Raw genomic sequence first — 121,896 nt, forward strand, 5'->3', positions numbered from 1 at the left:
ATTGACAAGCTGTCATTATGTACAGGATTAGACACAGAAAAATTAAGCAATGTTGTCAGATGGAAAATATTTTCTCTTCTGTTATGTAAATCTGTAAGAAAAGAGCAGCGGAATACCCGAACCAAGGGTCGAATAGAATTACTGGGACTTAGTTAATTTAGAAAATACAGAGGAATTAACACATAAGGATAGAGAAGCTATATACTGCATTCGAAAAAAAAAACACCAGTTCGTCCGAGAAATATTACAGAGGCTGTTCAGTAAATGATTGAAAGAGATCAGTTCAGTTATGATAGAGAAAAGTTTCTATTTAAAAATAAAGAAGCTAAGATTATCGTCCTAACTTGTGCGAGTAACATTTGGTACGAACAATGATAGCATTTACTGTGCATAGTCATAGTGTATGTAATAAAACATAATACTGTTTATAACTAATTATATGTTCTAACTAGATTTAGGAAGGTGATTTAACATATATTGACAGATTCCATATTATTAATAAGTAAATCGTGTAATTTTGCAAGGATTATATTGGAATGCAGTGTAATTAATATGAGGAAATAGTTGGATTTTGTCCGCCTTGCAAGAATTTAGCTTGGTTTTTGTCCTCTTGGGTTTTGCCCGCTTGGATTTTGTTCTCTTGGATTTTTTCCGCGCCTCAGTTTACTCACATCGTTGTATTATATTAATAGTATTGTAATTTAAGTTTATTGTATCGCACATATTATTGTAACAAGTATCCTATTATATGACCGGGGAAAAAACAGACGTTAACGACAAACCTTAATAAATTTACCAAAGCAAAGTTTACGACAATGGAGAAAATTATTCACTTTGATTTTCAACTGTCAGTTTTTCCATAATACTTGGCTAGTAGTGTGAAGTATGTATACTATATCACTACTAAGTTTATTATTATTAACATTGAGAATGTCATCATAATTGTTTGCTTCGTTCTATTTAGGTTTCCACCTAGAATATGGGCTTCAGAACCTTCAGTAGCTCCTCGAACGACAAATAGGGCAGTAGCATTTCATAAACATTACAATTAATAATTCTATTCACTGGGTCCAGATATTTATCAGGTGATCTCATCTTTGTTGAAGATACAATCAGAAACAAAATTGAAATTAAGATCAATTGCGAAAGGAGATACCAGTACACAAAGAAATAAAGATTTAAAGAAACATAACTTTATATTGAAGCAGTATGAAATGCTTAAAGGTGATACATGTTCAGATTATGAGACAAGAAAATTTTAACATTTAGATTGTAAATTTGAAGGTATCATGACTTCTTATATCTACTGATCAAATTATATTTAGTTAATACTCAATATAATATGAATTTTATTTCTAATTTCTGTTTCTATGCTAGTTTGAAGGAAAACCTTCTTACAGATTTTAAATTTACAGATTTTAAATCTGGCATTGTGGCAACGTTGGACAAAAATCTATGTTCAGAAAGGGCAATAGAGATTTGTGCGCAATCCAGTTGCTCCCAGCAAACACACATGCAGAGGAAAGATGGTAATTCTTTTTATATAATTCAATATCAAACTTTAATCTCAATATATCAGTTTGCAAGTCCAGTACAACTAGCTCCTTTATCTTTATTTCTTGATTTTCCTTCTACATCTGTTAATTAAAAAAAAAAACTTGTTTCCTCCTCCAATAATTACGAACTCGTTTCTAATAAAGACAAGACTAGTTTTCATATCAAAACTGTGATAACTAACTAAATAGAACAGGTGTCCACTACTGTTCGAGAATTGAGTTCTAGTACTGGACAACGATTAAGCAATTCATGCTGGGATTTGTTTGACCATTTGCTTTAGCACTGTTCATGTGACCTTAAACTAATGCGACCTAAACATGATTTATGAAAGTAGTATTCAAATAGAAGGTCAGCTTAGTAAATTTAACTACCATCAATCATGAAGTCTGTTGCCAAAAAAAAATATATTTATTTTAAATAATATAGTTATAACAGATTTTATCGCCCCACGAAACTTGCCGCTTTGTCCAAATGAACGTGTTGCACATATGTTAGAGCCGCTCCTTCATGAATGTACAGTTTTGTTAATAATAATAATAATAATAATAATAATAATAATAATAATAATAATAATAATAATAATAATAATAATAATAATAATAATAATAATAATAATAATAATAATAATAATAATATAACAATCTATCTTTCTTTGAAAGGTCTTGTTCTTACAACTACAGGCAGCAAAAGAAAACTGTTTTGTTTATTTACACTTATAGTCAAGAGTAGATTCCCTTTTAAGGATGGTCTAAAGCCACAAAAAGTTTGTTTCTGTGATAAGAGATGGCGTTACTATCGCCCTATCTTTTCAATGTAAATTAATATTCACAAAAAATGACTAATAACTTTTACAAATACTGAACTATGTTCTTTACTGTCAGTCTGTTTGAAGATAATGACTATACGCAGCAATTGTTCCGTGCATATTTTCGAATTGTTGACTCGTTCATTGTTGAGTTCAACTGATTGTTGCAGAGAAATTTAATGTCTCTCCCCTTACCATTTGTTCTAGGACTGGAATTCTGGTATTTAGTAAAGCATGATGTAATCTATAGGTTCCAAGGTGACAATTTTTCGACATTTTGTTCTTTCCGTTGTTGCAAGCTTTTAATTGTTGCAGAGAAATCCTATGCCTCTCCCGTTATCATTTGTGCGTGTCCAAGACGAGTGCGTGTCCAAGATTTTTGGAAGAAGACTGTATATTCGTATCTTATTATGAAAAGAATGTGGCTAATGTTTCATATATGCTATATGGAACAAACTTTATTTTTTTCTTTCTTTTTTTTTTAAGTTTGAATTTAGTATGCTTTATCTATTGTAACATATTTTACTCACTTTATAAAATGAGACGTACATAGTATATTTTGCCATATTTTTCCTACTACTTTTTTGTTTACAATTTATCTCCCTTTGTGCCTCCCTCTTCTCTTCCTCCATCCTAAATGTTATCTACAACTTCTATTAACTTTTATGTTTTATCCAGAAAGATAAAAGAAAGAAGAAAATTGGTGGTGGAAAAAAAGAGAGAAAAAAAGAAACAACAAATGAAAGCAGAAAATGGGAAAGAATCTGTCATTATAGCTTTTATCAGTCACGAACAGATGCCGCCACTATCACACGATACCTACCGCAACAGTCAAATCTTTACATCTAATCCCCCACCCCACCTCCTTCCACACAAATATACTTTTGCTTCGGTGGGTATGCTATAGTATGCATTTACATACATGTGTGTATGTGTGTGTGTGTGTGTGTGTGTGTGTATGTGGAGGCGCATCTCACCTCACCTCCCACACACAAACACAAACTCCCAACAAACACAGTGAGCGCTGGTTGCCGGCTCGTTAACGCAAAGCGACATTTTGAATGTGTAAATTGGACAAGTGAAAGTGTACAGGAGAGTTAGGGGCGGGCAGGAAGGGAGGGAACATGGCAGCTCCGTATTTAATTAGTCTACTCGCAGTAAATCGTGTTAAAGTGTGGAGGGGAAGAGGGGGGGGGAAGCTCGACGCCAAAAACGCAAAACGGATTGCTCTGCGCGACAGAAAAAGGGAAGTGCGACCGAAGAGACATTATACTCCCCCCTCTCTCTGATTCTCTCTGTCTCTTGCTTTCATAGCAATGGTTCTACTACCGCCTTTTAGCGGGCTGTATTTATAGAAGTGTTCTAACAGCCATGTCCCAATTAACAGGCAAAACACGATGCTTCATCAACATTCGCTGTTCCTGCCGTGTCGCGTTTATTCAACATGTGGGAAAGATCTTCAACGCTGAATGCCAACTGGATACAAGTAGAAAAGACTTGGGTTACAATTATCCTATCTGTCACATTCCAGTCTCCCATTTTCTCTCTTTTTTTCCCTCCTCATCCATTCGTTTGTTTGTTTGTTTCTGTCATTCTCGAAAACTGTGTTTAAATAACTTTGATTTTTCAACGTCTCTTTGCTGAGGTGTAATCTTCAACAACACATGACACAATTCCCTTTGCCTTCCTAATAATAAAAATCTTGTGTGTGTGTGTTTTAAATATGTCACACTTAAAAAAATCTTAATTTATCCAAGGAGACATGTCTTGATGGTCCTGCAATGTGTATTTTAAGGAGAATATTTTTTAAAGCCTTAAATGATTGAAATGAATTCCAATCTGGAATTGACATTATTTTTTAAGCCATAGATGACAGTATTTTTAATCCAGATTGGAATTGACAATGTTTTAAAGCCAGATTGGAATGACAGTATTTTTAAGCCAGATTGGAATGACAGTATTTTAATCCAGATTAGAATGACAGTATTTTAAAGCCAGATTAGAATGACAGTATTTTTAATCCAGATTGGAATGACAGTATTTTTAATCCAGATTGGAATTGACAGTATTTTTAAGCTAGATTGGAATTACAGTATTTTTAAGCCAGATTGGAATGACAGTATTTTAATCCAGATTGGAATGACAGTATTTTAAAGCCAGATTGGAGTTGACAGTATTTTTAAGCCAAAAATGAATTCCAATCTGGAATTGACACTATTTTTAAAGCCTTAGATGATTGAAATGAATTCCAATCTGGGATTGATAATATTTTTTAAAGCCATAGATCAGCGTTTCCCAACCGGTGTGCCGCGGCACACTGGTGTGCCGCGAATGGACCGCTGGTGTGCCGCAAAGAAATCGAAACAAAATTATTAATTCTATAGCAACCAAATTGCAAGACATAGAGAAAAAATGTATATTTTTGTATTTCACATTACCATGAATTTCTACCATGGTAAAAATTACAGTAATTGTAATATATTATTCTACATCTATTACTGTGTAGCAGACAGTATTTCGGCTCGTATACATTTCCACGGTAAGCTGCTATGTTACGCTTCAATTGAGAGTTATACTAACACCGAGAAATGGGCGCACTTGTACGGTACGCGTCAAGTGAGAACACTCATTCGCACGTGAATGACAGAGCAACACTTTGTTCAACAGCTGTGTTTTGACTTCGATGCATCGCAAGCTGTGTGATTGCAATAATATGCACCGGTTTTGGTTAAAACAGCAAAGTTAAAAGTACAAGACATTTGTTTGTTCGTTCGTTATTTAGTGATCTTCGTTCTTAATGAAAGGTTGGATACAGTTTTTGAAAATGAAAGCGTATTTTTAAAAATCTGAGTCCTATATTTCATTGCAATTGTTTTCTTTAAAAAAAAATGAGCATAATGAATTATCATAGGAGAAAACCAGTGATCGAGCTTTCATCTCTGTGAGAAGGAAATCAGTAATCACAGAAAAAAATACCATGGTATTTTATATTTGCAAATAATAATAATAATAATAATAATAATAATAATAATAATAATAATAATAATAATAATAATAATAATAATAATAATAATAATAATAATAATATCTATGAGTGTGCCGCGAGAATTCAAGTTACACCCGTAGTGTGCCGCAAGTTGAAAAAGGTTGGGAAACGCTGCCATAGATGATTGAAATGAATTCCAATCTGGAAACATTTGTATATTAAGGGCCTACCAGATAGGTCTGAGTTGAAACCCATTGTCTCTAGTGAAACTGTTCCGATCCTGTGAGATAGCTATGGCTTGCTTTATTGTTCTGTCCCAAAAATTGCTGCACTTGGCTACTATGGTGCTATTTCTAAAATCAATTCTGTGTCCAAGCTCTAGACTATGTTCTGCTAGTTCTGATTTTTCGGATTACTGAAGTCTTATGTAGCTGTTGTGTTCTTTGTATCGTTCTTCTATTGTATGCTCCTATCTATCGTCTGTCCTATGTATGCTCTACCACATTCACATGGTATACGGTATACACCAGGAGTACGCAGGTGAAGGTCATCTTTAACTAGTTTGAGTAATAATCTGATGTTGGCTGGAGATTTATGTTAATCTGCTGAATTTCCCGGAGGCGCGGCCGATGAAAGGCAATACGGTAGTAGAGAGATAATCCTCACTCTTTAACTTTTTTGGTTCCTTTGTGTTGCGAAGTAACGGCCGTTTCTTTTTATGACCATGTTGATATCTGTAAGACTATAACCATTTTCTTGTGGCGTCGGACGAAAATCGTTGAATTTCTCTTATAAACTTTTCTGGTCTCTTACTGAGAATGCTCTGTGGGTCAACATGTTTAGCACTGTAAAACATATTACTATAATCTACAGATATCAACTATAGTCTGGCTATACATACAAAAGAATGGCTATATGCAAGAGAATACAGATTAAAAATAGCCCGTCAAATTATAAATGGATTTTTATTTCAACTTTCTTGCATTAAATTATTCCCTAAGGTGTTCTCGACTGTTAGTGTCCTAGCGCATGCCCAAATAATTGAGTACAGATTGATAATATATGTGTAAACTAATATACTCTTGGAAATGATAATGTGTTTCCCTATTACTTGCTATCATATTATAAAATTTACTCGTAATGTCTTAGAAATCGTTTACTAGGGTAAGAATTTCATTCATGAGTGCAGATTAACCTTACGAAGACTTTCCTCATATGAGCATAAACACGTGTCCGGACATATGCCATAAAAATGACTGCAAAAAGCACGAACTAACGTACGTAGCTAGCAACTAAGCGAGAATGATATCTAACCGAAGGTCAAAAGTATTCATGATGTTTTGCTGCAAAGAGTTCCAGGTTATTCTAAAGCACTCTCTTATGTGATTTCCAAAGTACATGTGTGTCAGTATATGTTGCAAGGGAACACAACTGTCGCTCTTCTCATGAAATACATATTTTAATGTATTATGAGATGGTTAAATAGGGAAGTAAGTAATAGTGTTTCGATCCTTCAATCGGTTCCAATGTCATAATCTAGATGAAGAATAGTACTAGGTGAATGTTGCACGTTGTATTGTGTATCCAGAATCGTGTCCCAAAGTTAGTGGCTTGTTACTGATGGTGAGGATAGGGATAAATGTGTCGAGTGGCTATATAGTACGTCCAATTTCATGAAGAATATGATGTGGAGAATGGTGTAGGTATCGCCAGAAGTTTCTTGAATTGTGTTCCATGACCTCGAGTAGATATGAAATTTCCATACCTTCGTCTAACTGTGCAATTCGTGTGCTCATGGAGTGGACTGTAATTAGGCGTGCTGCGCACTTCTTTGCACAATTTGTAATGGCCATATATGGGTTTTGGCTGCATGTTTCTACGCTGGACATGTATACTGCAATGCTGGGAGCACTATCATGTTGTAGACATGAATTCTTCTGATAAGTTGGAGCTGCGCCAATCGAAGAAGACATTCCAGGGCTCTGAAGGGATTGGGAGTGTTGATTGTAGTACGTCGCAAATGTTATTTAAAGGTGAGTTTCCTATCTAATATAACGCTATGGTGTGTGGTACTTTCCACCTCAGGAAGTGGATGATGTTAGTAGTAGAGCTGATTATGCGGCATGGTGCGACTTCTCGAGAAGACAATGATGGCCATTTGGCTGTCCAGTCCTCTAATTTCCGGAGCCTCATGAGCTTTCTATTTATCAGTTGTTTGATCACCTTGCTGCCGTGAATAGCAAACTTATAGGCCTGAAGCTCTGAGGGGGAAAATGAATTTTTTCTTGTTTGGGTAGCGTGAATATAGTGACTTTCTTCCACTTTGAAGGAAAACGACCGGTAAGAAGCATAGCATTAAAGATATAGTACAAAAGTATCATAAACATAGGTGGTGCTTTTTCCATATAGGAGGAAGACCCTAATCCGGTCTCGCAACTTTATGAATATTCATAGCCCGCATTATGCGTGATACTTCACTAGGCGTGATAGCTGCGCATCAGATACAGGAAGGCGATCATACAGGGAAGAAATTGGTGAGCTCATATACTGGATAATCGTTAGGCTGGAATTGATCTGAAAGTTGCTGAGCCAATATTTCTGCTTTGTCAGCTGCATCAAAAACCAATCCAGTCCACGGAGAGGTTGTGTATATTGATTCGGTGAGCTAGTAAGAGAGCGGATTTCAAAATCCCGATGAGGAGCCCTGAAGTAATGAAGAGTTTGATTGCAGGATGCATTTCCAACACAATCTATTCTTCACTTTATTCGTAAGGAAGTTGAATAAAGCTTTGATTGCTGGTGTGAATAGGCGTTGCCAATGTTTCCTGGCTCACCTTTTCAACAAAATGAGGATTCGCGTGTGGAGTTCCTCGGGATTTAATAGTACTGCAGGTTGTTGTAAACTCTTAATAGTAGGCAGGTGGTAGACACTTTTCATTGCAACGGCAAGGTGAGAAACTGCTTCCTCCAGTTCTTCGAGGTGGTTAAGGCGCCTCTTGGACCTATCATGTCATTGAGAAGTTTGCAGTAGCAGTCCCAATCACTGACAGGGTGAATGGAATACGAATCTGTAATGTTTTGTGCCGATCCTGGATCGAGACTGGGTTATGATCCAGGAGAATTCGTTGATGAAAATGGAATCTTCCACTATGGTGGTGTTTGCGAATAAGGCTATATCAAGAATATCAGGCCTACCTAGTCCATAGTGGAAGTGATTTGGCCCAGTAGATGCAGTGACCTGCAGATCCAGAGCTGTTAGGTGTACCTCCACTTAACGTTGTTCTTGCTATTGACTTAGAAATTCTATCTGTCATGTTTAGCATCTAAGCCTCCAGCTATAAGTCAGTCGTGCCATAAGTCATCGCAACGTTTGCAAATCAGCTACATTTGGTTGCTTGTAACGAAGATGATAAAGATGGTGACTGCTGGGGTGAGTAATTTGATAATGATGACTTCCAGAAAGCGTAGTGGAGATGGTGGTACTTCTTCGTAAGGAAGATGGGTTTAATAATGGTGGCCGTGCCATCTCTTCTGGTGAGCTGATCTTGACGGAGAATTGTATAATTCTATATCTTCAAGCTGACAGTTTTTTTTAAGGAAAGTTTCCTGAAGAAGAGCTATGTCAATTTCATTATGAACAAATAAATGTTTGAAGTCGAAACCTTATTTTGCGAGTCCATTGGAGTCGAAAAAAGTAGTTCGATATGACAGTAGATGGTTTTAGTTCTCTTCATTGTTGATAATGTCTACAACTGTTTCGATAAGTGGTTATTTTGAAGAAAGTGTCTGTGGCTGACTTGAACTTCTGTAGTCCCGTCTAAATTTATTGTAAAAACAATTTGAAATCTAGGCCTTTGAAGAGGAGCATGACTTCTTCAATAGAAGAACAGAGATCAGAGATTGAGGTACTGGTATGCTGCTCTGCTGGAGTGCGATGTCGTGGTTCCAAATGAAATGGTATTGAGCTTGTTAGGAGGTAAGAGTGGTAAACATTTCTTAGCAGAGGAGATGGAAGATGAGGTACTGTCAGTCCCTTAATATAAAGGTAACCAAGAAAGTTCTGTCGCTTTTTGTGGAGGTCTGTGTTCAATTGTCCTTCACAACATAAGTTGAATGCGAATGGAGGTAAGGCAAAGGTCAGTTGTTGGTGTGGGTATGACCAATATACTGTCTGGTTGTGGCAGTTCAGTTACAACGTGAACTTGCGTAAGGACAGAGTGAACATGGGACCTCCACAGAGTGTCATAAGGGCGTGTATGCTGTACGAATTCAAACTGAGGTCAAACGCCACTGCAGCAGGCGGAAGATATGCCAGGCTTTTGGTGAAGGTGTCGTGACTACGTGAACAGTGCAGCGATGGTTTATCAAGTTTAAGGGCGTGACGAAACACGTGCCGGAAGGCAAACACATATATAAAATGAATATCTTCAGGCAGCAATTGAGGGGAACAGTGGTCAGACATGCGAGGAACCATTCAGTGTATGTGGAGAAACCATTCGGCAGCATATCCATCGATTTGGGAAGCACTACAAGTTAGGTCGATGGATCCCACATGATTTGACTTCGAGACAGAAGGCAACGCGAACAGACATCTGTGTTTCTTTGCTCTCTCGTCTGAGGAAAGAGACGTTTCTGGACAGGGTGCTGACATGTGATGAGAAGTGGGTTCTGTACGAAGCTCCACGGCGCCGTCATAATTAGTTACATCCCATGAACCGGTTTCAAAACAGCCGAAACCAGCACTGCACCAGAAGAAGGTCCTCCTGTGTGTTTGGTGAACTGTTCGCGGCATTGTGCATCGGGAACTACTACCAGCTAGTCAGAGCATCAATGCAACTGTGTACTGTCAGCAGTTGAGCCGTGTTCAAGAGAAACCAAAACACTTCTGAATCGGAAAGGGGTCCTCCTCTTACAGGACAACGCTAAGCCCGACATGGCTGGGATGACCCGGGACACCATCTACGCCTTAGATGAGAAACACTATTGCATCCGCCATACTCCCTGGACATTACAACGTTCGATTATCACCTGTTCTATTCCTTCGACAACCAACTTAGAGGACGTGAGTTCAAATCCCTAGTAGAGGTGCAAAATGCACTTGATACCTTCTTCGCTTCACGGCCCACCAAGTTCTATCGTAATGGAATCCATGGCCTTCCAGAACGTTGGCATTAGGTCGTCAACGCTGATGGGGACTATTTTTTGATGTTCCAGGTACGTCTTAGGTGACATATCCATGTTCGAAGGTAGTGGGTGAAAAAGCGACGGAACTTTCTTGGTTACCTTATATTCTAGCAAATCTTCCATTGCTTTATGATGCTGAATCAAAACCAAAAGTTATTGATCCTTCACCGAAGAACTCAGATTTTACACACAATATACGTGCAAAAGTTCAGTACACATACTTCATAGTTTCTTTAGTTTAAATAGCTAGTCTGTTTATATACAGGAGATGGACAAAAATATAGAAACACTCCATAAAATATATTACTGATATTACAGTTTCCTCATAGCGGAGTTTGTAGATGGCATTGTCGTGTTTGCCCAATCAACCATTTGTATAGCTTTCTGAATACATACCAAAGTTCATTTCTAGTCGAGCCAGTGTTCTGTACATTTGACAGGATATCATGTCAGAGCCGACGAGATATCAACAAGGCCAAATTGTTGGAGCTCGGATACTGGGTGCTTCGGTAAGCAAGTTAGCGGATGTGTTTGATATATTACGAGACACAGTATTTAGAATTATGTCGGCATACAGTAAGACTGAAAAACTGCATCGGACAAGCAGAAGTATGGATAAAAAAGCATTTTCAGTGATATAAACCGACGAACATTGCACAGAATTATGATGCAAAATAAGAAGTCGACAGTGGCAGGTGAAGTGAATTCGTGCTTTAAAACTGTCAGCACCAAAACCGTACGAAAGGAAATCCACTAGCAAGGTATTTATGGACAAGCCACCATTCCCAAACCTCTCATCACGGATATAAATGCTGCGAAGAGGATAAAGTGGTGCCAAAGTTATAAAACCTTGACGTTGCAACACTGGTAAACGGCAGTGTTTTCTCATAGTCGACATTTACACTATTTCCGACTTCAGATGGAATTTATGGCTGGAGAACGCCATCTCAAGTTTACGATTGAGATTGTTTGCTACCACACGTGAAACATGACGGGATTTCCCTCATGATATGGGCAGCTATATTGTAGTATTCTGTTGGATTCATTGTTACACTGCAAGGTGACGTCACTGCCAAGGACTACGTAACCATTTTGAGCGACCAGCATCATCCCAATGCATGATCCTTGGTGGTGATGCTAGTTTTCAAGGTGACAAAACTCTTGTTCCCTCAGTGAAAGACTGGTTTTCTGAACAGTAATAGGAAGTTGCATACCTGCCATGGCCTCCCAAATCACTCGATCTCAACATTATTGACCCTTTGTTGTCAGTGTTGGAGAGAAATGTTCGAGCACGCTGTGCACCCCATCATTGCTAAGGTAACTTGCACAGATGTTGCAAGAAGAACGATACAAAATTGCCCTGAAAACTAAACAGAACTTGTATTCAACTATCCTGGGAAGACTGCAATAAAACTCTGCATATGAAAAGAAAGGTCGTCCTACGCCATATTAGTCTCAGGTAAACGCTTTTGTCAAGTACCACAGCATGATGCACATAGGTGCTTCACAATTGCTTTCGAAGCACTTTGTGTTCTATTTGAAGGCTATATTTCTTCTTATACACCATCTATTCCAACTGGCTAATGTATGAAGTGTGAACGCACTTAGAGCAGGCTAAGCATAGGAGGGGAGAGGACGAGGCAGAGGAATGTGATGAAATAAATGTTGCTAGAGTCAGATTAATAATATTGCAAAATTCTGTCACTTTAGTGTAGACAAGTGGTACAAAGGAATTTGGTCTTTCCCATTACCTTTTATTATAATAGTTCCTTCTAGTATACAATAGAAATAAATACTACAGATGAAATATGTTTGTCTAGATATATTGCTGATTTGCTGCTGAATTCGCAGGAGCCCAATGACCAAGTGTCTTAGGGCGATAGGAACCAAGGCTCTTGCGGCCAAGGTGTAAGATCAGAAGATGCCGCTTAATGACCAGACATCTTAGAGAGGGGGATAAAACCTAGAGACCAGGAGCTCTAAAGATTGTTAAGAGGCCCTATCCCGGCGAAATTAAAATACCGCTGATTTTACAGTAATTATGTCATATCTTCAAATAGATAAAAGATAATTAAAATATAGAACAAGAGCGCCCTAGACAATATCATTTTACATGTGATACCGTTATCACGACTCACTTATCAGCTTTCGATTTCGAGCCATTTTGAAAATCGGCATTTATTTTCGCGTTTCTAAATGGCTGCAAACGGAAAGCCACTAGGTGACTTGTAACAACGGTACCTCACGCAAAATAATATTGTCTAGGGCGCTCTTGTTCCACATTTCAATTATCTTTTATCTATTTGAAGCTATCACATAATTACTGTAAAATTAGCGGTATTTTAATTTCGCCGGAATGAGGCCTCTTAAGTGCTTGCAGAGACCATGAGTCGTAGAGAGGGTATAGGATAGGTACATTCTGCGGTATTCTGGCTCCTTTTATCCAGAAATGTTGCTGACTGCATAAATCTTATGTCATTTCCCGATCATAGGCGATGGTTGACATCTTTTTCGTGGTTACCGTCTGAAGTGTGGCACGCCACAGCTAACACGTGGTGTTGAGAGCACATGTAGAACGTTGCAATATATACCGATAGCGCATTTGAAAAACATTCGACTATGTCTTGTTTGCCGTTGTATTATGTCAACGCTAAGTCCTCTGTCTACTCCTTGTTCTCTCTGCGCAGTTTAGTTATAATGGGAGCAACAAAGGGTGACGTCACAGAGGATTGGGTTGAAAGTGACTCATGTAACACAAACAAAGCACGCTCTTTATATAGTTACCATTGCTTAAATTGATTCAACTGAATATTCATCGCCTCCTAACAGTTACTATAACTTCTTGCCTATTATTTATGAGCCCGAAACAAACCCAGAACCCTAGCAGTAGACGGCGGCAACTGAAACCACCATTTTAAGAGCCTCTCGTACGAAGAGAAATATTAGAATGAGAATAATATCCAAGATAAAACAGGCCGACAAAAGCAGTTCCCGGTTCAGTTTAGACGTTGAGGATAAATTCAATGCTGACTGATCTCTCTGTTTTCCATGTAATCTACCACCCTCGGAGAAGTACTTATGAATGACCCAAACCACAAGAAAAAAATATAAAGTATTCAAAGACGTAGTTTGTGTGTGGGAAATGAAAGAAATCTGTTGTTGTTGTTGGAAGTTTTTTTTCTTCCTTAACTTCTTACAAAAAAAAAAAAAAAAAAAAAAAACTTCATAGCCCAAACAAACTTATCACCTCAATGCATGATACAAGCAAACCTCTTCATTAGATTCAGATTTGTGTGTGATATACTGTGTGCACTTTTCCAACCGCTTGTCTGTCAGTCGTAGGAAAACAGCTGCACATCGGGAAAAAAGGCAAAAAGCGAACTGTTTCTTTTCCTGTTATGGTGCTGAGTGTGTGGTCTCTAGTTTTATAAGTTAAAAAAAAAAAAAAAAAAGGTCAATGTAGAAACAGCTGATTCACGTTAGTAGTACATCATAAGAGTCATTCACTTGAGATGTTGAAATGTATCTTTCTTTTTTACTTTTTTTTGTGTGTGTGTTCCTATACGCACACACACACAGACGGATCTGGTATCAGAAGAAGTTTGCGGTCAACAAATTATTTTGATGTCTGTTCCGCGAGTAAATTCAGAGCGACAGACGAAACTTGTCTGTTATGCTTATTGTATAAGGCTTGTCTATAATTCATTCATTCATTCCTTCACTCATTCATACGTTTAATAATATAAGTATCATATAGGGAGAAATGAAAAATATGATATATAGGATTTTGAAACCTTCTGTAGATCTTTATTTAAAAGAAATTATAATTTGGGACTACTTAACTAAAGTGACTCTACCGGTATAGCCATAGGTCGCGTCAATATAAAGTACGAGCTCGCTCGAGGTTGCTCGTATATCGTTCGCGCATCATTTCTATTCGTACTCGCATCCGCAGATCACAACATAGCAGACGTATTATTATTATTATTATTATTATTATTATTATTATTATTATTATTATTATTATTATTATTATTATTATTATTATTATTATTATTATTATTATTATTATTATTAAGTATTCTGTCTTTCGGCAGGTCCTGGGACTAATGAGGATTTTTTTTTTAAATTTTAAATTTGGGCCTGGAAATGTTTCTTCCACTTTTGTCGATCTTCAGCTTCCTCTTTTAACTCCCAATATTTTATCCTACTTTTTCAAATCATCAATCAACTGTGTTCTTCTTTTTCCTATTCCTTGCTTCCCTGCCATCCTTCCTTCTATGCAGGTGTGAAGAAGATAATTTCTTCGCAAGATATGTCCAATACAATTGGCCTTTCTACTAAGGATGGTGGCTAGAAGTGTCCTCTTCTCTCCAATCCGTTTTAAAACATCTTCGTTTTTTGCTCCTCTGTCCATTTTATCTTATCCATCTTCCTCCAACACCACATTTCGAAGCTCTCTAAATATTTCTCCTCTAACTTCCGTAATGTCCAAGTCTCTTAACAATAAGGTCCAATACTCCATATATAGCACTTGACCAACTTCTTCTTTAGTCCAATATTGAGCCTGCTAGTTAAGAGTGATCTTTTCTTGCAATTCTTGACCGCATCTCTTGGTGCAGTGAGCATCTCTCGTCAAAATACTTCCCAGATACTTGACATTGTTGATCTCTCCAAGTTCTCTTTGTTCTACTCTGACCCGTAAGAGCGCGTTTCCGCGGGATACAATTTATTTGTTCTATATTAAAAAAAATATATATATAATGATTTCAAAGATAGTTTCTAACATAATAATTTTAAATTCAGTGAAATCACCATTAACAAACTTCTCTCAATAACGGATGCTTCTATAATACTTATAGTTTTTTTTTTCAGACAAAAATGCAATTAGACTATTATTAGAGGACATGACATTGAGGGAATTTTTTCCTAATCTAAGGAAATTCCGTTGGTAAATTAAACAAAAAGGGCAAAAGAGAATTTTACAATAAAACCTAAAAATTCAGGAATATTCTCGTGTTGACCTGTTGATCAACTTTTTTCTTTGTTCATCAGAAATAAACCAATGTAATAGCGATAGTTTGTGTGTGTGGTGTTCAAAGTAGCATAACTTGCATCCATTGTTAACTGAATATATTTGTGTGTATTTTTTTTTTTGTAAGAAAAAAGTGAAGGAAAATAAAGAAAATAGAAGTAAATGAATAAAACAAATGTGATTGACACTTCCTTTAATATAACTAAATTAATCTTATTACACAACTTCTCTCATAGGAATTGGACACTCAACAAACTTGGGGAAAATTTGATAAAAAAGGGAAAATTTGATTTAAAAAGGGAAAAATGTAACAGTCGAGGGAAATTTTCTTAAGGAAACTACGAATACTGTATCACTCCTCTCTTTTACGGACACGTGTTTCCTCCAACGTTTTAATAAACTTTCCATAACGGACATGAATTACTTATTTGTAGTTCACATGCATTTGCCACATTTGCTACTCTGTGCAGTTTGAAAATAAATCAAGCAGTAGAGTAGACAGAAAGAAACTACTCCACAGAATGGCTTTGTCATAAGTTAATGGTATGATGAACCACCACGGGGAACAGTTGTAAAGGTAAACTGAACTTGAATTTTTTTTTCGATCCACAATAAATTGCTTTCTGGTGATGATCCTGAGAAAACTTGTTTGTAAAAACAACATGGGAGAGAGCCAGTCGAATGTCTAACAGCTCTGTGCAAAAACTGTTTCCTTCCTTCCCTAACAAATTCATTCCCTGTACCATGGGATAATTACTACACATGCAGTGCATCCCCATCAACAACATTTTTGTTTCTTTACAACGGCGAATTTCCCCCTTGCCCCTCAGTAATTTGAATACTGAGTATATAGCATTTCAATTTTAACCTACATTTACCATATACTACGGGGCCGCTGTGGTTCAGTGGTAGAGTTTTCACCTCTGGTGCATGGGGTACTTGATTCGATCCCAGCTAGCGCCAAGTGAACTTCGTGGTGGACAAACACCGTGTGCGTGAGTTTTCTCGGGGTTCTCCCATTTCCTTCCACTCTTTTCATTCGACCATTTCCTTCATTTCTCGTCATCACCGTCTTCTTTAGCCTAACTGTGGGACGTAAAACTTAAATATTTCTTTTCTTTTTTTCTTTCTTTTTACTATATACTACATAGCATTATAGCATGAGCTATAATTAATCCAAGTTTGTGAAATCCCTCTGTAACCGACACTTCATATTTACGAATGAATAATCATGTCCCATGAAGGCTCGTTATTCAGAGGTTTCACATTATCTCTTTTGCAGTTTTGTGAATTCTATGATTTGATAACAAATTCAAGCTAAATGTTCTCGAGTAAGTTAACTTTAAAAATAACCAATGCAAATACAAATTAATACGAAATCGATGAAGAAAATACATCCTCTCAAACGCACATTTTTGACAAGAAAATTGTTATAGTTGAAAATGCCGTATCTGTGAAATAACGTAGTGCTATCTTTTTTTCTTCCTTTCTTTTTATGTCTGTATTCTTATAAGACATGAGCATCTTTGTTTAGAAACCAGGGGTGAAATGGTTGTAAAATGTCCTTGAGGAAATAATACGAATAAACTATCTCAAATAACGAAAAACGTGCGGATGTTCGTGACAAAACAATAATTTAGGTGATTATTCTCTGAAAGCTATATAAATTAGTGATTTGACTATAAATTATTTCATTTATGTTTCTTATAAAAATTATAATAAATATGAAATACTACTAATTTCCTCTGGCAGGTATTTGTCCCAAAAGAGTAGTCATATTTTGATACAAGAGTCGATAATTTGTAACGCTTTCCGAGAATGATGATGAACATGAATAGTTTTCTTATATATATATGTTTTTATTCTTTCAAAAGCAATCGTAATGTTATCCGCTATCTTCAAAGAAAATAGAAACATATCCGCAGAATGTTATATTGATGGGAATATGAGCATCCACGTAGACTTTTATCTATGGTTAAACACAGGAGTTCATGAGAAAATGTCATAAAAGTTACATTTCGACTATTTGCAACATTTTCGCATTTTTGTGTTTTCAGCTCATTAACTGAATCGTGAAAGGAAGAATTTTGGAAATTTTCTTATAAGCTGCAATACTTAACAATTACTTATAATCTTTTTCGGGTATAGAATATGACCGGTTCAATATTAAATTGACTAGTGTCATCTGATATTGGACCCCCTCCTAACAAAAAAAAAATTGGCTCGGTAGTCTAGGAGTCGAAAAAGAGACGGGGTTTTTGTGACGGGACATGAGACGAGACAGGACTCTACCAATATAAACATATATCTACAATTTCAGACACAAGACACCATTTTTACATCTCTGTAAGACGAGACAAAACTCTAACTCTTGTTTTGTAGGAAACCCTAGTCCTAAGTTCGTTTCTAGGTGAGGGTACTAATTTTAAATACAAATCCGGGTAGTGCTTATGATCCCACTTTAATCAATTTACCTACCATATATAGCTTCTGTGCAGGAAATTGAGAATGTTCTGACTAACTAATTTCCAGTACTGCTCTTAATTCGCCAGTTCGGTTTTTATATTGTTATATACTTGGAAAAATACACGACTCAGTTGTTAGTTTTCAATGATAGCAAAATGTTCTATAATGAAGATTAAAGGATGACATATTGGGTCTGAATCTCCAGACATGATCGGAATTAATGTAACAATGGCTTCCTACTATATTCTGTCATATCTTGCACCTACAATCTCATATGTCCAGAAATAATAATTTATTTCTTTATTTTGTCTATAATAAAATATGAACATTTTAAGCGCATACGTATTCGATGTGTACAGATTAACTTTGGTCTTCATAAAATGGATAGCATTCATTCTGATTCTCAGGCCTTCGTATATGTTGTACTATAAAGTGAATCCTGCAACGTAGAAAACCTAGCCATTATGAGTGGTGGATGTACCCCTTGACCGATAGGTCCTAGTCCCCTTACCCCTGATTTTTGAGTGACAAAGATAATTGAAGTATTATTTATACAGTTTTGAAAGTTTATAATAAGCATTGCCTTTTGTTCTTTGTTGAAACATTAGATGTTCCTAGTCTCTGTTAGCGAAGCGCGTGAACGGATTTCTAATTAAAATGATTTACATAAACTCATAATATACATAGCCTACTTTGGGTTGTGGCTACGCCGCCCCAAGTTTTTACCTTCTAGGTCCGCCACTGGCCATTTAGACAAAGTGGAAAACAGGAAGAGATTAACTTTAATATTCGTAGATTAACTTCGGATAGATTAGCAGATGTTTTTAAGAGCAGTTTCAATCAGAAATTCCGAAGGAATAATTTTACATACCCTATGTGGTTCCCAATCTATTTTGATTGACGATACACTTTTTATTGTACGTCCATGACATCACAACACAGGTTAGGTTATTGTCTCTGGCGTTGACTGGAATAGTCTGTCTTTTTTTTAAATTAATTTATGTTGAATGTAAACATAAAATATGTCTTATAAAGTATAGAATGATAGGTCAATTTTTTTCTGATTTCGACTGGCCTATTAATTGATTAATTGATTGAATTGTATTTATGTCCTCTGTCAGCAGCGAGGCTATAAGAGGACGAGACGTACAGTTAAAAATGGGATCTGAACCTCTGTAGTGCGTTCTCTTTTCTCCCACTGGTATTCGAACCCGGAACCTCGTGAATCAAAGGCATGTTTGTTATGTGATGACAATCTCTTTGTGCTTTTGCTTTGTGAAATTGCATGATAGGGTGAATTTATTTCTTTGTTCTTTTATTTCTTTCGTAATTTTTTACTTCGCATATTAATTGTTAAATTCATTAATATCATCATATCCTCTTACATGCTTACACAATATCTTACACAAGATGGAAACTCTGAGAAGCATTATTGAACTCGATTCAAGGAACAGAGAGACACGGTGCCACAATGGTAGAAACATTCATCTCTTGGTGCTAGAAATTCCTGTTCCATCTCAGGACGTATGGGCTTCGTGGTAGACAACAATGTGTGTGTGGTGTGGATTTTTCTCGAGGTTCTCCCGTTTCATACCACATTCTCATCCAACATATTCTTTTACAATCATTCACTTGCATTAATCATCCTCTGACATCAGCATTAAACCTTAATCAAACAATCAATCATTACATCAATCAATCAAACAATTAATCATCCTAAAATAGATATTTGTGGGACGTTAAATTAAACAGGCCTGTTTAATGTCCTCGATTCAAGTTAACAAAAATTTGTCTAAGTTGAGTATAAAGTACATTTTATATACAAACTAGTCTTTAGCCAGCTGCTGGTTTTACTCCAAGACTTGAGCGTTTGTTCGGCCTACGGCCTTGAATCTCATATGTATCATCCTTTGCTTATTTATAGGTCTAAAATAACACCCATTTAAAAACATAGGATTTTTTTCATTTTCCCATTAGACCCCCTAAATACTAAAAATATTTACTTTTGGCAATTTTCCTGTGGGTTAGTTCCGAAAAGATACAATCATGCCTAATGTAATCATTCTAGCCCTATAGGAAGCGCTCAATAATTTTGAGGTGTTAAAGGCGTGCCATATAAATAACATAGGGATTTTTTTTCAATTTCTCATAAAGTTTGAAATTTATATTTTTGATGATTTACTTAGGTAACTCTAACGAAAATGTACAAGTATATCGAATTTCAAGTTTTTATTCCAGTTCCAAGTACCAAAAACTTGAGATTATAGGTCAAAAAACGATCCATTTAAATAACATAGAGATTTTTTTTTCATCCCCCCTTTATATTCCCTAAAAACTAAAAATATTCGATTTTGGCAATTTTCCTATGAGTTAATTCCGAAAGGCTAAGTCATGCCAAATTTCATCATTCTAATCCTACCGGAAGTGCCTCAACATTTTGGGATGTCGTTATCCCAAATAAATAGTATGGCAAAGATTTTTCAGTTTCCCATGAGAGCACACTAAAGTTATTTTTTTAATTTTTAGTGATTTTGTTAAATAATCCTATAGAAAGCGTACAAGCATACCAAATTTTAAATTTTTGTGCTAATTCCAAGTGTCTAAAACATGAGACATAGGTCTAAAATACGCCCATTTAAATAACATTGGAATTTTTTTCTTCTTCTCACAAGTAAACCTTACGTTTGGGTGAATCGAGTTGCTGACTGAAACACATATGAGAAAGTAGTACTAAATGTGGTCAGTATTTCAGTGAAGTTTTAGGTGCGAAGCTCCAGGGGTTTAGGAGATACAGCTACCAGAATATCACATGGAAGTACAGAATAGTCTTCATACAGTTGGAGGTAAAAGCTCTGTAAGACCTCTTGTAACGACAAAAGGTGAATAACAAATATATGGGTGCATATTAGGACTAGGAGGAAGTCATATAGTAAGGGTATATCTGACGGCGGCCATCTTGAAATCCGCCATTTTGAATTAAGATTAAGTTTTTAAAATAGGAATAGGGTCATGTGATACATGATTTAAGGCGCAAATTTAATCAGAAGAACAATGGTGACGTTAATTTTGATTTACGCGCAATTGGTAAAAAGTTACAGGGAAATTAAATATTGTTGCTGCATATGTATTAGTCCTTTACCCCACCTTGTAAATTTTGTGTTAATGATAATAATTAAATAAAAAGCAGATGGATAAATATTAGGTCTATGGTAAGAGTTGCCTTGATGGCGGCCATGTTCAAATCCGCCATTTTGAATCAGACAAAAGTTTTAAACAAAACGCATAACAGTGACACCTTATTAATAGCAAATTTTACCATAACTCCAACGGTATAACCATTTTTGCTTTATCATTAACCAGCACAAAACTAATGGATCGCTCCTTACGACTACTGCTTTGACGGAATTGTTAACGACAAATGTGTCAAGTGTAACTCGATTGCCTTTGTCAGGTGTGCTCACTGTGAGCAGAGCATTTGTGCAAGTCATGCACTCTTTTCTGAAATACATATTGATTGTACTAATTGAGGACTTTTCTGGGAGAAAGACCCAAGTTCAATTATGACTCAATTCCACTTTGGTCATTTTTCCTTAAATTAGCAACTTGTTTATGCGATAACAAATGCTGGTTAATGATAAAGCAAAAATGGTTATACCGTTGGATTTATGGTAAAATTTGCTATTAATAAGGTGTCACTGTTATGCGTTTTGTTTAAAACTTTTGTCTGATTCAAAATGGCGGATTTGAACATGGCCGCCATCAAGGCAACTCTTACCATAGACCTAATATTTATCCATCTGCTTTTTATTTAATTATTATCATTAACACAAAATTTACAAGGTGGGGTAAAGGACTAATACATATGCAGCAACAATATTTAATTTCCCTGTAACTTTTTACCAATTGCGCGTAAATCAAAATTAACGCCACCATTGTTCTTCTGATTAAATTTGCGCCTTAAATCATGTATCACATGACCCTATTCCTATTTTAAGAACTTAATCTTAATTCAAAATGGCGGATTTCAAGATGGCCACCGTCAGGTAAACCCTTACTATATGACTTCCTCCTAGTCCTAATATGTACCCATATATTTGTTATTCACCTTTTGTCGTTACAAGAGGTCTTACAGAGCTTTTACCTCCAACTGTATGAAGACTATTCTGTACTTCCATGTGATGTTCTGGTAGCTGTATCTCCTAAACCCCTGGAGCTTCGCACCTAAAACTTCACTGAAATACTGACCACATTTAGTACTACTTTCTCATATGTGTCTCAGTCAGCAACTCGATTCACCCAAACGTAAGGTTTACTTGTCAGTAGATCCCTAAAACTTAAAAATGTTCACTTTTGGCGATTTTCCTGTGGTTTAGTCCCGAAAAGCCACAATCATGTCAAACTTCAACTTTCCACGTCAAGCGGAAGTACCTGTAACTTTATGTCAGTGAGTGAGTGAGTTCATGTAGTTTTATATTTACTGGAAGTTAGGATACAATATATTTATAGAAGTAATGTTTATATTCTTACCTTGCCTATTCATTATGTAACAATACACTAAACGCATTTATTCAACACATAAAATTAAAATAAAACCCAGAAAATTAAATACGAACATGGATTTATTATCGTTAATTATATAATTGATATTATAATACAGAGAGGCATTTAAATATACAGCGTATAGGAAGAGAATAATTTATTTTGTCTCTTTATGTAGGTAATATGTATGTTCACCTATTGTACAGTAACTTAGCCCCCTATCTAATTAAATAGTATAACAGATGAGAAAACAGAAAGAAAATATAGCTATGTTGTATCTATGTAATACTTCGTGACTTACGGCACAACAACAACAATAATAATACTTATATAGCCTCGTCAGTAAATCTTAATCCGTTTCTAGTCATCTGTTTTTAAGAAAATGGAACTATTTTGTTTTTGAGTATTTATATACACAACATACATAGTTGGACCTTTATTTTATTTTATTTTTCAATTTAATAACAATTTTATCTCACAAAAAGACAAGATTAAAATTTTGTATTTTCCTTTTGTTATACATAATAATATTAAGTGGGCATATTTTCCTGCTTGTATATCTATTTACATTATTCATTTTTTAAATATATATATATAATTCTGTTCTTTATGTAATTAATTTACAAGGTCAATGCAATACATAGTAATATGTATATAGTATTTGCAATCGATGTTTTGAGGTCTATCTTAAGAAAATTTGCTTTGGTACAAAACATGCAATAATGTTAAAGTTGTTTTCTTTTATGCCATATTTACATATTGTACATAATACACAATACGCACACACATACATACACACTAAATGAACATTGCAGCAGAATAATTATGTAGTTATCTACAGATGAACTGCTTCAGTCGGAAATAACCATCGTGGGCCCTGTAAAATAGAACAGAGAAATATTATAGTATTGTGGTAATGTTTATATCTATTATACAAACAAAAAATTGTTAATTAATATTCCAATTTCGAGAATAAATAGGCCTTTCTTATATTACATTACTATTCGTTACACTCTGATAAAAATGTAATGACTCTGGAAGACTGAAGTTACAAATTGAATTAGGGTGGTCCAAGGGTTGCTATGGCGACAGCACGTACGCACCCTGACAACCAACCTATTGGTTTAAGTCTCTCGTACTCAAATGTTGCAAATAGATGGGAAAATGAATGGAAGCATTTTTCCAAATTGAAACAAGTTGTAGTATCCCAAATTATTAGTCACTATAAAAGTATACATGCTGTATTAATTACTATTTGTTATGCAAATTTATATGACTGTTGTTTATTTTGCTTTCTGATATTTATTTAATATTTGTATGTCATATTTACGAAAATTCATGCATGGATTCTTTCATTCGTTACACGCTGTTTTATATTCGAATTGCATGATATACTTTTTACGTCAGGAGAGCGTTAAACTTGACGCTAGAAGGCATAGTTTAAAATTTTTAGTAATTATATGTTATCGAAATAATTATTTAATTACATGATGGATCAGTGTTCCTCAAAGTGTGGGTCGTGACCCATTGGTGGGTGTCGCGGGCCGTTTCTTTGGTGAGTCGCGAGAAGTTTTTCCTTTTAATTCTGAAAATTGTGTTTTGATGTAGAAACATATGTTGTAAAGTAAGAGACATTCAGGAAATGAAAATTGAAAGTGTTTGTTCATGGGGTGAAGAGTAAGTGGTTACTCAGAACCCTGCCCTGCTGTACAGTCAGTAAAGATGCTGGGTTAAGATGGAAAGATAATGGCTGAGTCAAAATCTGTCACGGGGTAAGACATTGCGTTGAAAATAGTGTTAGCTCTGTGTTACCTTTATAAGAAAAAATTAGAAATATAATTTACAAAATTTAATTGGCTTGAAACACCACCATAAAAGTAGTACTTTTTAATATTTAATGTGGGTCGAGGTAACAACAAGTTTGAGAACCACTGTGATAGATAGTTTATTTAATATTGTAGCTGCGAGATAGTCCTGTTTATTTTCATATTTTATATTTAATGTGAAATTAGAGATCAGTTATGATTTTGTTATCTCTATCATAACGTACTAGGTCTGGAGATGACAAAATAAAACTAGAATTACTGTTGTCTAAGAATTCAAAAAATGTAATTGTTCAATCTACACAGAAGTCGATTTTACGTTTGTTTATTGTTGAATTTAACATGAAGGACTAGATATTTAACCCTTTCACTGTGGAAGGCGACGGAAAAAATTTCCCTAACCTGCGAATGTCGATTATAGTCGACGTGTTAAAATTTGTCTGTATCTTGGGTTTGGCGATTGTAGTCACCAAAGGTTTTCTGTGTGATTTCTATTGTTTATCGAAAACAATAGAACACAAACAAAAATGAACGGTACAACTTTGGCGACTACTCTCGACAAAGCCAAGATACGGACAAACAAAGTTTAACACGTCGACTATCGTCGACATTCGCATGTTAAGGAAATTTGGTTCTGTCGACAAAAGTCGACTTCCTCTGTGAAAGGGTTAAGAATAAAGCCATTTTTATTTGTAAATCATTTAGTTTGACTTTCATAGTATGTATTAAGAGCACTTATCGAATACAACACATTAATTTCTCTATATTCACTTAAAATACTAAAATCATTGAGAGCTTTCATGTGTAGTTAGTAAATATGTGAAGTAATAGTACATGTATGAAGTATTATGTATAATAAATAAAGAAAAATATATTTACTTCTATATAAAATTATTGTTAATAATGATGAACATATATGAAAATTAATTTTAAAAATAAATACATGATATTATTATGTAAATACAGATGGATACGTATGAAATCAGGAAAGAATCTTTTTCAACAAATAATTATAAAAAAAATCCCAAAAATTGCTACAATTATTGGTTTTGGATATAGTTTTTTTTTTAAAGAATATAAATTGTTACTGCAGCTAACTGCTCGTATGTTAGGCATATCTCTTGGAATGTCCTGTTAATATTTCTGCTTTTTTAAATATCTATAATAACACATATTGTCATTATATAGTAATTATTCCATTGACTGCATACGGAAATTGTTTTGTATTTCATTCAAATATCAAAACAGAACCAACAAACTTTGGCAATACTCTGAGCTAATTTCCGTTTCTCCAAGTGAAAAAAGAAGTAATGTTTATTCTGATAGGATAGATGAACAAATTTACAAATATTGTCAACATACATATGTCACCAGTGGCGAAATCAGCTATGAGCTCGGGGGTGCCAGGTCCCCCCAGAAAATAACCTGGCCTATCTCATACAGACAAATTTTGGTGAAATTTAAAAAAAAAATCATTATTGCTTGTCATTTGTCCAATATCTTTAAAAATATGCAAACTCACACACACACACACACACACACGCACTGTGCGTGACAAGTGCTCTTAATCTACATTGAGGCATCACGTGCGAAATATCGTCTTAATAATTGTGAATTTGATTTCTTATTTTAAGATCTTGGCATAGTAATAATAGGGATAACTAAATTTCTTGTGATGGGGAGAATTCAAATTTTCAATTTTGTCCATATCAGATGGTGTAGCACGTCGTTTGGAGACTACTGTACTAGGTAGTGTTGGCCCCTCCCGAAATAAAATCCTGGTTGCGCCATTGTATGTCACGTATCATCAGTGATGAAATAGAATGTTCAAATACCAGAACAACCAACTAATCAATTACATATTGAGGAAGCAAAAAGTTATACAAAGTGTAGCATGAACTTTTTGGGGATTTAATATTATTTATACTAAACACACGTAGCATGTAATTCACTGTTAGGGTGTGTATGTTGAGACTGAACCCGATATCACATGCACGTGCTAGGTAGTAGACCCTCTGGGAGTGCTAGAAAAAGTGTTGCAGTTGATGGATGATAATAATCAATATAATTTTTGGAGATAGAAGAATATTGCAGTAGACGGATGATTTTTTAAAAAATCAATGAGATCTTTGTGCCAAAACAAAGAAATTGACGGGGGATTGTAATGAACGGAAATTTATAAATTTGCAGCAAATAACCTTCTATTGACTGGGAAGCTCATAAAAGACGGTTTATTGATTCGGAGTTTAACGTCCCTTTCAGCACCGAGGTTATATTAGACGTAAACCTACAGCTTAATATGGGATCTTTTCGACGTCGGGAGTCGAACCCGCGTCTCCCACGCCTAAAGGAGCATCCTAACCAGATAATCACGCGGGAACTCTCACAAAAAAATTTAAAAGGATTTGAATACCACTTAGCTTTGGGCTTTGAAAATAACCATTTTACGAGACTTTTAAGATACGTTAGTTTCAATGCTGTAAGCTAGCATAGAATAAACGCGAGGATTTAGGTGACTGTATTTCAAATTAATTTCGGGAAGTATATAGAAAGGCTATTTCTAATCTTTCGCATTGTTATTTACGCACATTCCTCCATAAAGTTAACAGCAGATAAAACGACCTGTTCTCTCTTTCTTTCCATTCTATTTATCTTTGTTCTTCATTCCTCCCTTGTTTTCACTTCTCTTTCTCTCTTTTCTTCCTCTTCGTGAACAGACATTGATAAAGTTCAGCTACTGTCTATGTGTGTGCGCGCGTGTGAAAAGGATGTTGTCGAGAGGAGCCCCTAGCTAGCTAGACAATCTGCATTGCTGATTTGTTGCTCTGATTAAGCAAACAGAAGCTTGTGCGGCTGTAGATCTTCATCTGTCAACGTCTACTCTTAACTTGATTGGCCCGTAGATTCAAACGTGGCGACAAACGATAACGCTACGTTTAATTCTAACCGCAACTTGACTTTCAAATGAGCCAATGAGGTAAAAGAAAGGAGAGGAAGACACTTATAAATACCCATCTTTGTAGAATTTGTTTTCGTTTCGTTTAGAAAAAAAAAATCTACATAACATTTATGTCGCATACTTTTATTCTTGTGTATAAAGAGATATGTGCTATTTATTACCCGTGAAGATACGTTGTATACAAACATTACATTTGGAAAGATATCTCAAGAAGTGGTTAAGTTTGTGTACAGAACAAAATTATTTGGAACTCATATAATTAAACGTGGTGACATTAATTAGGTTTAATACTTATGTGTTTCTAACTAAAGTGTTCCAAAAAACATTTAAATCCTACGTTTTTTCTCTTTATTACTCTTTCCTTCTACTTTACGTTCTTGTATTTCAATCGCTGGCGACTGTTCCCTCATTAAACTAATGAACATAGACCGTATATAAATAACTTACCAACTGATACTATTTACCATAATAAATGAATGCATAGTACAAATGTTCCCACAGTTGAACACTTAACTAATAAGCTTACATCCAATTAAATTAAGTAATAGATCCTCTTTTAAGTGAAGAAAAATGTGGTGTCACAAGTTCGTTTTTAGTAGAATGATATAATGAAGATATACCTAGGTCTATGGTAATGCACCACTAGCACGGAGTTTGATATTTGGAAGAGGTACAGAACAGAATGCGTTGAACTATCTTCGTGAGGATGGATTAACTGTTATCAAATGTGAATCTAAATAGAGAGAAAATAGCCGTCTGACCGGCCATAGCACTTGAGCTGTAATCTCATTTAGTTTATATCTACACCTACACTTTGTTTTCTCTCTCTTTACTTTTTTTTTCTCCTTTTTAACAAAATTGGAAGCCTTGTTAATGTGCGCACTTTATCTACCAACGAGTTAGTCAAGTATCACACGCAACTTTTCGTTTCTTAGGTACATGATAAACGAAATAATAATAATAAATTTACTAAAGTATTTGATTAATCGGAATAAAATCATTATAATCTACCATAGTGCTTTAAGGTGATATGCACAGATCGACATTACATTACAATTAAGCAACAATTAAGAAAATTATAGGATTTTACCTTATACTGTTGGCATCACTTGCAACAAGCGGAATCCTAAGAGAACTTATTTACAACTAGTCTCGATTGGCATTATGGCCAAAAAGGGCCAGCGTTTACCAATCATTTTTCCTTTGTTTTTTGTTATTTTTTTAAACTTAATTTAGTTATTAATAAACCTAACTGACCAAAACAATAAATATATATTAATAGCCCTTGTTTAGCAGTTTCGGCCTTCATCAGACGTTATGAAAGATCAATCCAAGAAGAACACCGTAAATGTAAACAGAATAAAAAACTCAATCCAAGAACAGCAAGTGAAGGGAAAACTTGATTGATTGTGGGAAGATTGATTGAGCGTGTTCTTTTTTCATGTTCTGTTTACATTTATGGTGTTCTTCTTGGATTGATCTTTCACAACGTGTCTGATGAAGGCTATGTTTCGTTGTCGAAATTATTAATCAAGGGTTATTAATATATACGCACTGTTTTCTTCTGTTAATACTGTCGAATGTTTCCAAAGCTATGCTGGTAAATACACAAACATTAACTGAGTTATACGTGGTCAATGCACCCGCAGAATTTTCTTAAAAGTCAAATTTCTCCGCAATTTCTTTAAGCTTTGTCCGCTGATTTGGTGGCTAGTGCACACGACTTACACAAGTAGTCCTGGGTTTGATTTTCAGCGAGCAAACATTGAATGCCATAAAATGGTTCGAACTTCATCCTAAACTGTACATACATGCCTCACATAGCCTAGGAATGCTAAACTCCAAAGCAACGATTGTTTCAAGTAGCACTGAAAATTGAACCTCTTATAATGTGACTATTTTATAAATCAGTATGAATTGTTTATAATTATATTTTGGTTTTAAGATCATTTTTTAAAATTATTTTTTAATGTGCAATTTCATTTCCATTCGAAGATGGGCGTAGAAGGTATCGCCTTCTCTGGGGCCATGAGCATTCATCTATTAGTAGTATCATTGAGAGATGGTATCAGGATTTATTTATTTATTGATATATTTATCTGATTTAGCATACAGAAGAAAGTGATCTAAGCATTGTATGTAATTTATAAGATGAAATTAAGTGCAGTAACAGAACGCAAAGATATATGATGTTAGTTGCGACGAGGATATTAATTTTCTGCTCTGGGGTTACTCAAAACGGGGTTCAAACACTTGGAGCTCTGTTAGTTAGAAAACAAAGGAGTGCATTCATGAAATTATGTACAGTGGATGAATGGATGGTGACAATATGTACGACGACAGGTGTTATAGTGAGTGGTAGCCTGATCATGTTCACGGATAGCAAGCTGATGATCTAACGGTGAATATGCGTAAAGTGATAGACCTGGAGTTTGATCTAAGAGTTCATGGAGAATGCTCATGGAAAGATCATGGAAAGATAATTTATTTTAATGCCCTTTTATCTGTATGGTTGACATTCGCGTTTTTGGTGCAAGAGACCCAAGTTCAGTTTCCGGTAGAAGCTCAGGTGGTTCAGACACCACTTTACAATTTAGCTTCGTTAAGTTCATGTCCCCTATAATCTTTATACTAAAAAGGGACACTGAACTCGAAATCAAATAACCAAGAGTCATTTTAAAGGAATAAATGTTAAAGTGTGCGCTATCGTCAATAATAATAATTCCTTCCGGTGCTGTACTGTAAATAACGAGAAAGAAATGCATTAATTTTCTTCGACATGTCTAAACTAACAATTAAATTTGTTCCATGTAAGTACGCTAATATGGTTAAGTGACTGTATGAACACAAAACAAAAGAATAATTTGACTGAGAGCTTGTGTTATTAGCAAGCGTTTACATTTCTCTGTCTAATACAAAGTAAACAAAACTGTTCCACATTAAACAAACCTAAATGTAGAAATCAATAAAACATTTTCTTTTTTGCCAATCTGTAGAATACGTACTAAGTCATTTGGACAAATGCAAGTTCTTTGTTTTGTAATTACTTACAAATATTGGTAAAACAAAGTAAGATTGGAGACAATGTTGTCGTGTTATTGCAAAAGTTCAATAAGATTAAGGATCTAGAACCATGTTATTAAAACAGTGTGTACATGTGTACATCTCCCTTAAATAAGGATCTAATATTTACCTTCTACACTAACAGGATCATTAAGTCACACCACTTAAATAATTTGTACTTGCATTCATGATTATTAGTAGGCACAAATGACAGAAATTACCATCTTTAATAGTCGCTTTGTGACAAGTTACTTGTTTGAAAAACTCCTAATATATTGTTGATAAATGGATTTTAAAAAAAAAGTACATTTCCTCACGTAAATTCACTTTCAAATGTTATTAATACAAAAAATAAAATATATAGGCTAAGAATGAAATTGACAAATTGTATAATCAACAGAACAAATTTTATAATAGACTTCTAAGGCTATATTCTAAACTTGTTGATTTTACTTTTTCCGTGACGAATTCAAATATTAAGGAAGTAAATTGATTTGTTTAAAACGCCTCTAAAAATATTTTAGATAGTCCAAAGAATGTGTACACTTATTAAAAAAAGCACTTTATTTTAAAGAAGTATATGTCGAAATGTCCTACATTGACACTGAAAAACCGAAGAAAATATAATAAAAATAAGTTAAAAGTGCTTTTAACATGTAAGTATACGGTCTATGACTTCAGGCTTCAATTCTCTTTGAGGGCAAAGGATATTTTGTGTTGATCATGCATTCTAAAAGTAATTGGAGAATTATTTGAAACAGAATGTAACGAATTCAAAAGCAGACAGTCAAAAATAACATCAAATATTTGTTAATATGCTAACTTCTAACAGCACACAAGTAAACCCAGGGTCTTTTCTGTCATACCTTCACTTGAAAATAAATAAATAGAAAGAAACATAAAAAGGGAAACGGCTGGGGTCCAACATTAAGCAGCCAAATAACAAATCGCCATTTGTATAATTTAACATAATACATCCAAACTTACGACAACTTATCCAGACCTAATCGTTTAATAGAAAGTGAAACAACCCAACCTAAATAAGTCATAAGGAGAGGGAAGAAAAACAACCTAACTTCGCCCAATAAGTTCAAACTCATTGTGACACCAATATTACTATTTGAATTATCTAGTTCAGAGTTCGTTATCTCTTAATTTTAACAGTTTTAATTGAATAAAAAAACTAGATCTAATGAAAATTAAGTTTCTACAGAACCAAACAGGGATTCACGCGTACTAAATGTATGCGCGCTAACTTTTTGTGTCTTACGAATACTAATGATCGTAATAACTCTTGCTGATATTTTGATTTTGTATTTGTTAAGAAATTTAGAACCAAAACAAGTTGATAAAACTCTCATTCAGAAATAAGTATCTTACCTTTCTTGTTTGTATTTGCTGGGAACATTTCCGTCATCCATATTTTTCTGCTTGGTTCTTCCAACACGGGGCTTCTTAAGTCCTCTGTTGGTATATCACAGTGATTCAATGAGTTTTTCTTTACAAAAAAATAAGTAATAGACGTCAAGACAGTAGGATGAGTATGTCCATTGTTCCGTGCACGACATCACGAAGAGAAAAAGGGCGGCACATATGCATACACTGAGAGGTTGAACAACATACTAACAACACAATTGGTACTGATTCTACGATGAATACAAAGACCTAAAAAGGATAAATAACAAAATTTGTATTATATACTTACAAAAAAAAGTGATTAGCAATCTATTTCAGAATCAAAAGAAAATTAGAAATTATAATTTTAAAGATACAAGAACAGGGAGAGAGTAAATTGTCAGAAAGTCCTAAACACATGTAAGTTAGATTACACAAGTAATATAATTTATAATTGTCTTCGTTAGAAATGCTAAGTGTAAGGATAGTACAAGTCCAAAATAAGCCATAACACTTAACGACAAAAGTACTAGTTGAATACATAGAAATAAACATTCTTATGGATTTGTGTAACAGTTTTCATACAGAGAGTTTTGGAAATGATTAAGAAAATGACAAGTAGGAGGAAAGACATGAATGAAGAAGATGAGCAAGTAGTGTAAACAGGGAAAATGCTTAAGGAAAGAGTAAAAGAACATAGGGACGATGTGAGACTTAAAAGAGAGAATAACACTATATACAAACATATTACAGAAACGGGGCATGATATATCTAGATTGGGAAGAGGTCCAAAGTCTAGAAAAAAAGAATAGAACAATAATAAGAAAATTGAAAGAAGAACGCGGAGAATTAAGAGAGAAGGAAGTAAAAGATTAACGAACTGGACAAATGGACTTCAAATACATGAATTATGGGATAGATTATTAGAACGAATGGAAGATAAAAATGACGGAAATGAGAAATCATTAAGAAAAGCAATATAAATAAAATTATATGAAAGACATTGAATGGAGAGAAAACTTTAAAATTAACTGATATTTAAAATAATTTATTAAAATAATAATGATAAAAGAGAAAAATGAAAATAATAATGACTAAGAAAACGGTTATATTATAAATTTAAAATGTAACGATAAATTAATTTATTAAATATTCTATAGTAGCAAGCTATTACAATAAGTCTCAATAAAACTTACAATAATAAGACTATTAATCGAAATGGCATAATTACACTGCATTCATATAAATTACAATTTAAATATATAATTATAAGGTCAAAGAAAAAAATTGTCTATGGATTACAACAATAAATTATAACAATACCTGAATATCTCATATTAAAATTTAAAATTATAAAATGTAACAATTAAAATTATATCATCATAATAATAATTTAATATTATGAAGATATATATCTTCCAGTTAACGTCTGATGAAGATAACGTTATTGAAACTGTCACGCCTTATTTTAATTTTTAATAAATAAATATAGAATATGCTCTGATCAGAAAAGTATTAATTTTATTTAAGTAGTAGTTCTAGAGTCAACATGGATGAAGTAACAGTTTTCAACTTACTGTGTAACTTAAGAATGACCTTCATAAAGGATAGCATAGAATTTCATTAAGCACACACCATAATATTATTTTTTTTTAAAAAAAAATGAAATATTCATGAAGTGCAATTTTGGAATTGTGCTGTTCTTTCGCTCACCGATTCAATAATAAGTAAAACATGACAAATCGTAAAAGGAAGCAAACATTGAATGGCAAGATATTAAAAGGATGAAATGACTAACTAGCTTTCATGTTCGTTGCTACAGTGCAAAATTTCAAGTTTTGCTTCTTTTACCTGTAAACCGTCTTTTTTTCTGGATTTTGTTTCTTCCGTGTAATTTTAGTTTGTTTCAGATTTTTTTTTTTTTTTTTTTTTTTTTGAAAAGGATCGTCCTCGAAACTGACTGGTTAGTGATGAAATATTAGTTCCATGCAAGTAAAAGAACTGAAAGGGAGGTTAAATTAAAATATTTAATTTTCTTCTGCTCCTTATATTTGTCGCCTGATTTTCTAAGAACTGAAGAAAGAAATGTGTCATTACAAGATCGAATTAGAAATTATGAGTGGCATGGCGAGAAGAAGATTTTTTTTTTTTTTGGTCTCTATGATGCTCGGTTCAACACCTAGTTTGTCTTCACCCAAGACAAACTAGATCCAAACAAAAACAATGTACAATCTTCAGCTCACAGCAACGCAAGTTATATAAAAGGGGAAAGGCTTTGTAAGTATACATTATACGAAAGATATAAAAATGAAAAAAATGGGAACTTATATACACTCGCAACATAATTTAGAGTACATGACATAAGTAATGAAACATTTGCCTTTTAATGCAATAATAAAAGAAATGAGTCGGAATAGTTGTTCAGAACTATATGAAAATGATAATAATAAATATTTTCGTATTTTTCGAAAACACAATTACCTGAACCGCTTTGACTAAAGTCGACTTTTTTTGTTTAGAAAGTGAAACAACTGTAAAGTGAAAAAGAAATACGAAGAATATTTAAATGCTGTTACAGGTTTACCATTCTGAAACTGATAAATGTGTTCTTTCAATTGTGGTTCAGTGGTGACTCCATAAGGGGAGTGAAATCGGTAAAAAATAAATAAATAAATAGATTTCGTTGATACAAGCTGCGAGCAGTTTCGTAATTTGAGCGAAATTTTCCTAATGTAGGGAAATTTCGTAGGTAAATTTAGCAAAAGAGGAAAAAGAGATTTTTTTCCCGAAAAAAACGTGAAAATCCAAGGAAATTCTCGCCGCACAGACTACTTGACCAATATAAATGTTTAAACTTTTCTCTGTTCTTCAAAAACGAACCAATACAATACCAATAGTGTGTGTGTGAGAGACAGTGTCTTTTTAAGGTAGCGTAATTTGAATCTATTCTTGGCTAGGTACATATATTTGTGTATTTTTTTTGTTTAAAAAAAGTGAAGAAAAAAGTAAAAGAATTAGGAGCAAAAGACAATAATGTGGTTGACACTTCCTTTAATATAGCTAAATTAATTCTGCTACTTCTGTCATAGGAATTGGACACTCAATAAACTAGGGAAAATTTGACAAGCAAAAGGAAAATTTGTGTCAATCGAGGGAAATTTTCTTCTGAGAGATAAAACTTTCATACAGCTTCAGAATGCGTATAGGTCTACAAGCATTAGCACATTAGATAAAATTTCTTCTCTTAGATTGCAACAATAAAATTTAAACTTTTAAAGATGTAACAAAGAGCCGTCACTGATGTGTTGATTTTTTTTGTGTGCCCATGTATCTGTATGTGGTTAAAATATTACAATCATTGTTGTATAGAAAGTGCCATTAAATATTTTTAAAACTACATTTTTGTCTAAACTTTCAAAAGCATAAAGAAGAAATACCAAGAACATAAAAATCAGACCAAAGACTTGATCACACACAAAAGACAAAATTATCCTGCAGGCTAAAGCAAAAACAAGTGAAAAACAAATAAATGTACCAAAAAGAAGAAAATATAACAGCTAACACTAAGTTACACGATTTTTTTTACTTAAAAAATAACAGAATTATATTGCTAAATTTGTCATCATTTTGTTAGTGCGTTTTAAAACACGGCGGGTGGCATTTTAGCTAACAACAGTTTGACAATTACGAGCGAAAACACGGAAGCTAAAATCCGTGGCAGGTAATAAGGTGCTAAATACAGGTTTTGCTCAATTGCACGAACTAGCAGTCGAGTACAGCATCAGTGGCTGAAACCTTGTAATCACGTAGATTCTAATTACAGGAATTGAGTTCACTCTCCTGACTTGAAACGAGTGCTCTGTGCTGCGCTAGTAAATATTCATGCCTGTAGCAAAGGGAGCTAAAAACACATACACAGTCACAGTACGTACACATACATACATACATACATTACGTTTCATACGTACTTAACAAAATATCAGACATGAAAAGCTGTTCTCTTAAAGATCGGTTATTGGTCACTTTGCATTAAGGAATGAACACATAAATCTACTGGCTTAATTTAATATTATTGTACTTCACAAATTACCGTGTTTTTTGTGCTGTATACCTACATTGAATATGCACGATTTCCTTTCATTCTGTTCTATATCTTCAAGAAGTAAAAGTCTTTGTATATAAACACTAAATTTAAGCTTTTACGTTAAGCGAATCAGGAAGTTAACTCTGTATGATTTTGATTCCTTTAATCGCTTTCCAAATTACATTTTCCCTTCATCTGCAGCATGAGAATTTGTACTAGGCGCATCCCCTGTAGGTAATTCTAACCAAGATGACCATTTATTTCCCATAAATTTCACCGTATGAATTCCTTGGTGATACAATAGTGACTTTTTAAATTTTGTTTTTATATTGAGTATAGTATAGGCCTACCCTAACTGAAAAAATAATTTGTACCCGTTATATATAATCGATTTAGAAACAGACACGTGAGTCTTCATCATCAATCTAGCAGTTACTGCACGCTTCTTTAGTGCACGAGGTTTCGGGTTCGATTCCCGCTGAAAGAGCTTCGAAGCACGACAGTGGTTTATATCCCACTTTAAAAATATAGCTCTTGTCCTATATTGCCTTTCTGATAACAAAGGACGCTGGAAGCGTCCCTTTCCACAGTGACGCTATATGAAACGTGGACCTAACATGGAATTTGAACTACATGAATTCCTGCCGCTACTTCTATATGTAAATAAATTTCCAACTTTTCATCCAGCTATTTGATACTACTCAGGGACGTGTAGTGTATATTACCGCTGTTACCGGCGGTAACGGTAAAAATATTAGTTTTTCGTTCTTTTCATATATCTTCAAATTTCATTATCGACATGGGAAGATGTTGACATTTGCTTTTTCTTTTCTTTCTTTTTTTTTAAGTTTGGATATCCTATGCTTCATTTACATTGTGAACGAATGCAACATGCCAACACCAAATAGGAGCATACTGTTGTTGATACCGCAGATTTCAGAGGTAACGCGAACCCCGATAGCGTTCGTTCACTCCAGAAGCACCTTTTAGCGTGCCAGCCAGAAGCATCCTGCGCGCTCGTATTTGGACTTTCGGAATAGCCCTTATGTTACCGTTCGGCTGAGTGGAACAGGAAAAAATAGGAACGTTCCCTGTCAAAACAAGGAGAATCTAGAATATCATCAACATGTATATTCTACTCACCGCCCGCTTAGGAGTCTATTCGCTCTCCTCTCGCTGTAGAGGATCGAGCGGGCGGTAACTCGACTATACTGTTTCGTTTGCTTCCCCATTCTAAGGATAGAAACTTCGCTGTAATTTCCGTATTCATAAGGTTATTTCACTGTTTTAACAGCATACAATTTCGGACAAATATAAGTAGCAGGTTTTTCATACTATGCTACTGTGAGACTGATGTTCCAGTGCATTATTTATATGTTAATCTATCATTTTTACACGACTTTTGTATGTTAATACGTTATCTTTAAATTTGAATAATACAGCAACAGTGAACAAGAAGAATATATTCCATAGGATATTCGTACAAAAATTTAATATAGGTTTACTTTGGTTCAAAATAAAGTTTCTCATTAAATGTTAATTTGAGCTTACGGGCATTATTTAAAAAAAAAAAGAATTGAGATTTTATTTCTGTTTAAACGGTATATATAAATTTAGATGGTTATCTCATGCCTGAAGGAGCAAAGATATTGTCAGTCCCTGAAGTGTCATTAAATATATAGAAATGCCTATCGATGAAACACATTGTGCTATATGGGAACTGTTTCAAGAGCAAGGGGGAATAGTAATAATTAGAGCAAAGCAGAGATGTTGCCCGCGCTCCTTCCAATTCGAGTAATTATTATTATTTAGAATTTATGCTAATTAGGTTGAAAATATTTTGTTTTTAATTTAGTATAGAAAACTTTCGATGCAACAAATTTCCAACTCTAGCCGCTAGCCTACTAGTTGAATTTGCACTTTGATGCACTTTGATGTGTTGAAAAAGAACTGTGCAATCGTCTTCATCGTGCCGTAGTTTGACTGTCTGACTAATTTTCAATACGGAAAACTTGATGAAACTCCAGTTATGGTTGATGAGGTAGGGAACTGCAGCCTCTTGTTAATTATATTTTCATTCTTATGCCCATAGACTTAATTTAGTTTTAGAAAAGTCCGTTGATTATACAAAAGGGCACAGGCGTAAATAGCACCCCCGCAACCCTCGTGGCGGGGGGGGGGGGCGCGAACGAGCTCCAGGGTCGCAAAATATATCGAAACTAGGGGCGCATAACTGGGATGCGGGGGCACTGAAGCTTCAAGTTACGCTACTGGAAAAGGGTATAAGGTGTTTTTTTTTTTTTTTAATTGTGTTGGGACTTGCTTCTTCTTCCTCGAAGTCTTCAAAAAGAACAAATGCTCTGGATTATTTAGTCAACGAAAGTATCCCAACAGTCTCAAACACAGGGTATGGAACTATAGAAGTAGGGATGAACTGTTAGAAGTCTTTAAATCCATGATGGATAAAACGGACGAATAGGATTCTCAAACCAAAGTTTGTGTAGCAAAATTCTATCAAACATTTCAAAGTTTTGACTTCAATTTTTTACTTGAACTGTTTTCTGTTATAGCATCAAGATAAGAAATCTTGTTCAATATCTTACAAAAGAAAGTTCATGATGTAGGTTACTGCAGAAAGAAAACGGTTGAGTTTGAAGAATGTCTAAGATCATTGAGAGACAGTTTCAATAATATTTAGTAAAAAAACTGAAAGAACCTGAAGAGTCACATTGTTCAAAAAGGTCAAGAGTAAATGAAGTGGGATTTGACCCTTTTGCCAATACCTATAGTTTGAAATGGTTGATACTCTGAAAGAAAAAGTGAGTACTAGATTTTCTGTTATTGAGAAACGAGAGTTACTTGTAGTATCAGCAACCGGTAACAATCGTCAAAGTGTCACGCCACGTCACTGATACTACTCAAAATCAAAGAGGTAGCGTGTAGGAGATGCGCCTCTATATTTTCTCTCTTAAAAGGTATTGCATGGTCCAGAATACACGTAACATCAAACTACTTGGTTTTCTAACTAATTCTATGGTCTATGGAACCTGGAGGTTCAATGCCGCGTTCACAAATGCTCTCCGTCGACTTCTGTCCTTATCCAACTAGATCCCGTTTTTACTTTGTACTCCTATTTCTGCGAGGCTCATCTTAATATTATTCTCCCATTAGCGACTAAGCCGTCCTAATGGATGTTTTTCTTTTAGATTTCCAGTAAAAAAAAAACAACTTTGAAAACCTTCCTACTTTCTTCCATTCTCGCTATATGATCTACCTACCTGACCCTCCTAGACTTGATGACCCTTACAATATTTGGTAAAAGGTATTAATACGTAGTTCTTCATTATCAAATTTCCACCATTCCCCATTCCCATTCCTCTTGGGTCTGAATATTCGTCTCAGGATTTTATTCTCAAATACTTTCATTCTACGTTCTTCTCTCAGAGTAAGCGACCATGTTCAGCAACCATACAGGACAACAGACATGATTATCATTTTACGTTTATATTTTAAGCTTCAAATTCCTCGACAAAATTCGCGAAGACACTTGACTTTCTTTAAACTTTAAATTGCCCCTCCTTAAGTTCGATGTTAACTACAGATCTAATCCTTGATGTACTTTCTATGTTAAAAAAAAAAAAAAAAAAAAAAAAAACTGTAACGCGAGAATCCAGAAAAAAGAGAAGAAAAACTCACTAAAAACGTTGATTCGGGAAAATTGAACGAAGGTGCAATGTAGACCTCTCAAGCTTCCATTACTATCGCAGTTTCAGTTACCTAATTTTGACCTTAACGTGCAGAGTTTATTCATATAGTCAAGAATAGACTGTAACATTTCGGAGAAAATATATTTTAATTGTTTCATTGTGTAAATCATGATTCTGCGGTAAGACACTGTAGAAAGCCTATTTTGATAAATATATATATATATTTTAAATATATGTCCTGTATGTTTGTAAATAGTTTAAATTTGTTAACATTTTTAAATCTGTGACAACATATTCCTTTGTACAAAATATACAAACTTCGATAGATTATTTTTAGTAACGCGTAGAAGCGCCAACAGGATTTTGTTTCCAAGGGAAAGTGAGCAAAAGCACCGATACACAAGCGAAGTCACGAATATACATAACGGGTTGCACACAATATTTCATACTCATTAATTTACAATGCATAGGCCATTCCTCACCACACTATCTCAGCTCCAAGAGAGCTGGATTACAGGAACACGCTACACTGTTAAAAATAGTTTCTTAAATCTGAGAACCCGTTTCTTATCTGTGCACCGAGGATATCTTTTCTTAGAAACAAGACTTTGAAACTCTCATTAATGAGAAATGAAGAAAAGTAGATGAGGTTGTATAAAGCGAAACGAAAAAATATACTGTTACTTTCCTTATGAATGAGAATTGCCAAATCTCATTTGTAAGAAAATATTGTCTCGGTGCTCAGATAAATGGTTTCTTAAATTTAAGAAATTATTTTTAACAGTGTACGTTGTAGTAATAAGTAAGCAAGGCGATATTTATCTTTTGACACCGAGGGCCTTCCCCGAGATATTAACAGCCTTAGGAGTGAATTGATAATCACTTCTTTCGCATTGGTAAAGAAGCTGCTATACTTGTCCTAATGATCCTGCACAACAAGATTGATTCTAATCACTAAATAAACAGAAAAGAAGTTAATGAATGAGTGGCACTTACTTTCACATGTGGTGTCTCTCATCTTTCAGTTTTGCTCCATTTCATCCTCATCAACGGGAACTGTGCTGTGATTGTACAACCCCTGTGCCATCAGTTGGAGAGCCAATCCGCCCTTCTGACCAGATGCTTTCTTGATTTTCGCCCGTTTGTTCTGGAACCATATCTTAATTTGGTTCTCGTGAAGATTGAGATCACGAGCGAGGTCTTGCCTTCGTTTCTCGGTTAAATACCGATTCTCTTCAAATTCTTTTTTTAACCTGGCCAGTTGCTCCTGCGTGAACGCTGTCCGAGGTCGCTTTTCATCTGGTTTTTTCTCCTTCTTTTTTATTCTCCGAGATCTTGGCCCTGTGGAGACAAAAATTAATTGTTAATTCTCTTTAATTGAAAGTTAATTGTCTCAAACACTAAATAAATAACAGCTGTATATAGTCAAAGGTTTTTAGGAAAGTTCTTTGTTAACTAAAATGAATTAACGGTGTTAGAATAGCTCAGTCAAAGTTGTCATTCGAAGAAAAGTAAAATGCTTTGGTCTGGAAACATCGACATAAAATTCAAGGCTATAAAAATACAGAACAAGTCAAAATGAGGGACACGATTTCAGAAATTTATTCTGTGAAATCTAATAAACACATGCTATTGTGAAACATGTTTTAAGAAAGGTAAACTGTCAAAGTTTTCTCCAAACATATGACAAGTGTTCTATGTGAGCGTCTTCAAACATATGACAAGTGTTCTATGTGAGCTTCTTCAAACATATGACAAGTGTTCTATGTGAGCTTCTTCAAACATATGACAAGTGTTCTATGTGAGCTTCTTCAAACATATGACAAGTGTTCTATGTGAGCTTCTTCAAACATATGACAAGTGTTCTATATGAGCTTCTTCATACATATGACAAGTGTTCTATGTGAGCACTTCGCGTAACACGGCTCACAACAAGCCTATAGTCTATCTCCTGCCAAACCATTTGTAGCATGTTGGCGTGAATATCAGCAATGGCTGTTGCAATGCGGGCACGCAGGTCATCCAATCATAGGCGCCGACTTGAAGAAAATATTAGGGGGGGGATCAAACAATGAATAAATATAAACTTATATTCAGCCGTTTTCTATCAACTGCTTGATGAAGCCCCTCCCTCTCCAGATCTCGGTTCTCTTCATCCACTCTGCTGCGAAATTCATGACCTAAGTCGCATTTGCCTAAAGGCATTAAAACAAATTCAAGTTCAAAATTTGGGAATTTCACTGCAAGTTTGCGTACCACATTGATCTTTACTTGTCACATCAATGCTGCCAGAGTGTTTTGTTTGAAACTTCAGTGCTCTATTAAACACAGTTTTGAAAATAGCGTTTTCTACCGACTAAGAAGGCTGTTCTTAATATTGAATTAAAGGCACGACAAAGTTTATGACAGAAATTCTTGCTCCTCTTTGTTAATTTTTCCTCGACTGGATTATATTGTGGGGGGGGGGGGGGCGAGGACCCCACCTTTAAATATTGAGGGGGCCAAAAGTGTCCTGCCCCCCCCCCGCCCCAAAGTCGGCGCCTATGCATCCAATATTGTTGGAGTGAGCTCGAGTCCCTTTGAAGAATATGAACTCTAGTCCAATAAAAAAAATGACCTTCTCTGGTTTCCACTGACACTAAAATATTGAATTTATTCTCATATTTATGTTACCAAAAATTGACAACCATTACGACTTATTGAGTGCTCCTTGTGGTTATATACTTAGCGTACACGCTTTCAGCATGAGAGACTCTGGTTCGATTTCCGGTTGGAGCTCATGCGATTCGGATCCGACGTTAAACTGTAAGTCCACGGTCCACGTCTCATGCAGTCTCGATGGTGAACGGAACACTAAACTCTAAGTCAATCAGCCATAACAATTTTTGTATTTATTTTCTTTGTCAACAGCAAAGCTATGTAGGATGAGCCACTTGGCGTAATAGCTCTATTTTGCGGCCATGAGTCACTTCAACGCCATCGGTTAGCGACCGGCTGAAACGTCCCAGCATAGCGACAAACACATGGTCAACGCTCTGTGTCTTCCTGTCTCTAAGAGGCGTATTAAGAGTCTTCATCCCGGCGAAATTAAAATACCGCTAATTTTACAGTAATTATGTGATAACTTCAAATAGATAAAAGATAATCGAAATGTGGAACAAGAGCGCCCTAGACAATATCATTTTACATGAGATACCGTTATCACGACTCACTTATCTGCTTTCGATTTCGAGTCATTTTGAAAATCGGCATTTATTTTCGCGTTTCTAAACAGCTGAAAACAGGAAGCCACTAGGTGACTTGTGATAACGGTACCTCACGCAAAATAATATTGTCTAGGGCGCTCTTGTTCCATATTTCAATTATCTTTTATCTATTTGAAGATATCATTTACTTACTGTAAAATTAGCGGTATTTTAATTTCGCCGGGATGAAGACTCTTAAGAGCTCTCTAGATCTAATGGTCGTCACAACTTTTACTCGAGTGACTGCCCAATTTACCTCATGATGCTGGGTGAATGCCGAAAATTGGGAAGCACCGGCAGGAAATTGAGCCCGGGACCACGTGGACATGAGTCCAACACTCTAACCATTAGACAACGCCTCCCCTACATAGTACCATACCTTTAGTGAAAATGAAATCTGAATCGCTGTAGTGTTTCGATAATGTCAACCACGGAAATCGAACCCTTGATCTCCTGCAATAAAATCTACTAGAGTAGGAAGGAGTGCTGGTCACCTAATTGTGTTAATATTTAAAGGATAGAACTAGACCCTTGTAATCCACAGAGCTTAGTAAAGAAACGTCTTTTTACAAGAAATGTATAAATGTATCAAGAAATACGTTGTCGGTGGTCGCATCACTGTGCTGCCAACAGACCACATCAGCGTTGTTTGAAATATTGACGTCATCCAGATACTATGGTTAAATTAGTCATCCAGCCAATTCAGATTCTTGCTTTCCAAAGATTTCCATAAATCTTCTTTGGTTGCAGCAAGCAAAGTGTCCTCTTGGACAATGTCATCGCAACATCTTCTGATATTTGAGACACCGAAAAAGAGTGTCTGTCGTTTGTAGTGCTTTGCCACCCACGAAGCACCTCGTCGAAAAGATGACCGTATTCCCACCCCCGTTTCCAATGCCATAAAGTTCCAAAACACCTTCAGGGGTTACATTTTCGGTCACTTGCGTCACTTTCATCTTCGACGTAAAACGACCGACATTGAAGGTTGTCCTTTACACCAGCCATACACTGACGTATTTTTCAGTCGTAGCCATAAAATTTCATGCGCTAGTCTTGTTAGCAGCTGTCAATACGTTAGTGTATGGGACCTGGCGTACGTTTACGTACCGAATTTTTATACGCTTGAAAAGTCTGGCTGCTTTTAACTTCGAGCGTAAATACGGCGCGTAAAAACGGCTCAGATGAAAGGGTTTTCGAGCAGCAGGTGGTCTCTTGCCCTTTCCACGGCCTTCTCCCTGGTCTGGTCTTATTGTTTTCAGAAGAGAAAACCTGTTCTTGAGTTGTCCTCGCGAATCGTTGCTGAGGTTTGCTGGTAGACTCACCAGAAATCTTCATTCCAATCTAGTTTCAGTCTTTCTATACAATACATGATTTCGGCTAAATTAATATTTTCTATTGCACAAAACGAGACATTATTTCCTATTTAAAATTCATAATTAACTTTCAGTACATAGAGGAAAAGGTATTTAAATCCAATACTTTCTAATTAGAATTCGCAAATGATGAGAGCTCCTCCCTGGCTATATGGTCAGCGTAAGCTTCTCCGGCGCAGGACATCCTGTTCGATTCTCGACAGAAGCTCACGCAGTTTGGATCTCACTTCTCATATAGCCTCGCTGTCTGAGAGGTCGATAAATTCAAACCCAATCCAATCGAACATGATGTCTTTCGACTACGATTTTAACATTAAATTTAATATTTGACAATTAGTCCCCCCCCCCACACACAGAGAGGTCAAGATGGTTATAAAAATGAAGTCACACCTTTAGAGTTGCTCATATTCTGATATTAAAAAAAGAAGTATAACATGACTTTTAACAGCATGTCACCATTTCCCGCCAAACTAAAATTGTCATGCTATTTAGAAAAGAGAGAGAAAGCAAGAGAAGGGAAAGAAGGTTAGGGCAACGAACAGTAGAGTACGCAGGAATTTATTTCGGGAGCGGTCCAAACTCAATTTGAGGGTATTTTATATTAAAATTCCTAAAATTGTCCCTAAAATTAGGCTAAATTTACACAAAAGTCGAAATTTTGGGGAGGGGGGTCCGGACCCCCAGGACCCACCCCCTGCGTACGTCCCTGGCAACCAACATAAAATGTTACTTCCAGACATACTTTCTCGTTCACTTGGTTCTCTCCGGTCGAATATGAATAAAAATGTCCCCAGTAGCAAAGATAAATTACATTCCACTCTTATGAAGAACACTCCTTCACCAAACAATGTTCAAATTCAGCTTTCTGATTTTTTTTTTTTTTTTTTTTTTTTTTTTTTTTTGTCCCACGCTACCCGTACAATATTTTTGAAAGAAATCACTACCAGCATAGAGGCTACAGGTACTTACTAGGCATATTTAAGAATAAAAAATAATAATCCTGACCTTCAACAAGATACTGTATTATCTCGATATCTGCCTGATAAAACAGCAAAAAATTGCGTTTGACTATCGAAATTCGGTGAAAATTTTTTGCTATTTCGACCACCTGCTGCTTGTTATTTTAAGTACCTTCTCAATTTTACAAGAACTTGTAACAAAATAGGTTCAGAAAGTCACTATTTTTTTCCCGTGATCTTAACATTACTCGTGAAAAAGAAAATGTGTGAAATCGCAATACATGGCCTAATGTTTCTTTCTTTGTGAATTATTTCAAACCTCAGATTGTACATACATTTAAATTTAATAGACCTAATAATCCTATTTCACCATTAATGCTGACATACTAAGTCTAAATAGCACAATCATTGTACTGCTCGCTTTAGTGTGCTTGCTTTTCAGCCTAAAAGTTCTAGTTCAATCCAGGGTACCAGCTATGTTGAATATTTTTCAACATTTTATTATATCTCGTCATGATGGGAACTGTACCAACACTTATTTGAAAAGCTTAAGTAGACTCAAAACAGAACATACCTAACACCAAAATTGAAATTACGGTCCATTTGCAGGAAACAGGATTACACTCATAATAGTTCATAGTTCATGTTAACTTGTAGTATGCCATTAAAGCATTTCTCAACTTTTGTGGTGTGGTTACTATCAATTCTTCCCAGATAAACGCTAACTTAAGGTCTATTACCACAAAATATTAAATAACAATGAATATCTGACACTTAAATAATTTCTTTCACGAACAATTTAATCATTTTACTGAGCTCCTCTGTGGCTAAACGGTTAGCGTGCGTGTCTTTGGCGTGGGAGATCCAGGTTCGCTTCCCGGTGGGATGTTAATCATGTTAATCAGTAGGTCTCGTCTCATATAGGCTCGCTGCTGAAAGGGACGTTAAATTCAAAATCAACTCAACTTAATCGTTTTATTATGTTTATAAGTAGCATGTCCATCAGTGTCAGGAGAATTTATATGATAATTGACACAACTTCTTACTTAATAGTGTTATTTTAGTGTCATTTTTACTACTAGAGCTTCGAAATTAATTGGTATTTAATTGTTTTCAGTTTCGTATAACATACAAGTTTGTTTACATTTTTCTTTTTACTTTCTGCTTAATTCCTTATAACTACGCTTTCTTACAGTGAAATATGTCTTATTCAATGAATACAAGAACTATGAGTATTAAAAACATACAATTCGACGGATCTTTACACTGAGAAAAATGAAAATTTAAAATAAAACAAATCTGTTTATTTTCTGAACCAGTAAATGGAAACTCTTCCGACATAGATTGCTTCAAATCATTGGTTCATAAGTTGTGAAACAAATGTAATAATAATAATAATAATAATAATAATAATAATAATAATAATAATAATAATAATAATAATAATAATAATAATAATAATAATAATAATAATAATAATAATAATAATAATAATAATAATAAATTTAAACGAACGAATGGATTTGGTTCAAAGTGTCTTTAATGAGTCAACAGTTTAAACTTCATTTGAAAAAGAAATCTGAACTAAGATTGGGTAGCTCAGTTAATTTTAATAAGCAGTTGGATGTTTGTACCAACATGTAGTGAAATTTAAACAAACCAGTCGTTCAGAATAATTTAACTTTGTTTGAAAAAAAACTAATCTGAGTTGAATTGGAGAATAGAGTGTTGTGAATAGCTAATGTTTGGACCGAATTTGACTAAGTTTGAAATTAAATAAATTAAGGTCTATATTGTGGTAAAGCTTCGTGATATGCCAAATATCATAGCTACGCCAAATTCATGAAACAGCTATAATCATTTGTAACAACTCCACATTTTATTATTTGCAGTTTCTTATGTTCCCATATAACATACACGTGCAAACCTTTTTTTAAAGACAAATTTAATATTTAGTATACTAAATAACTATAATAATTTTAATCAAGCGTCAAATTTATCTTACTTTCCGTAATCAATTGTAGTTGCGCAAAAACACAGATCTATTCGCTTGCAATGGAAAGTACCAGTGACGGCAATTGGGTATGAACACTAAAAAGGGGGACAAAACACTACTAATAGTAAGGGGCATGTAATTAGGTTATAGTGTAAAGCCAAAAAAGTGGGGGCAGCAATTACCTTCACGCCCCTAATCGCCGATGGACAGCACATTTGTTAATAATATTCCTAATTTAAGTGAATTTTAAGACTTTGTTGAGGAATCATTTTAATAGTATTTAATTAGATCTATACGGTTTTTATTTGAATCACTTCACTTCAGATTTACAATTAGTTTCAGTATATTTTCATTAACTGTTAATCATCCAACGATGCGTTCAAACGTAGAATATTCACTAATAGTCATTACATTGGCCAAAAACTTAAATTAATTTGTTTACAATTAACTAAATTATTTTTTAAAAAACACCAAATTTGTTATATTTAATTTGAACATGTGGTTTGGTCCAGTCATTTGAATCAATCATTTTTTAATTTAAAAGTTGGTTTACACCGATCAAAAGTGTCTGCTTACTGTGTCAAAAGCTTTTCAGTAGACCTTACATTGAATGCTGTAAATTTCTTATATCTTATACACTAACATGAGAGGCGGACATAGGGCGTATTGTGAAATTATATACTCAGAAAAATGTATGTGGCGTACTTAAAAACGTAGGTTACATGTGTAAATCATGTAGTTTTAGGACTTAACGTACAGCAAATGTATAACTAAAAAAAGTACATTTTATATACATACTTTCCGCATACATGTTTCGAATAAACGTACTTTCTGTACGAACGAAAGAACTGTATATAGGTGGTCAGGATCTCACATACCGATATACGCACGTAACATACAACTGGCGTATGTAACAAACGTATACGTATGTGATATATGGAAGACTGTTAGATGTCATACATCCTGCAACGGCATGATGTAGCATCTAAGCGGAGAAAGTCTGTAGCATATGGATAACGTATACTCCGTGCAGGTTTCTGTAGTAAACATAATGATTCCGTATAATTGTACAATATACCGCTGTCCGGATAACGGACTTTTCTCAGTGTATTAATTAATAAGAATTTGCGTCCGGTGTAGGAGAATATTAAAAGTTCGAAAAATTATATATATATTACAATAATGAGGAATATCACAGTCGAATCGATAAGTGTTAGTAAACAATACAAATGTGTAGAAGGTGGATGAAAAACAGAGCCATAGCTAGAGATTTCGGCGCCAGGGGCGAAGTAGAATTCGGCGTCCCTACACTCACCTTATCAAGCTTCCTTTATTTATTTATTTATTTATTTACAAATAAGAGAAACAGCTGTTCTTGTTATGCTACGTTGAATTTTTATCATGCTGCTTGCACAGACTATTGCAACAACTGAAAGTGATCATTCTCTATTCTTTTACAAATAAAAGCTGTTTTCAAGAGGCTTATTTTGGACTTTTTGTTAAACTTATCAAATTGCCTTTGCTGTACACAAATCCACTTTGAGAAAAGTTATAAAAATTTACAACTTTTTACGTTTCATACTATATATAAGAAATGAAATTTTAATACGTTAGAAACTATGTGATTTAAAAATGTTCGAAATGGGTAACAGCATCAATTTCTAGTAATAATTATAAACTTTTGTAATTTTATTCTGTATGTGACCACATAAAGAAGATTTTAATTTTGATCGTTTTACGGTCAAAAATATTTTGTGAAATGTAACGGAAACTCTGAAGAGACAGTATTTGCGAATTTCTTAATATTGATCGACGGAGGTAAAGAATATGTTTAATGTTCGTATTTGAAATCCAAAATGTAGTTTGGCTACTACATACACTATGTGATCAAAAGTATCCGGACACCCAAAAAACATACGTTTTTCATATTAGGTACATTGTGCTGCCACCTACTGCTAGGTACTCATTATCAGCGACCTCAGTAGTCATTAGACAACGTGAAAAAGGAGAATGGAGCACTCCGCGGAACTCACGGACTTCGAACGTGGTCAGGTGATTGGGTGTCACTTGTGTCAGAAGTCTGTACGCGAAATTTCCACACTCCTAAACATCCCTAGGTCTACTGTGTCAGATGTGATAGTGAAGTAGAAACGTGAAGGGACACGTACAGCACAAAAACGTACAGGCCGACTTCGTCTGTTGACTGACAGAGACCGTCGACTGTTGAAGAGAATCGTAAAGTGTAATAGGCAGACACCTATCCAGACCATCAACAGGAATTCCAAACTGCATCAAGATCCACTCCAAGTACTATGACAGTTAGGCGTGAGGTGAGAAAACTTGGATTTCATGGTCGAGTGGTTGCTCATAAGCCACACATCACGCAGGTAAATACCTCGCTTGGTGTAAGGAGCGTAAACATTGGACGATTGAACAGTGGAAAAACGTTGTGTGGAGTGACGAATCACGGTATACAATGTGGCCATCCGATGGCAGGGTGTGTGTATGGCGAATGCCCGGTAAACGTCATCTGTCAGCACGTGTAGTGCCAACAGTAAAATTCGGAGGTGATGATGTTATTGTGTAGTCATGTTTTTCTTGGAGGGGGCTTGCACCCCTTGTTGTTTTGCGTGACACTCTCACAGCGCAGACCTACATTGATGTTTTAAGCACCTTCTTGCTTCCCACTGTTAAAGAGCAATTCAGGGATGGCGATTGCATCTTTCAACACTATCGAGCACCTGTTCATACTGCATGGCCTGTGGCGGAGTGGTTACACAACCACAACATCCCTGTGATGGACTGGCCTGCACAGAGTCCTGACTTGAATCCTATAGAACACCCTTGGGAGTTTTGGAACGCCGATTGTGGCAGGCCTCACCAACCTACATCGATACCTCTCCTCAGTTCAGTACTCCATGAAGAATGGACTGCCATTCCCCAAGAAACCTTCCAGCACTGATTGAAAGTATGCCTGCAAGGGTGGAAGCTGTTATCAAGGCTAAGGGTGGGCCAACACCACATTGAATTCCAGCAGTACCCATGGAGGACGCCACGAACTTCTAAGTCATTTTCAGCCGGGTGTCCGGATACTTTTGATCACATATTGTATGTTTAAAATTATAGTACTTACTTAATTTCTTAATGACTGAAAATTCTGAATTTAAGGTTACTTTTATTAATAAAAATATTAAAACACACACACACACACACACACACACACACACATATATATATATATATATATATATTATATATATATATATATATATATATATATATATATATATAATGTGTGTGTGGGTGGGTGTATTTTGTATGTATGTAGATAAATAAAAAATATCACACAACTAGATACGTAAGCACAAAAAAGAATCCTGGCGATACAAGTAGTTAATGGAGAAATGATCCCAATAAATTTCTTTAAATTGGAAGCATTTCATGTCAATGAAATAATAAAAAAAAAAACACTGGTAGCGATCAGTCTTTGAAAAAGACGAAATTCGTGGAGTCAAGTTCTGACCCATTAAGACCCTATTCTACAACTGTTTCAAATTCAAGAACGTTATTATTCTCCTTGTTTACCTTCATTTTTAATATTCCCGCGCAAACAACAACTTGTGTGTCTCTTCACTCCTTTCATTTTTCATACCTTTATTCTCACCGTCATGATTAAAACGATTGGTTAGAAAAATGTGATTAACTAAAAATCATCATCAAAATGCCGAATACGTACGTATTTAAGACTGTGACCGTTTCTGATTTTGAAAACGCTCTTGTTTACACTGTAAGTCATTACTTGGCAGCATGTATGTCACATCGTCATTAAGAAATCATATATAATAGCTTTTTTTTTAAGTAATAAGTAAAAACTTGTTCTAACTCTTATTGAAACATTTGGATTGCGGGCGTAGCGAGCAAGAAAATTTTTAACAAATCTATTTTCATTTCCAATACTTTCCTTTCTTCTTGCTTCTTCGGCACCCTCTTGCTATCAGCGCCCCGGGCAACCGCCCCGCTGGCCCCCCAACTTAGCTACGACTCTGATGAGAACTATTCTAAATATAAAGCAATCTATTCTACAGTTGCTAAATGGATAAGGGATAACACAAGCACTTATATATTTAAAAATTAGTTGTATTAAAAAGATATTTTAACTTCCAAAAATTCTTATTATGAGCAAATGTACTATCCAATATAATGTAGCATGGTGCATTAATATCGTCACTGTTAGAACAAATGCTATGCTTCAAAGATTGTGAAAGAAAACAGGAGAGTGAATTAATTGCCGCATTTCATATTAGTAAAGTACAACAATACAATTGATATTGTTTTCATTTGGTTATGTTATATCCCAGATTAAGTGTTAATTCGTTTACTAAATATAAAATTTTAATTATTCTAGATATTCTTTGTAACTTTTAAATAGCTTGTCAAGTCACACTTCGAAATTAAAACTTGGTTTGTTTGTACTTGGAGACGGTTGACTTTCCTTCTTTTTGTTGACCCTTTCATTAAGGACTAGATTCTAAAAGAGCAGCAGATGTGCTGATCATATATTACCCAATAGCAGTGCGCGAATTAGGTTGTGTATATTTGAAGGGGGATAAAATAGTTCCTAACAGGAGATAGTTGATTGCTTTGTGAGGGACCCATGTTTCAATTTGTTGCTTTTGGAAGGTATTAAAACAAAATAGAAGGAAATTCCGCCCCGGGATTCATACCCTGCCCTAAAGGCATGAGTGGCACAAGCTGGATGGTATGCCCTGGTTCTATGAGATATGTTACGCCACAGAGGGTAGATTTATTTATTTATTTATTCGAGAAATCTAACAAATTTAATGAGAAAATTTATTAAATTGAATTACTGCTTTCGCAAAATCATGGATTTAGCTTTTGTTTTTCTTTCTTTCTTTCTTTCTTTCTTTCTTTTTTTTAAATCTGTCTGATTTAACTTTGTTAAAACATTCTATGGGAACTTTCACATTCCGATACTATGAAAAGAAATAAAAAGTACTCCTACATTGAATATCACTTGCTAGTCTAAGTATTTCTATTGTTTTGTTCTTTCTTTTTATTCGTTTCCTTCATAGCATAATGTTATTAGGACCTGCATTTAAAACATAGATCTGTCCTGTTCAAACAACTTGAGCAAACTGGAAAACGACCGCATGCTGAAACAACAGGCAAAAGGAAGAGCGAAAACTGACCGCTTCTTTTTCTTCTTCTTTTACGCGCCTATTTTTACGCTAGGTGTATGGGCCAACTTACGGACCGAAATTTACGACATCATTTTACGGACCGAAAATGCGCGCTGAAAATACGCTAGTGTATGTTGGCCTTTACACATCTTTATTTCTTTTCTTTTTTTCCTAACTGTAGTTTTATTTCGCTTTGTATGTGTGCATACCAAAGAAGCTGGAATTGCGGTTGACGCCAAACATAACGCTGTTTGATGGACGAGAATTTATTGCTCTGTACAAGTTTACAATAGGATTCTTTAAAAAGGAGTTGCCAATGGTTACTATGTTTTAATTTTCTTAAAACATACATAACCCATTTTTAAGCGAATATTTTTGTGTCTTTTTTCCCCGACTACAGCTTACTACGAACCAGAGGTTAAGAAGTATCGAGTAAGAACTTAGTGAGGATTCACAATTTATCTAATCATTCAGTTTAAAATCTACGATTCGGTTTTATTTAGATCTTTGTTTTTTATTTCTTTTAATGTGTTGTGAGCATGTGAAATCATTAGAATTAGGATTAGGAATTAGGTTTCTGGGCATCTTTGGCTATGTTAGCCCGTGACGTGTGAGAGATTACGTTCCTTGGCAATTTCACTATCGGAGAAAAAGAGAAGGAAGAAAGGATTTAGGATTTAAATTTTGGGATCTTTCTGGGCATTCTGCATCTATGGCCATGTTAGCCCTTCACATTTTGAGGGATGACTTCCCATGGTGAGCACTCTATCCGGGGAAAGGGAAAGAAAGAAGCGGCCTAGGACCTATATGTCAGGTACCATCCCGGCATTTGCCTGGTGTGAATGAGGAAAACTCAGGAAAATGTCTCTCAAGATGGTTGGTTTGAAAAAGCTTTTACACTTTTTCTACTGAGTGTCTCCACCGGGAATCGAACCCGGCAACCCTTGCACTGAAGGCGAGAGCGTTAGCGACTACGCTACGCGGGGCCAGAAGGAAGAAAGGATTGGGAAAGAAGAAAGCGGCCAGTGGCCTGTATGTTAGTTGGTGTAAATGAGGAAAAAACTCAGGAAAACCTCACTCAGGATGACTGGCTTGAAAAAATCTTTTACACCTTTTCGAGCGAGTGTCCCTACAGGGAATCGAACCTGGGACCGCTCGCACCAAAATATGTAAAATCATCCTATTATTCTACAGTGTAGGAAGGTACATCTTAGAGGAGGTACTGCAGAAAATAATTCAGGTACGGGTAAAACGTCGAGAGCAGAGGAATAAAACTAGAGTGCAGGGAAGGAGTAGCTAATAGGTTTAATAATTCTGACAGGATTAGACTGCAAAGTTGAAAATTTATGTATTTATTTATTGATAACTTTTATAATGTTATAAACTTGAACATTTATTAATTATTGTATTTATAAATGACTTCTTTTATTCTTTTCTTATGTGGTCATGTTCTAATTTCTGCGACATTCAAGCTCAAGTCAAGATTGCGGTTTCAGCAGCATCATTGAAACCACAGATTCTTTTAAGCCATGAATTATGACCGTTAATTTGGTTGGTGTAGTTACGTAATAGAGACCTTATATGAAATAGGAATCTATTATTAACGTGGGATCCTCGGGTTCGTATCCGAAGTGCCTATACTCTGAACAAAATTTTAACCTGTAAACAAGCACATCTAAAGTTTATTATTTTTAACAGAAGTAATTAACTTAGAATATAAGATTAAGAGCTTATGAGTTTATGAATGTGTGAATAAAAATTATAATTACGATTATACAAGTACTTCGTACATGACACTACTAACGTATTTCTGAGAAGTTTATTCTTAAAGTAAATTTAGAGTAAAATGCGCATTTTTCTTACCTATTTGAATCGTGTGTAAGGGAGCATAAACAACTGCAACTTCATAAAGCACAGCGGAGTGTATATGTGTTTCTGTATCTCCGTTCCCGTCCCTCCCCCACCCCTTAAGCGTACCCTACAGCCCATCAGGGGCAATTAGTAACCTTTTAGGAAGCATTTAACCACCCACCAAGAGGAGAGAAATGAACTCCCTTCCCTTTTCTCTCACAATAATGTGACGGTAATGACACCAACAGGGAGCTATAAAACCATCACACTGTCACTCCTACTGGTGTTAGTGAGGTTGGTGCCTTCGGAGAAACATTAGACAAATGTACATTTTGCACTTGCGTTTTCTTTGTCCCTGCCGCGTCCCCTGTGTTAATAATGGAGGGGCGTTCCATCATTTTATCTGTTGCGTTGTGTAGTTCACCAAGTCACCTCTCTTCACACTTCGTTCGTTCTCACATCAAGTTGATTGTCAAGGGATTTCTCGTAGTACAAAATGTTTTAAAAACTCATTCTCACACAGGTTTATACTGTATAGATATATATATGTATACGAAATTTTCTCATGAGAAAAAGAAGTTAGCTTATGAAGATATTGACAACTTACCTGAGTGTATATGCAATTTACAAGATGGAAGACATTTTGACAACTATGTTTCTCTTCTTTTTTTTCTTTCATTGATATTTTTGGTTGAATTGTTCTCTTGACGCCAAAGATTATTTAAAGAAAGAAAATTGAAATGAATTTAAACTTACATCCCCCGAAAGACCTCAACCCTGGTATTGTAGCTTTGGAACTTTGTATAGGACATATGATATAGATTGCCAAAAATGTAACTCAGATTAGAAATAATAACAGTGGCGTATTTAGGAGGGCTTCCGGGCTTAATCCCCCCCCCCCGAAACCTTACTTACTATAGTAAAGTATATGAAATATCTTGCAGAATTTTCACATTTTCAGGCAAAGCCTCCCCCCTCCGAAAGTTAGCAAAGCCCTCCCCGAAACAAAATCGTAAATACGCCACTGAATAATAATAAATGTTACTTTTGGTCATATTTAAGTCAAAACAGACCATGTTAAATCCAATTCTTAATCAAATTTAAGGATTTGATTTGCAGAGTACGAATCAGGACAACGCACCTATTCTACAGCATTTTCTCTTAACACTAATTTCAAAAACTTCCTCCCAATCGGGCTATTTTTGCTTCAAAATATAATAATAATAATGATATAAGAGCATATTTCCATTTCCGAATATTTCATAAACCCGATTCTGTTAAAATATATAGATAATAATTCTTTGCTTAAGTAAGAAGATTCTAATGCCAGTTTTTTCACTGTTACAACTTAAATTAACCAGTCAACTGGCAAAGTAACGAACATACAGGTAAAAACATTTTAGTATTGCTTTACTTTGTCCGAGAGTTTCTTTCTTTCTTTCATTTTATTCTGCACATTTTGATTGGCTACTGAGAGATGCGTCAAAATTTAAACACATGGAAGAAATTAGTAGTTGGTGCCACCTATTTATCATTTTACCCTTTTAAAAAATATATAATACAGTATACTATTTTTCAGTCTTTGAAATCTATTTAAATCATATTATAAATACGACAATACAAAATATCTTGAGAAATCACAATGTTTTAAAAACTTTTTTTAAAAAAATAAATTGCCGGTACTGTATACTGTCAGATAAAAAGCATTCCAATGACTAACACTTTCTCCATGTAGGGCCCTTTGGTTTGATTCTCTGCGAAAAAGCAGAAGAACGCCAGTGTCATGGGAAACTATGACCAAAGAAGTAATGATCTACGGTTCAAAACAGTCTGAGGACCAAAATCATATTAAGAGTCTTCATCCCGGCGAAATTAAAATACCGCTAATTTTACAGTAATTATGTGATATCTTCAAATAGATAAAATATAATCGAAATGTGGAACAAGAGCGCCCTAGACAGTATTATTTTACATGAGATACCGTTATCACGACTCACTTATCTGGTTTCGATTTTGAGCCATTTTGAAAATCGGCATTTATTTTCGCGTTTCTAAACAGCTGAAAACGGAAAGCCACTAGGTGACTTGTGATAACGGTACCTCACGCAAAATAATATTGTCTAGGGCGCTTTTGTTCCATATTTCAATTATCTATTATCTATTTGAAGATATCACATAATTACTGTAAAATTAGCGGTATTTTAATTTCGCCGGGATGAAGACTCTTAAGAAAAGAAAAATTCGACGAAAGTTAAAAGAGAAAGAGATTTGGGAATGACTTTAAATTGGACAGAGACTCAATGGTAAAACACTCGTCTCTAGTGGGAGTGATTCCTGGTCTCATGTGAGTTTGTAGTGGTGGACAGTATCATGTCCGTGGATTTTCTAGAAGTTTTTCCGTTTTCCCCTACATTTCATCACTTATATCATAATTATTAACTTCCATTAATCATATATCTCCTTTAACTTAAAGGACACAAATGAGGGACGTTATACTATGAAGAAATGTAATTTCATTGTAATAAAGATTTTGACATAACCTCGTATATTTTAATTACTTAACTATATTTAAAAAGTACCCTATTAAGATTAAGAGAAATATATCTATACTAATAAGGTAAAATAATGAAACAATAACATATTTGCCGGCAGTGGCATACGCAAGGGGTTTTTCTGGGTTTTAAAACCATTATCCTTTTACCAAAATATTATGCAAAAAATAAATATATACCATACTAAGATATCTATGCAAACGCCTGTAATGACATTAACTTGGGAATTTGACAGCCCTTTTTATGAATTTCTGCATACTCCACTGTGTGCGAACATAGTCTCTTTTTGACAATGTTTTGAAATACACACATAAACACAGAAGGATTCTTCTCTATATTGACAGCAGCTGTTATCAAAGCTCCAGAGAGGGGAAAGAGCAGTATGAAAGAGAGAGAGGAAAAAAAAAAGTGGATTTCTTGGCTAGTTGGAAAGAGTAGAAGGGGAGGCAGCTTAGCAAGGCAATGATGAATGTAGCATTGCAGTCACCCGTCCGAGGAATGGAGAGACCACCATGATCGTCAAAGGCACAAAAACACTCTTCTGAAAAACAACCGACACTCAGATAGTCAGATGACAGACCTAATATCAACCCTCTAATTAGAATAACAACTGCTGGTGATTTGTTGCACTCGAAAACGATGCAGGCGGCGGGGAAAAAAGAAATAAATAGATTGGAAAGGAATCAAAACTGGCTACCCTGAATAAACAAATGTAATGTATTTTTCTTTTTAAAAAAATTTCCTAAACGTTTTCCATTAGCAGATAACACTTATTTCCTTTTCTTCTCCGTATATAAATGATATTTATTAGTGGGCTAATCTAAAACACTTTTCCTGTGAGAAACACCGCATTTATAAATTACTGCATGTAAATACATTTCCAGACCAAAAGCATTAGTCCTCTATTTCCGCATGTTGTTAGTAAGAACGAAGTCTGTAGCCATTGAAGGTTAGGGGAGATGGCATAGTTACCTGCAGAGGATGGGATAAAAGAAACCAATTGTCTCCCTGAATTTTCGAAGTATTCTTAGTTTTACGATATACATGTCAGAAAAAATTTGTTTACTTACGCATTATAGTATTTAACATATCCTAAAAATAAATGGTAAACGTCGCAGTCTGTGTGTCACGCTAATCCTAATAATAAAGAATCACTATCTGCGTTATCGCTTCTCTGCTCAATGCTAAGAGATATCGCTACCTGTGTTATCGTTTCTCTGCCTGACGCTAAAAAAATGTCGCTGTTTGCGTTATCACTTCCGTGCCAGATGCTAAGAGATGTCGCTATTTGTGTTATCGCTTCTCTGCCTGACGCTAAGAAATGCCACTATCTGCGTTATTGCTTCTCTACCCGACGCTAAAAAATGTCGGTATCTGTGTTATCGCTTTTCTGTCCGATGTTAAGAGATGTCGGTGTCTGGGTTATCACTTCTCTACCCGACGCTAAGAAATGTCGCTATTTGCGTAATCGCTTCTCTGCACAACTATAAGAGACGTCGGTATCTGCGTTATCGCTCCTCTACCCGACTCTAAGTGATGTCGCTATTTGCGTTATCAAGTATTACTATATAGACAATTTGCTGATTTAAAACCAGAAGTTTATTAGATACTATAGTTTACGGCAGTTAATAAAGTTAAGCAGTGGACGTAAATAATTGTATTATGTGCACAAGTGTATCAAGGTGTCTATGTAAATATATTCACGACTGTGCATGAGTAGCGGTCTTTTACCTCCGCCTCCTTTGGGAGAAATCTAACTAACTCCCCGGAAGCTTGCTTCCCTAACTCACTTTTTTCTCGCTAAGTTTTGCCACTAAATTTAAATACGAACATTATTACAAAGGTAACAATTTGCAAAGTACAGTGGCACAGTGATAGAGTACTCTTCTGTGTTGTGGAGAATCTTTCATTCTATCCCGGCGTCGCTCTAATAGTCAATCATTTGTGTCACTTAGCACCCTTCAAGTCCGGAAATATTTTGTAAGAATTTAGTAAATTGTTATGTGAATTTACTGAATATCAGAAAAGTAGGATTAATGAATAAGTTGTTATAGAATTTTAATTTTAAAAATCTGGAGTTGCAGGATTTTTATTTTTATTTTTGAGTAAATTATAAAAAAAAAACTTATCATAAAAGTTCCAGGATAGATCTATATTTAGCAAAGTATTTCTAAAAATATTTCAAGTAACCTATTGTAGGAATTTCATACTACTTTTTATCCTCCTCCTCCCACAAAAATGGATTTAAAAAAAAACAGTTATCATAACTAAAATTTAATAAAATGTAGACTAAAAGTTGGGATGATACATTTAATTAAATTATACATGTAATAGGAATTTAGTAAAATTGACCTTAAATTTTGGAGAAGTTTTCAAATTAAATTATGTAATAGTTATTTAGTAAGGTTTTTCCAAAATTGTTTCAGAAATCTCTTGAGTAAATTAAAATAAGAATTTAGTAAGTAAATACACTTAATTTTGGAAGGTATAATGTGCACATGGCTATAAAAGAATCTCATGTGTTGTAGAATTATTTTAACACAAAAATATAATATTCGTTTCCTTATAAAGTGCTTCCCTTCGTGATGAAGTATCTAATCCGAATGCTTTCTGTACTCTTAGTTTGGGTTCGATTTCCGATGTATTAGCCCTATGCTTATCCCACTCAAATGCAAATTCGGTCAGTGAAAGAGCGTTTATCTCTGGTGCATGAGGTCCCTCGTTCGATCCCAGCTCGCACCAAGTGAACTTTGTGGTGAATAAACACCGTGTAGTGCGTTTTTCTGGGTTCACCCGTTTCCTCCCACTTTCTTCATTCCACCATTTCATTCATTTCCCATCATCACCGTCTCCTTTAGCCTAGCTGGCATAATCGTGGGACGTAAACTGAAATATTTCATTTCAAATCCGGTCAGTGGTTTATATACCACTTTAATGCAATATACCTACCCCACTTCATATAATCTTGTGCTGAAAATACAGTATATGTTAAATTCCAATCAGTTAATCAACATTCATTTAAGAGTATTGAAATCATCTTGGTTTCTTAGTTCATTGATTTATATAGAGATTATTTTTTTATGTTTTTCTTCAAATTTCAATCTTTTGATTTCACTGATTTCTTCCTCGAATCCATTTTTAAAATCCCTCAATTTGTGAAAATTAAATTGTTCCATGTATTTAAGCAAAATCAAAGTTATATATGAAATGCAAATGTGTTGTTAACAAACCACTTAGCTAGACTTCGAAAATAAATCAGTAAAATCATGTCATTATCATCATTGTTCATTTCAAACAAACAAAAAAAAAGGAAAATATTCCTGCATATAAGTCAATGGGCTAAAATAAAATCCAAAGAAGTCGTAGACAAAACATCCTTAAATAATATTCGTTTAATCTGAAGCTTTGTCTGATACCGAAAAATCATAAGTAGCATATTTCAACAATCATTATATCGTCGCTGCTCCTCGAAGAACCGCTGTGTGTTAAAACCACAACTTTTCACGAGAGCAAAAAACATTCCAAACTCTTAAAGGTTTGCCAGATATAAGGAAGCACTTGAAAAATATAATAAAATTGGTTCTACGTATATTATGCACTGGACATTGTTGTAGCTTGCTGCAACAATATTATATTACTGTTTTAGTGTTTACGTAGCACTTGTCGGTTTACCTTTTGCGCCTTTATAAGCACATAGAGGATTTGTATACATTACTCGATACGTACGTTATGAGAACCTGAAGCCTTTAATTTCAATCTATTATTTTTTCATAGTTGTGGCAAAACAATTAAATATTCACTTATCACATTATAGGGACGCTACCTGACAGCTTTTAGGTTTATTTGCACGGCATAACTCATTTTCGACAAAAATATCACATAGCGGTTCTTCGAGGCGCAGCGACGATATTCTAATTAGCTGAAATACGCGTTCGTCACACAGAAAGAACTAATATCTATACAAAATATTTGGAAATAAAGAATTGATTAAAATAATTAATGACGAGGAACCCTTTCGGCTTTGACCCTCTCTGAAATTCCCATTTCTTCTCACAAGAAGAATAAGCTTATGGAAATATTTGAACCCATTCCGCTCGTAGGATACACATGTCGAAGAAAGTGTTACCCCTCTTGTACAGGCAACCAATGTTGTTCTAAGTCACGAAGTGTTGCCTAACAAGTTAGGGTTGTTGTAAATGTATCACGATTCACTCTTCCCACCCTATCCTACGATAGTCTTACCCCCACAATATATATTGTTAGTCATAGGCTATTGTACCAAGTTTAGTTGAAATTTCTCCAGGTGTTCTAAAGCTATGTTGGAACATACATTTACATACATATAAATACATTTTTATGTAATTAAAAGATTACAAATACACTCATCCGTCGGTTTTAGAGACATCAATTTAATAGCTTTCAGATACAAAATTTGAAGCAACTGATTCAATCTGAAAGTCCTTATTTTAACCTAAGCTATTGCATTTACTGTATTATTATTGTGTATAGATACAATGTACCAGGTATTTATTCATTACATTCTCATATTGGACAGTAATTAAAAGTAAGTATTGTATTATTCCTTTTTCTGTTTTCATGTTACCGTGTATACTAGCTACTGAAACTAAGATGGTACAAATGTTATACATATATTAGCAGATGTCAGTATTTTTTTAAGTTGTCGTGTAGAAAAGTTTAAGCAAATAACCCATACAAACTTGTCAACGTATAGCGGATTACGAATCTTAAAAAGCGAAAACTATGTCATGTAAAGTTTTGTAAAATGTTTAACACTCTTATGGTGTCTGCCTAAAGTCATGGTCATTTCTGTTTAGAAGATCTAATTATATTAATTTTCGTATGTTTTGCGTGCTTTTTTTCTTTTTTGTGGTCTGGATCTGTTAGGTAAACAAAAACAATAAACGCACCAATAAACAAACAAATGAACGAAGAACCGTAATGGAAGTTGGCTGTGCTCTAATAACATTATCGTTAGAAAATTAGTACAATTAGTAATACGTTGTGTTTCTTGCATGCTAATTTTCAACACTAAATACAATATTTTGTTATCTTTCCTTTGCTCTGCATCACTTTTATTCAAAAGAATTGCGTACAACTGAAAACATTAATTGAAAGATATTTAAAATCAAAAGTTTAACGCGTATATTTCATGAACCATAACATGTACTGTCTATCCTCTTGCAAGTGGAATAATGAAAGGGTTAATTAGAATATGTTTAAGTATTAGTTTCACCTTAATGGGTGACGTGATTTTGATCTTCTTATCGTAAGATACGAACGACATTTTTTTTTTAGCACTATATTTTTTAAAATTCGATTTTCTCCAAACGTACGCGTAAGGATTTACCCCCAGCAGTGTCATTTTACAGTTCATTTAGATCTTTCGATTGATACATATTTAACTTTATCGGATTCAAGTCACGGAGTGGTTTGCTGTTCATGGCTTGGTGTTCTAGATCGTCATAGGTATTCTGCCATTATTACAGGTCACTTGCCGTAACTGAGAACCTTCTATGCTCCACGGTCTTCCGCTAACCTCTTCGTCTTCAAGTATGATTTTTTTTTCTTTTGATATCGTCCATTAATTGTAGTCCTCTTCGCCCTCTTCCTCGCTTTCCTGCCACCATACCCTCTAACAAGTCCCTAATGATACAGTTCCTTCTTAACTAATGTCCCAACCAGGTTCTCTTTCTCTTCTCAATAATATCTGAAAGTGTTCTTTTCTTCCCGCCATTTCTAAGACACTATCATTCGATTTCCGCTCTCTCCATTCTTCTCCATACCTACATTTCGAAAGCTTCCAGTTGTTTTTTATAATTTTCCCGTAATGTTCACATTCCTGACTCATAACAGTACAATACTCCACACGAAACATTTTATAAATTTTTTTCTTAACTCTTTATTCAAAGTCCTACAGAATAGTATTTTCTTCCCCGCAAAGGCTTCTTTCGTCATTCCTATTCTTGATTTTACTTCACGTTCACACTTCATATTATCATTAGTAATACTACCCAGGTATAGAAAACTATTCACCTGTTTTATTTTCTCTCCTCTTACTTGTATATTTGACACCAACAGAATCGTTCCAATCAGTCAATGTTCTAGAAACTAAAGAAAATCTACCAATCAAAATAACAAAAACTCAAAATATATATTTATTTTAAATTTCACTTTGACCATATATTTAATAACATACAAGTACTACAAAAGAATCAATAATTTATAAAACAAAATAAATTTCCAGAACACAACAGCATCTACAATAATTATAGTGGGGCAAGAAATAGAGAAAGAAGTGGAGGCTTGTAACATTAAGCAAAGTCCATTTCTTCCAAGTGTTTCAGCACAGTACCCTCAAATTTACTCCCTCTCTAAGCAAATAATAATAATAATAATAATAATAATAATAATAATAATAATAATAATAATAATAATAATAATAATAATAATAATAATAATAAGAAGAAGAAGAAGAAGAAGAAGAAGAAGAAGAAGAAGAATAGAGACCAGAGTTGGAAGTCAGAAAAACAAAGTAACTTACTTTGTAAACTAAAAATCTTATTCTATTACGGAATTTCTTGCTATTCTGAAAACCATCATTATGGTATAATTAAACTTTGATTGTAATATTTTCAATTAAAAATTGTCCCCTAAAAATTCTCAAAGATGCAACTGCGCCACTATGTTCCTCTGATATTAAGTTTCCTTTTTATTTTCATATTTGCAACCAACAGAGATTTGTTGTCAAAGTTCTTTTTTTTTTTAACCACTCAAATAACCGTAAAATTCTTTATTGAAATACTGTATTTAAACAAGATAGGTCAAATATTTCGAAAATTGTATAATTATAAGAAGTTTCCTAATAGAAGAGAAAGAGAGAGAGGCATATAAATATGGAGACAAAATATTTGTCTTATGGTAACACTACAATAGTAGACCAGGATTGCATGCTACAAAGATATAATTCAAGACGGTTCATATATGTATAGTCTATATATATATATATATATATATATATATATATATATATATATATATATATATATATATATATATAGAAGACGTAGCCCGAGGGAAAGAAATCAAACAAAAGACTGATAAGTTGCGAATTGTATTACGCTGACGTCACAATGAAATCGGATTTTATACTGTTCCAACAAAGTAACAAGGAAGAGTAAAAAATATAAAAAGCTAAAAAAAAAATATGTATAAAAAACAGAAAATAATAGGTTTGTTCTCCTAGTATATTCATCCGCCATAATCTTTAGAAGATAGTCACCAAACCAGGTGTAAGAAATGTGGTAAATAGATTTTCATTTTGAAAAAAAAGTATTCATATATGTGTAAAAAAAATTGGACAAAGGATAAATATAATGCATAAAAAAACATTAATAATAAAGAATGGCACGAGACATCATAAGGAGGAAAGAACGGGTTACAATAGAATGCCGCGAGCAAACTAATAAATACATTACAAAAAGACCACCACAACATTCGTGAAACCAAGAAAAAAACTTATCACAATTGGTTCTGATGTTAATTTGTTTGTAATGATATATAACAGAACACATATATAACTATTTGTGTGTGTCTGTGTGTGTATGTGTAGCTCGGGCAAAAATATTATCACTGGCACTTCTTCCACTCCGCTGCTCACAGGACAATAGTTAACTCCATTATAGAAAAAAAACTAACATTGTGCATGTATGATATGTATTGTACACCCAAGGACAGAAGTGCCCCCATTTAAAGGAATTTTGTGAATTTTATTGGTTAGAAAACATTTCCTCGTTGTTTAAAAAAATAACTTTTCCCTTCCTGCTCCCCCGAATGTAAGCTTCTTCTGTGAATCTAATTACCATTAAACTTAATTTAATCATGTTCTTTCTTTTCGTTTCTATAACGAAATCATTATATAAAAAAATAATCCTTTCGATAAAACTGATACAAACACACACCTATATATATATTTATATACATACACACTCAAACACAATATATATAAAACACACGTTTTCCTCGGTTTGTTCTTTTGTGAAGTTTTATGGCAGCCTTTTCTTTATCTATTATATACCTGTTAGAACAAACCTTTAAAAAAAAAGAAAAATGAATGTATGTCTTTCGGGAAGTCTATGGTCCCTTTTGAAGTACACGTAAAGTATACTTTCCTTCCTTTATTTCATGGCCTCCATAAAAATGTTCCGAAATTTACAGCTTAAAGAAAAACTAACAGTTGACATATGCCAAAAAAAAAAGTATAAAGCTTTTTCTTTCTTTGTTTCTTTATTGTTTCGGGGCCAAATTCAAGATACGATCGTATTAAATGAGGATCCTAAAGGTAATTTTCTTCGAGAATCTGTCCAAGGAGTTCATTTGATAGGAGATCATTTTATTGGGAAAGAAAAGGCAAAATTTTAAAAATAAAGCTAATTGTGTTTTATAAACAACTTCTATTCCTCTTTGAAAGTTTATATACAATGTTTCGCGTCAAGGTATAGCAAAAAGAGTGAGTTTCATTATAGAAACAGTTAACTTTTCAAATAACAGAGAAAAAAATGTATAAAATTCTTGGCGCTAGAACGTACAAGGGTTTAAACAGGCCATAGTTGTTAGTATGATAATGTGTGGTCAGTTCATCGGTTTCTAACACCATTATTTCTGGCTTAATAACTTTCTAGACGAGATAGAGCTCTTTTAATGAAAACAAAACATATACCGAAACGAAATAGAGCTTTTTCAATAGAAACGTATAAATTATAGAAGGTGAGACACAATTTTTTTAATAGAAACATAGGTCTACGTTTTACGAGACGAGATAAAGCTCTTTCAATATAAACATACACATTTACTGAGATAAGATAGAGCTTTCTCAATAGAAACATATACATTATAGAAAATGAAACAGAGCTCTTTCAATAGAAACAGATATATTTATCGAGATGAGATAGAACTCTTTCAATAGAAACATATACATTATAGAAGATGAGGCAGAGCTCTTTTAATAGAAACAGATACTCTTATCCAGATAAGAAGAGCTCTTTCAATAGAAATTGATATATTATAGAAGATAAGGCAAAGCTCTTTCAATAGAAACAGACATACTTATCCAGACGAGATCGAACTCTTTCAATAGAAACATATACATTATAGAAGAAGAGGCAGAGCTCTTTTAATAGAAACAGATACTCTTATCCAGATAAGAAGAGCTCTTTCAATAGAAATTGACATATTATAGAAGATAAGGTAAAGCTCCTTCAATACAAACAGACACACTTATCCAGATGAAATAGATCTCTTTCAGTAGAAACATATACATTATAGGAGATGAGTTCTTTCAATAGAAACACATACATTATAGGAGATGAGACAGAGATTTTTGAATAAACACTATATATTTTCTGAGACGAGATAAGTGTATTTTAGAAGACTAGGTAGAGCTCGTTCAATAGAAACATACATTTTAGGAGACAATATAGCCCTTTCTATAGAAACATATCATTTTGCGAGCTAAACCATCTTTCACAAGGCCTTTCCGAGATGAAAGTTTCAACTTTTGTCTTGTAAGTGTCAAGAAATTTCCTAGCTCTCTCACCATGACGTCAAGCAAATACTGAAAATTATTATTTTTTTTTAATTTGAATAATTTTGAATATTGTTACTATCACAACAATTAATCAATCGTGACATAATCTATGGATAGTTCAAACATACATTCTTTACTAGAATAAAATAATGTGTCATAATAAAGATCTCGAAACACTTGCAAATCAGCGTGAAAATGGTTCTTGGTCCATGGACATATCTCTGATAATAGAATGTTAAAAATTTTGCTTCCTTGAATTTTGTTTTTATGTTGCAGCTCTGTTTATAAACGTGCACGAATAACTATGTGATCCTGTATTATCTTAAAAAAAAAAAAAAATGTTTTCAATTCTGCTTCTCTATCTGGAGACCGTTCATCTACCGCCTTTGCGTGGACATTCTTTAGATAGCCACACAGCTCGACATAGGAACTAACCAACCAAACAAAACTACGAGGAAGGAGGCGAGAAAAATTCCAGACATGCGGAAATTGTGGGGAAGTTTTCGGAGACCAGAAAGTACGCATATTAGGTCTGTCCATTAGACAAAAAGCCACCCAGTTCAGTAGTACTAACTCTGGCAATGTCTCGTATTGGTCAACCACCGGACACTCATTTTATTGCTCACAAAAGACCTAAAAGCATTTCTTTTTGAAAAAAAATTCACCTCAAATGTGACCCTCTATCTCCCTTCCGACTCTCTCATACCCCAATTCTCTTTTATACAGCTTGCACTGTTTAGTGTGGTTTAAATGAAACTCAATTTGGGAACAGAAACAAGTGCAGTCTTTTTTTTTTTTTTTTTTTTTTTTAAGTTTATGTAGCTTCTTTCCACTTGACAAACTAGTGGAGGGGAGAAGAGTGTCTAACTTACAGTTTGGTCCGTGTTGTACTAATGAAAAAAAAAAAGTTAGCAATAATTAATGCACAACAAAATTACACCAACAATTGTGTTATGTGACTTTGCTCTTTTTTAAGGTGAATGTATAAAATGAGCCAATCACGAACATATGGTAGAACATTTTTCACGGTATGTACTTTTGTTCTTTTAGAATGAGAATATTCACAAAATTTGACCAATTATAAGAGATAGATGGAAATGAACTTTGCATGGGATCAATAGTCAAAGGTAAATGTCCTGTATTAGTGTAAAATGGGGTCTGCTGTGGCTCAGTGGGAGCCCTCCTGCTGGTCTAGTGGCTAGTACGTGCGCCTTTATGTACGAGGTTTTGGCTTCGATTCCTGGTGGGAGTCTTTGGAATTTTAACTGTCCTTGATATTCCTGCGAGTAAAACAAGTAAAAATTAAGTAAAAAATCTCGTAATGAGTAGTTAAGCAAGTTAATGAGGCACGTTCGATGAATCAGTTAACTTTTTTTTTTAAAAAAAAATGGTAGAGCATTCACCTGTGGTGCGTGGGGTTCTTGATTCGAGCCCAGCTCGCGCTAAGTGAAATTTGTGTGGACAAACACTGTGTGCGTGAGTTTTCTCGGTGTTTTCCCATTTCCTCCCACTTTCTTCATTATACCATTTCATTCATTTCTCATAAATAATCACCGTCTCCTTTAGCCTAGCCGGCATAACTTTGGGACGTAAAACTGGGACGTAATATTTAATTTCATTTAGTGTAGAATGGACACAACTCCTACAACAATATTTAGATACACAAAGTTTCCTGGACCAGTGTTGTCCCGATCTCTTGGAGGCTTGATAGTGTGGTAGGGAACCGCCTATACAGTGTGAGGTTTAATCCTCATCCTGCATGACGGTCTGCCCAGCCACCTCTGAAAATTCAACAATATTACTAACGTTTAACGGGGAAAAATGTCCAAAGATGTTATATCTATGGGGAGACCGTAGTCTAGAGGTTAGAGCGTTGAATTCACGTCCATGTGCTTCCGGAATCGATTCCTAGTCTGTCTTCTTAGTTTTCAGTGTCCACCCAGTGTCGTGAGGCAAACTGGGGCGTCACGTGAATAAAAGACGTGCCGGCTACTAGGTCTAGAAAGTTCCTGATATTGCTCCCAAACTTCCGACCCCTTTATACTATAGGTTTAAATCGTGCTTAATTAAAAGCTAAAATTGTTTATATTTAATAATTTTTATTTTGAATTTGTCCAACAACTTCCGCGAACTCCACATCATTTTTTTCCCCGTAGTTACTCAAATATTTCATTATTACGTAATAGTGCTATATGTAACAACATAAATTAGCATCATGGAGGCAAGTAGTAGCGCACGCAGCGACATCTATTACCATCAGGCAGCATCATATCTCTTAGCATCAGACAGGCAAGTTATATATAGCGCACGTAGGGATATGTATTAACATCGGGTAGGTAAGTGATAGCGCACGTAGCGACATCTATCAGCATCAGGCAGGCATATGATAGCGCACATAGAAACATCTATTAACGTGGCTCATTACTATTAGGAATTAGCGTGGCGAACAGCCCGTTTGTCGTTTATTATAAGGATTCTCATTGTGTCCCTTGTATTTCTACAACAAACATTACACATTTCCTATGCAAAGTTGCATAACATTCCAGGATAGCACAACGCACAAAAGAGACTTGTTTCCCTTTTATAGAAAAATGAAATGAAACCTTTAAGTTTTACGTCCCACACTTATGCCGGTTAGGCTAAAGGAGACGGTGATGATGAGAGACGAGTGAAATGATGAAATTGGGAGGAAACGGGAGAACCCCGAGAAAACCCACGAGTACGGTGTTTATCCACCACAAAGTCCACACGACACGAGCTGGGATCGAACCAGGGACCCCACGCACCGTAGGTGATCGCTCTGCCACTGAGCCACCGCGCCCCCTACTTTTCTATAGAAAATCATTTAGCATGTAATGCAAGAGTTCCCCAACATATTTTTCCAGGGAAGAGGCGGAATATCTGGCAGTCATTTTAGAAATGAAATTTTAGTAGAAGGGGTGGTTATTAAAAACTACAAATAATGCAATAATTACAGCTATAACATAATAAATAATTTGAAATGCTGCAGTGATTTTCTTTATAATATATATACAAAAAAACATGAGTAAAGTTCTTTCGTGGCAACTTAAATGAGTAATTATATTGCCAAATAATTGATTATTTAGCAATAAGCTGCTCGAAAGTGGTCATAATTCAAAACCAAGACTGAAAATACAGACAATGTGAGAAGTGCAAATTAATTCTAAAAGAGAGAACTGAATGAATATGTATGGTTCTAACAATGACATGAGTATTACGTAAAATTCAATATTTTACCTTATTTATCAATACTTTAAGAAAGAAAAAAGACAAAAAATATTCAAATCGTGCAGGAGCAAAATGATTTACTGACAATAAAACTTTTCTTTGCCAATATATACGGTGCTGATAGATTGATTTATAGTTTAAAGTACACGAAACAATAACGCATCATTAAGAAATGCAGAAGAGATGATTAGAATAAAATATGACGAAAGAAATTAGACGCTTGAATAAAGTTACCACCTTAACTATACGTGCAGAAGCAATATTTTAATCACTATTATTAGGTTATCGACTTTTTTTTTATGAGAGAGTGTGTGTGTGTGTGTGTGTGTGTGTGTGTAAATAACAGCAAAAAGAAAAATGTAAACCCACCAGGGCCGGATCCAGGACGGACTTCTGGCGGCGGTAGGTTTTAATACTGCTACTTACAGCTACTTTTAAGAGCTCCAAACTCTGGGATGGGTTTTATTTACGTATAAAATAAGAAAGGATCCTCTTCTGGAAGGGGGGAGGATCGCCCCGATCTCTCCCCTGGATCCGCCTCTGAAATAAGCAGGAGTGATATAGCTTATATGGGTTAAGAGCTCCGGTTTAACATGGGCCATAATCATATTCCATTATATGATTATCTAGAGCAAATAGATACAGGGTGAGCTAATCACAAAGGCCTTACTAGTGTCGAAGGCCGTACGAGACAATGTATAACATGTTCAGAAGAATTGAATAGCCATATTTAATGGAGAAATTTGTTCATCGTACAGTGACGTCACAAAAACAGAAAAACTGCTATAACTGTAACCAAAATATTTACTTACTAAAGAGAAGCAGAAAAATTTATTTACTTAACACTTTCAATCCTACTGTAGTTCCGGAACGACAGTCTGTAAACTTACGTTAAATCCGAGTGTCGTTCGGGAACGACACGTCCATTTAAAATTTAAAATACCAACCAGAAATGAATTTTGTATACTCTTTTATTTGAGAAAGTAATTTTGAGTGCTTTGTAAATTATCTATTGGCGAATCTGATCCAAGAATGCCTTTCAGTCATTGTAGAAAGAGGACTAAAGAAGGTATATCATTATTATTCATAAACTTTAGTATTATTACTTTGCAATAAACAAAGTTATTGTTTGCAATGATTTTTCAAATAGCTCTTGTTCCGAAACTGGTATATTCTAGTAGATTGGTATTTTTTCTTTTATTTCTGAAACTTTCGACCATTTAGAGTAAAAATTTAAGAAAATATGATTTTTAAAAATAACCCTTATTTTCTCCAGGACACAGGACTTTACCAATTTAAATAACCCTAGGATTGAAAGTGTTAATATTTTAGTGGGAAATTGATCCTTCATGTTTTGAACTAGTCTCACAATGTTCGGTGCTACATTGGATGTTCCAATGTGAAGGATATTTTTAAGGTGGACATCAGTGGCCCAGGAAAAAAAAATCAATTCAGGTTAAGAAAAAAATGAAATGAAATCTTTGAGTTTTACGTCCCACGGTTATGCCGGTTAGGCTAAAGGAGACGGTGATGATGAGAGATGAATGAAATGGTGGAATGAAGAAAGTGGGAGGAATTGGGAGAACCCCGAGAAAACCCACGCACACGGTGTTTGTCCAAATTCAAGTTAAGAGGTTACGTGAGAAATATATTTCCAATAACGAGTTAGGCGAGCCAGATGAAAGGGTTTAATGGGCCGCAACGGGCCCGAGGGCCGGCTGTTGCACTAAGTTGATCTAGGGTCTATTAACTTTTCTTTTTTAATGACAAAATAGTTTAATGTAAATACCAACCGTTAATGCGTCTGTACCGATGGAAGCTTCATAGGGCTTACAAAAGTTGTAACTTATTTTATTGATAATTGAAAACTTCAAAAGGAAATCGATTGCGAATATATTAAATTACAACATGAATTACATCGGCATAGTTGTGTTACTTTGAAATATTGTGCTAATTATTTTTTTTCAGGACAACTTCATAGATATACAGGATGTTAATGAAGTATACCGACAAATTTTAAGAGATAACTCCTCAAATCAAAATAAGGGGGGAGAGGTGAAAGTTCATGTGAACCTGTGAAGATAAGTACATAGTTTCGGAGCTAAGGCTGTCGAAAAGTTGAGGGAAAATACATATCAACACAGGTTACTTCGAACACGAAGAACCTGGAATGGCGATCCATATCGGCATAATGGAAATCATACAGGGATTTAAAAGTGTGTTCAAAACAGGAAAAACAAAAAAAAGAAGAAGAAGAAGAAAGAAAAGAAAAGAAAAGAAAAGAAAAGAAAAGAAAAGAAAAGAAAAGAAAAGAAAAGAAACGAGCAGTGAACACCCATGCGTCAGCAGGAGGTTAGAAGTATTCGGAAAAATGTTGGCGCAGTGTATTTTTTCACGTTTTGCCTCATATATGTGTCAAATTTGGTCAAGATTGGTTGGGTGGTTCAAGAGTTATTAAGTTAGAAACATAATCACATTCATTTTTATTTATATAGATAAATACATAACTGAAAGTTTTAAGTGAGTTAAAGATAGTAGGTGGAGCTAACCCCCTGGCCATCCCTACCTACGGATCTGTATGGATTTCACGATATAGTAAAATAATAAAACTATATACGTATATTATAAAGTTGTATATTGTGTAACATTTATCTATTTACTCTTCCGTTCATTTGTTTTCAGTTCAGTCTATTTTAACTTATTTTCTTTAAGAATTTGTCTCCTTTCCGTGATTTTAGCTCAATGTCTACCACACACAGAGGCTGATAATGCGGAGAAAATGATCATCTGCAACCAGCGAACCAAGTATTTACAGATACAAGAGAATTAATTGGTCATGTCTAAATAACATGTCATCTTAACGTCTGATGCAACTTCCCTTTTGTTTAGCTGATAGAAAAGAGCGACAGCGGCGATAAAAGAAAAGCGAAAAGAAGGAACACACTCACACATATATATACTTATATAGAACGGGAGAAAACATGGCTAATTAAGTGTTGAGCCACGCTTGTCATCGGGGAAGTCAAAAGGCTCTTCACTCGAACGCTTCCGTAATTTACAACATGAAAGATATGCTCAAAAAATCTCGACTCGACAGGAGGGTATCTTAACCTATAGTCAATCATTTCTCGGATATGACATCTACGCTATTGTATATCCAAAGAACCCGAAGAATGTTAAAGTTAGAATACACTTAGGTAGTTATGTACTACTGTTTCTTCAGAATACAGAAGGTTGACAATGAAAAAAAGTAATTTAAAATTTTTGACAATTTCTAATCTCGTATGTAGATAAATAAGAATTACTGATATAAGATGATGGGTACAATTCTATCCTATCCTATAAAACTGCATAAACTGACATAAAATAAGGAGTACTTCTGGCTGATATGGAAAGTTGAAATTGGGCATGATTGTAGATTTCTGGGACTAACTCACAGGAAAATTGCCAAAAGTGAATATTTTTTAGTTTTTAAGGAGTATAAAGGAGGATAAAGAAATTCTCATGTTATTTAAATGGGCGTTTCCTTGGGATACAAAATATTATCTTTTAGATAGTTGAAATAGAAAAAGAAATTTGAAATTCAGCTGAATTCTGCGTATAAAAGATGCGAGGCCGTAGGCCGAGCATATTCGGGGGTGTGGGGGCGGAGCCCCTAGCTAGAGTAATGCTAGTTTGTTGTGTGAAATACGTTAAAAAAAGAAAAGAAAACATTTGGCACTACTAATACGGTTGTTCTGGTGCAGCTAAAGTATAAAACTGAAAAATATATTCAAATGAAATTAAACTAGGGTCCTCAGCCATCCTCTTTTTCGAGCTCTAAAATTGGTCCAAGCAGGATTTTTAGGAATATTAAGAAATGTCCTCCTTCTTAGGACACAGGTGACTAGTTCAAGATTATTTATCAGCATTAATGTTGCTGCATTGATAAATAATTTCAGTGTTTAATTTCGAAGAAAATACAACACATCCAATTGTAAGAAAGAAGGAAAGAAACTTAATATTTCCGTGATAGCTATTACAAAAGATTTGTTGTGTACATTATCTCGTATTTTCTCGCCATAGCGTTAAGAGATTTGAAGAGTCCGAAAACTAGAAATGTCCTTTTAAAATTTTGTCGCATGGCAACGCTAATTACACAATCAAACAAATTAAAATAATTATACAAATATATTTAACGTAGTGCTCTAAAGTGTACCGAAGAGCGTCATTTGATGCTTAGCAATTGAAATTGTCTCATGGCTATGCCATTTAGGATAAAGGAATTTAACCCCTTTAGGTCCGTCAGAATCGTAAGGCAGTTTGAACATACTTTTTTGAGTTATTTAGGCTAAACGTGACATGTAGATTCTAAATATTGCCATTGCAATTTTATCACTTCAGTGTTTAGCTATTTATGGCCTGAGATAAATATATCCCTGTGATCAATAAATTATTTTTTTTTAAACAAATAAACATAAGCAATTCTACTTATGATAAATCCTTTAACTTTCTTATTCACTTGAATAATGTTGGCAAATGTAATGTTTGTGTATGTTCATAGTAGTGTTTCCTAATGACCCAGTACAAATTTACGAGAGTCTAAAGAAATGGGACAAATATGTCCTGTGGACATAAAGGATTTAAAAGAAGTTTCAGGCAAAATGACAAAACATAAATAGAATTCAAAATCTAGGGAGTCTCTTTCACTGCCCACGTTTTACGGACCTTAAGATTAGTACTGAACTGAACTTCCTAGCTTTAAAAGTCTCATTAAGGGGTACGGTCTGCCAGAGAACTTCCAGTTGGTTGATGTGCGATCAACACATTTGCTCCTATCATCATATTTGTTTACTTTATAGACCGTTTACGATTATGCCCGTTAGGCTAAGGAAGACGAGGATTAAAGCAAGTGAATGATGATAGAATAATTGGTGGAATGAAAAGTGGGAGGAAACTGGAGTACCTCGAGAAAACCCACCGGGCATGATGTTGTCCACAACAAACTTTATAGACCGGGGTTTACTACCAAGTTTACTACACTACAAGTAGCTGTCCAATAGTCTCAAGTCAGCACCAAAAATTGTGTTTTCCACCAAAAACCGAACTCCAGGCTGCATATATTAACTTATAACTGTTTGGCAAGGCATTAAATACACAAAGATATAATTAAGCAATTGCTGAGTATAGCTCCTTTTGGTATATGTAAAATGTTTTAATTTATAAGATCACAATAAAAACAACTAATAGAATTTTACTGGTGTTAAGGAAGCAAGTGCAATAAATTCACATAAAAGCCTTTATAACATTCAAAGTTTATTTTACCGTTGCTACTAAAATATTCTCGACTGCAGCTATAAATTAACGATATTTCAAGCCATCAACTTCAGTGAATCAGTTATATGCTCCTTACACAACATGATTAAAGCCAAGTATATGTATGGCGATAAACTATATAATTTGTGCTATAACGTAAAAAAATCAATAAAACGCAGAATAAGGAAACATTCTTTTGCATCTATCTTTCATATATGTATATATATAGTACACATATTTTAAAAAATCAAATAATAAAAAGTAAGCCACTTCGTGCTTTGAAATATACTAAAAAAAATATTACCACCAAATTTAAAATACCCTGACAATACATCAATCAAGGTAATAAATCATACTTGATTCAAGAACCCTCTCTTTCACACAATATTCATGCAAATGAAAGAAACAGCGATTCCGTCTGATCGTTTGCGTGAGATTTTAAATCCCGTATTTTCATATACGCAAATGTCATGAGTTTTTTTTTTTTTTTTTTTTTTGTCTATCCTCTCTTTCTCTCTTACCTTGATCTGAAGATGGATAATTTGTCGAGGCATGCATTTTTTTTTTTTTAGGATTGCAATTCCCCTTTATTATTATTATTAATTTTATTACATTCTTATAAGCTATAATTATTATTGATGCGTGTCTGTATTTCCATCTTTTTACATGTTATCAGCGGCAAGATATAATGTACTTTTAATATTTTCTTTCAGAAAAAGTTTATTCGCTAATTAATTAATTGATAATAAATGAGTTAAGAGAATAATTAAGAAGCAAAATTTGAAAATAACATACGATTGAACATGCTAATTATTATAACAAACTTCGAAAAGCATGAAGATGTAAATCTTATAATACATTTTAACTTCTGAGTTAATTTTATTCATTTATTAATTACACTCATTTAATTTTAAGCTATTACATCAGCTGCAAATTTAGAAACATTATTGTTTGGTGTGATATTACAAGCAACTTAAGAATCTAAGTATAATTCCTGGAAAGATATTTACTGTTTCCCTTTCATTATCCCTACCCCATCTTTCAAACCCACCCACCCCCACACACATACATATACTTCAATCCTTTTCTTTGAGTTAAAAAATATTTAATTCAACTTTATTTTAATTTCTTGGACGTTGTACGAGATAATGAAAGCTAAGCGTAACTGGATCAAAATGTAAATATGTTCTTAAGGGCGTGTAAAGAAATATGTCTTGAAGGTGACAAAATACTGTATATTGTGACAAGTAAAAACCAAAGAATGGTCTATATTGTAAGTAATAACAATAAGGTTTAAAAAACGAAAAACAAGAAGAAAGAAATTGAATAGATTTAAACACCTCAGCATATCAGGTGCGGCTATTCGTATAGGTTACATAGTTATGTAGCCCCCTATCTTTAAACTTCAAATTTTTTTGAAGTGTTAAATTACTATTTGAGTATAAATAAAACTTTGTTCTTCAGCGGATGACAATATTAATACATCTGATCGATTCATATTTAAAAAAATAAACAAAGAAAAAGAGTCCTTTACGTGTGTGGTTGCATTAACGTTGCAACTACATCCAATAACATAAAGCATATGGCAGATCGCTAACTAACTAACTAACTAACTCTATGGCGTATGGAACCCGGAGGTTCAGTGGCAGATCGCTACTACCTCCTAACACGAAAAAGCACATTTATTCCTACATCGCTCGTATTGTCGATATAAGTGGTTGCATTTACTTCACAATCACCAGCAGTCAACTTGGGTAATAGTTACGAATTCCCTTAGCAGCGCTTCACTTAACTTAGCGAATAAAGGGGGAGGGATATCCAAAAATGAGACAAATACAGATCAATAGAATTCATTGAAGTGAACGAAACAATACGGATAAATGTAATCTTGATGTGTAGTTTTCGAGAAATTTTTTTTTTTTTTGTAAACCTAACAATTGATACTGTACAGTAACCACATCATGTATTAAGATGAAACTGATACTAAATAATACCCTTATGATTCATTACCCATTATTATTATTATTATTATTATTATTATTATTATTATTATTATTATTATTATTATTATTATTATTATTATTATTATTATTATTATTATTATTATTTTTATTATGAAAAATACTTACTATTCATTATGATACTAGCACGTATGGTTATATAGGCCAGTATGGTTAATGGTATAGATATAGGCCAGAATTAGGATTAACTCTTAAACTTTATTTTTTAATCAACTATAATATTATCCAATTATGATGCATATTTCAGTCAATAGACCACTTTGAGCTGAACGAAAATAACACGCTTAGTTTATTCACGCTTAATTTTCGAAAAATCGAGAAACACCCATGTTTAGATATGGCTCTAAAATGTATTTTTAGATCAATTCTAATAATATTTGGTAGTTTTAATTCTGCTTAAACGTATTGATTATTTATTTACTTTATGTTCTGCTTATAACGGGTGCCCCACTCGAAGATTGCCCGAAAAAATCCGTCATTGCGTAAATAATTGACTGGTTGCGATGAAATTTTCGAGGGAGTATAATGCATTCCGTGAGAAACGTAAGGCGGCAACTCTATACTCCGTGGCCATTCTGGAAGGGTGACAACATGACAAAGTTCCGCGAATCGTTGTTATTGACGTGCTTGCGTTTTCAGTGAATTGCGATAAGTGATGGCTGGTGCTTTGGTTTGTTTCCACGTCGTAGTTAAGATGCATCACAGCTTTGCATCTCTGTTGAAGAGCGCATGTTTATTGTGAAACAGTATTGGATTAGTGTTCGAGAAGGTTTCTGGAGCAGTTTGATGGTCGCTCGACATTCACCGCCGAAAACCATTCACATACTTGCAAAACGTCGGGTTCAAATGTGTTTAGAAGATAGGGGGGACATTTACAGGATCTTTTGTGATTTCATGTACTTTTTTATCACATACAGGTGTATCATGTACAAATTTTGTTTCATTTCTTCCCCACCTACCTTCTTCGAGTGGGACACCCTATATAAAATGTTGGGTAGCATATCATACACAGACTCCTAACACTGAGGCGCTTACTACTTGTAAATAAGGAAATAAATATTGGTGATTCTATATCCTTAGAAGTACACAGAAATACACTGCAAGTTCCAGGAAAAGAAAAAAGAAAAAACATTGGTTTCAATTTAGCTTTGTTCATACAGGAAACAACATTTTTCTGTGTAGTTAAGAGACATAATCGTAACTTAGTTGTAACTTTACTTTTCTTCTTACGGTTCATTTCTTTTGTAATATATATAAAAATAACTTGAAATAATACACTATATATATATATATATATATATATATATATTCATATTTTTACTTTTTAAGTTCCATGATTCCGTGCTTGTTTGATATTAGCGTGTATGTGAAAAGGGCTGGGCATTTATTTACACAGACGGCCACAAGACATGAGCGATAGTAATAGTTACCCGACAGAAAACGACAAAAAGGGCGGAAAAGATATATATATATATATATATATATATATATATATATATATATATATATATATATATATATATATATATATATATATATTACATAAAACAATAGTGGAAAAAGAAAAGAAACTTATATTATTGAAAAAATGTATTCTTTTTTGAAAAAAGAAACAAAGAAAGACAGACAGAGAGAGGAGAATTAGTTTTCATGTCTACAGAAAAATTTTTCCTCAAAAAATAAGGAAGATCAGGATTGGATTTTTTTAAAAGAAAGGAGAAAAAGTAATCTGGCCATGTCACCCCAAAATATGTACTATTTACTCTTTTTAATGATGTCCTTCATTTACTTCAGTTCACGACAACAGTTTTCTTTTCGGTCTTCTTCTTCTTTTCTAGTCTAATACAGTATCATGGTCTTCCAAATGTATGGTCATTTCACAAAAAAAAAAAAAAAAAAAAGTTTTGTAACAATAAGTTCTTATTGTTCCTGTCCCTTCTTCATGTTAACCTTAAAAAAAAAAAAAAAAAAATCGGTAGCAGTTTTGCTCAAGATTTCGTGACAATGGAATTCTTTTCTTTTCTTTTTCAAGAATAAAATATTTGTCGCCTTTTCTCTTCGACCTGGTTGATGATCATTCGTACCTTTTGGTTTAAACAATGGGTCATTTAAGTTAATGTAGGTTTAGTGACATTCAAATAAATGAAGTACTCTCCTCACTATCTTCCTAAGACAAAAAAGGAAAAAAAACTTATTTCTACATTTTTAAGAAAGGAAAAAAAATCCCCAAAGATGGGCAGTAGCTAAAACTTATGTAGTTATTAATTTTCTTTTATTCTCTCCTTTTTCTTTTTTACTTCAATGTTTTTCTGAACCTTTCACCAGAAATGTTGACGATACCAAGCATGATGATGATGAATACCAAGCAATTATCCTGTTGGTACACTACAAGCAGAGAAAATTGGGAGAAAAATTGTAGTGGAGACCATTAAAAATGGCATAGAAGTATTTTCTTGACAAAAAAATCTTTTTTATGTGTGAGGTGAGGGTGTGTACGAAGAGATCTGTTTCCCTTAAAAAGAAATCTTGCAAGTTGCTCAATCGCCTATTACAAATAATTTTCAAGGATCATTTCCGAAGCCTTTAGCAGTTTTCAAATAATAATAATAATAATAATAATAATAATAATAATAATAATAATAATAATAATAATAATAATAATAATAATAATAATAATAATAATAATAGCTTTTAATAATGAAATTTTAAGATCTTTATATCTATTTACAGTGTATGAATTATTGACAAAGCACTCTTGAAATAAGTACGTAATAAAGGCATACTATCAGTGTTAATTTCAGGGTGTGACCCGGGGGAAATACCAGGTCACATCTCCGATTGTGGTTAATGTAGATAACAAGAATTACCATAAGTTTTACAGTACTGCTTTTAACTTCCCATGTAGTGAAAGTCCTTCGCCAGGGAAATCTCAGATCATCACTATATCTGCATACAAAAGAAAATTTCATTTAAATGAAATGAAACAAAAATATTTTAGTTCTAACGTCCCACGATTATGTGTGTTAGACAAAGGGGGGTGATTAAGAGTCTTCATCCCGGCGAAATTAAAATACCGCTAAGTTTACAGTAATTGTGTGATATCTTCAAATAGATAAAACATAATTGAAATATGGAACAAAAGCGCCCTAGACAATATTATTTTGCGTGAGGTATCGTTATCACAAGTCACCTAGTGGCTTTCCGTTTTCAGCTGTTTAGAAACGCGAAAATAGATGCCGATTTTCAAAATGGCTCGAAATCGAAAGCAGATAAGTGAGTCGTGATAACGGTATCTCATGTAAAATAATATTGTCTAGGGCGCTCTTGTTCCACATTTCGATTATCTTTTATCTATTTGAAGATATCACATAACTACTGTAAAATTAGCGGTATTTTAATTTCGCCGGGATGAAGACTCTTAAGGCAAGTGAATGATGATGGAAAATGGCAAAGTGGTGGAATGACAAACTAGGAGGAAACCGGAGTAAACTCGGAAAACCCACGGACACGATGTTGTCCACCACAAACTTCGATCACAAAATTGGCTAGCGACCAAACCAGGGACCCTATGCACAAAATGTAATTGGTCTACCACTGAACCACCGTGCTCCTAATTTTCATTTACAATTAATGATTTTCGTTTACGCTTCACTAATTACTTTTTCTTATAATCAAATGATGCCTTTCGTTGTCAGATAACTAACGCGCCTAGTTTTCGGGTTTAATTCACGGTGCAGATACTTGTTTTGGATAAAACCTAGGCAGAGGTTCGAATCCAATTTTGAGGATTGACTGTTTTTATTTCTATACAAATAAGCACAAAATAATAACTATCCATGTTTGAGCGTTATTTAATTTCTTAATATAAAGCATTTCTAAGATCAGTGTTAACAGACCAAAACCATATCTACAAAAAAAAAAAAAAAAAAAAAAAAAAAAAAAAATGAAAGCAGGGAATTCGTGTTATTATTCAGCTCTTACGGATTCTGTCGAGGAATTTGAAGCACAAAATATATAAAATGATAAGCATGCCTATTGTGCAGTATGGCTGCGAAACATGATTGCTTACTCTGAGAGAAGAACGCAGACTGAAAATATTTGAGAATAACATCCTGAGACGAATATTCGGACACAAGAGGAACGGGAATGAGGAAATGGCAGAAACTTCATAACGGGGAACTCAATAATTTATACCGTTTAGCAAACATTGCTAGGATCATCAAATGTAGGAGGCTCAAGTAGGAGGGTCATGCAACCGGAATGGAAGAAAGTAGGAAAACTTTCAGAATTTTGACTAGAAGACTAATTGGAAAACGATCGTTGGGAAGATCTAGATGCAGATGAGAGGACAATATTAAGATGGATCTAACAGAAATAGGGATACAAAGTAGAAACTCGATCCAGTTGGCTAAGGATAGAAATCAATGGAAAGTTTTTGTGGACTCGGCATTGAACCTCTGCGTTTCATAGATCATAAAATTAGTTAATAAGTTAATAGAAAGCATCATGTTGTTTGTTTAGGTTTAGAAATAACTTCAATGTTTTCTCCAGAACAACAGGGAATGTTACAAATGTTGGAAGTTTCTTAGACACAATCAATAGTAATGATATATGAACTACTGTTAAGAAATCAACAAGGGAACATATTGTGTGTGTATATGTGTGTGGGGGAGTATGATTACTTGCATGCATGTATCAATAATATACTTTTAAAAAATAAGAAAGAAAAGAATTTCGAGAAAGAATTGATGGAATGAGGAGTTGAAAATCAGAATGAGAAATAAAGAAAATGAAATGACATCTCTTAGTTTAACGTCCTACGATTATGCATATTAAGCTAAGGGAAATGGACGATTAAAGCAAGCGAATGATGATGGAAGAATTAGTGGAATAAGAATGTGGGAGGAAATGGGAGTACCCCCGAGAAAAAACAGGGACACCTTGTCAACCACAAACTTACTAAACCGGGAATCGAATCAGCGATCCTTTGAACCAGGGGTAAAGTTTTTCAAAAAGAAATCGAAGGAAACAATCTATATCTATCAATTATTGTGTCAAAAACTTATATGACATTTTGGACGCGTCTCATGTAAGTGGTGCCCACAAGACAAGAGTTAAAAGTGTCTCGTCTCGGAAAGGTTTCATGGCAGCGATGTCTCGTCTCGGAATATGTATATGCTTCTGTTGGATGATTTCTGTCTCAACACGAAAATTCTATCTCGTGGACAATTCTAGGTATTCTTTCTCTTTTATGAAGGATCAAAATTTATTTATTTATTTATTTGTTTATTTATTTTTTGCTTAAGAAGTCGAAGTGTTTAATATGAAGAACGTTAATTGACACTCTGTGTGCAAGTGCATACTTACGTAAAGTACTTATTATTACCTAGCCCTTCCGTAATGTATTCATGCAATATTTAGTTTTGACTCTCAACCTAACCTTAGTTTGCACTTGTCATGATCTTAAACCACAGGAGATTGGGAATCTCAACGTTGCTAAATGGGCTAGAACATCCTGTAATGAAATACAATCTCCCATTTATACATCTCCTATACGTACATCAGTTGAAAATGGACCCTTTTTTGTCAAAATTTTCTATAGCCTACTACTTGTTCATATAATGTTTGAGCACGCAAAAATTAATAAATAAATATATAAGAACTCGTAATTATTTTTGATTTGTTCCTTACACACTGGCTTATGATTTTTTTTGACAGATTTAATTCCTGGAGCTGAAACTCTTCCGTTTCTACGTTACACGTTCTATCCTCCCCTTCCTCTGTTAACACGTTCCCCACCACATACAACCCGCAGACGAATATTTTAACATGAGCTACGTAACCATGGAAACCGAAACCATACTTTTCCTTGTCTTCTTGCGGTATCCATACACACGGCACTACATGTTTATTACAGCTACTTCCACTGTTACAGTTAGTTTACACCGTTTCTCAAAAACAGAAATTTGCGTTTACACATTTTCTCTGTCCACCTCCCCCCCTCCCTTCGCTTATTATCTTCTCGTTTGTTTCCAACTGAAGAACAACTTGGATAGTTCTACAAAATTACTTACTTTTTTAAGCCCGAAGTAGATATAATTGTACAATTTTGTAAACTTTTAACAAAAGAATTGATAGATTTCATCATGTTAAACACAGCAATGTGAGTGAACGTTAACATTACTTATGCATAGTTGTCGAGAAAATCCGGAAAATACGAGATTTTGCACTCTTCAAGTTTCTTTATTATAATAGTAGCAAACATGATAAAACAATATAGTTAATAAGATTGAATCATTATTTTAAAGAAGGGAATGAATAATGATAAAATGACTTTTTTTTTCTACTTTACATTATTCTCAAGCTTCATTTTACACATGAATGGTATATTGTATGATCCTGAAGCTCCAGTTCAAATTTGATGGTTATTGAGTGAAAATTCTACTACTTATAAGATTTTTTTTCCTGAGATTTTTCAAAATTTTGGTTTCTCTTCTTTTAAACCTGATGATTCAACTATGATTAACAATTAAATTTTATTTCTTGTAAATATAAAGGATTTAAAGAATAACAATGTCTCTGTTTCATTATCATAAATTTTAATTAGTAAATAACTAATCAAGTAAGACTTCAGGTGTTAAGTAAATTTTTCACTTAAGAAAGAACATGCTCACGTGTTAGGCTATGTGCTACAGTTTATAAACAGGTATATGGTTTCTTAATATTTTTTTCCTTTTCATTAATCGTAAACAGTTTCGGTTTTTCTACATTTTTATTTGATTTATGTAATTTCTTCTTTGAAATATATGTACTTTTTAACGTTCGTAATATATATATATATATATATATATATATATATATATATATATATATATATATATATATATATAGAGAGAGAGAGAGAGAGAGAGAGAGAGAGAGATATTGATGTAAACGAAATCATGTATAAGTAAATTGTCTATCTATATATGTGAGGTAATATCTGTCAAAATTCTATATATTCTAGTTCTCATAAGTGATAATTCAATCATTTTACTAGCTTTACAGTATCACTAGCATAATCAAAATAGATTCTAAGACATTTTTTTTAAATATTTTTTCTTGTTTCTTTAAATATGTTTTCTTGCTAAAACATTGGACAATCGAATTTATATAATTGGTGAAAGACTGTAATATTACGATAATTACTCGTAGATTAAAATTCATTTGTTAGTGACAAATTTATATGATCCTTACTTAAGATATTTTTATTTGATTTTATAAATTAACTAAGTTTATACAATATATGATCTAAATACTTCTAATATTGTGTAAAGTACAAGTTTAGTCTTTTCAAACAATACACGTAATTTAATTAATATGCGCTACAGTTTATAAACAGGCCAAACTAATCTAATAAAACGTATTAATCTATACAGTATGTGAATTTTTAATATATATAATGATGTAATGTGTGAAATTCCAACTCTATACTAGTAATTTGTTTAACTAACAAGAAGCTTCCGTTATATGGCTTAGAGGTGTCAGTGGGATGGTTCGGTCGATGAATTTTCTAGAATAAAAAATGCATTTAAAAAAAAAGAAAAGAAAAATGTCAAAACATTATGTTTACGGTACGAAAATAATACGTTGCGACTAATTTATTTAATATGTATTTTTTAAAAAAAGTATTCTAGACTTTTCGTACATGTTATATATGTAAACAAAAGAACAGGGAACGGAAGTTTCTGGTTGAGAAACACGACGCTAAAGAAGACATGCTCAGAAACATACAAAAGCGAGACAAAACAAGAAATAATAATAAGACGATATAAAAAAACTGGTTATTTACAGTTCATTTTCTAAATAATAAGAATAATAACCAAAATATCTATATGAAAAGTGTAAATTTAATAATAATTTTGCAAACAACAACGGAAGTTCATTTTTCACAAAAACGCAACTACTCGAATGTAGTGAAAAAATGGAGGGAGTTTTTGTAGCAGTAGTAGTAGTAGTAGTAGTAGTAGCTATATTCATGCAATATTCTTTTTTTTTTTGCACATTTCCTCAAGAAAATTCAGATACATGTTTTTTTCTTCACATCTCTGTTCATTTTTTTTGTTAATGGTAAGACCCATTATTAAAAAAACATCATTATGTTTTCTACAAAGCACGTTTTTTTTAATTTTAAATATTTTTATTACTGTTAGTATAATGTTCGGAAAAACTAAAAAGAACGTATTTTTTCACACGTTCATATGCACGTTATTTCTATATATCGTTCATATGTTGTACTTTTAGAACAAAGGCGATTGACAATAGAAACTGCACGCAATATCACAACACAACACTAACAATGTGTTGAAGCATTTATCTCACGCTGCTGAAACTAAAAGTTGAACATATTTCATATGTGATCATGTTACTTAATATAATATTGTAACATTTACTTGTATCATACTATTGGAGTATCGGAAGTTATATAAAACTACTAATACTACAGTGAATCTACATATACTCATATTTTTCCCTCTTCATGTAATTCAATACACAAATAATTCCTAATTTTTTCATATAATGCTAATATTAGAAATCTTGAAACACTAAACGAAAACTTTTAACTGTAAGCAACGTTAAATAATCAATGCATTTTCTTTATATAGAACATGTAACGTATATGCAATGCATTGTCTCTTTCTCGGTTTAATCCTTTCAGACCTGATATTATTCTAATCATTAAAAGAAATATTTCTGTGTGTATATTTTAAAGCATATATTCAACATATTTGAAAACATTGCTGCGAAATAAAAGTCAAAATGTATGTGATGAGTTTCCCCTACAAACACAATCTAAGAATCTCTACAAGAAATCTTACTACTCCAACAAGTAATGTGAATATTAAAAATATGTTAGTAAACATATACGAAAGATCATTATATTTATGCATTTTATATTGATTTCAGTGCATATTTTATTATTTTTTAAAAAATACATTTAGGAGTGCAGTTAGAGATTACGTATTGTAATGTGAAAATCTTTATTTAAGGAATTTTCTTGAAATAATTGAGATTAGGGCAAAACTCTAACCTTAATTTAACCTATAACTAATAAGCAATAAACAATATTAACATTGTACGTTGTAAGTTCTAAACACTTACAATATCCTATATTCTAAAGTAAGCTGTGTATCAGGTAACTTTTAATTGTTGAGTAAAATATCACCAAAGTGTTTAACATCTCATGGTTACTGTACTTATACATTGCTCAGAAAAAGAGGAGTCTCCTGAAAACCTTTTCGAATATAACATTTTACATACAATAGCAGTCAATATTAAATCTTGAATCTGGAAAAGGTTTAACTTTTGTCTCTTTACGGAAAACATTTTGCGATCTGTTTGATTAAAGATCTTACGAAATTTTCAATTAGGTAAAAGTTCTGTGAAGTGTACAAATGCCTGAGTATTTTGCAAAACGTTTGATTAGTTAAACGTTATAAAAATGTTAAATCAGATAAACATTCTGTAAAATATATACCAGATTACTTTGATGAAATATTTAATTACACAAACATTTAGTAAAATGTTTAACGAGTTAAAAGTTTTGCAAAATCTTAAATTAGGAAAATGTTTTGTTAGTAAACATGAAACATTTGTACAAAATACTTGTTATCGTCCGTTGGAAAGTCCGAAGCTTACTGAAATATTTATTAAATAGTTAATTAAAACAAATTTTTATCAAAAGACCATTCTGGGTTTCAACTGCTAATCCGCTACAAAATAAATAAGTAAAATATAACTGTAGATGACTTGCAAACATACTACTAATTTTTCGTTTATCTTAACATCAATTTAATCCTTGTGTTACAAATCAAAGTACTTTTATAACGATGGAATAACAAGATATTTGTCATATGATTCGCTGTAGCTTTACTAAAATGTTGTAGTGGAATGTTATGTTGAAATATTTGAATATTGTATTGAATTTTATGCGATATTTAATAATTATATATAACGTAATAAAATTATATATCAAAACAAGTTATACAATTTAATAATATGATCACTAAAGTGTCTTTCCGCCTTTATATTTCGTTTTGTCAATAACTGTCAGTATAGAATTTTACTCAACTACATTTTTTGCGTCAATCAACATGTATGTAACATTCATCCAACAGTACAAAAGCTATTGACAAAACAACATGTAACAGGCGCATATGCACTTCTTTTCTGACAATTATACTTATTTTTCAAATATTCACATATATCAACATATTATTGTGATTTAAAATAAATAAAAATTACGTTCCAGAAGGATTTTTGTTGTTGATGATGATGGAATATTAATGTTCGTATGTCACGGTAGCGAGGATATTTATGTATACGTGTTAGAAGCCTGACAGATTATAGGCACTTTGTATTGGCTATTAAAGTCAATAGCAGTGATTCAGTTCATGTCGAGATTTATATATTGCTGGACAATGAAATCAAATATTACACAATAATGCCAATTGCCAACGTTGGCTTACAATATTTCACAATTTATATGGTTTCTTAATTTTTCTCTTTCCTTGAACGGATGTAGTTCCATTTTTATGCATTTTTATTTGATTCATAGAATTTCTTTTTAGACATATATGTATTTTTTAATATTCATAATATTTTTATGTGGTAGAAAAAAGGTCAAGTAAAATAAATTACTCTTTCTATATACATGAGGTAATACATGTCAAAATGTATATATTATAGTTCATGTAAATAATAATTCAATAATTTTTGTAGCTTTGAAGTATCACTAGTATTATTAAAATAGATCCTAAGACACATATATCTTGAATAATGAACTATTTTTTGTACAAAACAAGCTCAAAAACTGGATAATCGAATTTAAATAATTAGTTTAAGATTGTAATGCTTAATTTTAGTTTAAACATGATTTGTAATTAATAAATTTATAACATGATCCTCAATTAAAATATTTTCATTCAATTTTTGAAATAATTTCTAAAATATTATACATATTTCAGAAAATGTGTATTGGTTGTTTATTCTTTTATTACTTTATCAATCTAAAACAATAAACACAACTTAAAATGATTTGTAGTTTAATATATAAAGTGATGATGAATTATATACAAAGTGATATTTGAGAATATCAATACCTTACAAATTACTAAATATTTTATATGTTTTGTCTTATGGAAAACTGGAATTTTAAATACAGAATACGTAAGAAATAATAAATACAAGAAAATAAAGACATTTTTGTAAAGGGATGCTAGATTTATTATATATATATATATATATATATATATATATATATATATATATATATATATATATATATATATATATATATATATATAGATATAGATATAGATATAGATATATATAGATATATATATAATTTTTAATGATTATTGTCCAATGTTCTCTATCGATTCTTACAAAATAACTTCGTTTTATCCTTTGTTTTGAAGACGTTTTAAACGAAACTGGAAAATGTATCTAAAGTATGGACTGTTTCAGTAAGTATTAATAATAATTTGCAAATATTAAATAAATACACATATTCAATTTTAAAATTGTTCTATGATTGCTGAAAATTGAAACAAAATCGAGCAGGAGTGATGAACAACCTTTGGAGAAAAATATACCATAACAAAAATATTTTTAAAAAAACCACTATACTGATTTACTTTAAAAATCTCGTACATTGTCTCTCTTTCTTATAAAGCGTAATGTAATGTGCGTAGATTATTAGTTGTTTAATATTTTCTTGTACTAATTAACTGTACAGTTAAAAGGCAGTATTATTACCTCATCTTTTTCTTTTTCATCATCTTCTTAACATCACACGAAATAAATCATTTTATCTTAAGACAAAGAAGTAAGAAAAGTAATATTTCTTGTCCCTTTCCATTGACCTTAACGTCTATAAACTGACATTAACTCATTCCTTGACTTTTGCATATATATATATATATATATATATATATATATATATATATATATATATATATATATATATATATATATATATAAGTCCATCAGCACTTGAGTCGTTGCTCTCTCATTCATTGCTTTTGATTGATTTGTTAACCTTTTTTTGAAAGCTTATAAGATTTATTATTCTTTCTTTTCATCTTCAAAAAATATACACAAAACTATTTCGTTGACAGCTTTTAATTCATTCCAGCACAGGCCAGTATTCTCTAGTAAAGTTCAGAAAAATTTAGATTATATATATATGAAATTCTAAATTAAAAAAGAATTTATTTGATAATAATCTGATTAATCTTTCCCACTCCTCATAAAACTCTATTATATTATTAGTCTTTCTAAAGGAGAACATTTTTTTCCTTTTTCTCTTCTCGTTCACTCAAAAGTTCGCGAATAATTTGTCATTATCAGTCTATCAGTCAAAAAATATCTTGGTTCAAGTTCTCGTCTGACATCTTTTGCCTGCCATTTTATTAGAAGCGCAAAAGTGATGAATAACAATCAGAAAGTAAAACAAAGTAACACACACACACACACACACACACACACACACACACACACACACATATATATATATATATATATATATATATATATATATATATATATATATATATATATATATAAATTTCTATTTGAAGAATTATAACTTCCATGAAAATGTTATTTTTATTTTCTTATTTTAAAAATGGAATTTCTAGAACATTCTTATGTGTATAAGAAACTAGCGTCAATTACTGGTTAAAAAAAGAAAAAATAGTAACATGTTCCGTTACTTAGTCACTTTTTTTTACTATTATTGAAACTCTCTCTGATATCGGTCATTTTCGATCATTTTTATAGCTATATCTTCCCTTCCACTCCCCCAAGATGCGGGACTGAATTTGGATTTATATGCATCGGAAGTGTCCTTGTTCATCTCAGCGATCCCGTAAACTATGGATTCGGCACTAATATTGGTCATTTTCGATATTTTTTTCTATATCTCTCTTCTCCCCTTTCCCTAAGTTGCATCATCAAAGTGGAATGACAAAACTTATTCTAGATCTGAACCCCATCTATATTGAAAATTGGATCGAGATCGGTCGGGTGATTCAAGAGTTTTTAAGTCAGAAACATGGTGCACATGGTACTGGGTTGGATTCCCGGAGAGAGAGAGTGAAAGTTCGCATGCATTACCAATTTTTTGGATTACTGTAGGTAAACATTTCATATAGCCTTGGTGCTGACAAAACGCTACATTTTAACAAACAAACAAACAAAATCTAACACTAAATTTGCTTTCATACTTTGTTTGACATTTTACGTTCCGGGTTAGAAGCTAAATTGTAATCATCGCAAATATTGACGTACTAAAGAGGCATTTTCTTTTATTTTTTCGAAATGAATAATACTGTACGCATCTTCTTTATTATCAACATAATAGCTTAGTGCAAATGCTGAAGTCAAGCAATGAATCCGTAACTAAGCTATGGATATGGTAATTGAATGGTTTTCAAGTTCTTATCAAACTCTCATAAACTATTTATCTCACTCATTTATCCACTATGCTTAGATATTCTATGTTTAATAAGAAATGACAGGAAGTACATAATTGAGAAAACCTGTGTACTCAATGACTTGTAAACATAGTGAACAAAATAAATACTTCTTTTGTTCTTTGTGTACGTACAACCAGATACTTGAAAATTAACTTTATTCAAAGAAAAAAATGGTATCTGTTTATGAAGTCAAACACTGCAAATGACTATAAAACAAGAAGACTTATACATACGCCACAAGGAAGAGTTATTACCTCATCTCGTTGGAAACTATGAAGGACTTTCACTGAATAGGTAGTTGTCTGTTGAGTGAATGAGTGGTCAGCACATCCGCTCTCTTTACAGTTAAGGGTCTTCACTACAGCGAAATTGAAGTTTCGCTAATTTTAGAGTTTTTTTTTCTGTAATATCTTCAAAACAAATAAAAATATTCGAAAAGCAGAAACGTAGTGAACTGGACAATATGATTCTACATGTGATATCGTTATCACAACTCATCTATCTGCTTTCGATTTGCAACTGTAGATAGATATAGCATTTTTTGCGGGTTCTGTATATAGCGCCGTACCAAAAACAGATAGCTGAATTGTGGTAAAAGTATCACATGCAAAATTGTATTGTCTACTTCTCGGAAATGAGACGAGAGTTGAGATAAGACGTGTATTTTTGAATTCGGAACGAGACTATACATTTCTCGGGTCCCATGGGTAACATTACTTGACTCAAGTCTCATGTTCCAATTACTGTTTTAGTGATACATTATTTATTGTATTAAAACTAGTGGTGGACATAAAAACCGGTTTTTCGGTTTCCGGTTTTTAGAAAACCAAAACCTGTTTTTGAAAATTTTCACCGGAACCGGTTCGGTTTTCTTCAAAACCGGTTTGGTTTTCACCGAAACCGGTTATCAGTTTTCTCCAAAACCGGTTCGGTTTTTTCACCTGATCCGGTTTGGGTTTTCTTCAAACCCGATTCCGTTTTTTTTTTCAAAATTTCTTCTATTTCTGACCAGAATGGTGTTTCGTTGTTCTCCGAAAAAGGAATCCATTTCCACAGAAATAGTTTTATGTGTTTTCGAAAAGTTTTCACCGAAACCAGTTTCGGTGAAAACCGAACCGGTTTTGGAGAAAATCGAAAACCGGTTTCGGTGAAAAACCGCACCGATTTTGGAGAAAACCGAAACCGGTTTCGTGTAAAACCGCACCGGTATTGGAGAAAACCGAAATGACGGCTTTTCGGGTTTTGGTTTTTATAAAAAACCGGTTTTGCCCATCCCTAATTAAAACCATAAATTGATAAAGCAATTGTGCATACACAATGAGGAGTATTAATTAACGTTTAAAGATACTCAAGTCATTACACAACATTACTCAACACCACTCATAGAACTGCTTTTCCTCACATGTGATGCATCGGAAGAATTCGGCACGATTCGTGAAGCTGCCTTCCGAACGGACCATTGAGAAAACATGAAACAACAGAAGTTCACCAACAATGTTGTCAAATTTAGAAGACATGAAGAACGAGCGATAGACAATAGCACTTAAAGAACTATAACACGCATACAATCATTTTTTGGGAGGGAATTAAACTGTAACAATTATAATAGCAAATATAAAATAACGACAACAACAAAAATAAACAAAACGAACTTCAGCGTCAATCCGACAACACTGTACTCTTGGGACATGTTTCCCATATAGCACGAGACACGATACTGGCAATAATTAATGGATGGGGGTTGACACTTGGACATACATTCGCGTTCTATTGGATTGTGAATTTGATAGATCTAGGTCAAACTTCACGACTCCCTGTGATCATTATGGACGAGATGAGATAGAATTTTAGTGAAAAGATTCGAGACGAGACAGCGCTCGAAAAATATACTTTTTCTCAAGATGAGTCGATCTCTTTTTAATCGGAATAAATACATTTATTGAGAGGATGCATCACTTTCCCAAACAAAGGCGGCTCTTAAGGGAAGTAGCATCGGTAGAAAGGAAAGTTGTCGTTTCAAGCTAAAGAAAGAAAGCTTATCTCACGTTCTAATTCTCGTATACAGCTGTATGAAACTTTATTTCCTTAGTTTATAGCGATAAAATTTAGATTTTTTATTGTTGTGACATCCCTCAAAACACGCCACTGTTCACGGGTAGGCACTGTTTCCGAAACGGGGCAGGCTCAATCTTGTCAACTGCTCATCCCTAAGTGTACTCTTCCATTCTCAAATGCAATTACATTCTAATCGTTTGTTTACCAAGAACTCCTTTATATATATTTACCCTGATTGTCCGTGTCTGTCCGTCCGAGAGACAAGAATCAACATCAATATTGAGCCAGGGTGTATAGGATCAAAAGTTCGGAATCGAGTTTGTAGATGGACCTAGTTCATTTACACTTGATCCCAAGATAGGGCCAACCAAAAATCAATTATCCATGTATTCCTATTAGAGTAATCATAGATATCATCCTTGCTTGATAGACTAACCGCAGCGCTTTGACATTAGCGGGTTAGTATAAATCTCAGGATATAGCATACTAATCTGTTCGTGGAATACACACTAAAATGAAACTAAAAGACTTTCTACTCGATAAATCTAAAATCTTGAATATTTTCTACTTTTAAATATATATTGATCTTAAATGTATGTTTCATTAAATTTGAGGTAAAATGCTATACTTAAGCATAAAGTTGGTAAAATTTAGCTTCTTAAGGAGTTTTGTTTACCAAAAACTAAATCAAACATCTTCACGTGCTTTTGCTACTTGTTGTTTCTTGATGCACTTGTTTAACATTGATATATAGAAAAAACTCCCTTATTACCCCAATAATTCGAACAAAGAGTGCAGTATTCCTCTATTTGCATTTACAACTAATGTACGTATTTCCTGTATACAATTACTTTATGAAGCTGTGTACACTTGTATAACCTCTCTGTAGTGGACACCTCTCATTTGCGGATAAATAATAATGTCCCATCGGCATCCGTTATTCAGAGGTTGCATAGTGTCTACGGTGCATCCCACAGAATTTAAGCTAACGTTAAGTATCTCTGGATCTTAAAAAACCCGATTAATTAATTGGTTTCTCTCACTAAACGAAGTAAAATACAATTTCGTTGTAAAGGTTACACTTTAGTCTTAGAAGGTCATGGATTGTAATTGAAAGTTATAGTGTAGTTATTTTAACCGTAACTTTTCGATCGTAACAGCATTAATACCCGTTTAGAGGTATCATCTCGAATAGGAATAATTCTATAATTAATCCAAATTCATGAGAAAAATTAAAACAATACATTTTATAGATACCGATCGTTTAAAAGAGAATTATTATAAACAAATATGTTATTAAGGAAAGTTCTGTGTAACTTAAAATAAAAATTATCAAGACAATATGAAATGGTAAGTCATAAGAAAATGAATTTATATAAGGAGAAAACTGACATATTAAACGTCGTACAAAATTAATAATATCATTTCAAGTAATGCAAACTTCATTAAAAATACATGATATATACTCCGATTGTATGTAAAGTATTATATACAAAAATATTGCATCATAAATACGTAGTAATACCTATAGAAAACAAAATGTCATATACCTTTTAATTACTTTACTTTCGGTGTACTACACAAACTGTTTAACATATAGATGAACCTAGGCTTTTAAATACTATAGAAGTGAATATATTTCCCTTAAACGTTTACAAAATAAAATGTTATTGTACTGTATTGCCAATAATTCTGTATTCTGAATATAAACAGTATTTTCTTTTTTCTTTCTTCTTTTTTGTTTTTAATGGATGTTGATGATAAATACGTATAATTCTCCAGAGCGTTAAGTGTTAATTAAGAAATACTGATACTAAGAAATACTTAGTAAAAGAAATATAGATATTCTTTTTAGTATTAACGCAAGTTATATATCTTTAAATTATCCAAAATACGTAGCAAATATTGAAAAAAAAATCAAGCACTGTACTTTCATTAATATAATAAGTTAATAATTTCGATTTGTTTTAAACATTAAAATTAATGTTAATTAATTTTTTCTTAATTTTATTATATTGGTATTATACAAAAAAAATTGGAATTAATTTCTTTTATAAAACCAATTGAAGGCTCTCAAAAGAATTTTATAACAATAAATCTATCACTGAGAAAAATCCGGACAGCGGTATATTGTGCAAATATACGGAATCCATATGTTTACTACGCAAATTTGTAGGGAGCATATGTTATCCATATGCTATATAGATACTGCCTTTTTCCCGTTTAGATGTTACATCATGCCCTTGGAGGATGCCTGACGTCTAACAGTCTTCCGTATATTACATATATATACGTATGTTACATACAGCCATCTGTATTTATATCCTTACCGCTTGTATGCAGTCCCTTTTTCACATGGAAAGTACTATAGATAGAACACTTACACGGAACGTTATTATAAAACAAACGTTTTGACTTATACCTTTCTGCAGGATGTTACATAAATTTTCTAGTCGTACGTTAAGTCCAAAAACTACAGGATTTACGCATGTGACCTACGTTTTTATGTACGCCACATACTTTTCCCTCTGTTTACAAACACTGATTAATGTAATCACCTACAAGAAAAATACAGCTTAACCAGATTTACATAGCGTTGGAGCACTTTTCGTCCTCACGATAGCTCTGATGGTGTCATAGAGAACGTAAATGGTTAGCAAATAGAATATCACACCATTGCACGTGCTATACATCGCTCGGTTCCATGAGAGAAGATGAAGAAACAAATCGGCGCTGGTTTCGTATCTTCAGAACGGACCACAACGGTTCAAATGTGTTCGGATCAGGTGATTGGTCTGGCCAGAGGAGGTGTTGAACTTCATCCCGATGTTCCACAAACCACGCCACAATAAATTCAACTGTGTGAATGTGCATATCCTGGAATATGATGCCATTAGCTGGAAACAACACTTGGACCATACCACAGGATGCACATGGTTCTCTAAAATTGTGATGTGATGTAATCAAAGGCAGTGACGCGACCAGTAAACGTAGTAAGCATAGGATCTACTGAAAACCAGGATATTGCGGCCCACGGCATCACATAGCCACTATCACGTTTCACGAATCATACGCTGCTTTGGGTGTTCGACACACATAAACACAGCTCGTAGTGTTAAATAAGGTGAACGATGATTCATCCGATTATATCACATTTCTAGTCATCAGTGGTCCATGTTGCATGTTTGCGGCATCATCGCCGTCGTGCTAAAGCGTTATGGTGCCTTATCAGCAGTTTCGCCCCTGCAACCCGAACCCGTATGTCCATGTCATGTACCTCGTGGCGTATTCTGGATGTCTACACAGTCTGTAAGAGGTTCAGATTGAGTTCCTCCGTCATTTGAATCGTAGCCGGACGACGGTTCTGAATGGCAATCGTTATGGTCTTTAATGTTCAGTGGGATCCGTCACTGTAAGACTTTTTCCGACCACTGTTCTTCGCCAACGTGGTTTTTCCGTGAGTTTTTTCGTAGGCCATCATAATTTTGGTCACAGTTCCTTGCTACATACCCAACACATTTGCTACTTCCATCACGCTTGCACCAAATCAGACAGGTTGTTCATTTTACACTATCACTGTCTACTCAGTTCACTACTGCTCACTACCGTTCTGCTGCTCCTCACGTAGTAAGGAGTTTGCCCTAACGCCTCACTACCAACAGCCCGACTCTGTGGTTGCCACTTGACCGTTGCCAACACAGCCATCTGACGTGTTTCCACTAAGTTGATAAGGATGTGTATATAATCTATTAGAATTTGTATAATTCTAACTTTATTAAAGGATACACTCTATTATTTGTATAATCAATATCTGTTGAAAATTCACAATTTCAATGTATGTGATACAGAACTTGTTTGAGATATATTTTACTTTGATTTTGAGTTTAGTGTCCCTTTCAGCAGCGAGGGTACATAAGACGTGGAAATACAATTTAACGAGGGATCCGAACCACATGAGCTTCCGCCGGGATTTGAACTCGGGTCTTCCACGTCAAAGCGCGTACGCTAACTGCTCAGTCATGAGAAAGCTCTCATCAGGAGTCAAACCCAAAATCAGTTTACTAAAGGCTAGCATAATACTTGCAGTAATCTGCTACAATATCTTCTAATTTAATGCATATAATTTCAACTGATACGAAGAATAAATTGTTAAAGTTAAGTTTTCGGTATAGAACGAGAGTAATAGTACAGTCGTCGTCAAAAGTTATTTCCGTTTGGTGAAATTAATTTCGTAAATAACTTCAGTGGAAGGATAATTTGAGTACAGTTCTTAGTAAATTAAAAATAATGTAATCTTCTGTACATTCCAACCATACCATCGTTATTCACAAAATAAATTTTACCAAACGAAAAGAACTTTTGTCACTGACTGTATAAGTAAAACAAGAGGTACAGATTGATTGATTGATTTTGAGTTTTACGTCCCGTTCAGCAGCGAGGCTATATGAGACGTGGACCTACTGATTAACGTGGAATCCGAACCACATGAGCTCCCGCCGGGAATCGAACCCGGGTCTCCCGCGCCAAAGGCGCGTACGCTAACCGCTTAACAAGAGGTACAGAAAACTGTATTCAGATTGACCTATTCGTTCTTTTGTAGTACTTAACGAAAAGAAAATGAGAATGAGGTAGGTGTATTCTTTCGCAAGAGACGTACAACATACATATACATATATCAAACTCAATAAGCATGTACATGTATTCTACGCTTTTTAAGCTTTTTTAAAAATTATATATATATATAAAAGATTGCATGCCGTTAGGTACTAAAATTTTAAAAGATGTAAAGAAAATCAGACCACACATAATGAACACAAGTTATATAGCAGGCTTCATTACTGAGTTTTCCAGTTTTATATTAAGTACCATATAATGGTTATTGCTGACATTAAGATGTGAACGGGCTCCAAACATGCAGACTTCCTACGTTATTGAATTACGCGAGACGAACAAATTTGTCCCTTGCATGTAATGTCTACCGTTTACATAAGTTTATTCACCTATAATTATCAAAATAGGAAACAAAATTAGAAAATTTTCTCATTATTTGCGAAGAAATTAGCATATAAGAATGAAAAAGAAAAAAGGAAAGAAAGAAAAGCGGAATACGAGATTTCTTATCGTTTCTGCGATTTGTCTATCTTGAGTTCTAGGATGTTCTTATTTCTCTTTCAAAAGGACATTTCTATTCGATTTTATTCACCAAAGTTTGTGCCTTTCTCTTGCTACTGTACATAATGAAATACACTAAAAAGCTTGATAAAAACTAATATTAGTATCAATTTCACTTTAGCAGGTGTTATGTCTTTAAACCAGATTATTGTCGGACACAATGATATATTTTTTTACCCCCATACAAATTAGTTGATTTTCTCAAAAATTGCGCATGAGGATTTACCTCACCCATGTCATTTTCTTCATCTCAATGATATAGGAGGGATAGTGGAAAAGTTCCCAGAATGTTGTTGTGGTTTTGGCATTTGTGATACAATCACAATCAATCTGGTACAGTACTGTCTTTATGTTGCCTAATTATGATTTTGACAAGTATGAACAGGTTATAACGGACAGTGTATAAGTAGTGTAGCTGAACGGAAGAGCGTGAAGTGATTAGTAGGCACAATTTCGGAGATTAAGCAACGCGCAAACATCAAGTCCATGTGGAAATTAGAGTAAATATGCTTCAGAGACTTTGATAACCTCGAAGACGGTTTACGACCACCGGATGTTTTATTCTTCCCAAAGGAGAAAATATGCTTCAGAGACTTTGATAATCTTACAAACGGTTTACGACATCGAATTTTTTACACTTCCCAAAGGAAAAAAAATATGCTTCAGAGACTTTGATAATCTTGAAAATGGTTTACGACCACCGGATATTTTACTCTTCCCAAAGGAGAAAATAAGCTTCAGAGTCTTTGATATTTTTAAAACGGTTTACGACCACCGGATGTTTTACTGTTCCCAAAGTATAAAATATGCCTCAGAGACTGATAATCTTAAAAACGGTTTACGACCACCGGATATTTTACTCTTCCCAAAGGAGAAAATATGCTTCAGAGACTTCGATAATCTCAGAAACGGTTTAAGACTACCGGATGTTTTACTCTTCCCAAAGTATAAAATATGCCTCACAGACTGATAATCTTAAAAACGGTTTACGACCACCGGATATTTTACTCTTCCCAAAGGAGAAAATATGCTTCAGAGTCTTTGATATCTTTAAAACGGTTTACGACCACCGGATGTTTTACTGTTCCCAAAGGAGAAAATATACTTCAAAGACTTTGATAATTTTAAAAACGGTTTACAACCACCGGATGTTTTACTCTTCCCAAAGGACAAAATATGCTTCAAAGAATTTGATAATCTTAAAGACGGTTTACGACCATCGGATGTTTTACTCTTCCCAAAGGAGAAAATATGCTTCAGAGACTTCGATAATCTCAGAAACGGTTTACGACTACCGGATGTTTTACTCTTCCCAAAGTATAAAATATGCCTCACAGACTGATAATCTTAAAAACGGTTTACGACCACCGGATATTTTACTCTTCCCAAAGGAGAAAATATGCTTCAGAGTCTTTGATATCTTTAAAACGGTTTACAACCACCGGATGTTTTACTCTTTCCAAAGGAGAAAATATGCTTCAAAGAATTTGATAATCTTAAAAACGGTTTACGACCATCGGATGTTTTACTCTTCCCAAAGCTAAGAATAGGGGTCTGAAACATACCCGTTTCGCCACCGTACGAGAGATCAAAAGGAACGCCACGGCTGAACTTCGGAAGATACCAGAAGAGACTTTCGTCAGTGTTTCCAGCAATCGCAGAAGCTGTAGAGCAAGTGTATGTGAATCCGATGGTGCCTACTTTGAAGACGATCAAGTAAATTTGTGCTTATATTATGATAACAAAGAGTTACAACGAAATCCGGGGAACTTTGTGATTGACCCTCGTATATATTGATTATTATTATGTCCCATCTTTGACAACTTTTCCAATATTCAATACTTGTTAGTTTGATGCTTTCTGATGAAACAAAGGACATACACTTTTGCGTTAATTTTGAGCCATAAGAGCTATATTAGAGGATTGAACTCGGATCTCCTGTACCAAAAGATATGAATGCGTGCTATCTAACCACGACGAAATTCTAGATTTTTAAAATAAGTTTAAACATTTAATTGTTATGCATGTATTTTAATAATTCATGTGACTATTTCAATAACTGGAATATGATTTTTTCGAAATTCAAATAGCAATCCGGTTTCAAATTCAATAAATCATGATTTGTAATCTTATAACAGATTCGTACTCTACTAGGGTCTATAAGATTTTTTCACTTTATCAATGGGGGCGTAGTGCCTCGGTGGTAGAGTGCTTAACTTTGGTGCGTGAGGTGTCTGCTTCGATTCCCGACCAAATACGTTTGTGGTGGACAACATTGTGTCCATGGGGTTTCTCGGAGCTCTCCCGTTTCCTTCCAGATTATCATTCCACCAATTCTTCCATTATTATTCACTTGCCTTAATCATCGCCTCCCTTAGCCTAAAGGACATAATTCTGGTACGTTAAACTGTAAGATCCAATCTAGTAGAAAGTACATTTTAAAAATGTTTTAACAAAAATGTCATTTTACATATAATGACGTTTCAAATCTCCATTTCATGCACTACGTATTGCTTGTTGGAAACACAATTTATGAAGGGCACATGGCCGTTCAGTGGTAGAGCTCTCGCCTTCAGTGTGAGGAGTTCCGGGCTCGATCCCAGGTGATATGAGTTTATGGTGGACAACATCGTGTCCCTGGCTTTTATTACTGTTCTCCCGTCTCCTCCAACATTATTATTCCACTAATTATTTCAACTTTCATTAATTATCCGTCTTCTTTAGAGTAAAGGACATTTCCCACCACAATATCTTGCCTCCAGAAAGAGCTGGATTACCGCACCATAGGGTATATTACCTGCGAGACTTATCGTAGTTACGTCGAACAAAAAAAGCAATAAAATAAAGTGAAATGGAAGTTCTGGTTTTACGACCTATGATTACACCCTTTAGCCTAAAGGAGACGGATGTTTAAGGTAATTAAATGATTATGATAGAATTGTTGAAATGACAATGTGGGAGGAAATAAAAAAACCGAGAAAATTCACTGACACAATACCAAGCTTACGTGTCTATAGATCGAACCAGAGACCCTTCGCATCATAGCTGTGCACTGAACCGCTGCTCCCCCTTTAAGCAATAAAGAAGCTCTAGGAGTAATAAGAAGAAAGGAGTAATATCAGATATATTTAAAACAGGAAAAAAATATTATTAGCCTGTTTAAGAAGGAATTGTGGAAGATAAAAGAAAAAGGAAAGAATAAGACTACTTTTTTGAGTGGTATAATAACAAATAGCCAATATGTCAGGGTGAAGAAGAAAGCCAAGAACCGCAGAATGTTGAAAAGAATTTCATTTTGCAGCAACTAGCCTCTAGTAGTGGCAGAATGTTTAGGATGATATTTTAATACTGAAGATGGAACGTTATTAGAAAAGTAGGATCTGACCAACTATTCTTGAACTATTACCAAGGTGTGAACCAGCGAACATGTGTATCGAAATGGTGCACTCTAGACTCAAATAACCTTCAAAGTACTAGCCACATTTGGAGGTAAAATTTCGGTCAATCCAAGAGTGTGACAGGAATCACCGTGGCTCAGTGGTACAGCGTTCATCTCTGCCGCATGGAGTGTCTGGTTTGATCCCAGCTTCTTTCGCCAAATGGACTTTGTAGTGGGAAAACACCGTGTGTGTGGGTTTTCCCGTGTTCTCTCGTTTCCTCCCACTTTCGGCATCCCTTCATTATCATCCATCTCATCATCACCGTCTCCCTTATCCTCAGCGCATAATCGTGGGACGTTAACCTAAAAAAATGTGACAAATATTGTGTATCGTACTCACTAATGAAAGTACACATAATTGAGAAATTTAAAACAAAAACGTGTCTTTGAAGTTTGAGAAAAGCCATTATGTTTAAAATTATTAATTGTTCGAGTGAAACTCTGGATGGCGACTATTTTATATACTTTAATAAAATTCTGCATTAAATTAATTTAATTCCATTACAAATTATATTTCTACATTTAATTTGCTTAATATATGCAAGTGTAAAAAATATTTTTATAGATTTTTAATTACATTTCAAATAAATTTATATGCTAATGTATCTCATAATAAAATCATTTATGTTTTTCATATTCAAAAATATAATTCCGTTTTGTTTAATATTAAATTACGAGTAACATTATTAACACTGTCTTTTATTATTACTATTTTTAAAACAAATTCTACACAAATTACTATTAAGAAATTTGGATGATACAAGGTGAAATAGTTCTGAATATTATTTAGTGTTTTATCCATACACGAAATCACGATTTATCTATTATATACACCATATAAATTTTAACTCCTTATGCTAATATACGATAAAAAAAGTTGCGAAAATTCACATAACTTTGAATCTATTAACTTTCTCCGTATATCAAGGAAATTGATGTAGATATGTTAATAATAAATATCAAATGTATTTATTATAATTAGTAACAGCATATTAATAAATGTGACATGCATTAATTAGATTTGGTTACGTGGGTATAATCCAAAATGTGATCAATATATTTTATTAATCCCTGAAAAGGTGATGTACAAACACAACTGTGATCAAAACAAATTCAAGTCAAATAAGTTGGAAAGCAAGAGACCATTTGGGTATTCATAAAGACAGAATATATAGGAATTGCATAGGGATGCGCACGAGTCGAGTCGAGACAGAATTTTCCTGAGAAAATTCGAGTCGAGACACAGCTCTTCTAAAGAAAAATATACGTTTCTCGAGTCGAGACATCACTTTTACAGCACATTTTCGAGACGAGACAGCCTCAAATCTTGTCTCGTGCGCATCCCTAAGTAACTCCAACACCAGTGTTTTAAAAGGGTGAACTTGAAAGTTGAATTCTAAAAAATAACTTTCGAATTTATCATTTCAAAACTGAATTTCAAAGTTAACATTGAAAACGAAGTTAAATTATATTGCCTAATAAAAATCATTATAATTGAATATGTTATCACAATTTGGTTCTCTTGATCAATTTAATATATATAAATTCTTGTATCGTTACTCTACAATTTCTGCAATTCGAAACCTGAAAAAGCTTGGAATAAATTCCGTCGCTTCAATTAGTCTTAATTAATGTCATAAGTTGGACAAAAATAAATCAAATTCTTTTTACCGGATGTGTATACGTAATTAACTGATTATGTGGCTTATTTTAAATTTTACAAAAGCTTACGTATAACTGGAGTCATCAATTCTAGCCAACGTTAAGTCTTAAAAAGTTGCGTACTTCTTTAGTTGTTAAGATAAATATTAACAAAGAATAACTATGAGTATAAAGTGTTACATTCTCACAGCATTTTAAGTTCAACTGACTTGGTTTACAAGATAGGAAGGAAAAAGCAAATAATAAATTAAAAATTCAAGTGTAACGAAACTATAAATTCATATTTATTTCTTGTCAGAAAAGAGTTTGAAATAACATATATACTTTGTGTAACTATAAGCTGAATTTCACTGGTCATTCTGTATCTTTGAAAAAAATGTATACGATAAACGTTAATAAATAATAAAAAAAAGGTTGCCTCGCTGAGAACATTCCCAAGGAATTAGTTACTGAAGCAGAAAATTTGAAAATAGCAAAAATCAGAAGATAGATTTCCTTTTTCTAAAGGTGTAATACGCCTGTGTAAAGTGCAAACTTTTCGCACTTTTTGTTTAAACATAAACTGTAAAAAGGGATTTTTTCTTGCACTGAAGAATTGTATTTAGAAAGAGTTACTTTTATTTGGTAACTACGTGTTTGTCAAGAAAGTTTTGCGCTTATGTACCACAAGTAAACATGTTGCTTTAACATTTTCGCTAAAATAGAAAGAAATACGTATTTTAGTGTTACGAGTAACTCTTGCATTTTACTTTTTAAAAAGTATCGTTTTTGCTTCATTAAATCGTTTATGAATATTCATACGAAATAACTAAATAACTGAAATAGTAGAGAAAATGCGGTAGAGGTAAAATAAATGCTTAAAATACTATTAGTAAAAATTCTATATTAGTATCTTCATGCCGCAATGATAAAAGTTTTGTTATCTCTCTCCGTTACAGATTTATTTTGCGTGATTTAGTTTCACATCTCATTGCGGGACATTCTGTTTGCTAAATTTCAGGACTTTACAACATCAAGATAGGCTTACATTTTAATAGACAGGAAAATCAAACTAGAAAAGAACTCGTAAAATTAATGATTCGTTAGTTTATTAGAAATAGAAAATTTAAATATCCGCATCGCATCGCAGTTTGCTACAAAAATCACAGAATTGCGATACAAAGAAAAGTTGCATCTCAAATTTCGATGAATCTATAATCGTAATTTATTATCAATGAGAGCTACCGGTATTTTTGCGACAAAAACAGCGTTACAAAGTCTTTCCTTTTTGAAAGAAAAGTTCTCTTTTGATCTCGCATTTCGGATTTGCCTATTTTGCTTTTCACGTGTTATTCACGTCCATGTAAAATAGTAAAATACATAAATAATGATTTCCTTCGGTTCCGAAAATGTGATGCAAAAATTGTAAATCGCGAAGCAAATTTAAATTTGTTTCGTATTTTTTCCCGGAAAGGCAAAATCTTAAAAAAAAAAACACTGATATATATATGTATATTATATAAGAGAATAAGCTTGATTATTCAATAAAATTCCTAAATTGATTATTGATAAGATAGAAAGAAATGTATTCATAAATCTTTTACTATCGTTTAAAATTACATAAATGGTCTATTGTATAACCGTAAAGCAAAAGTATTTTTAAATTTTATTTATAGTATGAGATAACAGTTATGACAGCAAATAGGGATACGCACGAGACAAGATTTGAGACTGCCTCGTCTCGAAAATGTGCTGTAAAAATGATGTCTCGACTCGAAAAATATATATTTTTCTTATTGGAAGAGCTGTGTCTCAACTCGAATTTTGTCAGGAAAATTCTGTCTCGACTCGTCTCGTGTGCACCCCTAATCAGCAAAATGTTTTTGATAATGTCTGTCCTTCCATTTACATTTATCTTGATAACACTATTATTATTATTATTATTATTATTATTATTATTATTATTATTATTATAAGTGCCATTTCAGATTAATTTTTGGTTGTTTTTCTTAAAATAAAATAATGTAAAAAAGCTTAAATTCACAAAGAAATACTTAAACGAAACACCAGAAGTCATTTTTTAATTAAACAAGGCTTAAATAAGTACACTATTGTATATTCCAAATTTAATTACTTGACACAAGTGTTAGATAAAATTTTTCATAGATTTCTTTGTCTATTTGTTTCTATTGCTGAAAATAGCATTTAAACTAGCAAATATATTTTGGAAATAAGTACAACTTGACAACATCGATTTTAGTGCGTCCCCACGATTTTTTCTTCATTGATAATACTAAAATAGCAAATATTTGATAGAAAATGATATATTATGGAGGAATACGATACCACCTATAAGATGATGACGTAGCATTGCTATTCATCAACATAGATTTTTCAAATTTTGAAAGCAATTATTTTAAAGCATTTACTTAAAGGATTTCCAAAATTCTGAAGAATGCGGAAGAATTTAGGTATGTCGTTAATTTAGCAGGACATATATTTTTTTTTTTTTGTTTTATTGTTAGTCAATAAAAATAGCTGAACTTAATAAACACTTTCCTTTTTGTGTTATAAACGTTTACGGGGATATTTCTGTCTTTTTTTATTTAATGTCAAGATTCTCTCATATGTGACAGTCTTACAGTTGTATTTGTTTTAAAGGTTTAATTTCCTAACCCCCTTGCATCGTCCCCTTGTATGCCAAACGGAAGTGTCTAGTTATTTTCGGCCAAGTTTCTCTGCTTTCATTTCCGGCTTCAAAATAGGTAAAAAAAAAAATCGTTGAAGTTCAAGGTTGCTTGTATTTATTTTCAGTAACTTACAATGAAATATAGGAAGTGAAACATTAATTTTATATCTTTATATTACATGGTTCAAAACACAATTTATCTAAAATTTTAACTAATCGTGAAATACATTTTAATTTTTCCATTTGTATATATGTTAATAATAAAACTTAATAAAGATACTGAAATTTATTTTTTGAATTATTTTTGATAACTTGGGCGTTTTATCCTTTGAAAACATATGATTTAGTTTTGTTTTCTACCTTAACTTGCTCTATGCTGTTCATCTATTTAGAGATGATTTCTTTTGGTAAATATTTATCAAATACTTTCTTCATATAAATTGGCGTATCTCAAATTAGGCTATATATGAACAAATAAACAATTTACGCTATATTTTTTTAAAAAATAGTTAATTGTGTTTTGAGTTTATTTGAAATATGATATCAATGTTACTTGTAAAAAATCTTTAAGAAACTTTACTTCCAGATTTTCTTTTTAAATGTCACGGAAAGTAAAACGATAACACTTCGTTTTAGCCCTGATTCGCTTTACGTATCTTTTAAATTATTACGTTATTATAGTAAACATATCAACTACTAATTTACTGACCATAAACATGAATTGCATCCAGAAATCTTCGATTTATTCCTCTGTAGTATACGTACATAAAATATCAGCAGCAATCATAGCAAGTAATGATCTTGATAATACCAACATGTCCTATCCATCATAAAACAATAATCTTACTCATGACAACGAGTCAATAACAACGTTCTTTCTTTTAATTATATCTAAGTTATCTGTTTAATTATTGCGCCTCTGATCAATGTTGATAAAATGGGTACAGATTAATTATAGTATCGCTGTAAATGTCGCCCAGAACGGGAATTCCGTAACAGTATTCACAGAGAAGGAAAGAACCCTGGATATTTTCAAAACACTTACTTTTTGAATAGCCCTCGTACTAATCATTATTACATCAATCCTCGTATTAATTATTATTATTACATCAATATAAATATTTTTCTTTTCTCTTCTTTCTCCATATATATATATCAATTCATTTATAACAATATTTTTCTTTTATTACTAATTACATATCATAAACGTCGATTCATTACAAATATCATTTATGGGTCTATCCAAAATTATAGGTAATTGATGACTTACGCAGAGTTACTACTTAACTGTTCCTCTTTTACATTGAGCAATAACATCCATTTACAAACAATATTATTTATAATTAAGATTGTCATCTTATCAAAACAACAACAAGATCAGAAGGCAATAATTACGTTTAAAAGCTTCAATTTAAATTCACTGTCACGGATTTCAAGTTAATACAATCGAATCTCTTTTGAACATGCAAAATAAAATAAAGAAACATAACATTCAGAATTAACACAAAGATAGATAAGATAAATTAATCACATGATAACATGTCGCACAAACATAAAGTTTAAATGAAGTATTCACAACACAACTCGTAATATCTGAGATAATAAATTAAGAATTGTTATCTAAGTTTAATTTAGTTAACATATCAGGTTTAACTAAAGCTTCAACTAGTTTCAACCATTTGTTTTTCGTGATTTTCGAAGGTTGCCATACTTTTAGTTCGTCAATATTGCGCAACCCTATAGATTTGCCTGTTTTAGCATCAACTAATTCAAACACTTTAGGATTGATTTCCTTAACACATAGGTAAGGACCAGCATAGACATCACAAAACTTATAAATTCGCTTTAAACTAGCATTGCTTTGCGGATGGAGCTTCAGAAACACCATGTCGCCAGTTCTGATCTGGTACTTATTCTCCTGTTCTTCCTTTACTTTTTCATTGCGTCGTTGGAATTTTCGAGATCGACGAGTTTGTACCATACTTATCAAATGTGAGGGTTCCAAATCCTCCGAATCTCTTAACTTTATATCAAAATGATGTTCAATGGAGTATATTATATCTGTTCCGTTATGTATATTTGCCGGTGCCACTCCGAGCGAATCAGAGATAGAATAATTTAAGAAATAAGTAATTTGAGTAACATATTTTACCCAATCCGAATGTTTGTCTTTACACAAGTGTCTGAAAAGTGTGCCAAAATGGCGATGGATATTCTCCACCACGGAACTGCTCGGATGGTATGGGGTAACAAAATGGACTTTGATACCCGCATTAGCCATTGATCTTATAAACGAGTCGCTACGAAACTGTGGACCATTGTCGCATAAAATATGTTCTACTGTTCCACAATGAGGTATGTATACGTTCAATATACGGTATATAATGGCTGAAGACGTCGCTTTTCTCAAAGGATAAGCCACAACATAACGGGAAAATATATCCATCACTGTAAGCAAGTAAGATTCTCCAGAAGATGCCCTTGGTAAAGGACCATATAAATCTATCGACAGGAAGTAGTGAGGTCTATCAGGTAGTATTGAAAGCATCGGCTTATTGACAGCACGGTTATTATGTTTAATACGCATACACTCTTCACAATCACTAATATATGTTTTAATAGTACGTCTGAGGGATTTCCAATAAAAGGATTTATTGATTAGGTCAAAAACCTTTCGATAACCAAAATGCCCAAAATCGTCGTGATACGCCTTCAGTATCTTAGGAATTAATGCAGGAGGAACGCAGATTTTCTTGCGATTTTTAAATTTAAAGTCTTTAATCAACAACACATCATTCGAAAGCACGAACGTGGTATTCCACCCTTTAGGGCAATTACAACCTGGGGCACATGACGACAGATGGTTTATAATTTTCATATAATCCTCGTGATCTCTTTGATTCTTTATCAAGTCTTCTAAATCTACATGAACAATTTCATCCTGAAGAATCTTAAAGACGTTGATACTTAAGATGCGCTGTTCTTCACCAGGGAATATTCTTGACAATGCATCCACGGGACCATTATTTATCCCTTTTATATGCTGTACTTCGAAATCGAAGGACTGGAGTTCTAGCGACCATCTTAATAATCTATTGTTGTACCCTCGTATACTGCGAAGATATCGTAACGAACTGTGATCGGTGATTATCGTAAAATGGCACCCACTAATATATGGAGCAAACTTTTGGATCGAAAAACGTATTGCTAACAGTTCGATTTCAGTAGTAGTATACCCCTTTTCTGCTTTCTTGAGTGTCCGACTCACACAATGTATGACAGCGGGACTTTCCATTGAAGGATTAGGTTGCCAAAGAATCCCAGATACTCCCGCTAGAGAACCATCACACTGCACAAAAAAAGGCATATCATAATTCGGATGATTTAAACGAATATTTCGCATTACACAGTCCTTCAGTTGGTTGAAACTTCGTTCCTGCAACACACCCCACTGCCATGGTATTCCCTTTTTGGTAATAGTGAATAAAGGTTGTGCAATTTCAGCAAAACGGGGAATCGATTTTCGAAACCAATTGAACAATCCTAGAATTTGACGAGTTTGTTTTACATTGGTTGGCGGAGGCAGATCGTTAATAGCCTGAACTTTGGACTCGCTGAAACACAAACCCTCTGAATCGATCTGATAACCAAGAAATTCTATTGACGTTTTGAAAAACTTTGATTTTTCCAGGTTTAAAGTAAACCCAGACACTTCTAAACGTTTTAACACAATATCCAGATATTTCAAATAATTTTGATAATCTTTTCCCATAATTAATATGTCGTCAGCATACACTATTACATTACTCCTCAGATCTTGACCCAGAACTCGATTTAAGCATGATGCTAACGCTGCACTTCCATTGATCAGACCAAAAACTACTCGATTATATTCGTATAGATGTCCTTCGAAGGAAAAGGCCGTGTAGGGTCGTGATTCCTTATCTAGCAGGATTTGGTTATACGCCATGACCAAATCGAGATTCCCAAAAATAACGTTCCCTTGTAATGTACTTAAAATTTCTTCTACAGGTGGGTATCTGACTTGTTGTAATTTTATACACGAGTTCAATTTACGCATATCTAAAACAATTCTCAGGCGTCCATCCTTTTTCGGTACAACATGAATGGGGTTTAAGTGAACACTTTGGGACGGACTAATTATCCCGTCACGCAACATTTCTGAGATTTGTTTCCTTACATTTTCCCTGAACCTGTAGGGAATTATATAGGGTTTAGTAACAATTGGGTTTTTGTTATGTACCTCAAGTGAATATAGGAAATCTTTACAACAGCCTGGGCGGTTAGAAAATACCTTTCGGTGTTTATGCAAAATCTGTACAAATTGTGAAGTTATATCTGGGTCTTTAATTTCCAAATCATGTGAAATTTTTTGGACATAAAGATCGAACGGATACGTCTCCTCACCTTCATCAACTAAATTATTTACCATATTGCATTGAAGTGAGCTTTCTTCCATATGAGAAATTAATTTTTGTGTTATTCTGTCAGTTAACCCAGGTAAGGTAAATGTTTGGTTCTCAAAGTTTAAAATTACACGAAATTGTGTTATGAAGTCGAGTCCAATCAAAAGGTTTTCATTTAACTCATTTATTACTAGAATAGGAAGATTAATATCCCGTTCTTGCACAGACAAGACAATATGAGTTCTGCCCATAACTCGCTTTTTATGTTTCCCTGTATAATCAACTAGTATCAAATTTTCAAACTTTTCCAATCTGGGATTTGAATATTCTTTAGCAATCTTACTCCAAAATGAAAAAGACAACAACGACGCGTTAGCTCCCGTATCAAGTAAAGCATTTAGAGAAATTCCATTAACTTTCACAGGAATTCTTGCCGTACAGAACGACTTCAAAAATACAAAATCATTGTCATAATTATATGAATCATCAATGTCATCATCGGTTTCCCAGTAACAATTTGCAATGGGTAAATACTGATATACACAACGTCTATTTACTACATCAAATTTATATTTATCATCATAGTTATCCTTAAATAAATTACCGTCGTTCTCAAGTAAACTATTAGATGAACATTGAGATGAATAATCGTGAGAACCTTCAGCTGATATGGGATTAACCCCAACCATATCAGCGGGTTTTAGTTTAAATTATGATTAACAAATGAGTCAATTAAAGTACATTGAACACCACAATCTTGGTTATTCTCTCTTGATCCATTTCCCGTTTCATTTATTACTTCGGTCCTATTCCGACAGTTCCTGTCATCTCGAGATCTCCAATTGAATCTGTTTTGAGTCACACTGGTATGCATGACATTGTTACTGTAATTACGTCTTCCACGAAAGTTTCTTCCGTTCGTCCAACTGTTCCTCGGATTACCATAATTCGTTCCATTTCTGCCGTTAGAATTGAATCTTCCATTAGCTCCAGTTCCAGTACGTATAACAGATCTTTCACTAATTCCAATGCCAGTATTATCACGTGACCTCTCATCGCTGCGAAGGTTTTCGATATTTTCACTAGTTATATTCAGGTTTCTGACAGGAATTGGATTGGGTGGATTACGATTACTTCCGCTAGGGTTCGGGAATTGATTCTCGAAGTTCTGAACTAAAATTATCAGATGATTGAAGTTTACGCATTGAGCAGACAACAGTATCTGTTGTAATTTATATGGCAATAAAATGCGTACGGAAGCGATTATTCTGGATTCGGGCTGAAACGGATTGACAAGTTTAAGTTCATTATAGGCATTAATCGTAAAATCTGTAAGAGATTTATCGACCCGAGGTGAATAGTGTCGGGTTCGCACCATCGCATCACGGTTAGCTAACAAGAAATCATTTTCGTAATTAGCCAACAGGGCCCGTTTAAATTCTTCGTAGGATTTGACATGATCGCGAATAGCTTTAAACCACAAGGAGCAAGGGGGAAGTAACAGATGTGGTAACAACTTCATAAATTTAGATTGATCCACACCCATAATTTCACACTCTGCTTCAAACTTCTCTAAGAACGAGCTTGCGGTTTCGTCACACTTACCGCTGAATTTAGTCATGGCCTTAATTTCACTGACCTTAACGTTTATTTTACTATGATTATGATTTTGTTGGCGTTGATAATGGTCTGGAACCCTTTCGCTCTCATTCATCTGCCTTCTTCTTTTGCGATCTGGACTTTGGAATCGCCTACTGTGATCTTCCACAACTAAACCATCATCAACAGAACTCTTAGAAGAAAATATCCCGTCAGTTTCTATTAATGGAGTTCTCGGGCGGTGATGCAATGCTTCCTGTTGATGATGCAATATTTCCTGTTGATTGGGAGTACCCAAAGCCTCCTTATACATAAGATCATTGTAGCCACATTCCCTCTCTTGTAACGATCTGATTCCCTCTTGTAAGTTGGATATCAGTATGCTATGTGAATTAACCTGGGCAGTAATATTCACTATCTGATTTTTTTGTTGGGCTGTCGTCGATTCCACCGCTTCAACGGCTTTCTTTATCGACTCTGTTTCTAGAGCTAGTTGATCCTGTCTATCTTGCCATTTGTTACTAAATTGTTGAAACCTAGTATCAAGTTCTCGCGTCATATCATTTGTAATTTTGACGGTAACTTCATTAGCTAATACTTGCAAATTTTCTTTCAAACTGTATTGCAAGCGATCAAAATTTTCTTGCACACCTTGTACTTTATCTGCAAGAGATTTATGCTGCGCTAGTATCTGTTCTAACTTTTCATCGTACAATTTTTGTTGTTGATCAAATTTCTGTTCTAGCTTTTCATCTTGTTGATCAAATTTCTGTTCTAGCTTTTCATCTTGTTGATCAAATTTCTGTTCTAGCTTTTCATCTTGTTGATCAAATTTCTGTTCTAGCTTTTTATCTTGTTGATCAAATTTCTGTTCTAGCTTTTCATCAAGTAGTCGACTAAACATATCAATAAGGTTAGAATAGGAATGTTCAGACAAAGCTGTTGCATTTCCAGATATGGTTTCGTTTGAAACACTGGGTACTTCTTCAATCTCAGAATCCTGCATATTAACAATTCTTTGTATTCTCTTCCCGCTTCTTAAAATAGTGAAACTCATAAAAAGGTATATGTACTTATGCACATAAACTCAGTTCTTACTATTCTTCGGAACTAAATAGTATAGTCCCGTGTCTTCGGCACCAGATAAAACGATAACACTTCGTTTTAGCCCTGATTCGCTTTACGTATCTTTTAAATTATTACGTTATTATAGTAAACATATCAACTACTAATTTACTGACCATAAACATGAATTGCATCCAGAAATCTTCGATTTATTCCTCTGTAGTATACGTACATAAAATATCAGCAGCAATCATAGCAAGTAATGATCTTGATAATACCAACATGTCCTATCCATCATAAAACAATAATCTTACTCATGACAACGAGTCAATAACAACGTTCTTTCTTTTAATTATATCTAAGTTATCTGTTTAATTATTGCGCCTCTGATCAATGTTGATAAAATGGGTACAGATTAATTATAGTATCGCTGTAAAAGTAAACACATATTCGTTTATTCTAAGAGTGTTCAAACAAGAATAAGATTCTTTCACATTGATGAAATATTTTTAGAGTGATTGAAAAATGTCCTAAAATAGTGGGACGAGATTCCGCATAAATTTCCTTTTTAAGTTAGAATGATAAAAGCATACATATATTTCTATACTACACAAGTTTTAATTTCAGTTAGTTCACTAAAATATAGAAAATAGTGAAGTTCATTTTAAAATTTTAATATTTCAAACAAACTAAGGAAAGTATGCGTAATTCTTTAAATAATTACTTAAATTAGGTAAAATGATATTTACAGAAATTGAGAAGATAAAAAAGGTATATAGATCTACTGGAATTGAAGAAACTGAGACACTAGCGCGTCTTAAATTTAACCTAATAAAAAAAAAAAACTTTGATCTTGAATTCAAATCAACAGATAAAACTGCTATCGTGTTTAATCCTTTTATGACCAAATTTCAGAAGTGCGTCGATACCAAAATGACACACAATAGTGATTTAAAAAAAAAAAAAAAACATGCATCCTTATGAAAATTGGCAATTCAGTCATTACATCACTTCAGGTTAAATTCACTATGTTTATAATTTGAACTGAAATCTCAACTGATCCCGCTGTTTCACATGTTATAAAATGTGAAGCCAAGTGAAGAAAAAAATAATAAGATTGTGAATTCCATGTGAAATTTTTGAAAATAAATTATTGTTTAAATAATTATTGTGTACACCCAAGGATTAAAGGGCATCAAATAGTTTATTTTTAGTGGAAAATATAGTAATTTACAAACATAGTCTTTTAATTTCCACGTGTGACCAATTCCTGAATATTTTCAGAACCAATCTGAAGAAAAATTAAGCGGAATTTTTCTTAGTCTTATTAATACCAGGATACTGATATTAGCTTTAAAAAATATAATCCGTTTCGTTACACTATTCTTTTAAAGAAAACTAGCCGGTAAGAAAATATTATTACACTGGTACTCCAGAAGAAGACTAGCTGAATATTTGAGAACTGATTAGTCATATAGAGATGAGAAACAATCAAAAATATGCCTATAAAATACTAAAATGAACTTTTCTTAGCAAGCTCAGAATAATTTAAAATATAAAGGAAAAGAGTTTTTAATATTCCGAATATATGTTAAGACTATCAAAAACATTTATAAAACAACATAAAAAAACATTTATAGCGACGTAATTTCGAATTTCTATCTACGTAGAGAAGCTTAAGAAATAGCTAAAATAAATAAAAGTTAATCATTACAATGTTTATAAAAGTTCTGTAAATATTTTTTTTTATTGTTTTCTCTATCATACATATCTAGCAAGCTATTATGTGTAATTACCTTTCCTGTAATGATCATTAAACACTTCAACAACTGTCGTACTTGTAGTACAATATGAATGAACTTCCTAACACACTTGAAGATGTTTCTCCATCCATCTCTCTCTCTCTCTCACTCTCTCTCTCTCTCACACACACACACACATACACTATGTAAGGACATAGAGAATCGATGCGTTTAGAAAGGGAGTTAGCACTGACGAAATCTTTAATGACGTTCGGTAACTTTCTCGTATTAAAAGCTTCGAAATGAATGCAAAGAAAATACAGTGTATTTTTTTTTTTTTTTTTGGTAAAATTAATATGTATTACTGACAAATGTATTGACAACATATCCTCTTTATAAAAGATGAATATGTCAGTGGGCCTGATAATAAACGGTCGTACTAATAGGCGTCGATATCTGTCTGTCTGATACCAATAGATGTCGCTAGTCAATTTTTAAACTATTATGACAATTTAATTGCAACTTTAACTGTAGTGTTTCAATTTAATTATTTGAAAATGGATAGAGATGATACTGAATATGAACATGTTTTGCTATTTGTTATTATTACAAGGGTTGTAACTATAAGCTACTTAAATTTGTTACAATCGCAAGTTAGTTGGTGGACAAACTAAAACAAAACTTTAAGTTAAACCTCAACAATCAGAACTTTTAATTAGGCATGATTTTAACCTATATTGTACAGCGGGCCAATAGTTCAGGCACAACAACAAATTGCTATTAAATTAGAATCAAGCGTAACATGAGAAATATGGTTCATATATATGTATGTATTGTCGTTACTGTCATTTTTTTTTATTATTCTACTATCAAATTGAATACTCCTCCGTTATAATGACAGAACTTAACACCGTTGCTAATAACACACTTGCTAGTGATCCCTTGCAATTCATCTTAAAAATGGTCAAGCGTAGATAAACTTACATAGCTTATTATTGAAGATCTTAGTTCAGGTACAAAATTCAATCCTCAATCAATTTACATGAAATAAATTAAAGAAAAACAATTACATTTTGAAATATAATAATAATAATAATGCAACTGCGGAAGGCAATTTTAAAACAAGAATTTTAGGAATGATCAAAAAAATGGATCAAAAGATTTTCGTATTTTCTACGGAATAAGCACATCATACCGAGTTAAGTGATAGTTTGGGTTTTGCTACACTATATGTAGTTCTCCAGATATAAGACCTACAAGATTTTTTTTGCCTGAAATAGACTATGTTGGATCTTTTGATCCAAAAATGATTGTTCTTGTCTAGATCTATGTAATCGTTTACATCTTAGAAGTTCCACGGTCGTATTTATTTTTTCTCGTATCTCTATCGATAATTCTTCATTCAAGCATATACCTCCGAGATTTAAGCTATATTGACACAAATCATATGTAACTATGTTAAGAATAAGTTATAGAATTTATTACTTGTAAATTAAATAACTCAGTTTTACTATAAACAGGAATGTCACGCCAAAAATTTAATATAACTATGTTGCAGTTAACATGGCTTAAGAAGTTATCGCGTATCCCTTAGGGTACGCGTACTACAGGTTGAATACTACTTATCTAGATGAACTATAGTGCTATACAATATTTGCGATATCAATCTCAAATCTCACAAGAAGAAAGATAGTAACCATTTATCTGGCCTTACTAAGAGGATATGAAAATATACAAACATAATTTACCCTAAAACATTTATGAAATATTGGCATCCGTCATAATAATACTGTATATTCTAAAAATGTTTACAAAATAATGGCGTAGAATAACAATATGATTTATTGGATAAAATTCTTGTAAAATACATCACTATTAGACAGGCTCCGAAATTTCCTTCACACATTAATGCATTGCAACTAAGTTATTATTATTATTATTATTATTATTATTATTATTATTATTATTATTATTATTATTATTATTATTATTATTATTATTATTATTATTATTATTATTATAAGCCGTAGTTGTTATAACTACATGAATGAAATGGTAGCTGTCAATCAAAACAGAAGTAAGAAAATAACAATACATGTAATTTTTAAAAGAAAACGCACGGTAAAGTTTACAAAGTTGTAAAATTATTTGATAGTTTTTTTTTTAAGAATTATATTTTGCACTTGCTTACAATTTTACCTGATTTGTGAGAATTATCACAGTAAAATCCATTAAATTATACTTTTAAAAAAATATTGCTCCTCTATTGATAGATATTTCCTTGCTAGTAGTTTTCGTTAATTAAATAATAATTATAATATAAATTTCATAGTCTTCAAGCTCTTCTATAAATTTTGGACAAATTTTTCATTGTGTTAATACAAATAGGTACTTATTTGTATGTACATTATAGTAACATATAAAGATAATTTTAAACCTGTATTATAAATGTTCACGTTTTAAATAAGAAATCGGCTCCTATATAATAAGTAGCTACGCTTTGTAAGTTATGTGTACAATAACGAAAAATGAATATCATACAATGCATTAGGGCTAATGTGTAGTTACTCTCCAAACAAATTCAGTGAATCACGACTTATATGTATTTATATGTACAGAAAACCAAGCTTAAATGGGAACTATAGCTGGTGTTGCACTTCAGATTAAAAAAGAAAAAAGCAAAAGTGAACGACACATAATGAAACACATTGAGTCAACTGCAATGTATCAATGACACGAAATAAGTCGTGCAAATTGTTTATATTGATTTTTGCGCACTGTAATGTGTACTGTGTAGCATAAAACAGAGCCGCAACAAATTACCAACATACACGCATGGATTACTCTCAGATGAGGTTAGTTATGATTTGTGCGACAAATACAGGATTGTGATAAAAAATATTGTTTTGTTTGTACATTCAAAATTTAACGTTCATTTTCTGAATCGAAGCTATTTAAAGCGTGGACTTACAATTTAGCTTAAGTATGGTACTCGTATCACATGTAACTCCACCTGGGATCGAATTCAGGACACTATTCACGTCACAGAAAATGCAACTAGATTCTAACAATACTATGTATCTCCTTTGCCAATGGAAATAATAATAATAATAATAATGATGATGATAAACAATATTATTTACATTATCGATTTTAGATAATTTAGCATTGTAATCATAACCTGAAACATTATTCCATTATCTTCGTACTTATGAGAAGAAAGGTCTTTAACATTGTGAGGGATGCCATTCAAAATCTAGCTTACAAAATCGAGTTAAATCTCAGTAATGATAACTAACTCTGGGAATTGAACCCAGGAACTACAGCTATAAGTTCAGACAGTTATTTTGTAGGTTAATAAAAATAATCAAATTGGATAGTAACGTAACTTTAATAGGAAAAGAATTTTGATCTGAATGACTCAGCAGACTTTCACGCCTCGTCGTTATAGACCGTTTGTCAATAACAGGATTGGAACATTTAATCACTAAAAGCTACGCGCAAATGGACAGATTACCATCTTACATAAACTGCAATCTCATTTTCAAACGTACAGATTGGTATAACAGCACTCTCATACCAAAATGTGGACTCAATTATTCCTCATAAATTAACACACTCGCCTAGTTCTTGTATCATACACATAAAAATTATATTTGTAGCCTCTACGTACTGTATTTATATGTATAATAGTCCCTAAAACGTGGATCGTGTGTCTGGTAGACAACAGTACTAACATGCAACTCATATAAACAATACTAGGCCTTCGGCATAGAATGTAGTATATCGACTCACGTCACAATATTCTCGCTGCACGTATATTAACTGACATATTTGTAGAGAAATCTGTCTGTCAACAAGCGTATGATGTTACAAAGCAATTTTAAAATAATAATAATAATAATAATAATAATAATAATAATAATAATAATAATAATAATAATAATAATAATAATAATAATAATAATAATAATAATTTATAGTACTTACCTGACGATGGTCGGTCTGAGTACCTCGTGCAGTACACCCACGCTGGCCAAAGCAATGGTCCTTTAGGTATCGCTGGTTCGACTTTCTCTAGTGGCACCGCAGGTTTATTAGAGTCTGTGCTTGATTTTGTACTGTCAGGAGATGATGGAATAGTATTTGTTGTTGTCGTCGCCCCGTGTGGTGGTAAGTCACTATTCCTACTATTGCTTGAATCTTGCAGCCGCTTTTCAGATTCTGACTCCGAAGACTCCCGCCGCCTATGATGGTGATGATGATTGTTATTATGACGATGTGTGTTGTCACCATTGTATGACTGTGGTCTGTGATAAGTCCTTGGTTCAAATTTTTGTTTCTCTTCAATGGCACGTTTTCCAAAGTCCGGTCTTAGGATATTATCAACGCTGAACGTGAGAGAAGTTCGTACTGGGTTTGGTTGATGGTTAGGTCGCGGACTTTGGGGTGGGAAATTGTATGACAAAAGCGCGGGAGCACTGTGTGACTGATGGTTTGACGGCGGTGACGAAATTGGTCTTAGAAACGGTGACGTACATTGACTTCCTGGCATAGATAATGAAGAAGGACTCATACTTCCTGACTCTTTCCCGGAATCGAATCCCGGACTACCAATTCGCCCTGATGATGATGATGATGATGACGATGGGGATGGCGACATTGATGACACAGAAGCTGCCGATGATGAGGATGTTGCTGGACTAGGGCTAGGACCAGGGCTTGAAGCATTGTTGGGACTCGATCTGTCGGTTTCTAAAGCCATTGTTACACAAGAAGTTTGTTCTGTGGTAATAACGTCCACTTCTTCACTGTTGCACATAAGAAAAATAATAACAGGAACTTTTTGGGGAACTAACTGAAACGAGAACTAACTAGTTCAATCTACCTCCTCCATTTGTTAGAGTAGATTGAATTATGTTTATTTTTATTCTAAAAAAACACACAGTTTTAGTAAATTGCTTGTCCTTTTACTAGTAGCTTTTCCGTAAATATTACAATGGGTGTGTTCATAGTCCCATAGAACTACACGAAAACAGTTAGATTTCCTGTGGAGAATATCGCAGCATAGCCAAGGTCATCCGAAGCTAAGTCAGAAGCTCACTGATTTCACCTTTTATGTTCTATTCCTGTCAGCGCTTCCTCGACAATGTTCTGACAAGTCACAGACACACGAGAACAGCACACTATTAATCAAGACACACTCACTGCTTCCTGATCTTCTGAAGTTACTTCATAGTCACTGTTCTGGTAGCTAGTTCCAGGAACACAAGTTAGTCTTCGAATGGCACGTCTATGGACTTTTGTTGATGTCTCCACGGGTCACAGAATCCACATGTGGTCTACAAGTCTTCTTATTTAGATCAATACTATACTAAGCTTTGTCCAAAACATCTTTGTCGTCTTATGTTCGAGATGTGTGACGCGACCGGCAAGTGAAAGTGTTTTCGGTTTTGGTTTTTAGACTTTTAGTACCAAAATAGCCACACTTCTTTAAATATATATATATATATTAGTTGTATTTTCTTCTTTAACATATAGGGAGCATTACCTGATAGATAGCTATTGCGTGCAAGAAAGAGTATGTGTTTATTTGTTTGTGTCGACCGGATGCGTGTCTTTCTCTCTCTCCCTATACGTATGTGAACGTACGTATGGCTGTCACTTGCTGTTACTGACAAGATTGGATAAGTTGTTGTTTTGTCTGCTTTGACGTTTTTCACGAGGGAAAAACGTCTCAATATTTTTATATATCTATCTCTCGGGTGTTGTTGTGTGGCGTCTCTGTGTGTTTTTGCGATGATCAGCTGCTTTCAAAACCTCAAAATCCCGAGGGTTAAACAAACGGAGGGAGGGTATACGTGTGTGACAGGGTAAAAGAAAAAAAAATACCTCAACCACCACCACCACTCGTGTGTTGTGTTTTAGGCCTAAGCGGTTTGGTTTCTTGAACCCGTCACCGAGTCTTCCCAGAGAGCCTCGACCACGTTGTGCGCTCGATTCTTCCCCCACTACACTGCTGTCTGTCTCACTTCAAACGTCACAGCTTACTTAACACGAGCCACACCCCGAGGAGGTTCACGATACAGCGGCCAATCAGAGACAGGTTTACTGGAAAGAGTACCCGACTTTGGGCGGTGTCTGGTGACGTTCTATTGGTTCAGGGAAGACATTTGACGTCCGCTTAGGGCGGAGTTGAAGATTAAGCTGTTGATAACTCGAGACTTCATCAACGCAGTGAAGTGGTTTGTAAAATGAAACAGGCGCCTAACTACTGAGCCTACAGTAAATACACAAACCGAGCACCGTATATTTAAAAGTATGAATTTTCTCTCTTCTTTCTCTCTCTCTCTCTCTCTCTCTCTCTCTCTCTCACTCATCGATTTGTTTTAGAAAACAAGAGCATCTACTCATTTTACATGTCACAACACCAACAAGGTAAAAAAACATATAACTTCACTGTTGTAACACGAGATTCTCCGTTACTTATAGCGTAATGCTATAACGTGCTATCATCGCGTTGTCAATATGTCATAAGTTGATTATTTAATAAATCTAAAATATACCAGATTTCCTTACTATAATCAAAATAACGATCAATAATAGGCTGGGGCTATGTGATAAATCAATGCAAAATTACTGAAGACTTGAACAAACGAAATAACTCATTTTCATCATCAAATATTTTGTACGAACTACTAATGCTAAGTTCAAGCACGGCGTTCTGGTTTTGATTTTCCTTTAAAAATCAGGGCTTATAATGGTAACGCGCAATTAACTTTGAAATTTTATTTTATCATAACTAGAATATAACAGGTTTTGTAGATCATTTTCTGCATTTCTTAAGCTGGAATAATTTAAATATTTTATAGTAGCTACCAGGGTCGGATCCAGGATTTTCTGAACAAGGGTGCAACAATAACTACAAACTGTTCAAAGTGACATGTGACAATACTCTTTACTCCTGACAACACTGGTTCATAGAGCGCGGGGGGAGAGGAGCGGGTCGGAAGTGATATGCAGAAAAAAGTTATCTCCTTCTGGCTTCTGTTTTTTTTCTGTACTTGACAAATGCTATATTGTTTTGTTTGATGAATCCTTTTCCTTCAACCTTCAGAAAATCGACTTAGACCCTAAACTATTGCCTTTGCAAAGCTCCACTTTCTTTTAAGCCCCAAACGGAAACATGACTGCAGAAAGTTTGGGAAAGTGTTACTATTTTCACTGCTAACTTCTCATTTTAGATAGTGTATATTTACAACGAAGGGGGGGGGGGAGGCACGTGCACCGGTGCACTCCCTCTAAATCCGGCCGTGATAGCTACCCTTTCGTGGCCCAGTAGACTAGTTAGTGAATGTGCTTACCTTCTTGTAGTTGCAGATTCGTGTGCTTGTCTAAGGAAGTAGCTACTTGTTTCGGAATGCAAAATCAAGTAATGGCTCGGACTTCACGTTTCGCAGTAAATACTTTTTCTTAAGGTTTTGCTGCTGAAATGGGACATTAAACATAAAGCCACTTACAAGTGGGCAGGGGTGCACCCACGGGGAACCACCGGGTCCAGACCCCTCTAGAAAAGTCTTCCTAAGTCAACATAC

The 121,896-nt window shown here is 33.8% G+C and overlaps 1 protein-coding gene across 1 annotated transcript; it reads right to left on the minus strand.

The window, feature by feature from the left end:
• Window positions 1–22,634: 22,634 nt before the first annotated feature.
• Window positions 22,635–120,330, minus strand: LOC145668146 (homeobox protein engrailed-2-B-like). Its single transcript, XM_081735725.1, has 4 exons — window positions 118,292–120,330; window positions 40,600–40,944; window positions 31,798–32,082; window positions 22,635–23,449 (listed from the first exon to the last, which is right to left on the minus strand). The coding sequence occupies exons 1-2, from the start codon at window positions 119,121–119,123 to the stop codon at window positions 40,625–40,627; spliced, it is 1,152 nt and encodes a 383-aa protein (XP_081591851.1). The 5' UTR covers window positions 119,124–120,330; the 3' UTR covers window positions 22,635–23,449; window positions 31,798–32,082; window positions 40,600–40,624.
• Window positions 120,331–121,896: the final 1,566 nt, after the last annotated feature.

Source organism: Thermobia domestica, chromosome 13 (genome assembly GCF_964235325.1).
Source record: "Thermobia domestica chromosome 13, izTheDome1.hap1.1, whole genome shotgun sequence".
Classification (NCBI taxonomy): Eukaryota; Metazoa; Arthropoda; class Insecta; order Zygentoma; family Lepismatidae; genus Thermobia; species Thermobia domestica.

Coding starts and splice junctions, on each gene's coding strand:
- LOC145668146 (XM_081735725.1), bottom strand. CDS start 119,123: ATGTGCAACAGTGAAGAAGTGGACGTTATTACCACAGAACAAACTTCT. Junction 40,945..118,291: donor CTCAGACCGACCATCGTCAG/GTAAGTACTATA, acceptor TTGTCTCCACAG/GGCCAAGATCTCGGAGAATA.